The sequence below is a fragment of the Thermobia domestica genome, chromosome 8, assembly GCF_964235325.1.
Source record: "Thermobia domestica chromosome 8, izTheDome1.hap1.1, whole genome shotgun sequence".
Classification (NCBI taxonomy): domain Eukaryota; kingdom Metazoa; phylum Arthropoda; class Insecta; order Zygentoma; family Lepismatidae; genus Thermobia; species Thermobia domestica.
Window position 1 is genome coordinate 195,684,287 of NC_137461.1, and position 121,896 is coordinate 195,806,182.

Consider the following 121,896-nt stretch of genomic DNA (forward strand, 5'->3'; position numbering starts at 1 on the left):
TTGGAAACAGTGTTATATCGCTATCTCTCTCTCTCTCTCTCAACGATGAAAATGTGTTTTGTTGAATTTACGTTATATCTTAAATTTAGTAAAAAGAATTCAACTCTCTCTTTCCGAGACATGTAAGCTTTTGCGACATTATAGAAAGGAATTAAGTTGTACCACAATTTTAAGTCTACTTTTGTCACATCAACATTCTTTTCAACCATATGTGTCGAAATTGCAAAAGTTACAAATTAGAAAACTATCTTTAGATGGAAACATGAAATCAATCACGTATGGCAAAATATCCCCCCCCCCACTTTAGAAAATTGAAACAATGACTAGGTCATTCGTTTGTACTACGTTTGTACCGTTTGTACCGAAAATATTTTCGTTTGTACCATTTTCCTTATACGGTTAATTGAGAGTTCAACTGGTGAGGCTATCTTGGCGGCAAAATAGCGCCTTCCCCGTATCATAGCACAAAAAATTGAAATACACCATTCGATAGCAAATCGTTTGTACCGTTTGTACCGAAAAAAAGTTTTGTTTGACCCTGATAGTTTTCGAGAAAGAGGGGATGACATTTGGGGGGCTATCTTAGCGCCAAGATAGCCCACCGTATCACAGCACAAAAAAACTGAAATATACCATTCGAAAGCAAATCGTTTGTACCGTTTGTACCGAAAAAAATGTTTGTACCCTGATAGTTTTCGAGAAAGAGAGAATGACATTTGGGAGGGCTGCCCCCGTATCACAGCACAAAAATTTAAATACATCATTCGATAGCAAATCGTTTGTACCGTTTGTACCGAAAAAAGATTTGTTTGTACCCTGATAGTTTTCGAGAAAGAGAGGATGACATTTGGGGGGATATCTTGGCAGCAAGATAGCCCCGCGTATCATAGCACAAAAAATTGAAATACACTATTCGAAAGCAAATCGTTTGTACCGAAAAAAGTTTTGTTTGACCCTGATAGTTTTCGAGAAAGAGGGGATGACATTTGGGAAGCTATCTTAGCGCCAAGATAGCCCACCGTATCACAGCACAAAAAACTGAAATTCACCATTCGAAAGCAAATCGTTTGTACCGTTTTTTCGAGAAAGAGGGGATGACATTTGGGGAGATATCTTGGCGCCAAGATAGCCCCCCGTATCACAGCACAAAAATTGAAATACACCATTCGAAAGCAAATCGTTTGTACTCGTTTGTACCGTTTTTAACAAAAAAAGTTTTGTTTATACCCTGATAGTTTTCGAGAAAGAGAGGATGACATTTGGGGAGATATCTTGGCACCAAGATAGCCCCCCATATCATAGCACAAAAAATTGAAATACACTATTCGAAAGCAAATCGTTTGTACCGAAAAAAGATTTGTTTGTACCCTGATAGTTTTCGAGAAAGAGCCCCCCCCCCAAATCTCATTCCGTCTTTCTCCAAAACTATCAGGGTACAAATAAAACTTTTTTCGGTGCAAATGATACAAACGATTATTTTCGAATGGCGTATTTCCATTTTTTGTGCTGTGATACGGGGGGCTATCTTGGCGCCAAGATAGATCCCCTAGTTGACCTCTCAAGTAACCCTATAAGGAAAATGGTGCAAACGAAAATATTTTCGGTACAATCGGTACAAACGTAGTACAAACGATTGACCTAGTCATTATTTCAATTTTCTAAAGTGGGGGGGGGAGCTATCTTGCCATACGTAATCAATCCTTGATCTTTTACATATTGCGTTGAGAAAACATAGAACGATTGTTAATTATTATTTGTATATTAATCATGTCTTGTTAATGCTACAAGTGGTTCTAACAGGGCCATAACTTGTGGGGAGGCAGGAGTCAACTACACCCCCCAGTGTAGCTCCGCGCCTTTCGAGGGCCCCTATTTTAGGACAAAATTTCCTGACTCCATATACGATATGAAAATGAAATTATAAATGAATCATCAAATAGGTTCACTACATTACATAAACAAAACAAAACCAAAATAAATAAAATCAAATAAATAAGTAAATAAAACCAAAATGACTCGTGGGCTCATTTCAGTAAAGAATGTCTACTATTATTGGCCCTAGCAATAATATTTATTCGTATGGCTTTGAGATTTGTCAATATTGTCCGCTAAATTAATTTGTCATTTATGGTACGGGCCCAGGGGCGTAACGAACGGCCCGCAGACCTTGAAGTGCGGGAAGGCCCACAGGCTCCAAGGGGGCATAAAGAGTAAGAGGAAGATGGAAAGAGGGGACCCAAGATTAAGAAAAACAGCTTATTCTAGGGGGCCCAAATACCCGTATTAATGCTGCCCCCCCCAGACAAAAATCTAAGTTACGGTGTTGGGTTCTAATCATGATAACATGATTCTATCTGCTCTGATATCATGCTAGAGAAATAGATATCATGAAAGAGGCATTCTGCTTTCCTTGCATTTTTGAGTTATTTGATGTTATATATAGATCATTATGTTAAGATTTTACCAGACTTCTAAAATAGGATGATAGCTACACTTTTAATACAAATTTTTAACTGAAGTGTATATTATTACGAACTAGGATAGGAAGTGCAAAACATATTCACTGAAGTCAAAGTAACAAAATTAAAGAAAAGCAAACAACTTTACGAAACTTTTAATGCTCAATCCCAGATTAGAACTTTTCATTAAAGAAAAGTATTAAGAATGCAACTTCCTCAATCTCCAGTGTTCTTCATTAAAAAGAGAAGTATAGTGTGAAAAGGAAGGAAATATCGATTATCCAATACCACTATCTTTATGGCAACACATCTGATGTAAATCAATTCAAGGCGTACAGATGCAGAGTGGATAAACACAGCAATTCAGTATTGGGACAATGGTAGCATTTTATGAGAGGACAGTTATAGTAATCTCTCTTCATAACAAATTGATCATACGTTGTTTTATTGATATTTGTTCTTTGACAGCACAACTGAAAACCTTTTGAAATCTCATAGTGATAGAATATCTTTACTATCTGTGCTCTAAAGATTACATTCTTCGTTTATTCAGTTCAGAAAACTTTTATGCAATGTATACAGAAGTGCTAAAAGACATAAGCTATATTGAACATTTAATGGAAGTGATTTTGTAAATAGACAGAAGTAAGTGCTATACGAGCTATATGAACTACATCATACACATGCGTTCGTGTAAACAGCCTATTAGTAGGTTTATAGTAATAATAATAATAATAATAATAATAATAATAATAATAATAATAATAATAATAATAATAATAATAATAATAATAATAATAATAATAATAATATACTCTTTGGAGGTGTTGTGTTTATAAAATATTTTCTGATACGTTCGAAAAGTAAAATATTAAGTAGAATTTTAAGATCTTGGTATTTTATGATCTGCTAGTTTTCAAAGAATATTTATTCTTTCTTCCTAGTCGGCTAGAAATTCTTCGAATCAAATTTTCTTCTGCAAGTTATTTTCTCTGTAAATTATTTTCTACATTGAATGTAGAGTCGTTGAGATTTAAAAATACAAAGAATATTTTGTATTCAAAGTTGAAACTAAAACTGTCTTTCCCTGTTCGAAACTATTGTTTTGTAGAATGTTTGGAAACTCTCAGATTTTTTTTGTACAAGTATTACTTTCGTGTTCGAAGTAGAAACTGAAAGTACTTTTCCTAATTCGAAACAAACTACTTTTTTCTAATGTTATGTTCAGAAACGAATATATGATTGGTCCTTAAGATATTGTAGGCAGCAAATATAAATAATAAATTAAATAGTTTGTACTAGAAAAAAACTCAATTAGTTGAAGTGCTAGTTTAAATTTTGAAAGTCATGATACATCAATTATAATTGAACCCTCGTATACTGAACATTAATTATTTCAAAGTGAACGGAAATTGTTACATTTGTTGTGAAAAAGGTAAAGGGGGAGTGAATCACAGCAAAGCACTGTACAAACATTTTTATAAGAATACAAGAACCTCGTCGATCAACCAAGATAGGTAGGTCGAAAATTGAGTATTCCAAATATTGCGCTACGCCATAGCGCAACGGTAAAACAAGGCGATGGCTCTGTGATGCTGTGGGCCGCAATGTCTGGTTTTTCAGTGGGTCCTGTGCTGATGTTTATCGATCGAGTCACTGCATGTGATTATGTCACCCTTTTAAGGAACCATGTAAATCCTATGACATTTACGGACCTAATGTTGTTTCAGGACAATCACGTCATATTCCAGGATGATTATGTGTCCATTCACTCAGCTGGAGTTTTTCCAGCATAGTTTGAAGATATCCGGATGAGTTTACATCTCCCATTCCCCCTCAATACCTGGAGCTGAACATAATTGAACATATGTGGCCTTTTAGAGAAAAGAATCCGGAATCTAGATTTCTGTCTCTGCGGAACTAAGAGTTGCACTGCACGCAGTATGGTATAATATTCCACTTTCTATCATTCACGACCTCTAGAATTTCATTTCACGACATATCAGAACTATTCTGAGTTCGAAAGGTGGCCGAATGGCATATTAGTCAGGTAAGTTGCACGTCTTTCAGGCGTTTCCACTAAACTGATTAGAAAATATGGGTAACTGAGACGAATATCGCCGTGTCGACAACATTACCGCTGGTACGGACAATTTCAGTTCGAGAACTTATCAGCTCTGTTGGTGAGTTGTTTCCTCCTGTGTATATTTGTTGGTTTTCTGCCATACGTGATGATGCGTTTTTCGGGAAATTCCTGTTCCTTTAGTTCTCCTGAGGCCTTGTGGAAGAAGACATGCTGTGTGCTTTGAAGCAACAGAAATATTTTCAAGAAATTTTTTGGTAAGTACTCTCCTCAGTAAGTAAGTAAGTACTGTTCTCTTTGCTTTATGGACATAGATCTCTAATATACCTTTACGTCACATAGTGCTTTAGCTTATTGCAGATGATAAAGAAAATGTGATTCCTTTCATTAGTATGAAGTTTAGTTTTGAAATATTTAGGATCACCTTTATAGTAATTTACGAAAATCTAGGAGTCTGATACTCGTATGTTCAAAGCTTGGATTATCACGAAAACACATGCAAGTTAAACATATCTACAAGCAAAGAAAACAAACAGTGAAATTTGGTATCCAAGTTGTATATTATTACATTATTATTTATGACATTACTTCCAATTTGCTTCACATAATGCCGAAAAGAATTGTTCGGATCTGGAAGAACAACTTTTGCTTGTTTGTTGTTTGCGCTTTTGGTCGAAAATAATGTGGAATTTATATAGCTATCTTTTAGACCATAACAGAATAAAATCTGATACATTAGAATGCAATTGTTACGTACTCTGCATAAACCATTATTTTTTTCAGCACTTGCTATGTTTTTCACTCAACTTTCTTCGTTCACCTTCGTAAGCAATAGCAACATGGGAAAAGCGTAGCATTTGATATCTGGATGAAAAGTGAACTATTGCAGTCGAATACAGCAATGAAATTGTAGCAGAAAATAAGTTATCGGGTGAGATGGCTTTCTCGAGTATCTATCGTGTCGCATTATATTCGATCGGTTTGTTTGATATATGAAGCCTTCGATTATTGTGACAATGTTGGTTCGCGAGTTCGGAACTTGCAATGATGATCCATCGTCGTAGGAGAGGAATACAGTATGTTTGAAAGAATTAAAAATTTGTTGGAAGAAAACGAAAGTGAAGTAAATTAGATTTAAAAATTGTGACTTGGAACAGGATGAAGATGGTGATGATGCTGATAATACCGTTAATGATTTAGAAGAGCAAGAAGATGTTTCTAAATTAGAATCATCCATTGAAGCTGTAGAACATAGCTGTTCGTAATAAAGCAACAGCTTTTCATTTACGCCTTCCCCGCCACAAAAAGAATTTCACTGTTAGTTTTCTTGGTTTGTAGATATGTTTAACTTACATGTGTTTTCATGATAATCCAAACTTTCAACATACGAGTATCAGCTTTCTAGATTTTCGTAAATAACGATGAAGATGATCCTAAAGCTTCCAGATGAGTACAGATAACGATCACTAAAGTTCACAATTACATTTTTGGGAACATGCAGACCCTAATTGATATATCGCATAACTACCTTTCTATTTTCAAAAAAAATCACAGATTTCAAAATGGCGTATTTCAAGACGGCGGCGGAGGTTCGTGATCTACTCTCCTCATTCTCTTTTTGCCAATATGTGAAACTATCACCGTTTGCAGTGTCTATCTTCCACTTTTTAACGATTCAAGAATTTATTTGATATATTTCCATAACATAGCATAGCGCTTCTCCCACCAACTTTGACCCCTCCCCCTTTGTTTCTTATGGCGCTCAGACCCTATAACTTTTTACATACATATATTTTCACATCCTCTATCAGGCGCACTATGTCTCATCCCACAACTCGATTCATCCAAATGGACCCTTTACTTGTGAGAAACTTTCATGTTCTACATTTTTATGCTAACCTTTTCGCCTTCATGTACGACTTTTCTGTTTTGATATAGTCCATTAATTATACTTTCCTTCGCACCCTCCCGCTCTTTCCTGCCATCATACCCTCTAGCACGTCCCTTATGATACTGTTCCTTCTTAACCAATGTCCCAACCAGTTTCGCATCCTCTTTTTAATAACATCTAAAACTGTTCTTTTCTTCCCACTATTTCTAACACTCCATCATTCGTTTTTTCCTCGACACAGCAAATTCTCTCCATTCTTCTCCACACTCGCATTTCGAAAGCTTCTAGTCGTTTTTCGCCATTTTTGCGTAATGTTTATGCGTCTGACCTATACAGTACAATACTTCATACGAAGCACTTTATGAGTCTGGTTCGCACTTTTTTTATTCAAGGTCCCACGGAATAGTATTTTCTTCCTCCTAAATATCTCTTTCGCCATTCCTATCCTAGCTGTTATTGCAAGTTCGCATTTCATATCGTCACTAATAATACTACTCAGGTATCAAAAACTAATCACTTGTTCTATTTTCTCCTCTCCTACTTCTATATTTGACATCGACAGCATCGTTCCTATCACCACGCCTTTTATCTTTTTCATTCCATACTCTTCATAGCCCTTCCTCACGTTTTCTAACATCTTATTAATTTTCTATTCAGATTCCGCAACAAGTACCATATCATCTGCAAACCGTATACACGTAATCATTCTACCTCCTACTGAGATACTATTTTCATTATAGTGGCTCTTCTTCAGTATCTCTTCTAAATAGATATTAAATAGTATTAGTGAGAGACAACATCCCTGTCTCCTCTTCCAATTGCACTCTCCTTTGTCATTTCATCCTATTCTAACAATTACTTGTTGATTCATATATATAAGTTTCTTATGAGTTTTTGATTTCTCCATTCCAAGCCAATCTTCTTTAGAATTTTCAACAACAGTTACCAATTCACGCTGTTAAATGCCTTTTCTAGCTCAATAAATACCACATACGCCTCTTTCCCTTTTTCTTAAAACCTTTTACCGATCACCCTTAAAATTCAATTGCATCTTTTGTGTCCTTACCTCTCCTGAACCTCAACTGTTCCTCCCCAACCCTTGCATTTGTTTTTCCCACTCAATCTTCTGTTCAGAATCCGAAGCAAAATTTTTGATGCATTATGAGATATGAGACTAACAGTTCTATAATTCTTGCATCTCTTGGATTCGATTTTTTGCCGTTGGTAATCCCCTCCTAGTTCTATATTTGACACCGACCGCTACGTTCCAATCACTATGGCTTTTGTCTTTTTCACGTTTATTTTCATCCCATAGTATTCACAGCCCTTTTTTCAGGTTTAGAAGATCTAGAATAAAGTACTTCAAAAATCCTTGCAGTTAAGGAGACAACATTCGACATATTAAGTCCTTATTTTTCAGTATTTTATTGTTTTCGAAAATTCCGCTCTTAAATGGATTAATGAAACAACTTCTATAATATTTAAATTTTTAATTACTTATGCAGAAAATGACCAATGTGTGAATCTGCTTAAGTTTGAAGTGTGAAATTCTGACCTTTTGATTCAGTTAAAAGATTAACATTAATTAATATGGTGGACGGAAGGGAAGTATTGTCTAAACCATTGGATATGCATACATATGAAGCGGTGCATATATATTATATATTTATTAAAAACCCTTGCGAGAGCCTGCATCTAAAAAATTTGGAAATTTTAAGATTCTTATATGTAATAAGTCTTTACAGCAATAAATTTATTAATTTCTATAGTGATGGCTCAAAACTTGATTTGCAAAATAACTAGTGACTGTCTAAATGCTATGTAATCTCTAACATACAAGAAGTGCTCTTGATTGATTGATTGACTAATCGATTAACGTCCAAGCCAAATCACTTAAGATAGAAACTTTAAATTTGGACAGGGCATAGGATTTGTGCCGTAACGTATGACAAAGGAGGGCTTTTTGTAGCTTTTCTAGGGCTTTTATATATATTCCCTAGAAAAGAAGAAAGTCTCCCGGTTGTAACTGTTACAGTATACCATACCTCGAAATCCCTTAGAGTAGAAACATGCTAATTAAAGAGCAGTTTGGGGTATTTTATGTTTTCCTTAGAAGGGAAGAGAAAAGAGTGAAGATTGCAATTGTATAATAAACTAACTAACTCTGTGGCCTATGGAACTCGGAGGTTCAATGCCGCGTTCACAAAAGCTCTCCACCGACCTCTATCCTTAGCCAATTGGATCCAGTTTCTACTTTGTATTCCTATCTCTGAGAGATTCATCTTAATATTGTCCTCCCATCTGCACCTAGGTCTTCCTAATAGTCGTCTTCCGATTGGTCTTCCAGTCAAGACTTTGAAAGCGTTTCTACTTTTTTCCATCCTAGCTACGTGACTTACCCACCTAAGCCTCCTAGACTTCATGACCATAACAATGTTTGGTAAACCGTATAAGTTATGTAGCTCCTTGTTATAAAGTTTCCGCCATTCACTCTTCCCGTTCCTCTTGGGTCCGAATATTCGTCTCAGGATCCTGTTCTCAAATACTTTCAGTCTATGTTCTTCCCTCAGAGAAAGCGACCATGTTTCGCAACCATACAGAAAAACAGGTATGATTATCGTTTTATATATGTTAAGCGTCAAATTCCTCAACGGAATTCGCGAAGACAAAATATTTTGAACTGAATAATAACACGAATTCCCTGCTTTTAGTTAACATTTAATATCTTCGTGAATATGACTTTCGTCTGTTGATATTGATCCTAGATATTTGAAAGTACTCACTTTATCAGAAGTATTATTTAATATTTTAACGCATCCATAATTTGCAGTATTATGGTCCCGAAGCACTTCCTTGTGTTTAGTTTTCTCTGCATATACTTCTAAACCCTTGTCCCTGCAAGCGTTTAATAAGATCTCTGCATTTCTTTCAATTGTTCTCCTAACATCCCCTATTAAATTTACGTCATCAGCATATGCCATAACCTGGTGATTACCGTTCAACTCCAGGCCCTGGTCGTGGGAGACCCGGGTTCGATTCCCGGCGGGAGCTCATGTGGTTCGGATAGCACGTTAATCAGTAGGTCCACGTCTCATATAGCCTCGCTGCTGAACGGGACGCTAAACTAAAATCAACTCAACTCTAGGCCCTGGTTGCTATCTTCGATTTTCCTTATAGCGTATTCTAGAACAAAGTTAAATAATAATTTCGACAACGCATCTCCTTGTTCCAGGCCATTTTTGACGTGAAAGCTCGTGGACAAAAATTTTCCTACCCGGACTTTACGTTTGGATTCATTTAAACATATCTTAGTTAATCTAATTAGATTTCTCGGTATTTCAAGTTCTGTAAGAATGTATAATGCAGTTGTATAATGTTTCTCTCCTAACAGAGTCGTAAGCCTTTCTAAAATCAATAAATAGTTGATGTACCGGGGTATTGTATTCCCACTTCTTTTCGAGTATTTGGCGAATGATAAATATTTGGTCGATAGTTGATTGATTTCGTCTAAATCCGCACTGATAATCTCCAATAATTTCTTCTGCGTATGGGGTCAATCTTGCTAATAGAAAATTTGAAAGGATTTTATAGGATATTGATAGAAAATAAATGCCTCAATAATTATTACAATCAGTTTTGTCACCTTTCCTGTGAATTGGAACAATGATTGATTCTTTCCACTCTTGTGGCAATTCTTCCTTGTTCCAGATTAGGAGAATGAGTTTGTGTATCTTGTTCCACAATTTTTCGCCTCCGGTTAAGATTAACTCAGCCGGGATTTCGTCCACACCCGGAGATTTGTGTATCAGTGAGAACTGTTCCGTCAGCTTTTTTAATATATAAACACGAGGTTGATAGCCTTTCTTAAATTCGTTGATCCCCTTATACATGTTCCGAATGTTTTTATTTTTACTATTATCTTCAAGTTCCTTTACTATTATCTTAAAGTTCCTTAATTTTAGCTTTCAAAAAATAGCGTTTCTTTGTTCTAAAAGTTTTGGAAGTTTCCTGCTGATGTCTACGAAATTTTATGTAGTTATTTCATACGCATTTTGTAGCCAACGTAATTTTGATCGTTTTCTCTTCTCTGCTAGTTTAATGCATTCTTGGTTGAACCCTGGTTTGTTCCTACGTATATCCGCGTGTCCCAATTTTTCTTTTGCTGAAATTTTAATGCTATCTCTAATATCAATCCAAGTATCCTCAACACTAATGCACTTCGAATTTTCTAAAGCCGAGAACCTATTCGAAACTTCAATCTGGTATTCCTCTCTTACCTGGCTCTCCTCTAATTTCTTTAAATTAAATCTCTCCGATTTCGGACATTGAATATTTCCTTCAGTCAACGATAATCTCTCTCTCTCTTATTATCGCTGTCACCAGCTGGTGATCAGTGTCAAAATCAGCCCTCTAAACGACCGGACATCAATTATTCTAGATTTTCTTCTTCTATCTACGAAAACGTGATCAATTTGATTATGTGTTTTTCCGTCTGGTGAGGTCCAAGTGTATTTATGAACGTCGCGATGTGGGAATTTTGTAGTCTTCATGATGAGGTTTTTGCATGTTGCAAAGTTCACGAGTCTAACATCGTTGTCATTAGTTTCCTTATGGAGACTTTCGTTCCCTATAATTGGTTTGAAAATATCCTCTCGTCCTATTTTCGCATTGAAATCCCCTAATAGAATTGTCTTATGGTATCACGGGAGTTGGTCAAATATCCGTTCCACTTCTTCGTAAAAATTGTCTTTTATATCGTCATCCTTATCTTCTGTTGGGCATGTACATTTAAAACTAATATCACACCACCGACCCTTAAGAGCAATAAAAGAAAATCTGTCAGTAACAAATTCAACCCTCTTAAGCGCTGGTAATATTCGTTTCTGGACGAAAAACCCTGTTCTTAATTGGTGATTTTTATCTCATTCCCCATAAAAGAACGTAAAATTTCTTTAATTTACAGATCCATTTCCTTCCCACCTAACTTCCCGGACTCCTACTAGGTCCATCCTTTATTTCTATAACTCACTCTTTACGGATTTTAACGCGCCTGTCCTATAAAGACTTCTAATATTCCATGTTCCAAATCCCATGTACATTTTCTTTTGCTCAGGTCGTGCCAAGTTATCAGTCCTTGTCCGAGGCTTTTGTGAATGTTTCTGAACAAGTGCTTTTTATTTTATAGGATGAGGTTGTTAGCCTTACCCAAACCCCCAAGCTGGAGGGCCACTCCTTGTCGTCTGTCCGCGACTACTTATTCAGTATATTCGCAGCTAACCTCTATGTCTAGAGGCATTCTCCTCGATCCGCAAGATGTGGACGCGGCATGCCGTGGTGACAGGAACCCACGTTACATGGATTGTTATAATAAGATGGCCTTATTTCAATATCTCTTGAGATTAGAGATACGTTAGGGTGGTATTATGCTGCCAATATGTCTTGAGCCGTGGCAAAAATGCGAACTAAAGCTCACACCCCGACACACCCACTCGTTGAGCAAATAAGGGTTCAGCAGCTGCTAAGCGAGAGAGCCTTAGCGAAAGAGAGTGGAATTCTTCAGCCGATTGCAGCGCCGGACAAGGAAGACTAGGTGTCAAGTCAATGTGGTATATTTATAGACCGTAGTACGAGCAAGTGCGAGAGCCTGGGATGATGTCTTTAAGTAGCCGAAGGCTAGTTAATAAATAAAAGAAGGAATCTCTTTCTTGAAGATCAGTCTTTTTTTACTGCAAATGTAAATATGTTTAATTATTCAAGTATTTATATATTCAATACAACGCTGAAAATAATTTCAGTCACTGCGTTTGAAACATCAGTCTAATAAAATAAAGAAGAAAAATATGAATAGCATTATTTATTGAATTACTAACAAGGAAACCGATTCAAGTGTGACACGAAATTGTGGACGAGTTTATGCACAATCAAAGTGTTTTTGTGAACAATGAATTCCATTAGACCTAGAGGGAAAAGTCCTCGATCTCAGCCGTTCCGGAAATATAGACAGGTAAGGGGAAAGCTGGTGCTGTGATATTTTGTGGATTTTCGGCTATTTTGCGTGTGATTATGTTTGAAAATGTATTTAAACCTTAAGAAAGACCCACCATAGCGAATAAAATAGTGATGAATGTTGAGGTGAGTGGCGTAACTTTTACCTGGGTTCAGAAAAACAAGGGGCTATGAGGAATAACAAACGCCATTGGCACGAAGAACAAAATTATATGATATTACTTGCAAATATATGATGCCCTTAGTTCGTTAAAAAGTAGAAAAAGTGATATGCAAATGTATTAATGATATTGCCAAAGGAACAGAGACGTTATTATGTGAACAAAAATACAAGGTCATATTCTGTGCAAAAGGACTAAAGAAAAACAAATCCAATACTATGAAACACAAACACATATTGTTGCAAACGTAGGTACGACAGTGCGTAGTTGTGTGACATATATTATAACGCAAAGTATGAATCAATAAACAAAAATAGTATGTTACACTTAGAAAACGAAAACCTGTACGCCTAATATACTGTATATCACATAAAGTTGTTGCACGTAAATAACATGGACGTCACAAAGTAAAGTAGTTCCTCATACCGGTATAAATGATTTGAAAGTTCAGACGGCCACCATTTTTTACGTTTTTCATCCTATTTGACCTGATGATACTTTTAATCGATTCAGCGTACTAAGAAACCTATACACAGACACCTTACACGCATATTTCAGGTAACAATGGCACTCCGTTATTTTCGCCTTCCCTCTCCAAACCCTTCTTCCCCTATAATTTTTATGGACTCTTTGGTTTTTTAACCCTCATGTCTAAAGCGACGTATTACTAAAGTTTCGTGGATAAAGGAATTCTTAATTTTAAAAGACTCTTTTACTTGTACTATTGCTACATATTCAAAAATTCGCAAAATATCGGAGCACCACCTTCCACTTATTCCTCTATATCTCCAGAACGGTTGAGATCAGATTTTCCCTCTAATGGGTTTAATTGTACATAGAAACACTTCGTTTGCGCATACACTCGTCCACAATTTCGTGTAACACTTGAATCGGTTTCCTCGTAAGATATATGTGATTTTCTGTTGAACTTCCCTATGTGTTCTCTCTCCGTTGGTTTCCAACTAACCAACCTTCAATCAACAAAATTAATATTTTTGCCTCATTGTTTGCTATACATTACTCTTTTAAGTATAATAATTTAAAACTAATTAAACTATAGAGTAATTTGTAGTAATTCTAAAATCTCCCTTAGGTAAAATTTAACCTAAATATGAACTCTCTTGCACATCGGGAAAAAATCTTTGGTTGAAAATAATAACTTTTCACTTGGAGAAATGTTTATGAATTTTGATTTTTTTTTTCTGTAAGATGTTTTAGTTACGTTTTATGTTCAATTGTAAATTTCCTCTTCTATACAAATAACGTGTTTACATTACTTTATTTATTTGTTTACAAGAAAGAAAATCAGTTTTCTTTTCTTTTCCTTTCAGGATATCTTTTTATAATACTTATATAGTACTCATTATTTAAAAATGTTAAAAATATGGAATAAATAGGATTAGCTGCAGCCGGAAAGTGTGCTAATATTAATTGCACAATCTTTAACAAAGAATTAACACTTAACTATAAGAAGTGAAATTGTATTATCACTGCTGAAGCTACATATACCATTTCTGAAGGATAAGTTCTAGTAAGCTGGCAAGGAGTTCCATAAGTGATTTCGTTGTTTATTTACGTTGTTACCAATCGAGTTATGATTTGTTTTGTTAATAAAAGAACTCTGTATAACAAGATGACGTTTCAAATGTGGATCTAGTGTTCACACTTCGTTCTTTTGGTTCCTTATCACGCAAGATTTCTTATGTTTCCAATGCCATTATAGTGTTCGTGGAACTCTGTAACTTTTCTGAATATGTCGTATTTGTTTTATTTTATTCAACAGTGAATGCTAATTCTGTTGATATGTATAAGTGAATATTTATTACTTGTTATATAACTTCGCCCTGGACATTTTATGTGATCGACTTCATTGTAAGACTAGTACACTTGCAGCAACTAGGAGAAACAAAGAAAATGGTATTATTCTTAATAAATGGATGAGTGTCAAGTGATTCAGGTAAAGATTAGTGTGAATGTACTTATAGTATGACTTTTATTATGAATACCTACAAGCTCTAAAATAGTCAAAGATTTTCTGAAGGTAATAACATCAAAGTTTAATTGGGAATTAAATATTGAAGATTGTAGCTTCAAAGCGTCTAACATTACGTTCCCACTCCTATTTTTTTTACATTATTTGCCTTTGCTATATATGTCGCTACGGTGTAATGTTAATATCAAATGAAAAGATGGAAAGTGGATGAATTGTGTGTAAAAGTGATGAATACCTCAAAGACAGTTAAAAACTCTAATTTCCTTTCCCTTCAGTGGTTCAAAGGAAATCATGATTCTTTCTGTTTAATGTCGATTTTTAAGACTTTTCTTCAGGGTATAAACATGGGTGTAAACAAAGAAATTTATTTTATAATCTTACATTTCCTTGTATATAATAACAGTAAGTTGTGTTCGAAAAGCTTAAATGTTTCGAAAGTCTATTAAATGTACACTGATCAACATCTGTTCCAGAGTATTAAGAGTAGTGTTTATTCTTGCAAGGGAAGTTAGCTTTCCCAACCGAAGATGTCAACCGCTCAAATTGCTTTACCTGTCACTGTTACCTACCAATAGTCAGTGTATTGGCATATATGCATGCTTGTTTGCGCTTCTTCAACATAGTAGTTCATTAGCCCCATGATGTTTTTCTCCGTCACTACTGTAGAAATATTAAATTAATTTTTCTTTAACACCTTTTAATATGATTTATGTTCTATCTTTTATATGGGAAAATTAAGTTTATTGCCATCCACATGCATTAATGTTTATTTCCATGGTAAATAGTTTTACGTATTCAGCGCACAACGAGTGGTTCTATTAAATTTGATTTAGTTCATCATAACGTTTTGATTTTCTTAAAAATCTTCATATGAAAGAAATCTTAAGTAAAACCAGTACCTCTGGCCAGTTGCGGATCTAGAAGATAAAAACGGGGGGGGGGGGTCAGCCATAACCCTGACTATGAAGGTATATCATTAGTTTACCATAAACTTCCACAAATATATAAATACTAAGGTTCAATTATTTTTTTCACTCGAGGGCCTAGGCCCTCCGGCCCCGGTCTAGATCAGCCACTGCTTCTGGCTAATGTGACGTGTGAAGAAGAATCATTTTGCATTCAGCTGTAAACTAGAAAATTATTTCTCAACTTTTCCACACGCACAGATAAATCAAACGAATAATACTTTGTACTTCAAATGTTACGAGTATCCGTAAAGATTCCAGAAAGATCTCAGGGTCAGTGGCTTGAATCTCTGAACGTTCAGTAGCAAGCACCCACTAGCAGCAACGAAAATAACAAAGTCGATATTGTATAAATGCATACATTGTTTACAAATTAATAATAATAAAACTTATTCTAATAATAAAACTTATTCTAATAATAAAATTATGTTTTACAGTTTACACTTTCATAGGTTGAGTACAACTTTCACTAGTTTTTCTTTGCTACTTACGCTTCTCGATTGAATAAAGTAACAGAAATTAAAACTTATTCTTCTTGATACTTTAACGATCACTCTACGAGTGCAGTAATATATTCTTTATCCTACTCAACTGTTAAAACTTATTTAAAGTAGAAAGTGGAAAACAAAGCGAAACAAACGTATTAGGGTTGAACAACAACTAAAAGAATGAAATAAAAAATAAGACGCAATAATCGATATTTAATAGTGACTGCATGGGTCAGGCTTACCTATCATATGATAATTTATGGTGATATACGATAATTTAAGACAATGCTATATACGATAATGTCCTTGCGTAGATGAATATAGGATAATTTTAGAACGCATACTCTTTTTTGCAGTTTTTGAATGTGCAAATAAATTGTAGATGTGCATTTAATAATTATAAAACATATGCACTGAGGTTTTAAATAGTCATTCATGTTAAAATAAATCAATAACAATTTGAGAATAGGTAAATGGAAACTCTGCATCCATTCGTTAAATTCAATTACATTTTCGAGGAGGTTGAAATATGGTTGTTGTTCAGAGAAGTGTTAATTAGAATGAAAAATGATAAGAACCGTGACGCCGATTTGGAATTCCAAATTGAAGATTACTAGATAAGTTTATTATACATTACTGCTATTACTACAGTAGTAGTATTATACTTGTTTCTACAATTATCACGTGCTTAACGAATATACCATATTTTTTTAAATATACAATAAATTTAAAGGCGAAATACGATAATATTGTTTCTGAGGTTGGCAACTCTGGCATGTATGTTTGTATGCAGAGGTCCAACTAGCTTGAGATTAGCAGCGGAAGAATTCGACTGTTTTTTTCTTTTTTTTTTTTTTTTTTTTTTTTAGGATCAAAAGATCCAATATATTTCAGATAGAAAATTTCTATCTAGGCCTTATGTCTGGAGAACTACATATAGTGTATCCAAACCAAACCTACCACTTAGTATGATGTGCTTATTCCGTAAAAAATACGAAATCGCGATTTAGGGGACATCCAAAATGTTTATGGCCCCTGATCCAAAAAATCCAATGTTTTTCATTCATTACAAATTTTCTTGTACGCTTTATATCTCGATAACTACATATACTGTAGCCAAAGCAAAACTATCACTTAACTCAGTATGGTGTGCTTATTCCGTAAAAAATATGAGATCTCGATTTAGGGTCCATTCAAAAATTTTGTGGCACCTGATCCAAAAAATCCAACATATTTCATTCAATCAAGTATTTTCTTGTACGTCTTATATCTGGAGAACTGCATATAGTGTATCCAAACCAAAACTACCACTTAACTCAGTATGATGTCCTTATTCCGTAAAAAATACAAAATCTCGATGTAGGGGCCATTAAAAATTTTTATGGACCCTGATCCAAAAAAATCCAATATATTTCATTCAATCAAACGTTTTCTTGTAGTCTTATATCTGGAGAACTGCATATAGTGTATTCAAACCAATACTACCACTTAACTCAGTTTGATGTGCTTATTCCGTAAAATATACGGAAAATCGATTTATCTAGAGTCCGTTCGAAAATTTTGTGTCACCTGACCCAACATCTAATTATTGGCCAAGATCGCAAACATTTGATCATTTTTTTGGATCATTCCTAAGATTCTTGTTTAAACGTGTAGTTAATGATTTAATCGAGAAGAACAGCTCAAACATAACTATGCTATAAATATGCTACTACTACTACTACTACTACTACTACTACTACTACTAATAATAATAATAATAATAATAATAATAATAATAATAATAATACTCCTTACCACAACTTCCTTACCACATAAACAATATAAAAACTTTTTGTCAAGAATATTAGTCCAATAAAAATAATGTGTATTAATCAAGTTTCCAAATAAAAACATAAGTAGCTAATTTGAGTAGCCGCTGTATTACCTATGACAGCGTTTCAAATACTTTATTACATCCAAGCACTAAGGCCATATTTAAAAAGTTGATGGGTGGTCGAAGTAGACTTAGGGCTGTTCTGATAATCGAGTAATCGATAATAACGATAAAATTTCGAAACCGTTTCGTCGATAAAGAATTTTAATTTTATCGAATTATCGAACTTTCGAGAGTCTCGAAATGTTTGAGACTCTCGAGGTGTTCGAGACATTCGAAGTCATCAAGACTCTCGAAATGTTCGAGATACTCGAAATGTTCGAGACACTCGAAGTATTCGAGAAATTCGAAATGATAGAAACATTCGACGAGTTTGAGACTTTATAACTGTTCGTGAATCTCGAATTGTTTGAAAGCAGCAAATACTGAAAAATCTCACTATGATCGCAATTCATTGAGTCATTTGAATATTTTGAAAAGTTCAGTATTATCGGAGTGTTTAGAAGAAACAATGTAGTCGAGGTTATCATAGGTATACATAGGGTATTCATTTTAAAAGTTGCCTCTCTTGAAATGAAGTGAAAGAAAAGTTTCTTCCCACAAACTCGATATTCGAAACTTCGATAACACTCGAAATTTCGATAGTACTTGAAATTTCGATAATACCCGAAACTTTGATAATTTCAAATACTCGAATACTTTCGAGTAACCGATGTCAATTCAATAATTTTTCACTCCCGAAGTTCGATAGGTCCTCAGCCATATCGAACACCCCTTAGTAGAGCCAGAATAAAATGTGTCATAGGCAAACTCCATTAAAAGGAATTTACATAAATTGAGGTAAACTTATCACATTATTTTCGTTCAGTGAAAAATTCTGGTGGTGGCAGCATGTCTCCTGGGTTCTGGCCTCCATGGTCCCCAACTAGTTTCGCCTATGGCATTATATAAAATAATTATTCTCAGAATAGTTATTACGATCAGCAACACTCCGAGGACGATATATTCTAGTAGTCTGTGATCCTAAATGACTCCTTCTTACGTCAGAAGTCACAGTTTGCATTGCATTTAGGGCCTTCACGCTGGTCTAGTGGATAGCGCGCACCGTTGATCCATGGGATGCCGTTTTCGATCTCCAGTAGTTGAAACAAATACATTACAGTTATTCGGATTTCACCTAACCGTAAGTCCACGCCTTATATAAACTTCGGTGCTGAAAAGTGACGTTAAACTTCAAACAGACAACAACAAACTGCATTACACTACTTCAATAAAACTACTTTGCACATGCAATAATAGAGAAGATACATAAAAACATTATAGGGGGAGCGGTGGCTCAGTGGTAGAGCGTTCACCTCCGGTGCTTGGGGTCCCTGGTTTGATCCCAGCTCGCGCCGTGTGGACTTTGTGGTGGACAAACACCATGCTCGTGGGTTTTCTCGGGGTTCTCCCGTTTCCTCCCACTTTCTTCACTCCACCATTTCACTCATCTCTCATTATCACCGTCTCCTTTAGCCTAACCGGCATAACTGTGGGACTTTAAGCTTAAAGGTTTCATTTCATTTCATAAAAACACTATAATACAAAAGATACAATATTTTCCTTGAAAGAAATAGGCATAAGCTGGAGGTGAAATATGGCTACTTTTTAAAGATAGAAGCTATTTTTGGATTTGCAAAACATAAGCAGACTCTAGTATGCAGTTGCTGCATACATTGAAAATCAATACGTCAAATTATTTAATCGAATTCTAGATGTATCGATGATTGAAGAAAGGATCCAAGTCACATTTTAATGACATTTTGTTTATGAACTTTTGCGATCTTCAAGAGATATACTCAACTGTGTGTATAGAAAGATTAAGTGATCCAAGTTTTGCAACTGCGTAAACTTAGATTCAGTACATAAAGATCCGTATACATGTATTGTGGTCTTTTCCGCACTCAATCTTACGCAAACATCACCAGCACTACATCTATTATGTTATTGTGTGTTTGTTTTGTTAGACAAAGAACAAAAAGCAAGATAGGCATATTCTAGTTATACGAGTGGTGCTGGAAAAGTTTCTACTAACTTCTACTACTAACAGTCGCACTAGTGTTCCACTATTATAAAACTCCGAAGAATAGACGTTTTTATAAATCAATTATCTTTGGTTGTTTGTTTAAGTTTATTCCTCTATTTTTATAGCAGTTTAAAGAATTAGATTTGACTGAGAAATGGAAATTTTCTCTTGAACACTTTTGAGCATTATTTTTTTGATTGTTTCAAATGCAGTTTAACACTTAAACAATTCATCGAGCGACTTCATTTGGCGTTTGAAGATAAAGCACCATCCAATAAGACTGTATACAATTCGTTTTCTGGATTCTAACGTCTGTCATACATTTCTCAGTAATGAATTTCGTGAAGGTCGTCCATCGACTTCGGTTGGCAGTAATGTTGAAAATATGCTTGAAATGGTTGAGAGAAACCGGCATGTGACTTATCGCGATATTCAAGCCTCCTTGACACATAATAAATGGACAGCTGCAGTATCTGTGCACTTAGTCTATTTAGATACTGCTATATCTATCAATGAATAGGTAATGCCTACTACTAAAAAAAACAGTTGTTTATGTGCCAAAAACCACTGAAAATAGAAATTCTGAATTCATGTAGAATAAATGTGAAATACAGTGACTTTACTGTAGGTTTTGTTGAACATTACTTGCTCCCTGTCAATTGTAATGTGTGAATATTAACACGTATTAACAAAAACGTCAAATTGTTATATTCTTTGGTTACTTAGTGTATTGCAATTTACTCTTTATTTAGTTTCATTGATTTGTGACTTATTGATTTATGTGTTATGTGATACTGTGTTTGCTTAAACCAAAATTTTATTATTTTTTATTAACACTTTATGTCAATTGAGTTGATGGTAGAAAGGGCCTGAATCCAACAATTATAAATTGTGACCATTATTTTAACTTTGCTACTAGGTGATGAATATGTTAGATGCCCTTCGTAGATTAATTGCATGTCTTGAATATGACGATAAATATTTTAAAATATATATATATTTTTTTTTGTTTCATATCTGAAAATTACAAAAAAAAAGAAAAAGAAATCCTTTCTGCAATCGTCCATTCAGATATACTGATACTATAAATTCTTCTCGTATAAAATCGTGTAAATGCTACGCTGCATCAGATAGCGACTGTACTTTTCCCTCTGGATTGATCACTTGTTGATCAGAGTTAAAATATTATCAAATATTGAGAACAACATCCTTCTTCGTTTCTGCGCCAAACAGGTATGATGGCAATTTAAAGTTGCTTACAGTTCACCTGCAAACACTGGGATTGTATATCCATTCCACATTCCGACCTCAGTCTACTTCTATGTCTATTTTATAAAATCCCGACCGCGATTACCATGACTGCATTGAAGTAAAGAATGTGTTTGTTATCGGCAACACGATTGAACTGTGTCCATTGTCAAGATCCCTTCTCTCATTTATATCAAATTAAACAGAAACTAAGCTAATGTTACATGATGAGGGATATGGTCCCGGAAGTCATTCGTTCGATTCTTGTGGATGTCATAATTTTTTTTCAAGAAGATTTGAACTCATGTAGCTTCAAGCTGCTTTGAAGCATTTTGTAAAACATGTTTGGTTCATTAAACTAGATGAAATGGCAGAAGTCCTTTACCCTGCACATGTCTACATCTTATTCCTTGTCCTGCCTTTTTCTCCCTTACTTCCTACTTTTACACATTACATATCTTGCAATATGTCAGCTATACTTTGTTATGTTACTTTGTTGAGTCAATATTTTGATTTTGGCTAACATGTCAGACAATGCTCTTTCTACAGAGTGAAGTGATTTATCCGCAAACATAAACATTATTTTATTGTGGAAATCCTTATTTTCTACTTTATCAGCTATATTGGTAAGTTCACGTTGGACGATGTCATCTCCTGTGAGATCGATTGAGAGTAATGCTTGTGGTACTGAATTTTGGAGGTTTATGTCCTAAACCTTCTAGAACTTTCGATTTACAGATAGTGACCGTGGGTGTTCCCTAACATTTGAAGTTTGTTACCTTATATGGATAAGAGAAGAAAGGGGGTTGAGTTTTGTAAAACCAGCCTTTGAATAAAACCACGAACACCGAGTTTGTCGAGAGAGTGTGAATAAGATTTTTATGGGGAAACTTTGTTGGACGACAGGTCATGGAGCTACCTCAATACTTGAAGGTATTGTAATCAGCTGACATATTGAAGGGACTTAACATTACAAACCATTACACTTTACAGACCTCAGAATCTATTTTACCTACCCTAAATTCTGCTGCATCTTTTAATGATCTATTTTGAGTATTTCATTTATAATTGCAATACTAGCTCTGTTAAAGCTACATCCCTAATTTAGTATTCTTGCATCTTCATGAAAGAACTATACAATTTATTATTCATGTTTGCAGCTTTTCATAAAGCTGGTGGTGAAGACAACATCCCCAATCTGTTGGGCAACAATTTTCTTACATTTTCTAGGTTGCCTTCAGTGCTTTGCTGATATCATATACAGTAATGCAACACTAATCTTACAAGGGAACCTTCCGAAAATGATAGTTGCAGTGAAAGATGTGACCTATACCAATTGAAAGAGCTGTAACAGAGATTAGCATTCCCAAAAAATTAGCTGCCCATATCAATAGGTTCAAGAAATATAAGGAGTGGAAGTTCGGGAAACAGCAAGGTTGGACAAGGGGGAAAAAGTGCAAATTCCGAAAAAAAAGGGGGGCACGGCAAAATACAATGCTGATAAGTGATGTATAGAAAGAGACTTCCTACAATAGGGAACAAATGTAGGCCACGAGTGGGGTTAACAGTGTTGCCAACTGCAATGAAAAGTACATGTTTTGCAAAGAGCACTATATGTAGTGAGTGCAATATTCAGTGTCATGTAGAACATAAGATATGACGTGTATAATCAGTGGTACAATCTAACAAAAGAGAATAGAAAAAACAGAAGTACGAAAAATACGAAAAAGACGGAGCTGGCCATAATGCGCCACATTTGATCACGAGCTGTACATATTAGAATGAACAAAATAAAAAAGCACCAACTATGCAGGAAACCGACGTACCTAGAGTCGAAAAGAAAACGAGTTCCGAAGTTGTCAGCACTGGCCATGAACATCCAGATAATTCTAATATAGTTAGGCCACTTGCTTCACAAAAAGAAAATTCCGGCAACAGGCATTAGCCTTCGCATCATTTGTACATGCTCGTCAACATTGTATGTGCAATTTTTCGATGAGACAATGGTCCAAACAGAAGATACATTTGCAGTGAGCACAGCGGAATACTGCCAATCCGTCACACATGGTACAATGATCGCCTGTGAATGTCTCGAAACAGTACTCTAGAGGTGTCGGAACCTTTAATGGTCTTTCTATCACATATCCACACCTGTAGAAAGCATACATAATCAAAGGCTTGAATAAACATGCCGTAAATTGGTAATGGGTTAAGGCTTGAAGTTTCAGAAAATTTTCGCGGGACCAAATGTTAAAGTGAGTATCTGATAACACAAGTTCTGTAACGTAGCGCACAAAGTTCTTGTATGGTCAAAAAAAATAAACATCAAGTGGTTGTATCAGACCCGTACAACCAGGAGGGATCAGCTCAACTTTAAAATTCACTCCGGATGGTACATGCTCGTAGAGCAAGTTGGTGTCTTTGTTCGCTGCCCAAGAATCAACAAGTAGCACAACATCAGTTAGGTTTCTTTCTGCCAAACTTGACCAAAACACGTTGGCATAAAACGCGCTTAAAGCACTCTTCCGCTTATTTGCGGTTGTATTTGGGAAGGCCTTAATATTCGGAAGAGTTGACAAAAAGTCAAAATGGCCGCCAAAAATATCTGCTCGGTGACAAGAACAACGTGCATTTTTGGCGGCCATTTGGAAACCCGTGCTTCATATAGCAAATGTTTCTTATAGGCGGTGTTGCATCTATCCAAAGAAATATCATCCGCCCCCTGTTCCCATTTGAAATGTTGTGTTTGACCCCTCGAGCCTTATGATGGGGGTCCTTGGAGACTTACTTCTTACAAACTTTTCTTGGCCCCCGACATGAGTACATTCCTGTGCAATTCGATTTGCAACATCTCTTTTCGCTTCGCAGCAATTTGAGATCACAATGTTCGATGCCATGTTAAGACACAACATATATTTGTGGCGGCCATTTTGAAAACCATGCTTCATATAGCAAGTGTTTCCTATAGGTATTGTTGCACATTCCATGATCTATCGAAAGAGGTACCACTCGGTCCCTGTTGCCATTTGAAAGTTTGAAGTTAGCTGCTGGAGCCCTATGATGGGGATCCTGTGGGCACTTGCTTCTTACAGACTTTTATCACCCCTGACATTGGAACATTCCTGCACAACTGGATCCATCACATTTTTGTTTGTTTCGCAAATCTTTCAGGTCACAAAGTTTGGTGGGACACCCTGTATATTCCCACATACGACCCAATAATGACATAGTGTTCACTACTTCTATTATCGGTTGTTGGCTCGACCCAACCATTTCATGTTCCCCGACTTGACATTGCCTCAATCACTCCAGCATTGATGCATTCCAAGTGATGCCTGTTGCCGGAATTTTCTTTTTGTGAAGCGAGTGGCCTAACTACATTAGAATTGTCTGGATTTTCATGACCAATGTTGCCAACTTTCGAACTCGTTTTTCTTTTCGATTCTAGGTACGTCGGTTTCCTGCATAGTTGGTGCTTTCTTGTTTTGTTCATTCTAATATGTACAGCTCGTGATCAAATGTGGCGCATTATGGCCAGCTCCGTCTTTTCCGTATTTTTCGTACTTCTGTTTTTTCTATTTTCTTTTGATAGATTGTACCACTGATTATACACGTCCTATCTTATGTTCTAATGCCAGGTTGACGCTGAATATTGCACTCACTTCATATAGTGCTCTTTGCAAAACATGTACTTTTCGTTGCAGTTGGCAACACTGTTAACCCCACTCGTGGCCTTCATTTGTTCCCTATTGTGGGAAGTCTCTTTCTATACATCACTTATCAGCATTGTATTTTGATGTGCCCTTTTTTTTTGTTTTGTTTTGTTTTTGCGGAATTTGCACTTTTCTCTCCTTGTCCAATCTTGCTGTTTCCCGAACTTCTACTCCTTATATTTCTTGAACCTATTGCTATGGGCAGCTAATTTTTTGGGAATGCTCATCTCTGTTACAGCTCTTTCAATTGGTATAGGTCACATCTTTCACTACAACTATCATTTTAGGAAGGTTCCCTTGTTAGTATTCCGAAATAAATATTGCGAAATTTTGTTAGACTTGTCGGTAATTGACGGCTAACTAAACTAATGTTATAAAAACTGTAAAATACACGATTGGGGATCAAACGAAACGATAAATTCCAATTAATTAGTAATATTTAATTGTGAAACTTTCCATGTCGTCTTATTCATATTCTAATGAGTTTGGTACCGTCATGTACTGTACCGGTATGTCGGGTACTGATTAATATATATGAAAGAATAGGTACCTAGCATTTCCACCATCATTCTTTTCTATTTTATCGCTGATGACCTCTTTGTTGTGCACATACATGCAATTTCTTTGCTGAAGAAGAAAAGTTGTACGGTTTTCAAAATGTTTTAAGTCATGCTCATTGTTAGTTAGTATGATATACATAAAAAAAAAATTTCTTCACATACTTCGCTGGTTTAACGTTCTTAAATTCAAAACTTGTTTATTTGCAGGAGAAAATGTTCTATGTGTACGTAATGAATGTGGTATTATTTGCATTTTCCACGATCCGAGGAGTACTCGCTTATTCGGATTATCCATATTACAGGTATGCAGAACACTATCATATTTACATAGTTATAACTCTTTGCCTATTCTCGCGGTGGCTCAGTGGTAGAGCGTTCACCTCTGGTGCTTGGGGTCCTGGGTTTGATCCCAGCCGTCGTTAAGTTAACTTTGTGGTGGACAAACACCGTGTGCGTGGGTTTCCTCGGGGTTCTCCCGTTTCCTCCATTTTTTCATTCCACCATTTCATTCATTTCTTATCTTCACTGTCTCCTTTAGCCTAACCGGCATAAACGTGGAACGTAAAAATCAAAGATTTCATTTTTTCCTTTGCCTATTCATGAAATAACCTACATAAATTATTAACAGAACTGAATATCTAAAGGATATCATACTTGTAAGTTTCTCTATTGCAAAAAGAAATCCTTGATTTATTTCAGCAAGATTTTTTTTGTGTGTGTGTGTGTGTGAAAATTTGAATTAAGTTTAAATTACAACTTTGATGCTACAACTTAGGACATATGATAAATACTTGCCTTATGATATTGATTTTAAAATAAAAGAAGAGAAAAGAACACCAAAAGAAGGATGAAACTTAAATTGATGAAGATATAATAATGAAGAAGAAAGAAAATTCACTGCTACGAAGATCGCAACGGATTTTCATTATTGTGAACACCATTGATTTTGTTAGCATTGAAACTAGAACAATGGGATATGAACTCTGATGTAATGCTAAGCTTAACGTATAATGGTATAATGATACAGTATTTTGAATGTTGAAAATAAGGTTGCCAAATTTTATGATTTTACGCTCCTCTGATGTATTTTGTTATCAGAAAACTGGAAAATATGCTTGTATTTTCCTTCTGAAAGAATTTTTTCCCTTTTTAATAAATCCAAGAAAAGATAGATAGATAAGTATAAAACTAAATGATAATAGTGATATTTGTATGTTGGTCCACGAACACAAAGCGATACTTCAAATGATAGTTGATCCATAAAATGGAAGTGAATACAAATTATGGAGTCACGAATCGTTGAAGAGGAAATGGTGTGTAACCGAATCCAATCAACTAACAAACATAGGTGACGTTAATACCACATGGAAAAGTTGATTATATATTGTCAACACCCTTCTATAATATAGCAATTTCATTCTCTCTTTAATTATAGGTTATTATAGATCTGTCTTATCAATTGCTATTATAAATATAAAATTTAGATATAGAAATCATCACACAATATTAAGTTAAAAAATCGTAAAATTTAAATTTGTAATACTCATCATAATTATCTAACCCAATGTTGTGTAAATCTAAACATTTTAAAGTATCTAAATATATATATATAGGGTGTTTCAAAACAACACCGAAAACGTTTGGGAGGTAATTTCTCACACGAAAGTAAGTCAAAAAGTATGGACCATCCTGGGTGCACAAATGCTCCGTTTCGGAGTTATAGACTGCCGAAAACATGAAAAATTAAACTTTAAAAGTTCGTAGCTCCAAGACTATGGGATCTACCGTAGTCGGATCAAGACTTCACTTAGGAACTAATATGTGCACTATCCAAATATCCATGTTTCAGAATCCTAAGGTACTTCTGCAACAATTTTTATAGAGGTAGTTTGTGAGTACTTCAATTTATATGCCCGTAGCCAAACTCCCTTTACAAAAATTGTTGCGTGAGTACGTTAGGATACTGAAACATGGGTTTTTGGATAAGGCATATATTAGTTCCTAAATGAAGTTTTGACCAGACTAAGGTAGGTCCCATAGTTTTGGACTATGGGCCTTTAAAGTTCATTTTTTCATGTTTTCGGCAGTCTGTAACTCCGAAAGGAAGCGTTTGTGCACCCAGGTTGGTCTATACTTTTTGTCTTATCTTGGTGTCAGGAATCACCTCCCAAACGTTGTCGGTGTTGTTTTGAAACACCCTGTATATAAAAAGCCAACGGAACAGATAGTATCCCCAATAGATGAAAAGATTTCTTTGACGATTTGCTTAACACGCAGCCAAAAACTAATGCTCGTGGAGAAAGGGAAATGCACACAGCAGAACCATGTATTTCACAGCTTAACCATCTCCGGGTGTAGTTGGAATTACTGCTGATTTAATTTTAGCTGGAGGGAAAAAAGTCGTTGAACAAGATACAAAGACTTATTATCCTTATCTGAAAAAAATAGGACTTACCACAAGAGTGAAAAGAATCAATCATTGTTCTAACTCACAAGAAACACAGCAAAATTGATTCTAGAATATCGAAAAGAAGCGGGAATGCAATAGCCTGGCACATCAATTATTTATTGATATTAGAAAGATCCACGACTAGGTTAGGAGGGAAACATTATACAATGTTCTTACAGAATTTGGAACATCAAAAATGCTAGTTAGACTAATTAAAATATGTTTAGATGAATCCCAAAGTAAAGTCCGAGAGAAAAATACTATCCCACGACCTTTCACATCGAGAATAGCCTGAAACACGGAGATGAGTTGTCGCCATTATTATTCAACTTTGCTCTGATATACGCTATAAGGAAAATCAAAGATAGCGACCAGGGCCTAAAGCTGAATGGTACTAGGTTGTGGCGTATGCTGATGCTGTAAGCTTAAATCTGATAGGCGATCATACGAGAACAATAGAAATAAATGCAAAGGTTTTATTAAATTCTTGCAGCAGGCACGTAGTCAAGAAGGGGGGGGGGGGGTCCGGACCCCCTTCGAAACCAGAGACGAAAAAATTAAGGAAGGATGAAACAAAAATAAACTAGAAAAAGAAGAATCAGCATTAAAAATAAAAATAATATTTTGTCATTGCTTCTCTGCAGTATCAAACATGTTATTTCGGAAACAGTTTTCTACTGCTCCTTTAACTTGTCATTTGTAACAGACAGTAGTTAACGGAATAATGAAAACAGAAAGTTATGCGAAAAGAAACTTCTGTCAACATTTGATTCAACACAGAAGGGAATACAGATATTATAAAATATTTTAAAAGACATTATTGGGTATATACTTTTTATAATAGTTGATGTGTACTTTTATTTTATACTAGTTGAATACACCCATGCTTCGCACGGGGGCTGTATTTGGAAGTCAACGCGTGAGTATTACCATTGATCTCAGCGACCACGAAGTCTATGGATTTGATACTAATATCGGTAATTTTGATCTATTTTTTAGACGTCTCGGATCCCCCCCCCCGGTTTCTCCCGGCCCGCATGCAGTTGTAACTAAATTTGCAAGTTATCGCTAATGGAAGTGTCACCATTAATTTCAGCGACCGCGAAAACTATGGATTTGACACTAATATCGGTCATTTTGGATTACCTTTATATGTCTCGCTGCCTCAGCCCCCCCCCCCCTTCCCAGTGATCGTCAGCCGGAGCCAAATAGCGTGAATTTGGAAGTTAATGCGATCGGAGTTTCATCATTGATTTCAGCGACCGCGAAAACTATGAATTGGGCACTAATATAGGTCATTTTCTACTACTTTTACATGTCCCGGTAAACGCCCCCCTGAGACCCCCCTGGTTCGAATTTTGACAAAAACGTTTAACTCTGGTCTGGAGAATGGACGAAGGTATTCGTGACTAAAATTTGGTAACTCTCGGTCAATTTGTCTGGCTCCCAAGCCGGTTCAGGTAAACTCCCCCTTAAGACCCCCTGGTTCGAAATTTGAAAAAAGAGCTTCGTCTTGATCTGGAGCCTGGGCGAAGGTACCCCAGACCAAAATCTGGTAATTCTTGGTCCACTCATCTTGTCCCCAAGCCGCACACAGACAAGCAGACAAACACACAAACAAACCGGAACTCTTTATTTTATTTATATTAGAATAGAATAGAATAGTTGAGGTCATAATGAAAGGAAAATTGTTATATTTAAATTAACAGAGGAAGGAACGTAGACATTGTAAAATATTTTCAATACATTTATATATATATATATATATATATATTCTTTTACTCGAGATTTCTTCTTAGCTTGTTATTAAAATACTTAGTAACATATCCTCATTTCATCGTCCTAGCAAACAAATATATATATTGTCAATAAAATAGCTTAGATTGATTGAGCTCCTGGTGTGATAACCACAGTATTTCATGTCATTCCCCCTCCCCCTCCCCATTACGAAATCCTGGCTAAATGAACAAATATATGTTGCCAGTAAAGTACAGAGATTGTTCAGTCCACATTTGGCCAATTTCGACTTACCTAAAAAATTTGAAGAATCCTCGGCGCCAGGTCCTAAAGTGATCGATGTGTTTCCCTTGGTTTCCAATAATATCCCGACAGCGTAATTTCCACTGTAATAGGTTTCTCTCAAGAACTGGGAGGGGTACCTTGTCCCATTCCCTTTGCACAGCTTTCCAAAGTCCTTCCACAGTTGTCACACGCCGTTTTCCCAAAGCCCGCTTCAGCAATCCAAATCCACAATAGTCCATAGGAGTTGCATCTGGATATTTAACAGGTACCTCATTGAAAGGTATAACTTGTATACCACTTGCCTCCTCCATCTCCCTGTAGATGCGAGGGACGATCGTGAGGTACGTGATGAGGCCTTGTGCATGTGAATGCGCACCAGATTGGCGTCATTTCCGTACATTGTTGGAATCTCATGTTCGTAGGTTGACCGCATGATCTGCTCCTGAAAATACTGCGAATTTATTTTGCAGTTCTTCGCCACCCTACGAATCATCAGTTTACCTCGGTAACAGTAGCCAGTAACGATCACGAACCCTTTTGGGAAGGATTCTTTACAGACACGAACCCACCTTCTGAAGTTCTTGGCGACTTTCTCTCGGTACATGATGGCTCTCGGTTTGCCGCAGTCGGAAAGGTAAATCCATGCTTCATCGATCGTTACGACGTACGTCCACTTTTGTTTTGCCAGATGCCGTTCGTACAGCTTCCGGGCGTTACACTTTCCTTCCTTTTGATGGGTATCCGTGAGAAGATGGCTGCGAGCTTTCATGACTTTTTTCCAGCTTGAGTTGATGGTGTAATGTCCGGCTCACAGTCCCCAAAGACACGTCAAGACGGTTATCCATGCACCTTTCTGTTGGCGGATTTTCTTGCATTGCCATTTTGAGAAGTTTCCTCTGGATGGTGGAGGTGGCCTTGGTGCATTTCCGCTTCCTAGGCAACTTCGTTGGTGATCCAAATGGTGGAGCTTCGTTGCCCTTGTACTTTTTAATAACATTTTTATTCTACTTAAATTGATGTTGCAACCATTCTTCTTGCACTGTTTTCTAATGAGAGAAACACTAAAGTGGGCGTCATAAAAAGCCGCAACATAGCCGGCTTAGTTTGGGCGGCATTTTGGTCACAGAGCGGAAACGCACACACTTGGAAACAAATTTAACACAACACTCACAACAATGGTCCTTTTTTGTGCGTTATTGTCGTCCGCGCGGAAAAACAATTCCGTTCCCAGGAAGCCACTGCACAACACTGGAGGACGCCACGAGCCAGGTCGGGTGAGTCCATTCTGCCCGGGAGGGGGAAGGAACGAAATCGGCAAAACATAGGCTGAACAACCTCTGTTTTCAAAAATATTAAATAATCTTTCTACAAATTAAATACTTTCAAATATCTAGCATCAATACTGACAGACCAGAATCACATACATGAATAAATTGAATGTCAACTAAAAGCAGGGAATTCGTGTTATTATTCAGTTCACAATATCTTGCCGTCGCGAATTCTGTCGAGAAATTTGAAGCTTAAAATATATAAAGCGATAATAATACCTGTTGTGTTGTTATGGTTGCGAAACATTGTCACTTACTCTGAGGGAAGAACGAAGACCAAAAGTATTTGAGAATAACCTGAGGCGAATATTCGGTTTCAAGAGGAATGGGAAAGGGAGAATGAAAAACTTCGTAATGAGAAAATTCATAATTTATATTGTTTATACCAAACATTGTTAGGGTAATCAAATCAAGAAGGCTCTGGTAGGCAGGTTATGTAGCCAGAATGAAAGAAAGTAGGAACGCTTTCAAATTTTAACTAGAAATCCAATCAGAAAGCGACCTCGCAGATGAGAGAGCAATATTGTGATGGATCTCTCAGAAATGGGAATACAACATAGAAACAGGATCCAGAAGTCAACAGAACAGAAGTCAATGGAGAGTTTTTGTGAACACGGTATTGATCCTCCATTTTCCATAAGCCATAGAGTGAGTGAGTTAGTACTAGTAAATTTTAACTGTTTCTAATTTCAGTAGAGTGTTTCAGGTGGTGATGATGTTATGTTCTCTTCAGACGCTGAACCGATGACAAAAAAACACTTGTCGCTATCTATTACTGTTTCTATTCTTTAGCGATGAACATTGAAACCGGAAATTGATTATTTCTGTCACTTCCGATTGAAGAACGAGTCAACGGAGGAAATGAAATCTACTCTCGGGACGCTGAATCGATTGTAAGAACCCACTTATCAATGTCATTTATCATTTTCACTTTATGAAAATCAGTATTGAAACCGGAAGTACTAGTAAATTTCACACATCTGGTTTTGGTAAACAATTGGAGGTGGTGGTGATATGATCTCTTAAGACGCTGAACCGATTGCGAAAAGCCACTTATCGCTATCTATTACCGTTCTTGTTCTATTGTGATAAGCATTGAAACCGGGAATGGTTGATTTCAATCACTTCCGATTTGACTTAACAGGTAACGGAGGAGATGAAATCTGCTCCTGAAACATTGAACCAATTGCAAGAAACCCCTTTTGCTCTGATATCTGTCAACAGACAAACAGACGGACGGACATAGCCGTTCTATAAGGCTTCCGACACTTATGCACAGACAGTTGGAAGTCTAAAAATTACAGTACAGTAACAATGCAAACATGATGTTTCTACTTTCATACATAAAGACTTCGAAAATTCCTGTCAAACAGAAATGTTAACGTTAGTTTAGATAGTAATTTCGAACAAACTAAATTTTTACGAATGAATAGTCCTGCATATACTTCGCATTTTGTAAGTTTACTATTGTTGTTATCATTATTATTTTAAAATGTATTTTATATTTCCTGGTCTCCATTCAGATATTTGGTAATCCAGATGACTGGAGTCCCGATAATTGTAGCAATGCTATAACACGAATTATAATATTACTTCAACGTTCTATCATGTACTGCAATTTTTAAATCTTATTTAGTTTCTAAGTGAATTCATTTCTGCCTCTTTCACGAATTATCTTCTGTTATACGCCGCATATCACATTTTACGATTTCCATGTTGAATTGAAGACAAATTTAACGTTATACAGGAGTTGCAGGAAAATTAAAATATACTTAAATATTTTATTTAATCTTCAAATTATAGCCTCTAAGTTCGAGGAGAAGTGTTGTTGTGATGCAATTGATAAGGCATCTATCTGCAGACCTGGCTGCCCGTTTTCGATCCCACGTACAGATGAGAATTATTTCATCTTTCGAACCCAGTTCAGTGGATCATGAAGTCCTTGTAAAGATGAGTATCTTGGGAAACTGGGTAAAGGCGATCGAAACATGAAGCTGACTGCATCGTACGTGCGCCAATCTTCGCATCAACGTTTCCTTGGGCCCCTTTAGGATCCAGATGTTCTTGCTTGTATTTTGCTGGGATACCTGACAGCTAAACTCAGATACCCGAACATCTTTCTTCCTTCGTCCCCAAAATTATTCAGATATCGGCGCCGTTGCTGCAACGCCTCCTATGTACGTTCCGAAGTCTAGAAAGTTGAGCAATGGCGTACACAGAATTTCATTAATGGGAGATTAAAGCACTTAGTCGCGTATTCTTTGGGTACATGTGAGATTTTGGTGAAATGAAAATGAAATGAAATATTTGAGTTTAAAATCCCTCGATTATGCCCATTAGGCTAAGGGATACGGACGATTAAGGTAATTGAAGATGGAATAAAACGGGACTACCCCCGAGAAGGGACCTCATGCACCAGAGATAAGCTGTCTATCACTGAGCCACCGTCTCCCATTGCGGGATATTTGTATGTACGACCTTGGTACATATCTTTATGTAGCAAAGGTTTGATTTTCCAAAATTAATGTATCTTGCTCAAGGGGGAGTTAAGAAACCCGAACCTCCTTGCGTACGCCACTGATCTGATCCTTCTTTAAATCCAACCTTTGGGCCTTCTACAACCCAACCTGAATGCGCAGTTTACCTTTATCTTTAGGTTTAAAGAAAAAGTTGTTTCGTTACTTTTCTATTTAAAAAAAAAAAATATTTACGCTGTTACTTCTGAAACATGAGTACCAACATCTTAGATATCACTTAGGAATCTTAATACTACCAGGAAAAGAAATGTGTATACTTGATTCACTATAACATATTTTTCCCCCAGTGGAGTACAGGAAGACTGATTTTACCACATTGCAGATATGTTAAACAAATATATGAACCTGAAGAGCAATTTGTTTGAACTTGAGAGTTGGTAAACTTTGCAAAACTGAGTACTATGGAATATGAAACATAAGACTATCGAAGACCATCTATATCTGTACGACAAAACCATACTAACCAACTAATAAAGTCTACAATGCACACAACAAACTAAACGGGTAATATGATATTTGATATGTGGTTCTGTATTAAAGAAGCACAAGTAGATTTCGTAAGGCCTTATCTTAGTAAAATATCTGTGGTTTGTTTTTCTTAAGTTTTTTAGTGATGATCATGGTCATAATTACTTTAGGATTGGCATAAAACGACCCAGTAACATAGAGGAATATCTTGAATATTTGATCTCTGCTTGGAAAGAAGAAATTGAAGTTACAGCTCCTGGTGGGACGCTTCTCCTTGATGGTTTTTTAGAGCCCACACTTAGAAATGTAAGTAATTTTGTTATATTTTTAAAACAAGATGTGACTGATATTTACCATAATATTACAATGCCCTATTACAATAACCTACGAAATTCTACAATAGTCTGTTATTATCACTTGATGAAAAAATATATCCAAAGACGAGACACGTCAACCGATAGATCTTGAATTGAACAAAGTGATATAAATGTGTGTAAGAGCAAACAAAAATAATTAATTTCTAGATTGAAGAGGTACAGGAACCATACCATATATTGAAATCAAACTGATACAGAAATATATCCTCATTAATCTCTTCATTTGATACCAGCAAGATGACAATACATAGCATGGTTAATGAGAAATAGCCTAAAATAATCATTAACTCTTAAATTGCATTTTTGTTTAACTAAAATCGCCGAAAATAATTATTAAATCTTAAATTTTATTTTCTGTTGAACTATAATAGCCTAAAATAATTATTAACTCTTTAAGTGTATTTTTGTTTAACTAAAATAGTTTAAAATAATCATTAATTCAAATTGTATTTTTGTTTAATTAAAATAGCTTAAAATAATCATTAACTCTTAAATTGTATTTTTTGTTTAACTAAAATAGCTTAAAATAATCATTAACTCTTAAATTGTATTTTTTGTTTTCTAAAATAGTCTAAAACAATTATTGACTCTTAAATAGTATTTTTTGTTTAACTAAAATAGCCTAAAATAATCATTACCTCTTAAATTATTTTCTTGTTTAACTAAACTAGCCTAAAAAACTATTGACTCTTAAATTGTATATTTGTTTAACTAAAAATAGCCTAAAATAATAATTAACTCTTAAATTGCTTTTTTTTTTGCTTAGCTAAAATATCCTAAAATAATCATTAATTCTTAAATTGTATATTTTGTTTAAGTAAAATTACCTAATATAATCATTAACTCTTATGTTGTATTTTTTTGTTTAACTAAAATAGCCTAAAATAATCATTAACTCTTAAATTGCATTTTTGTTTAACTAAAATAGAATAAAATAATCATTTATTCTTAAATTGTATTTTTTGTTTAACTAAAATAGAATAAAATAATCATTGACTCTTAAGTTGTATTTTTTGTTTAACTAAAATAGCCTAAAATAATCATTGACTCTTATCCCTAACAGCACAGGATGTGCTAGGCATGTACCATTTAGGTGTCCCAGCTACTTTTTGGGTACCCGATACTTGGCACATATTATATTCATGTGCAAAGTATGTACTTCAGCTATCTACAGTTTTAGATACTTGTTACACCTAATTGATATTTGAAACTATGTACCACAAATGTAGCATTTATGTACCTGGCTCAGTTTCGCACTCTAACAGTCATTTGTTTTTATGTCGTCACTTAGGACATATATCTGTCATGTTCTAGGTACGTCCTTGAGGTACATACTGTTTCAGATACTCTAACAGCACAAGATGTGCTAGGCATGCTATATTTAGGTGTTCTAAATTTATCTCCCACATTTGATGCATTTGTTGCTTCTTTTTCTAAGCGATTGTGTACTAGAAGCAACAAGCGCATCGACTTTGTTAGATGGAAACTGTCGCCAATCATTTGAAAGTGAATATGGAAGAACCATGAAATAAAGTAAATAGACACCCGTCATTTTGTTATAAAATTAAATGGCGAGTAGAGTTTATCTGATCCCAAACGGTTATCGTCAAATATATGCGGTTAAAGGAGCACTCTGATTAGCTAAATTCAAAAAGACCTCAACAATTTATCCCTGTACAAGCGACATTGTCTTCATCGCCTCCGTGGTCAAGTCGGTAGAGCACGCGACTAGTAATCCAAAGGTTGGTGGTTCGAGCACCTTGTTCAAAGTGTTTTTTGGAGTCACCTTAATGTAAACACATTAAGCATATAGGCGATTTAACATATTTCGGGGGAGTAATTTTGTGGTTCATTGACGCTTACGGCATGGGGAACATGCCTAGAACATACTAGGCACGTTCCGCAGGTACATGTCAGGCATGTACCTAGGGGCGGACATATATTGTGACTATCACTTGCCATCCATGTGATTTCTCTCATAGGTACATAAGACACATACTGGGCACATTCCTATGTACCTGGGGAACATGATAGGCATATGCCTGCCATGTACTTGTGCTGTTAGAGATGTTTTTTGTTTAACTAAAATAGTCCAAAATAATCATTAACTCTTAAATTATATTTTTGTATAACTAAAATAGTCTAATATAACCATTAACTCTTAAATTGTATATTTTGTTTAAGCAAAATAGCCTAATATAATGATTAACTCTTAAATTTATTTTTGTTTAACTAAAATAACTTAAAATAATCATTAGCTCTTAAAGGGTATATTTTGTTTAAGTAAAATAGCCTAAAATAATCATTAACTCTTATTTTTTTTAACTAAAATATTGTCTTAGTACAAGACATGTATCAGTCAGTAGATCATATCGAGCTTAACCTGGTTGAGGATAATTCTCATGTGTTGTTTGTGAGACAACCGAAGGTAATGAACTTTTGTTGCCCTAGAAAGTATGCCGTTCGTTGCCAATAATAATATTAACAGTTTTTACTGATAGTAATTATTGTTTATTTATACAGTGTATTATTTGTAGGAAAATACACTGTTAACTAGCGAATTGTTGTTTGTCTTTTCCTATCGACGATAGATGGTCTTTATGCACATACAGCTTTGATCTTTAGAAATAATAAAATAATGTGTGTGTCTGTGTCTTTCAATGTGTCTATCACCAACTTTACGCATAGAAAGATGTCACCTAGATCCACAAAATTGTATAAACAGATAAATCTTCAACACATCTAATAGCATACGAAGCCACTTTTTCGATTTTCGTCTCGGGGCTAGAGAGTCAGGGAGGTTAAATGTTATGGAAGTTTCTTCTCTGATTATTTCCAAAAAAACGGTTTGCCTACGTACAACCCCGTTACAGTTGTGCTTATAAGGTTGCATAACGTTAGAGAATAAATACCCGAGGAACGAAATGGTTGTAGAGAAATACTTTAAGTAATTACATTCGTTTCCCTCTCCTTGTATCTACGTTCTGAATTAATGCTTTGCAATGACGGATGCTTACACCTAGAAATGAATAAAATTATTAGTGTTGCACATACAATTCATGAGAGAAAAGTGGTGAGCTATACGCCATAAGAAAGAGCGGGTAGAAGTTTTGCGATTCATCAACGAGTTTCTTGTTGTTAATAGCCAAGATGCGAGTGTTCCTTAGCTTTATTGCGCTTGCTACACATGCTACGAAAATCTTCTACAATGGCCATTTCTTACGCCATTCGATTCTTCTTTTACGGCTATTAATATTAAAAGAGCAGTTCGACTTAGAAATGCATTTTTTACAAATTATTTCCACTTGTAGAGTTGAAAATTCTAAAAGGAATGGTGTTTGTTTGATCCTGATGCAAATCCTGATGGTGGGCTGCACAAAAGTTTTTATAATATTATAAAACGTAGCTTTTCCTACAAAGCATAAGTTCAACGTTTTACAAAAAGAACTAAAAGTTTCAAAACCAATATCATTTAAATAGATGGCGGACGAGATCGCTGCAGCACCTAAGTACCTTTTCTTTAACCTTGGTTCCGATTCCCAAACAAGTACGTTCATTTTCACATTTTGTTGAAATTTTTAATGATGACCCTATAATTTTGTGCTTCAAGGTATGTACAGGAGCGCGGCATATGTGGCAAAAATGAAATAACACCTGTAAAGTTTGCCAGAATACGAAAAATACTTTATCGGTTAAATTTGTTTTATTCGCATCGCTCTCCGCGGAACCCTCGTCACCCATTTCATCATCATTGTCACTTGATACAGAAAAATTAAACGATGAATCAATGTCCTGATGAACACTGTCATCGTCGCTGATTCCTTCTACAAGGCGGTATATTTCACTCCCTAATTCACATTGAATAGCACTTGTATTTATATTTATTTCTAAAACAGTACCTTCGGAATAATGAGTGACACCGTCGTTATTACCCTCTAATGACTCGTCTTGACTACAACCGGCAATCGCGTCTTGTACGATTTTTTTTTTCGTTGGGAACTGGACATACATCGGCGCTTGTTTAAAGGCTCGGATTCTAAACCTTTCAATAATATACCTGGAACAGCATTCTTTCTCAGTTTGCGTGTAAATGTTTCTCCTGGCATTACTTTTTCTTTTTAGTAAACATGACTGCTCGAAGTCGGACTCTTCAAAATGTTTCGAACAAACACGAGTGTATTTATTTGGCTCAAAATTTTTTCTATTGATCTTCTTGAGCCATAGTTTATATCGATCTGGTGATTTCTCACGATTGGGAAATCTTGTGTCCCTCGGTTTTAATCGCACGAGAATTACAACCGAAAACAGCACGTGTTAGGCATTTCTATCTCACTTCACGCACACACACACATAAAGCACTGTACTAACACTTGTTCTCTACTTCGCACAACACTACGTAATCACTGCTCTCTCTATTTTTTTATAGTACTGCTGAAGAAAAAACAACAAACAAAAACGTTCCTCAAGAATTCAACACAAAGCAAGACTGCTAAAGAACCCAAAACAATCTACAAAATCGACTACACTATTAAAGGATTATATCAACTACGCACAAGAGAGTGGATGCTGACTCACATTGAATTCCTTGCAGCCCACCAGTGACGTAAGCATTTGCGATTCATCAAAAACAAAGGCATATAGAAGCTGAACGAGACAGCCTATGAACATTTAAAGAAATACGTGTCTCTTATTTCTTTTTACTCTTTTTATTGCACCAAACTTGTTTTTAAGTCGAACTGCTCCTTTAAGATACAATTTATGTACTATACAACTCATGCTCTTCTAGGATCTTTGGTGCCTTATGACACTTGTACTGCAAGACATAATAGGCCGTGGTTCTTTGGGTGTAGAATGACAGTATTATGTTATCGCTTAGTTATGTGCTCTATGACCGAAAGATTAATTATCACTTGCCTAATGGCACATGTTATATCCGTGTCAGGCAATAAGTAGCTGTTGTACTCACTCACTTCCCCACTACTGTTCTATAAATATTCTGGGTTTACAAGGAGGTTGCAGTAGTTTCTACGTTGTTTCTCGAATTTCAGTTAGGAGTGACAAACAAGAATAGGGAACCATACAATAATAATATAACGTTTCTAAAAGATAATTAAGCTTAATTGTTAGTGTTAATGTTTATTTTTTGATTAGTTTATCAGGTACTCCCTAATGACGTCGTATATATACAGGAATTACACCCTTTTTTCTAAGAGATAATCGGTGATCAAACTCGGATCGCTTTGATTCGTAATAGGCCCCTATTTTGTAACAATTATTTCAAAAGGTTCCTGTTTTAATACTTTCTTTCTTGCAGTTATTTTGAAACTTGTAGAAACTCGGAAAGTGTTGATACATTTTCCTACAAAGCCGTAAACCATTCAATTATAAACTAAATGATGCAAGAAATTAAACATTCAGACCTTCTTCAATGTCACTCCAGAGAGAGTAATTCTTTACAGTAATAATGCGGTGTCTAAAAAATGTTTGGTCTAATCACGAACACAACAAATTAAAAATAAAAGCTAGAAGAGGAAAACAAGTAAAGTCTACAAAAATGTGAAATGTAAAAATTCGTTATAACATCGTTGATATTTAAACATGGCAACTATCGTTTCTTTTATTTTTATTTTATTTTTTTTTTTCACTAGGTGGAGAGACCGTGGCGCAAACGCTACCAGAAAGCAACCCTGTTCGAATTAATAAAAGATAACATTAGGATTCCAATTAATAAAATTTCTTTCTTAACTAAGAGAACTGAATGTTACTGAATTAATAAACTTAACATTCTTTAACTTTTCCCTTTGTATTCACAGGTAATCCATATAATATACAATGACAACATTGGAATTATATTCAAAATTACGCTATACATACATCGCAACAAGCTCAAATTAACTCCAAACTGAAATTAAATCTTTAGTTTAGCATGAAACGGATGATAAGTGTAAGCTGAAACGCCGGTAGTGTTTTTTCCAAGAGGGACAAAAGACCGTTACATAAGAGAAGTTTCGAATATAATAATACCTTGGTGTACATAATGCTTCGTGTAAAACAATTATTATTAACGTATATTCCATAATTTTAACTATAGTAAACTTATAAAATAATATAATGGGGAAGTTAGCAGATCTAACATGCTTTGATAAGTTTTTCGAAGAAGTAAATCACCCGTTAGAAAATCCAGAGGAGACAGTTGCCCTTCTTGCCTCCGCTGCGGGGGCCCATAAATGTAAGTAAATTATTATGGAAGAATTGATGGAATAAAGCTGTAAGAGAAAACGATGGAACCCTGAGAAAATCCATAGATATAATACTGACCACCAGCAGAGAAGTTTGGAGGTAGCCAGGGGCAACCGCCCCAGGCCCCGCGCTTAAAGAAGTCCCTCTGTGATTAGTTACGGCTAACATATCAAAACGTCATCATATATATCGAAATCCACAGTGCATTTCTAAGTAGCGATGTTCTTTTGAAAAGATATTGTACATCCTACAAATAAATTACGTCGGATTTTTTCCCCATAAGAAACCGTTGTTCATAAAAAAGAGAATATTTAATAATAAATATAGGTATAGGAATTAAAGTAAAGTATCTGAGGAAGTTGCTTACTACTTTATCGGTTTAGAAATAGTATATTGGCGCTTGGCGATTTTTACCATTAGTCTGGACCCGCGGGGTCATTATTGGCACTAGGCCTCGCGCGCACTAAATTCCACCTCTGCTGTTCACCACAAACTTATGCTACTTGAGACCAAATTAGGAAACCCTTAAACCAAACATGAGCATTCTGGCACAGAGTCAGTGCCCGCGATCTATCAATTCAGATCTCCTTTCCCTACATTCTGTTTCATTATAATTTCTCTCACGTTTTCATAATATAATTTCTTCTCCTCTTGACACTTTCTATTGGTTTCCCGTTCCATTTCTTTTGAATCCCGGTTTGATTATGTTGCAATGTTACCATTTTCAAACCTACAGACTGAGAACCAGACATTGCTGAAAGTAGGTTTTTAGTAGAATTTCAATTAAGTAATTAATTGTTATTTTTGTACATCATAGGAAAGTCTGATTATTATTCTTTCCAATGGCCAAGCTAAAGGAATCAACAGCTTCAGCAAAGCATTTAATGTAGAAGAATTGGAAACCGAGGATGACGTCCTGCATGTTTCATTTTATGTTCTCTTTACTAATGTAGTGGTAAGTGATCAAAACAATATTCTTTCCTTTCCTTTGCCTACGTATTATACCTGGTGTATCACAGGTCCCGGGCCATAGGTCAACTCCATTATGAGTAAAATATACGAAAAAGAGCAAAGGGAAAAATTGTTGAAAATACATGGTTTTCAAACCAAAAAGGTAGAATTTTTTAAATCCCACCAGCCGTTTGTGCTTCGCACTGGAAAGGTGCCTTATGTTAAATGAAAAACAACGTTGTCAGTATAGTAGGTTGTTTCCTTGGGTGCTTATCATACCAACAACATAACATTGTTGTGAAACGCATTGGCATGTTCTCCGTGTCATTTTTCCGTATATATTCCGATAGAGCAGTCTGCTGAAACAAAAACGTTGCTTTTCATTGACCATATTCGACCTTCTAGAGTGGAGTCTAAACATCTCTTGCGATTTGAAAAAATCTATCATTTCAGATTGAAAATCTACTTCCAACAATCTTTCTCTCTTTACATCCTTTCGTATCTTTACCCCTGCCCTAATAGAATTGGTCTAAGGCATCGAACATTTAATACACCAGATATATCTTATACAGCAATGATTCCTAACCTCTTTGACTGATGAAACACTTTCTAAACACATGCATCGAGACACGCTTTTTCGATATCTTAGTAACCCGGATCCGCCCAAATTCTTTTTCGTGTGATGTCGCTTATAGTATTTCCTTTTGATAAGCATTTGTGACGAATTTTGAAATTTTTGTGAAGATCGGTTTTCATTATGCGGAGAGAAATGGTGTAACATATACAAGGTGAACCAAAAGTAGGTATACAGTACCGTACTGATCAACTCATTGCATTTTGTATCATTTCTTATTGTTATCCATCAGGTAGACTTAGCTTCTTTATTATTTGCTCTTAATGCCCTTTTACTTATATCTTAAGCTCGGAACAGCCGAAGCAAATAAATCCATAAACTAGAATGTTATACTAGTTAAATGCAGGGATGTATCCGTACTTTTGGGGCACCCTGTATGTTACATTGGGCGATTATCGTGTCTATTCGCAAATGTGGTAACTTTTTGCTTCTTTTGTATAATTAATGATTTATTCACATATCTCTTACATGTAAATTTTAAAAACATATTGTACACTGAATAAATATGACATATTTAGCTAAAATGCATACAATGGCGGCTCTTGAGGAAAGTCTAACAGATGAAAAATAAACTGTTATCACTTCAAACTAATGAAATAAAACTCCTTGTGTTACAATTATTATACACAAGAGTTTGCATATCAGATAAGTTTTCTTCCCTTAGTTTGAAGTAATAAGAGTTTAATTTTTACCTGTATTACTTCCATCAAGAACTGCCTTTGAATACATGACATATATAGGCATGTTTTCTATATAAATGAAGAATATATTTTCTGAACTAGCTGAAACAAGCATATTTGTTTCAATTCAGCGTGTATGATAAGAGATAAGCAATTTATGCAGAGTACAACATTACACAATTTACACATATAGTCCGGAGGCTTAAGGCAACTTTTTATGAGAATTGTGCATTTTATATGTAAAAGCATGAAACTTGCTGTACGTGTTATTTATATAGAATTAATAATTTTGAGCGTTGTAGGCATCGGCGGATTGCCCTTTGAGCCGCCATATTGGAAAATGGCGGCCAAAATTGGTTTTTAGCTTATAACTTTTGAATAGATAGTCCGATTTTCATTTTTCTTTTTTTATTTTAAAACTCTTTTTAAGGCAAAACTTTTTTATTATAACAAAGATTTCTCTAAACTTTAAGGTTTCAGCACAATTTTTAAAAATCTAAAGAATTTTCGATGAAAATTGGTTTCTTCATTCTATAACTTTTATATGGTTCACAAAATCACTTTTGATCTCTGAACACAAGAAGATGATAATTTCATGATCTTTCCATTGATATATGTTAAGCTATAACTTGAGCAACAGTTTCTATAGAAATCATTGATCAAAACTAACATGTCATTAAGAAAATTTATTCTGCCTCTGAAGTTTTAAATTTAATATATGGTTGTTTCTACCAGCACTTGTAATTTTTTTCTTTATTATAAGTTTACTTTTACAGAACGAAATAATAATAGAAGAATATTTAGATATTATACTCTATTATTACTCTATTACTCTATAATTACTCTATTATAATTACCCTATTAGGAAAATGAACATAAAAAGAGATGTGCATTACTTTTCTTGAATGCAGAATAACACTTTTACATGTGGAAAAGAAAAGTTAGTTGAAGTCTTGGTCACAACCACCACATGCACAAAGATGAGTGCAAGGTAAATCGGCTTTCACACATTGGCACAACATCGAACACGAGATTTTACACTTGCACCTAATTAGCTCACGAGATTCTACAGCAGCAGGAGGTTGTGTGATCCATTTTGGTTGCCATGTTGAAGATTCCGAGTCTCGAGTCCAGCCAAACATATGCAAATCAGAAAGATGAGGAGCTGTTTGAAGTGCCTGTCCCCATACGTGACCAGCCTGGTATGCTACTCTAAGGACATGCTGTTTAAGGGCGTCAAGCGTTGGTGGAATATTGTCCAAATCCCTGTTTTTCCGTGCAAACAACACAAGTCTGGCTTTATTTACATTAGTTTCTTCGCTACAACGATCATATAGTAATATAACAAACTTTTCGATAAAAGGCATAACAGCATCAACTTCTTGTACCGAAGGTGTGCTAGCAAGAACACTGAGTGCATGGGTCACTTCTGGGTAGCTATTACACGTTGCCCAGCAAGATACTTTACCCCTTCCTGAGAATTTCGAAGTAGTATCACAGCCCGTTAGGGCATGGAAAGCTGGTAGGGCTTTGCATTTTTCTCTTCCCAATGCTTCAGCAATTTCTGTTATGTTGAGGGTGCGAAAGGTTTTCGATGTGCCAAAAGCAACCCATAGATGACGATCCAGAACATTAGAATAATGTACTGCTAAAACCACCACATCTGTATCCACACTTCTAATGAGGATTCTTTTTCTTTCTTGTGCAACGCCATGAACTGCATGCAGAAACATTCGAGTATCAGCTTCTTCATGTGTGCAGGGGTGTAACTCATCCAACGAATATCTTGAAGGATCTGAGTAGGAGCAAAGAACATCTTCCTCCAAAGTAACTACAACATCTCCTTCATATGATCCGGGTGCTATTTGGGTAGCCAACAAGTGGAAAAGCTCCCGCTTGTTTACATCTTCTTTTAGGAAATCAGACCAGTTAGTTGGTGTTCTCTTTAACAGTTCAACCCGACGACGAGTTCCTTTTCCTCTTTTAGCTCGAATGCAAAACTTCAGGCTGTCTGACTTGTAGACGTCAAATACGATGTCTATTCTGCTTAAACCAGGTTTCTGAAACTGTTTTGCAATGTACTTGATAATTTTTTGTGAATAATCATGGAAGGTATCAGTTTTCTCTGGCGTAATCATGTGCACAACAGCTGACCATCAAGGATCATCATATCAACATCTGGACCATCAGGATCATCACACGCACTAACGACACTATCATCTTCTGTTGCAAGCAAGGTCTCTAAACATTTCATCAAGTCAGACTTCCCCTTACAGTTTAACGATCCATCATCTGAAAGCGACGGAGGATATACGTGGTTTTCATGGCAGAAAAAAATCATCAATATCGCCCTGCCGAATCTGACAAGCAATATACAATTTTAAGAATACACTTCGATCCCGTTTCAAAGTTTTCATTGTTGTGGAGGTATTGGATTTATTTGATTTCTTATGCTTGCAGTTGAGGAGTTGGAATTTGTTTCGGGTCATAGGGGCATCAACTGCCTTTTCACAGTCAATCAGTCTTTCCGTGAAAAACTTCTCACTCAATTCTTTTCCATTCTTTTTTATTGACTTTAAGGAATTAACAACTTCCTTCTCCATAATCTCCCTTGTGTTGAGGATCAACAAATCGCCACTTTTATCTGTAAATGGGTTTCCCATTTCCTTGATTGCAATAATCAAGTTACAAACTCTATCTAAAAACTTGGTTTGTTTCCGTGGCCTGTTTTCATGATGAGACCATTCGTCACATTCAGGGTGTTTTATTTGGGTTTTGAATTCCTCAACAATGCGTGCGACTTCCGGCCCACAAACCATCCACCGAAGCAGAGCATCGGTATTTTCAGTCAGACCTATTGCTCCTCCAGTACCTTTGACTATCGCATTGTTCTGCTCGTGAGCTTCATCAAGAGGCATACTAGAAAACTGGCGACCAGTCTTATTGGCAGTAAATTTTCCTTTTTGAAATTCTTGATATACTTCAGGATGCTTTCTCTCCAATAGCATCATGTCTCGAAGATGAACAGCAACATATCTTGCGTAGTTGTGATGATCTAGAGCATGGAAAAGCCACTGGAGTTTAAATAATGTTCCGACATACTTTTCAAAATTTCCTTCATGTATTGCTTTATCCCATGCAAAAATTTCCAGTTCTGTTTGGAGAATGAGGTTCCAAAAATGGAACTTAGGGTGTCTTTCCTACTGAGATATACACCATTCTTCTTCAGAGATAATTGCAGTCTGATCTTTTCCTTCACAAAATTCCTTGTATGCTTCCCTCCGAAGCTTGTAAAATGCGCATGCTGTTACATGATGTGCCTGCAAGGTCTTCTTTATGTGGACAACATTCAAAAATGAGTTCGCTGTTCCTGAGGATGTAATTTTGGCTTTCTCCAGAGCGTAAGTCCACCCACTGCCGTCTAACAAATTTCCTATGCACTTTAGTAGTGCTAACTTGATGTGCAATCCACCAAGAACAATAACAAAATGATCCTCTCCGTAACTATTAGGCCAAGTCCATTGTATTTCCTTCATAATTTTGAACAATGGTTGATTACACGTAATTGCTGGCGTTTGTCCAGGATTAGTAATGTCAGTTTCTTTTCTAATTACATCCATGGAATGTCGTAACATAGCAACTGACTTAGAATCGTCTTGAAACAGGGGAAGAAGTGCAGTTCTAGTAGATGATATTGGATTTCCTGTTTCCTTCTGACTATGAAACGCAGACCAGCTTGCATTGGTGTTTGTTTCTTCATTTGTTCCCTTTTTGTCAACAAGCTCTGAAACATGCTTGCACCAGGAATATTCACTTTCAACATTTTCATCTGCTGGTTGTTTTGATGAACGATCAAAAGTTTTGATTTTCGGGGGACAACTTATTAGTTTAGTGATCGAAATGGGAGGGACATCTGAATAGCTTGTTGGCAGTTTCATGACTTTCTTGCTGGACTTGATCGTGAAGTTGATTGTTTGATTTAAACCAGTGTTAGTCTTTTCAGATTGCTGAAAAAGAGAAATTCCAGTACCATGAAATGAACCTTCTGAGCTTGTTGCACTGGGATTATGGTCTATATTGTCAACTGCTGAAGTTGTAAAGATACCAATCTTCAAATTTGGAGGGACTACAGCTCCAATGTTGCAAAAATGGATAATGGCGGAGTTACCTAAATCTGCTGATAAACTTAGCACTCGATCATATGACACTGATATTCCCAAGTTAAACAAAACATCAATTAAATCCTTCGAACGCATTTTTGAGTGGATATAACTACCTAAAAATAATGGAACTGGTGTCTCTTGAGCTCGAGAATGTCTGCTTCCTATAGATGTACGACGCCGGTCTTTGCAAGTGTGGTAACTAATCAACTGTGCTAAAGTAAGACTTGACTGTGATGCGTTGGCTGCCTCTTCACTTTGAATTCTGGGTTCGTGCATGACCATGGACAGGAAACTCACCAAGGTAGGAGGAACTGACCTCTCTTGACATCCTTCTGAAAATGATCCATCAAACGGCGGCTGTTTATGATTGAGAATATCTCTGCGCAATATTCTCGCAGCACGAGCTAGGATAACCGCTTCTGACTCATTGTCTAGAATACATGTTTGCCTCAGAGAACGTCCCACTTCTCTGTTGATAACTATAAGAACATCTCTACCTTCTGGGTACGCCTCAAGTTCAGGAAAGTTAGCTAACTAGTCAGGTTTAGACTAGTTGAATGCACATTAGATGCTTCTCCCCCAAGCTGCTTAATTCTTGTGCAATACATTCTCTTTAACTCGCTCAGTTTAAAAACTGGCGCCTCTTCTTCATTTTCAAGGCAGAATTCAACAAAAGACATAAGCTCCGCAAAAGAACTTTTGAGTATTAATTTCTGTGAATCGTTTTTCTGTGTCGGACTATGTAGTTTTGCATTCTTGTTGTATAAGCTCGTGAGACACTTCGCGTGATACACAGCATCTCTAGCGATCATGTCACCCTCACTCAATTTTGCTATGAGAGATTCATCTTGCAAATTCACAGCGCACTGCCGCACTCGGCTATCAACTTTAAAGGTCGTAACAAGTGACAGGGGTTTGTCTTGGAGCAGGGGATCTTTGTTATCACAGAAAAAACACGCCTTTTCAGATTTGTCCCTTGAGGTTGCACCTCTTCCTCGTGTATAACGACTTGTAGAAGGTTCGTTCTGTTCAATTTCTGGTTGTTCCGAAGTATTGCTTTCTGAAGAACACACCACCTTCCTTTTCTTCGCCCAACGTTGAGTAGCTCGATCGACTTCTTTTTTATTGTAACGTAAGTTACACTTCCGGTGGAACTTTGCTTTGTTCTTTAAAAGAGTTGTTCTAATACCACTTCCGTCGTTCAGTCGTTCAAGTGAACCTATCTCCTCAGGAAGACCCTGAACCGCTTGTAACGACAAGAGATTCTTCTCAATTGTCCCATATCCAGAAGCTGCATTCCGGGATTCCCAGTCCGCTGGACAAGTGAGCTTGTCAACTTTAGTTTTTTGACAAAAAATACATTTTTCCCAATCTGTACTAGTAGTTTTGGGGGGTGGAGGGCTACAACCTTCAACTAACTTGAATGTTCTTTTCATTTTCTTTTTCTTTTTTGGACTTTCGTTTGATCTACGAAATGTTTTGATCCTAGGCGAAGACCTTTAGAGTAGATTTCACCAGTTCAGAAGTGCATAATATTCGCTTCTGTTGCTAGTATCTCTAGACCTGAAAGATATAAAAAAGAAAGAGAAAAGAGTTATGACCTGCAAGTTAAGTATTGTACAAATATAACAAAATTAAACAAACGAAAACTTGTTTACATGATTTCAAAAACAAAATGCTGTAGGATATATAGAAATTAACGCACTCAACAAAGAACTTGAGTGCTGATTCTAACTACAGTTTGGAGGATTAAACAAAATTGTTCATTTTATATCTAAAAGAATGAAACTGGATAGTGGTAACTTTGAAATTGTAAGAGTTCGTTATAACTGAGCACCTTATATTTCCTTAACATGCTTATTTTGAGTAACGATTTATGAGGAAACGGTAGTTCAAATTATAGCTTAACATATATCAAAAGAAAGATCATGAAATTATCATTTTCTTTTATTCAGAGATAAGAAGTGATTTTCTGCACCATATAAAAGTTATAGAATGAAGAAGTCAAATTTCATCGAAAAATCTATATATTTTTAAAAATTGTGCTGAAACCTTAAAGTTTACGGAAATCTTTGTTATAATAAAAAAGTTTTGCCTTAAAATGAGCTTTAAAATAAAAAAAGAAAAATTAAGATCGGACTATTCGTTCAAAAGTTATAGGCTAAAAACCAATTTTGGCCGCCATTTTCCAATATGGCGGCTCAAAGGGTAATCCGACGATGTCTACAACGCTCAAAATTATTAATTCTATATAAATAACACGTACAGCAAGTTTCATGCTTTTACATATAAAATGCACAATTTTGACTTAATCCTACGGACTAATAATGTTCCCACAACTGTCCTGCACATCTTTGCCTCTTCTTGTCAGGAATTGCGGCCACAAAATGATCTCTTCCATAGTAGTAATGGCGTTACTCTGCCGAACTCTTAATAATCCAATTTTGGGTCTCCATGGACCATAATGAATGAATTAGGGATGCTTTGGCCGGGATTACGTCACCTATTGAAATTTTGCTTATGCTTATTCAGGGGCCGCACGATGGTACGAATGAATCAGAGGTACCTTGGCCATGCTATGACGTCATTGAATTGGGAGTATTGGATCAGAGGTCATGATGATTCTTTAAAATTACTAAAAATATGGTCTTGATGATTCATTACGTTATGAAATAGTACAGGTTTACGAATGCTTTCGTTCCCTTTTATGGCATAAAATTTGGAGATTGTTATATCTTTGATGAGATGGACTAACACGGGTGCAAATGAAATCTTTAGTTTTACGTCCCACGATTATGCCGGTTAGGCTAAAGGCCCATACAGCAGAGGTGAACGCTCTACCACTGAGCCACCGCACCTTTACTGATATGAATGAATTAGAGGTAGTTGGTTCGAGCTAATATGTTCGTTTGACGTCACTGAACTGGGATTTTTTAGCTTGGAGCTTATGATGGCTTGTTTCGTTCCCTTTTATGGGTATAAAATTACCAAAACAAGGTTTGATCTCTTTCTTGATGACCTATTACAGTATGAATTAGTAGACCCCAGTAATAGTATAAATTAGTATTAGTATTAATATGAAACTCGAAAACTTTGGAGTTCCTCCGTGGCTAACCGGTTAGCGTATGCGCCTTTAACGTGGGAGACCAGGGTTCGATTCCCGGAAGAAGCTCATGCGGTTCGGATTGTTATCCCTTTGATGAGATGGACTAACACTGGTGCAAATGAAATCTTTAGTTTTACGTTCCACGATTAGGCTAAAGGAGACGGTGACGATGAGAAAGGAATGAAAGTGTGGGAGAAAATTGGAGCATAATGTTATCCACCACAAAATTACTTTCGCGGTGTTTGAACCATGGACCCCATACAGCAGAGGTGAACGCTCTACCATTGAACCACCACCTCCCTTACTGGTGCGAATGAAGTAGAGGTATTTGGTTTGAGCTAATGTGTTTGTTTGACGTCGGGTGACCCTATTTCACTTTTGGGACCCCCCCCCACACACACACACACACATGGACCATAACGAATGAGTTAGAGATGTTTTGGCCTGGGATTGCATTACCTATTGAAATTTTTGCTTATGTTTACTCAGGGGCAGGGATCACTCAGGACACATAAGATCACATTGATTTACATCAGGAGTTGGGGGAGGGAGGGGAGTATCGCACCTCGTACTCTTTGATGAGTATAAAAAATATTAAAATTTGGACGTTTTTAACTTATCCTATTATCTTTCACGAGACATTTTTGTTATATAATAGAGTACAATGGTTTACTTTTTGGGAGTTATCGTTTCCTTTGGAGCCTTATTACGTTATATGGAGGCATATTTAAAATTATTTCCTTAAATTTGATAAGTACTTTGTGATCCATTTGTTCCGCTTCAGGGGTGAACATGGATACCTTGCAATCGTCCCGAGTTCAATTCTTGGTGCTAGTTTAGGAAATGTTGAATTTAACGTCCCCCCGTGAAAACGATGGTGATGAGAAATGATAGGACGAAACAGGGGAAAACATGTTCCCTTTTTAGGGACACAAAATTACCAAATTTTACTGCAACCACGTGTTTGGTATTTTGGCTCATTTTATCACCTTGGATGAGGTCCTATTACCTTATATAGTTATATGGGTGTATACAGGTGTTTATTTCCTATTGTAAGACATAGGTACATTTGTGCATCCCTTTAAAAATTTGGGTGGAGTACTTTGGCTCACACCCTTCAATTTTGGAAATTGCCCAATTTAAACATTTGGTATAATCGTATAGGGCTCTAATATATATTATTATAAATTTGGGTGGTCCACCTCGTTCCTTTTAGGGACACAAAATTACCAAATTTTACTGCAACCACGTATTTGGTATTTTGGCTCATTTTATCACCTTGGATGAGGTCCTATTACCTTATATAGTTATATGGACATATACAGATGTACATTTCCTATTATAAGACATAGGTACGTTTGTGCACCCCTTTAAAATTTGGGAGGAGTACCATAGCCCACCCCTTAAATTTTGGAAATTTTCCAGTTTAAGCATTCGGTATTATACTACTGGACTCTAATATGTATCATGATAAATTTGGGTGGTTCACTTCGTTCCGTTTTAGGGGTACAAAATTGCCAAAATATAAACATAAGCAATATGATGTACCACGTGTTTGGTTTTTTGATCCAATTTATCCTCTTGGATGAGGACCTATTACCTTATATGGTTATATGGTCATGTATAGGGGTCTATTCTCTATCATAAGACATAGGTACATTTGTGCATCCCTTGAAATTTTTGGGAATGGTACCTTGCCCCACCCCTTAAATTTTATAAATTGCCCAACCACGTGTTTGGTCTTTTGGCCTAATTTATTCTCTTGGATGATGTCCTATTACATTATATGGTTATATGGTTATATATAGGGGTCTATGACCTATCATAAGACATAGGTACATTTGTGCACCCCTTTAAAAATTTGGGAGGGGTACCCTGGTCCACCCCTTAAATTTTGGAAATCGCCCAATTTAAACATTTGGTATAATAGTATAGAACCCTAATATAGATCACTATAATACCCCTATGCACTCCTCTTAAGCTTTTTGATAAGAGAGAACCACGATATTTTAAGGTTACCTTCTTGGTCTTGGTGTTAGTTCGTGTAATTTATATCTTAAATAACATTGACGGTTTAGTTAAAATCATCTCAAAATATTTTAGCCAAAAATTTTCAGTGAGTGCAAAGAGGGAATTGTTTCACGGTTAACCGCCAAACGTTATCCGGTTTTTAACTATTCGATTAAAATTTATCGGTTTTTAACTATTCGATTAACAAATAAACGGTTTTTAACTATTCGATTAAATTTTGAGTCCACTATTTTCCAGTTATTACAAAAGTTCAAGTGAAAATTTGAAACTAAAATTTTTCGAACTCAATTTTTTTCAAATCAAAAATATACAAACTGAAATTTTCGAATTAAAAACATCAAACTAAACTTTTCGAACAAAAAAGTTGAAATCAATATTTTCGAATTCAAATTTTCAAACAAAAGAAAAACTGAAATTTTCGAATTATAAACATTGAACTAAAATTTGAAATAAAACTTTTCGAATTCAACTTTTTAAACCAAACAATTTCACACTGAAATATTTAAACTAGAAATTTTAAACTAAAATTTTTCGAATCAAAACATTTCAAACCAATTTTAGAACTAGAAAGTTGAAACTAAAATTTTCGAACAAAAAAAATTGAAATAAAACTTTTCGAATTCAAATTTTTTCAAATCACACAATTTCACACTGAAATTTTTGAACTAGAAATTTTAAACTAAAATTTTCGAAAAATGAAATCAAAATTTTCGAACTAAAACATTTCAGTCCAAATTTTTGAACTAGAAAGTTGAAACTAAAATTTTCGAATTCAAATTTTTGAAATCAATCAGTTTCACACTGAAATTTTTGAACTAGAAATTTTAAGCTAAAATTTTTCGAAAAATGGAATCAAAATTTTCGAACCAAAACATTTCAATCCAAATGTTAGAACTAGAAAGTGGAAACTAAAATTTTTCGAATTAAAAGTTTCAACCTGTTTTCGAACTAAAAAAATTTTTATAACGAAATTTTCAAATCAAATTTTTGGACCTAAAATTTCAAACCAAAATTGTCGAACTGAAAGTTAAAGTTTCGAACAAAAGAAATAATTCGAAATTTTCAAACTTCTTGAAAATATTTAACCATAGCCGTTTACTGATTTTAAAATTTTAATTGTCTTGAAGAAATATTTGGGACTAAGTTTTGAGAGATGAACCGTTTGGTAAACCATAGCCAGACCGAGACATTGATATTGCTTGAAATGAAGTTTAATCAAGCTTTATTTCATCAGACAGTACTAACTTACGATCCGTTTTAGTGCATTTTTTGTTTCAGATCAACGGCCAGCCATAATTGGACTTTTTTTTTTTTCGTATCATCATGAAAGCACGCCAAGCTTGTTCTGGTCATAGCCGCTACGCTACGTAAAACTCTGAATCCCTACCACAGAACAACCATAAACGCATATTTCAAGACCTTGAATCGAACCTGGGACCATTTGAAGAAAAGATTACTTACCACAGCGATTCTCCTCTGATGAGATCAATCGACCCAGCCAATCTCTTGAAACAATATTATACTGTAAACTGATCAACTTTCAATTTAAAGAAATCTTGATTTTGCATTTGAAATCATTCAGTTTTGTCACCGGTAAAGAATGCAGCATTTGCAGATTTGTTTTGCGACATCATTCAAAGCTCAGTTTGCTTCGTGTTCTGCAATAGGATTTCTTGAAAACGTGTTTGTGATGTTAGTTTGATTTCTTCCCTGACATACGATACCAGTGTTGTGCCGTTCTACTATTAAGGATCGCTGTTTCACAACAGTGCGTAAACTTCATTCGTCAGTCTTTCCATGAAACGTTATCGTACAGCTGATGCTGACACTTGCAGAAATCATCTTAACGACCTTGCCACAGGAAGTCGCATTTGTTTTCATTACGAAATCCAACAATTCAACCTATCTTGAGTTGTACTTTGTTATTACAGGAGAGGGAGAGAGGGAGCGGTAGATGTTTAATGTCAACCTGTTGAACATCTTAGCATTTTGTTTTGTTTGTTCTAAGGAGTACCGCTGATTGATTTTAAGGTTTCTTGATCTCATCAGATGGGAATCGCTGTGGTAAGTAATCTTTTCTTCAAATGGTCCCAGGTTCGATTCAAGGTCTTGAAATATGCGTTTATGGTTGTTCTGTGGTAGGGATTCAGAGTTTTACGTAGCGTAGCGGCTATGACCAGAACAAGCTTGGCGTGCTTTCATGATGATACGAAAAAAAAAAGTCCAATTATGGCTGGCCGTTGATCTGAAACAAAAAATGCACTAAAACGGATCGTAAGTTAGTACTGTCTGATGAAATAAAGCTTGATTAAACTTCATTTCAAGCAATATCAATGTCTCGGTCTGGCTATGGCTTACCAAACGGTTCATCTCTCAAAACTTAGTCCCAAATATTTCTTCAAGACAATTAAAATTTTAAAATCAGTAAACGGCTATGGTTAAATATTTTCAAGAAGTTTGAAAATTTCGAATTATTTCTTTTGTTCGAAACTTTAACTTTCAGTTCGACAATTTTGGTTTGAAATTTTAGGTCCAAAAATTTGATTTGAAAATTTTGTTATAAAAATTTTTTTAGTTCGAAAACAGGTTGAAACTTTTAATTCGAAAAATTTTAGTTTCCACTTTCTAGTTCTAACATTTGGATTGAAATGTTTTGGTTCGAAAATTTTGATTCCATTTTTCGAAAAATTTTAGCTTAAAATTTCTAGTTCAAAAATTTCAGTGTGAAACTGATTGATTTCAAAAATTTGAATTCGAAAATTTTAGTTTCAACTTTCTAGTTCAAAAATTTGGACTGAAATGTTTTAGTTCGAAAATTTTGATTTCATTTTTCGAAAATTTTAGTTTAAAATTTCTAGTTCAAAAATTTCAGTGTGAAATTGTGTGATTTGAAAAAATTTGAATTCGAAAAGTTTTATTTCAATTTTTTTTGTTCGAAAATTTTAGTTTCAACTTTCTAGTTCTAAAATTGGTTTGAAATGTTTTGATTCGAAAAATTTTAGTTTAAAATTTCTAGTTTAAATATTTCAGTGTGAAATTGTTTGGTTTAAAAAGTTGAATTCGAAAAGTTTTATTTCAAATTTTAGTTCGATGTTTATAATTCGAAAATTTCAGTTTTTCTTTTGTTTGAAAATTTGAATTCGAAAATATTGATTTCAACTTTTTTGTTCGAAAAGTTTAGTTTGATGTTTTTAATTCGAAAATTTCAGTTTGTATATTTTTGATTTGAAAAAAATTGAGTTCGAAAAATTTTAGTTTCAAATTTTCACTTGAACTTTTGTAATAACTGGAAAATAGTGGACTCAAAATTTAATCGAATAGTTAAAAACCGTTTATTTGTTAATCGAATAGTTAAAAACCGATAAATTTTAATCGAATAGTTAAAAACCGGATAACGTTTGGCGGTTAACCGTGAAACAATTCCCTCTTTGCACTCACTGAAAATTTTTGGCTAAAATATTTTGAGATGATTTTAACTAAACCGTCAATGTTATTTAAGATATAAATTACACGAACTAACACCAAGACCAAGAAGGTAACCTTAAAATATCGTGGTTCTCTCTTATCAAAAAGCTTAAGAGGAGTGCATAGGGGTATTATAGTGATCTATATTAGGGTTCTATACTATTATACCAAATGTTTAAATTGGGCGATTTCCAAAATTTAAGGGGTGGACCAGGGTACCCCTCCCAATTTTTTAAAGGGGTGCACAAATGTACCTATGTCTTATGATAGGTCATAGACCCCTATATATAACCATATAACCATATAATGTAATAGGACATCATCCAAGAGAATAAATTAGGCCAAAAGACCAAACACGTGGTTGGGCAATTTATAAAATTTAAGGGGTGGGGCAAGGTACCATTCCCAAAAATTTCAAGGGATGCACAAATGTACCTATGTCTTATGATAGAGAATAGACCCCTATACATGACCATATAACCATATAAGGTAATAGGTCCTCATCCAAGAGGATAAATTGGATCAAAAAACCAAACACGTGGTACATCATATTGCTTATGTTTATATTTTGGCAATTTTGTACCCCTAAAACGGAACGAAGTGAACCACCCAAATTTATCATGATACATATTAGAGTCCAGTAGTATAATACCGAATGCTTAAACTGGAAAATTTCCAAAATTTAAGGGGTGGGCTATGGTACTCCTCCCAAATTTTAAAGGGGTGCACAAACGTACCTATGTCTTATAATAGGAAATGTACATCTGTATATGTCCATATAACTATATAAGGTAATAGGACCTCATCCAAGGTGATAAAATGAGCCAAAATACCAAATACGTGGTTGCAGTAAAATTTGGTAATTTTGTGTCCCTAAAAGGAACGAGGTGGACCACCCAAATTTATAATAATATATATTAGAGCCCTATACTATTATACCAAATGTTTAAATTGGGCAATTTCCAAAATTGAAGGGTGTGAGCCAAAGTACTCCACCCAAATTTTTAAAGGGATGCACAAATGTACCTATGTCTTACAATAGGAAATAAACACCTGTATACACCCATATAACTATATAAGGTAATAGGACCTCATCCAAGGTGATAAAATGAGCCAAAATACCAAACACGTGGTTGCAGTAAAATTTGGTAATTTTGTGTCCCTAAAAAGGGAACATGTTTTCCCCTGTTTCGTCCTATCATTTCTCATCACCATCGTTTTCACGGGGGACGTTAAATTCAACATTTCCTAAACTAGCACCAAGAATTGAACTCGGGACGATTGCAAGGTATCCATGTTCACCCCTGAAGCGGAACAAATGGATCACAAAGTACTTATCAAATTTAAGGAAATAATTTTAAATATGCCTCCATATAAAGTAATAAGGCTCCAAAGGAAACGATAACTCCCAAAAAGTAAACCATTGTACTCTATTATATAACAAAAATGTCTCGTGAAAGATAATAGGATAAGTTAAAAACGTCCAAATTTTAATATTTTTTATACTCATCAAAGAGTACGAGGTGCGATACTCCCCTCCCTCCCCCAACTCCTGATGTAAATCAATGTGATCTTATGTGTCCTGAGTGATCCCTGCCCCTGAGTAAACATAAGCAAAAATTTCAATAGGTAATGCAATCCCAGGCCAAAACATCTCTAACTCATTCGTTATAGTCCATGTGTGTGTGTGGGGGGGGGGTCCCAAAAGTGAAATAGGGTCACCCGACGTCAAACAAACACATTAGCTCAAACCAAATACCTCTACTTCATTCGCACCAGTAAGGGAGGTGGTGGTTCAATGGTAGAGCGTTCACCTCTGCTGTATGGGGTCCATGGTTCAAACACCGCGAAAGTAATTTTGTGGTGGATAACATTATGCTCCAATTTTCTCCCACACTTTCATTCCTTTCTCATCGTCACCGTCTCCTTTAGCCTAATCGTGGAACGTAAAACTAAAGATTTCATTTGCACCAGTGTTAGTCCATCTCATCAAAGGGATAACAATCCGAACCGCATGAGCTTCTTCCGGGAATCGAACCCTGGTCTCCCACGTTAAAGGCGCATACGCTAACCGGTTAGCCACGGAGGAACTCCAAAGTTTTCGAGTTTCATATTAATACTAATACTAATTTATACTATTACTGGGGTCTACTAATTCATACTGTAATAGGTCATCAAGAAAGAGATCAAACCTTGTTTTGGTAATTTTATACCCATAAAAGGGAACGAAACAAGCCATCATAAGCTCCAAGCTAAAAAATCCCAGTTCAGTGACGTCAAACGAACATATTAGCTCGAACCAACTACCTCTAATTCATTCATACCAGTAAAGGTGCGGTGGCTCAGTGGTAGAGCGTTCACCTCTGCTGTATGGGCCTTTAGCCTAACCGGCATAATCGTGGGACGTAAAACTAAAGATTTCATTTGCACCCGTGTTAGTCCATCTCATCAAAGATATAACAATCTCCAAATTTTATGCCATAAAAGGGAACGAAAGCATTCGTAAACCTGTACTATTTCATAACGTAATGAATCATCAAGACCATATTTTTAGTAATTTTAAAGAATCATCATGACCTCTGATCCAATACTCCCAATTCAATGACGTCATAGCATGGCCAAGGTACCTCTGATTCATTCGTACCATCGTGCGGCCCCTGAATAAGCATAAGCAAAATTTCAATAGGTGACGTAATCCCGGCCAAAGCATCCCTAATTCATTCATTATGGTCCATGGAGACCCAAAATTGGATTATTAAGAGTTCGGCAGAGTAACGCCATTACTACTACCATCATAACGGATTTCTATACGTGACTCTGCACAAGTACATCCAACCATTTTACTCTTATATTTTGGAATTGATTTGTAGTGTTAAGATACATTTTAGTGTATGCACAAACACATACACATATACATACACAGGGCCGGATTTCCCAATAGGCCCCGTAGGCCCAGGCCTATGAGCGCAAGCTCCCAGGGGGCGCACGGCCGAGAGAAAAAAGTAAAAAAAAATATATATGTAGAAATAAAAATAAATAGCCATAACTTAACATATTTTTTGAATTGATTTTAAAAAATCAGGCTAATAAAGCATTCTGATTTTGAAGTTCATTGGAGCAAATAATTGTTGGTAAAGTTCAACAATCTTTTGTTAATACCTTAATGGTAATTTGTTAAGCCCAGAACCAAGTAAATTCCTCGAAAAACTTGCAATGATAAAATTGCATCGTGGAGTGGTGTTTAAGCAATTAACATATAGGCCTGATATAATTTTTTAATAAAGGTTTTTAGGAAAGTAACTTTAACCAGACTAGGGGGTGGAAAAAATTATTGGGCCTAGGGGCGCCAAAATGCTAAATCCGGCCCTGTACATACATATTACTGTATGAAGCTTCATACTTTCAGAACCGGTCAAGATCGTAGCCAGATAAAGTGTATAGGATGCCAGAAAATATTAGAACTGGCCCAATTACATGACCAAATTTAAAACCCACAAAAATATTTTTCCAAATTATGGTTCTCCTTAGCTACGTATACAAAAAAAAAAAAAAAAACTAAACTATTTTGTTTCAAAATATCAAATCAGAAAGTGCATCTGCCATGTTCATGGCCATTACATTAACTTTGTAACAAAGCAAGTTGCGTCTAGCAAGCATAGACGTATCTAGAACGGGGTAGGGGGCCAGACTATCCCCAGAAGCAAGGCTGTCTCGCTCATAATTGTTTTAGCTGACGAAAATAATATGATAACTTTATCTCAATTCCGCATATCCATTGCAATTTTCAGAAGTAAGGGGCCACGCTCCCGAAGAAAATACTCTAGTTGCGCCAATGATATAAGTACGTTTCAATTCATATATTACTTTTTAATAAGCTTTGCAACTAAGAATTGTATTGATAAATAAGGAACAATTTATATTGAATAAACTTGAGATCTTGAGGGTTATGCCCCCTGAGCCCCCTGTGTATGTTTATACATAGAACAGTTGTTATTTTTGGAGAACGGTTGTACTTACTAGTGTAATAATACTGGAAGTAACACATTTGTTTCTAAAATTAAGAACCTAAATAAACGTACGACAACACTTCGCTGGGCACCATAAAACTGAATTGAAAACATAAGCGCCCAATGTAACATATATGTAACAGCACGATTTACAGGGGCACAAAATCAAAACAAGCAATTAAAGAGCGATCTGAAAAAATAGGCCACTCTCTAGACCCTTCTGGGGGGACACGGATATTTATGATTATATAGCCATCGTAGAAACAAAGAATAAGTAATTACCTACGACGCATGTGCCCAGTACCCATATCGACAAGCTGTTCATGACTATGATAAACTTTCGTTCCTGCTGATAAACAATTAGTGCAATATTTGTTTCTCAGGTATAACAAACCTCTCACGTAACATTTGACGCATTTTTTTTTTTTTTTTTTTATCCAGCGAAGTAGCTTATAGCAGATGACTCATATCTGCGTCTCTTTCTTGTGTTATATATGTCACATTACGTGGATCAGGGTTAATGATAATTAAAATTATCATAATAGAAGGGATGTCCGAAGAGTAAATTTACAAGGCATATTGGCAACTATCATATCTTCTGTTGTATATAAAACAATGCACATTGTGTGCTAGTCAAGATTTTACTTTTCAACATAGACACCAAGGCATTGACGTGCTTTTTGACCGTGAAACGAGCCTGTCGATACAACTTTCGTAAATTGTTGATTCATGATAGTTAAACCAGCTTTGCACCGCTATTTTGACATCTTCGTCAATTTGGAAGCAATGCCCTTCAAGATGTTCTATCAAGCCCAGAAAGAGATAATAATCAGTTGGCACTAGATCATATTGTACAGTTTATGTTACACACACATTGTCACTGGCACTCAAGAGCTGTTGGGATAGTTTCGATGTGAATGTGTGAATCATCCAGCATACAGTCCTGATCTACTGTTCAGTGATTGTTATATATTTTCGGCCTTGAAAGAACAGCTTCCAAAGTGAAAATATCAAACAACGATGAAAAGCTGACTCAATAATTAGGAACCTATATTTTGCAAAAGTGGCATCGACAAGCTCGTCTCGTAGTTAGACAAATGCATCAAATGTTTTGGTGACTATGTTGAGAAATAAAATGTTGACTAACACACAAGCGGATTAGCTGATATATAACATAAAATGTTATTGTTGCCAATATGCGTTGTAAGCTTACGTGAGGATCACGACCTGACATGTAAGTTTCGATTTATCATTGAGCATTATTGCTGATGTTGTACACTTTCATTGGTAGTGAGTAGGGTTTTATGGTAAAAATAAAATCTGTCATATAGTGTTTAGACTTACAGGTCTTCTGGATTGTATAAAATTTATTTGTAAATTCTAATATTTAACGACACACTCTCTGGAGGTACGAGACACTCGTTGAAGAAGACTGGTGTGAAGTGTGTTGAGAATTGAATCAGTCATTGAAGAAAGGGCACATGTAACATTTTAGTGGGAATTGTGGTAACACTAGATTCATTAACTACATAGGTAGGCACATTATTTGCCACAAAGAGATCTCATGTATCAATTTCTGAAGGCAGTTATTTTGAAAATTAGAAACAGCGTTCAGTGGAACACCACATGTGCTCTTCTTGCACTGAACGCAGTTTATAACACATACTATTACTGAAGGAAACTCTTATATTGAACGCGCTGTAGACAGTCATTTGTTACTTTTCCTGCTAAAACGCGTCTTTGTGATTAGATGCCTAGTACGATACAGTACATCGTAAAAGTTATATCGTTCGTTCGTCTTGTATGTTGGCACACTGTCGAACGTGTTCTTGTGTCGTGCTTAGTAGTGCTGACTTTGTCATGTCTGAAAGTAGCAACGATGAATCTCCGCAGACCAAGAAACGGAAAGGAATTCGGCATACTGAGAAGTACCAGAGAAATGCCATGAAACAGGCAGTGCGTAGTGCTATATTTAACCACATAACTAAATTTTCTACGCGTGTCAAGTTAGACCAACCACCAACACCAAAACGACCGGAACATATCTCAGAATTATGGGCTATTTATGGGCTAATTAGTTGCTCTAATCCCAATTTTTGGGCTCCTACTGTTTAGCGGGAAATCGGATTCAAAGTGGGCGAGTCCAGCTTGATATCAAGCTAGAACCCCCCATATGGTTAGAATGGTCCGATCGAAAAAATTCAAACGCCAGAATTATGGGCTATTTATGGGCTAATTAGTTGCTCTAATCCCAATTTTTGGGCTGCTACTGTTTAGCGGGAAATCGGATTCAAAGTGGGCGAGTCCAGCGCTTGATATCAAGCTAGAACCCCCCATATGGTTAGAATGGTCCGATCGAAAAAATTCAAACGCCATAATTATGGGCTATTTATGGGCTAATTAGTTGCTCTAATCCCAATTTTTGGGCTGCTACTGTTTAGCGGGAAATCGGATTCAAAGTGGGCGAGTCCAGCTTGATATCAAGCTAGAACCCCCCATATGGTTAGAATGCTCCGATCGAAAAAATTCAAACGCCATAATTATGGGCTATTTATGGGCTAATTAGTTGCTCTAATCCCAATTTTTGGGCTCCTACTGTTTAGCGGGAAATCGGATTCAAAGTGGGCGAGTCCAGCTTGATATCAAGCTAGAACCCCCCATATGGTTAGAATGGTCCGATTGAAAAACTTCAAACGCCACAATTATGGGCTATTTTTGGGCTAATTAGTTGCTCTAATCCCAATTTTTGGGCTCCTACTGTTTAGCGGGAAATCGGATTCAAAGTGGGCGAGTCCAGCTTGATATCAAGCTAGAACCCCCCATATGGTTAGAATGGTCCGATCGAAAAAATTCAAACGCCGGAATTATGGGCTATTTATGGGCTAATTAGTTGCTCTAATCCCAATTTTTGGTCTCCTACTGTTTAGCTGGAAATCGGATTTAAAAAGTGGGCGAGTCCAGCTTGATATCAAGCTAGAACCCCAATATGGTTAGAATGGTCCGATCGAAAAAATTCAAACGCCAGAATTATGGGCTATTTATGGGCTAATTAGTTGCTCTAATCCCAATTTTTGGGCTCCTACTGTTTAGCGGGAAATCGGATTCAAAATGGGCGAGTCCAGCTTGATATCAAGTTAGAACCCCCCATATGGTTAGAATGGTCCGATCGAAAAAATTCAAACGCCAGAATTATGGGCCATTTATGGGCTAATTAGTTGCTCTAATCCCAATTTTTGGGCTCCTACTGTTTAGCGGGAAATCGGATTCAAAGTGGGCGAGTCCAGCTTGATATCAAGCTAGAACTCCCCATATGGTTAGAATGGTCCGATCGAAAAAATTCAAACGCCGGAATTATGGGCTATTTATGGGCTAATTAGTTGCTCTAATCCCATTTTTTGGGCTCCTACTGTTTAGCGAGAAATCGGATTCAAAGTGGGCGAGTCCAGCTTGATATCAAGTTAGAACCCCCGATATGGTTAGAATGGTCCGATCGAAAAAATTCAAATGCCAGAATTATGGGCTATTTATGGGCTAATTAGTTGCTCTAATCCCAATTTTTTGGCTCCTACTGTTTAGCGGGAAATCGGATTCAAAGTGGGCGAGTCCAGCTTGATATCAAGCTAGAACTCCCCATATGGTTAGAATGGTCCGATAAAAAAATTCAAACGCCAGAATTATGGGCAATTTATGGACTAATTAGTTGCTCTAATCCCAATTTTTGGGCTCCTACTGTTTAGCTGGAAATCGGATTCAAAGTGGGCGAGTCCAGCTTGATATCAAGCTAGAACCCCTCATACGGTTACGGTTAGAATGATCTGATCGAAAAAATTCAAACGCCAGAATCATAGGCTATTTATGGGCTAATTAGTTGCTTTAATCCCAATTTTTGGGCTCCTACTGTTTAGCGGGAAATCGGATTCAAAATGGCGAGTCTAACTTGATATCAAGCCAGAACCCCCATGTAGTTAGGGTTAGAATGGTCCGATCGAAAAAATTCAAACGCCAGAATTATGGGCTATTTATGGGCTAATTAGTTGCTCTAATCCCAATTTTTGGGCTCCTATTGATTAGTAGGAAATCGGATTTAAAATGGGCAAGTCTAACTTGATATCAAGCTAAAAGACCCAATTTGGTTACGGTTAAAATGGTCCGATCGAAAAAATTCAAACGCCAGAATTGTGGGCTATTTATGGGCTAATTAGTTGCTCTAATCCCAATTTTTGGACTCCTACTGTTTAGCGGAAAAATCGGATTCAAAATGGGCGAGTCCAGCTTGATATCAAGCTAGAACCCCCCATATGGTTAGAATGGTCCGATCGAAAAAATTCAAACGCCATAATTATGGGCTATTTATGGACTAATTAGTTGCTCTAATCCCAATTTTTGGGCTGCTACTGTTTACCGGCAAATCGGATTCAAAATAGGCGAGTCTAGTTTGATATGAAGCTAGAACCTCCCATACGGTTACGGTTAGAATGGTCCGATCGAAGAAATTCAAACGCCAGAATTATGGGCTATTTATGGACTACTTATTTACTTTAATCCCAATTTTTGGGCTCCTATTGTTTAGTAGGAAATCGGATTTAAAATGGGCAATTCTAACTTGATATCAAGCTAAAAGACCCAATATGGTTACGGTTAAAATGGTCCGATCGAAAAAATTCAAACGCCACAATTATGGGCTATTTATGGGCTAATTAGTTGCTCTAATCCCAATTTTTGGACTCCTACTGTTTAGCGGGAAATCGGATTCAAAATGGGCGAGTCTAGCTTGATACCAAACTAGAACCCCGCATACGGTTAAAATGATCCGATCGAAAAATTCAAACGCCAGAATTATGAGCTATTTATGGGCTAATTAGTTGCTTTAATCTTAATTTTTGGGCTTCTACTGTTTAGCGGGAAATCAGATTCCAAATGGGCAAGTCTAGCTTGATATCAAGCTGGAACCTCGCATTCGGTTACGGTTAGAATGGTCCGATCGAAAAAATTCAAACGCCAGAATTATGAGCTATTTATGGGCTAATTAGTTGCTTTAATCCCAATTTTTGGGCTCCTACTGTTTAGCGGGAAATCGGATTCAAAATGGCGAGTCTAACTTGATATCAAGCCAGAACCCCCATGTAGTTAGGGTTAGAATGGTCCGATCGAAAAAATTCAAACGCCAGAATTATGGGTTAATGTGTTGCTGTTATTCTATTTCTTGGATCCTAATGTTTAGCGGGAATTGGGAAACAAAACAGGCGAGTCTAGCTTGACATCAAGCTAGAACCTCCGATTCGGTAACAATGGTCCGATAAAAAAAAACTCAAACGCCGGTATTATGGGCTATTTTTGGGTTAATTGGTGCTCTAATTCCGAGTTTGGGGCTGCTACCGTTTAGCAGGAGTTCTTCATCAAATTGTGGGATTTGGCATAACTTCTAGCTATAAACCTAGTGCTATAAATAATCAAATAATTAAAATGCCGGAATTATGGTTTATTTGTTTTCTAATTAGTTCCTCTAATGTCGATTTTAGTTCTTCTATCGTTCGCAAGAAATCTCATGCAAGATTGGTATTGATTTCTAGATAACGTGGGATGATAGTTGCAAAGTTGCAGTGAGAAAACGTCGATATCTATTAACTGAAAATTGATTTTTTTGCATTCTCCGCGAATGCAAATATATATCTCTACTAGTAAATTTATGAAATGTCTTTTCACGTTTATATGTTCAGTATGTCTGGAAGCAAGTAGTGTATATATAGAATTTATATGGTGAAATATCATATTGTTTTTTTAATATTTTTTTTAGTTTATAGGAAATGCCTCTTCATCGTTGCTGGGGCCCGCAATGGTACAGCGGTAGAATGCCGATAAAACCCAAGTACATGGTGTTTGTCAAGCACAAAGATCAATTGGCGCGATCTGGGATCGAACCAGGAATCACACGCACAAGAGGCAAACGCTCTATCACTGTGCTACTGACTGCGGCCCCCAGCAACGGCAAAGAGACTTTTCCTTAGAAAAAAAATTGATTTAAAAAATAATGATATTTCACTATATAAATTCTATATATACACTATTTACTTAAAAACATAATGAACAAACACACGTGAAAAAAGAATTCATGGATTTACTTGTAGAGATATAGATTTACATTTGCGGAGAGTGCAAATAAATCAATTTTCAGTTAATAAACATCGATGTTTTCTCACTGCAACTTTGAAAGTATCATCCCAACTTATCTAAAAATCAATACCATTCTTGCTTGAGATTTCTTGCTAACGATAGAAGAAAAAACTCGACATTAGAGCAACAATTACGAATACAAATAACCCACAATTCCGACGTTTTAATTCTTTTGATCGGAGTGTTATAGCCCTAGGTTTATAGCAAGAAGTTAAGCTAAATCTCACAATTTGATAAGGAATTCCTGCTAAAACGTAGCAGCCCTAAACTCGGAATTACAGCATCAATTAGAACATAAATAGCCCATATCTCTGACGTTTGATTTTCTTCGATTCGAGATGTCTAACCTTATGGAGAGTTTTTACTTGATGTCAAGCTAGACTCGCAGAATTTGATTCCGATTTTGCACTAAAAGGCAGGAGCCCAAAAATTGGGATTAGAGCAACTAATTAGCCCATACATAGCCCATAATTCTAGCGTTTGAATTCTTTCGATCGGACCATTTTAACCGTATGGGGAGTTCTAGCTTGATATCAAGCTGCACTCGACCATTTTGAATCCGATTTCCCGCTAAACAGTAGGAGCCCAAAAATTGGGATTAGAGCAATTAATTAGCCCATAAATAGCCCATAATTATGGCACTTGAACGTTTTCGATCGGACCATTCTAACCGTAACCATATGAGGGATTCTAGCTTGATATCAAGTTAGACTCGCCCACTTTGAATCCGATTTCCCGCTAAACAGTAGGAGCCCAAAAATTGGGATTAGAGCAACTAATTAGCCCATAAATAGCCCATAATTCCGGCGTTTGAATTTTTTCGATCGGACCATTCTAACCATATGGGGGGTTCTAGCTTGATATTAAGCTGGACTCGCCCACTTTGAATCCGATTTCCCGCTAAACAGTAGGAGCCCAAAAATTGGAATTAGAGCAACTAATTAGCCCATAAATAGCCCATAATTCTGGCGTTTGAATTTTTTCGATCGGACCATTCTAGCCATATGGGGGGTTCTAGCTTGATATCAAGCTGGACTCGCCCACTTTGAATCCGATTTCCCGCTAAACAGTAGGAGCCCAAAAATTGGGATTAGAGCAACTAATTAGCCCATAAATAGCCCATAATTCTGGCGTTTGAATTTTTTCGTTCGGACCATTCTAACCATATGGGGGGTTCTAGCTTGATATCAAGCTAGACTCGCCCACTTTGAATCCGATTTCCCGCTAAACAGTAGTAGCCCAAAAATTGGGATTAGAGCAACTAATTAGCCCATAATAGCCCATAATTCTGAGATATGTTCCGGTCGTTTTGGTGTTGGTGGTTGGTCCAACTTGACACGCGTAAATTTTCTACAAAAACAACCCATTACCATGGAAAAGAGATTTATCTTGATGTCAAACTGTGTGTTAAGGACATGTACGATATGTTTAGAAAGTAACATACGAATCTCACCCAGATCGTAGTATTCTAGCCAAGAAAGCTTTGTCGTTTTTTTACCCATCACTTTCCCAACATCGATATGTCACATAAGACGTACCTGGAAGATCAAAAATAGTCCCCATCAGCATCGACGACTTTCTGCCAACGTTATGAAAGGCCATGGATTCCATCGCGGTAGAACTTGGTGGGCGGTGAAACGAAAAGGTATCAAGTGCATTTTGCACCTCTTCTAGGGATTTGAAATGGTGTCCTCTAAGAGGATTGTCCAAGGAATGGAACAGGTGATAATCGGACGGTGCAATGTCCGGGCAGTATGGCGGATGCAATAGTGTTTCCCATCCAAGGCGTAGAATGGTGTCCCAGGTCATCCTAGCCAGTGGGGTTTCACGTTGTCCTGAAAGAGGAGGATCTCTTTGCGATTGAAAAGTGCTGGCTCCAGAGTTTTGAATTTTTCTTCAACACGGCTCAACTCCTGATAGCACACAGTTGCAGTGGTGCTCTGACCAGCTGGTCATCGGCGCAAATCTCCCTTCAACATTGAGGGGACGGGTAAGACCGTTCCCATAGTATATATATATATATATATATATATATATATATATATATATATATATATATATATATATATATATATATATATATATATATATATATATATATATATGTGTGTGTGTGTGTGTGTGTGTGTGTGTGTGTGTGTGTGTGTGTCAGCGATGTTCAAAATATTTATGAAGTTGAAAAACAATGCTGTGAAGGATCAGGGGAGCAGAATTGTCTTCAGTGGCGTATTTAGTTGGCTAGCGGCCTCAAGCTGCCCCTGAAATAAATTTGTTAGTTTTTCGCATCCCACGTACAACAATAATCCTTACAATTTCTAGGAATGCCATTGATTTTCCATTTTCTTATGCTCTTTGTTAGAAATAATACTGTATTTGTCAAATTTCATTCCATGTAAGAACTGCGTCCTTTTGTTCTTTCTTTCGTCCTTTCTACTTTTCTGTTTCTTCTTCTTGACGTTACTTTCTTTCATTTCGCCTATCATACTTTATCGACCGTTGTCAGTTGAGATTCAAGTCGGCCGTCATCAGTAACACCAAAACTAAGAGGAGTTGATGAGCGAAACTGGTGTTCCACACCTACTTGCGCAGATATCAACATGACAGGACTTTAGTTATTACAACAAAGGAAAAATTATATCGTTTAGTTATGTTTAAAGGAAGCAAATGTTTGAATTAAAGAAAATTAAAACAGAGGAATAATTAACCCGGGAAATTAGGAAGGCCAAGAGGACGCTTCCTTTTTCTTGTATGAATAGAATAAAGAGTTAGATTCACTCCTAAATTTTTGTATCATATCATATAGGATTTATCGGTCTGCAATTCTTGCCATTATAACTTCAATTTATGCATAAATTAAAATATATTTAATTCTGAAACTCAGGTGGGCAATTGCCCACTTCCTTCCTTGTGTTGGGCATAGCCACTCGAAACAAAATCCTACATACACCATTGGTTGTCTTCAACATTGGAAGGTAGGCAAAGTTGAGGCTTACTCTAGAGAAGGGAGATGGAACTCATATTACGGTAGATGAATCTGATCAACTGTTGTAGAGTATATTATATATTAGGCGATGTAGATGAAGTAGTAGTACATATCAGTATTACAAATCACTGCCGTGAACACATTCTGAAATCTGAATACATGCATATTTATAACTGGTATGTTTCCAATTAGGCATCCACAAAGACCCACGTTAAAATTTTTTTCTAATAATGTAATAATATAAATAATGACTTCCCCAAAACTATGAAGAAAAAATATCAATTATGTATGACGCAACAATACTCTTTGAGCAAAATGATTATAATCTCAATAACATTACATTAATCGTTACAGAAATCTGACGCATGTCATATACTCTTTAGTTAACCGATGTAGCCTTAAGATTATGAAGAAAAATATTCCAGCAATTGAATTATTTTCTTTGCTTACGAAGCATCCTCGCTCAAAAGAAAAATTGGGACACGCGGAAATACGTAGGAACAAACCATGGTTCGAACTAGCAGAGAAGAGAAAACAGGCAAAATTACGTTGGCTGCAAACTCCGAATGAAATAACTACACAAAATTTCGTCGACATCAGACGGGAAATTTCCAAAACTTTTAGAACAAAGAAACGAGATGTTTTGAAAGCTAAAATTTAGGAAATTGAAGATAATAGTAAAAATAAAAGAATTCGGGACATGTATAAAGGGATCAATGAATTTAAGAAAAGCTATCAACCTCGTGCTTATATTAAAGAAAGCTGATGGAACAATTCTCACTGATACAGATAGCATTTTAAATAGACGGAAAGATTTCTTTGACGGTTTGCTTAACACGCAGCCAAAAACTAATGTGCGTGGAAAAAGGGAGATACACACCGCGGAACCGTATATTAAAGAAGCCAACCGAATAGAAGTAGAAATCGCTATACAGAAATTAAAGAAACACAAATCTCCGGGTGTAAACGAAATTCCGGCTGAGTTCATTTTAGCTGGAGGCGACAAATTGTGGAACAAGATATACAAATTCATTGTCCTTATCTACAACAAGGAAGAATTGCCACAAGAGTGCAAAGAATCAATCATTGTTCCAATCCACAAGAAAGGCGACAAAACTGACTGTAATAATTATCCTATAAAATCCTAAATATTATCCAATAATTATCCTATAAAATCTGTCAACTTCTTATAAAATCCTTTCAAACATTCTATTAGCAAGATTGACCCCATACGCAGGTGAAATTATTGGAGATTATCAGTGTGGATTTAGACGAAATCGATCAGCTATCGACCAAATATTTACCTTTCGCCAAATACTCGAAAAGAAGTGGGAATACAATACCCGGTACATCAACTATTTATTGATTTTAAAAAGGCTTACGACTCGGTTAGGAGAGAAACATTGTACAAAGTTCTTACAGAATTTGGAATACCGAAAAAGCTAATTAGATCAATTAAGGCATGTTTAAATGAACCCCAAAGTAAAGTCCGACTAGGAAAATATTTGTCCACGAGCTTGACGTCGAGAATGGCCTGAAACAAGGAGATGCGTTGTCCCCATTATTATTCAATTTTGTCCTGGAATACGCTATAAGGGAAATCAAAGATAGCAACCAGGGCCTAGAGCTGAACGGTGTTCACCAGGTTATGCGTACTCTGATGATGTAAATTTAATAGGAGATGATAGGAGAACAATAGAAAGAAATGCAGAGATCTCATAAACGCTTGCAGGGACAAGGGTTTAGAAGTAAATGCAGAGAAAACTAAATACGTGGAAGTGCGTCGGGACCGTAATACGGCAAATTATGAATGCGTTAGAATATTAAATAATACTTTTGATAAAGTGGATACTTTCAAATATCTAGGATCAATATTAACAGAGGAAAATCATATTCACGGAGAAATTAAATGTCGACTAAAAGCAGGGAATTCGTGTTATTATTCGGTTCAAAATCTCTTGTCGTCGCGAATTCTGTCGAGAAATTTGAAGCTTAAAATATATAAAACCATAATCATAGCTGTTGTTCTGTATGGTTTCGAAACATGGTCGCTTACTCTGAGGGAATAACATAGACTGAAAGTATTTGAGAACAAGATGCTCAGACGAATATTCGGACCCAAGAGGAACGGGAATGGGGAATTGCGGAAACTTCATAACGAAGAACTACATAAATTATACGGCTTACCAAACATTGTTAGGGTTATGAAGTCTAGGAGGCTTAGGTGAGCAGGCCATACAGCCAGGATGGAAGAAAGTAGGAACGCTTTCAAAGTGTTAGTGGTATGGCATAATACAGGGGTGCCCACAAGGGGGGGCTATGACGCAAACTGCGTCATTGAAATATTTGGGGGGGGTTAAAAATCTATATAAATATGTTTGAGAGGGTGTAAAAATTAATCGAAAAGGTTTTTTTTCAAGGAAGAACACCTACGGATAGGCAATTGAGGGGGGGTGCGTCATGGACATGAGGGGGGGTGGGCACCACTGCATAATATAACAGTAAATAAAGAAGAAATTCTGTGTATAGTGACCCTAAAGTAACATCATACCCAAAATAACTATTTCTGAACTTTGTAAACTGAACTGTTTAATGGTTAGTACAAAATGTTTCCCGAAAAGAGAACAAGGTGTAAGCAAGACATGGTTAATTATATAGGGTAAGAGAGTACAATTTCGAACACTTTAGAAACGTTTTTTATTTTTCAACAAATAAAACATAACACACGATAATTTTTGTTAAACACAAAGATCCAAACTCATGTATTGTGTTACATACGTATGAAGAAGAAACTATTGTTATACAATCCATAAATATAAATTTTACATTGGGAAATAAACATTCGGATGTATACCAAATCAAGTACTCGTAGGTGCTATTTGGATCACATACATTTTCCACAAGTAAACTGATTCCTACCTTGTGCACCTACACATACTTCGTGATACCACATATTGAAAGATGGCATCGTGTCTAGTTGCCTTTCATCAGGAACTATTGAGTGTAATGGCCGAACTGACACAAGTTATGGTAGAACAGCGCCTGCCAATTAGCCAGCTCCAACAATTACAATCTCCCAGACAGACACAACGCCGCTTGGGGTAGTTCCACGTTCTGTTGAATGTTTTTCAACATATTCAAATGTGTGTCTTGTTGTGAGCATACCACATATTATCGCCTTCTTGTGCATCAACTTAGAGGAAGATCCGTAAATTCCTGTTATGCTCTTAAATGAACTTGCATTAGTATAGTTCTATAGTGCTCATATAGAATATTTTACGTATATGATTTTTCAACTACTAAAATCTTAACTCTCTGTAAGAAGTCTTATGATGACTCTCATATCGATTACAAATTACAAATAATCTTTAAAAAGATAGGTACATTACCTAGGTATATACTTTTTATTTGTTTCCTTTGTTACATGTTTTCGAACTTGCTCCTTAGTATTGCATTTTTTTTTTTTTTTTTTTTTTACCATTCTCATTTACTTTGTTTTCTTTTGTAATGACCAAAATATACAGTTATTCTTTGTGTCATTCAACTCATCAGTGTTTCACTTTGATGAGTCTCAAGGTGCATTTCGCTCGTAAAACACTCATTTTCATCCTTAGTTTCTATTTTGTCGTAAAATATTCCCTTGTTATCCTTCTGCTTTTATAAAATTCCTCCAACCTTTAAATTCGCCTTGCCATATTTACGTCTGTTGATGTCCCTTCTTAATTCACAGTTTAACTTTCTATACGTTATTTTACATTCATCAATGTTACTTCGCTTTCATACTGTTCTTCCCCTAGTTTTCCAAAATTTATGTTATACCTATTCTTCATACTTTTGCTTGCTCCCACAACTAGCCAAAAGTTGTGTCTGCTTCCTTCCAACTCATATACTTTTCTCCGAAATTTCAAATAAACATGTTTTTACTTTCTCATATTTTAACTCTTACTCTCCTTTCTACCAATATTTCTCAGCGAGATTCCACTTCATTCAGTACAAGAATGCGAACTGACAACTTTAGCGATTATTTGATTACCAGTGGCGTATAACTATTTTCTATCATCTTGAAGGTGACTTTGCTACAAATTTAGAAGTTTCATTATACACGGTCATATTAAGTAACTCTTTGTCTTGACTGGAAATTAAATGCTTTTACATTATCCATTAATTTTAGTCCCTCTCTACCCTCTTCTTCTTCTTCTTTTGGAGTTCCATCACACCATGGGAATCAGAAGAAAATTCCTTTTCAGAAGACAAGTTACATAAAAGTAGATACACAATGTAAAAGTACTACTTAATAGATGTAACATTCCTTTGTTGTTCCTATTTCTTCACTTCTTCTATATAAGATCTTTCAGTCTTCATCCATTTTCTGTTCTTCACCAATTTTTGAGGGTACGCGTCCCCATGTCCCCAGCCTAAGATGAATGTGAATATTGATCTTAAATATAAAATATGTCCAAAATGGCTAAAAGTGGACTGATTCCCTTGTACACTGAACACGCTACACTCTTAAAAAAATACCGGAATTTTTACGGTGAAATATATGGCAATCGGGGATGCCATATTTTCACCGGAAATTTTGCAGTAATTTCACCGGAATATTCCAGGAATTTCACCTAAGCTTTAGATATTTCACCGGGAAATTTTAGTAATTTCACCGGAATATTTGCATGAATTTCCCCTCATCTTCAGACATTTCACCGGAAAATTTGCAGTAACTTCACCTGGATAATTCCATGAATTTCACCTGACCGGTAGATATTTTACTGAAACATTTACAGTAATTTCACCGGAATAATTCCATGAATTTCGCCTGGACTTTCAAATATTTTAACGGAAATTTTGTAGTAATTTTGCCGGAATATAGATATTAATGAAAGGGGAAACAACCAATTTTTTAACATACCAGATCCTATGTAAATGTGAATTCTATACCCCACAAACAGTGGAACAATGACCGACTGGATCGGAACTCGGACCCGGGACCTCTGGCATACCTTATCGATGCGTTAACCATTATACCACCCAGTCCGCCTTCCATAACAGCCACTCACTCTCTCACTCTCGAGGTCAGTGCTCTCCACTCGAAGCACGTGGGTTATACGGAGTCCAAGTGGGAACCACCGATCTCGAGAGTGAGTGGCTGTTCTGGGAGGCGGACGGGGTAGCATAGTGGTTAACGCATCGGCACGGCATGCCGAGATCCCGGGTTTGAGTGTTGGTCTAGTGGGTCAGTTTTTCATTCTTTGTGCATTATAGAATTCACATCTACAGAGGAACTGGTGCGTTAAAAAATATGTTGTTCCATCTTTCATTAACATCTATATGAAATCACATCCGTCATAGGTGCTCAGTGTACGGATACAGGCATTGTCCGAGAACAGCAATGGTTCTCTGGTACAATCCATGGTCTGGGTGTAAAGCATCGACCTCGAGAGTGAGTGAATCTTCTGGGAGACAGACTGGATGGCATAGTGGTTAACGCATCGACACGGTATGTCGGAGGTCCCGGGCTCGAGTCTCTGTCCAGTTGGTCACTTTTTCACTCTTTGTGCATTATAGAATTTACGGGAATTATAGCATATACATAACCTCAAGTGCTCGATATTTCACACAAAAATTTACAGATATTTCAACGAATATGTTGCATGAATTTCATTTAACAATTTACAGAAACTTCTTCTGAAAAGTTCCGTAATTTCACCAAAACGTTGGACATCTGTTTTCCAAAGCCATTTGAAACTGCCTCACAGACTGAGTGGAAATCATTATGGTTAAAAACTAGATATATTTTTGTGATTTCGTGTTTAGTTTAGAGCAACAAATCAGCATGAGAGTATTTTGCACAGTGATGATTTAATGTATTTATTTGCAGTACTCTTCAACAAGCTTTGAAGTTATTGGCGCGTTCATTCAACAAAGAAATATCTTTTATCGGTACTGCTTAAGAGCCTAATTACACTGATGGCCTTAAGACACATTCTTCCTCGTCAAGTTTGCCAACTTACCGGAGCATCTACGATATAAAAAGGTTGTGTACCTATTATCTGGTAAAAAAAAAAAAAAAAAAAAAAAAACATCGGAGAAGTTAAATACGACGTAATATGACTTAATCGCCTAAATTCTTATAGACTTCAGTTGAGATTTTTCAACATCAAATTCAAGAAAGCACCTCAAGAAAACAATTTTACAGTGAATAGGCTTAGGCGAGTTATTCCATAAATTATAAAGTGAAATAGAATCAACTCTTGATCCTTGGCCGAAAATGCGGAAAAGATACGTTATTAAAAGCAAGAACTGAAATATAGTTCAGTTACTATCAATCACGAAATTTCAATGTCCAAGACGCTCCTCGCAGCCAAAATGGATTACATTATGGCAAAATTCGAGCAAGATTGACATGTTTGACATCGCTAACGATCTAAACATCCATTTACCCAGAACGGCCCCTACTACTAACAACTTGCTTTTCTTTCTGGACAATGTAATACAATGAACAATGCGTTTACGCTCTTTCTTTTCCTATCATCTGCATTTTCACAAGACAGCAAACCAATATTCACATTCTTTAAACAACACTTTCTCTAATGTCTTCGATAACTGAAGTACAAGATTCAACTTTGCGAGGAAGAAACGGGAAAAAATAATATTAATAAATAATCAATTATTGTGACTATTACTGATAGAGTTACAAGTAAGAATATTTTCAAGTGCACTTTTTCACACGTATGTTAGGATTACTTTAAATTTTATTTCCCCCTGCAAATTCACACATAATTACTAAGACTATATTTTTAACAAAGAATTACACAAATACATCTATAGCACATACTGGACATATTTTCAAAACTACATTAAAAATCAAATCAAATAGAATCCTCACTTACTCTTTCTCATTAGAAGGGTCCACTGGATCAATAGCGTTATTTCAGGTTTTGATAGGAGGAACAAAATTGTTCACTGACATAAGAGTTTCACGTTTTTCCATTAGAATATTAGTACACAATTTATTAAAAAGCATGTATTTCTCAAACTAAGTGCTAAGTGGGGTGCAATTTCCCCTACCCTTCCCACATGATGCCTCTGCAGTGAATCTGCAAACATTGAAGGCTAAAGCGGTAATCAAGGAAATGGGTAAATTTATCGTTTAATGGAATCTCGTGATTCTGTTCAGTGAAGAAAAACTTTACATGATATGTCGCAAAAGCAAAACGACTCCATATTTTCGGTCACAAAATTGCGGCAAAATACCTAGTCTTGCATTCAGGAATATACAGTAGTTTGTATACAAAAACGTGTATGTATTCACGACACTTTTTCTTTGTAGCAGTAATACAACCAGAGTTAAGTCTACATGTACAGAGATCAGAAGAAGGTTTTCAGAGAGAGAGAAGCAGGGAATCATTTGGGAAGGACAAGGAGGATAATTACCCTCCTGGGTTTGAGAATCACATGCTCTTCAATAAATTGTATACTAAAATACTAATTCAAAAGGTAAAACTCTTATGTTGATGGACTAACTTACTCCTACCTGGCAAAGTCTGAAATGACGCTACTGAAAAGAAATACTTAAAGATTTAAAAATAAACTAACAGGACTTAGTAAAATCAAATGAAAACCATATATTCTTAAATATCTCATCATATTTAATTCTCAAATGATAGTACATGAAATAAAAAAGAAATGACCAGTCTAGTCAATATTCCGTTTATAAACTGACAATGAGTTATTTCATGGAAGTCAAAAATTTGCTACGGATAATCCTTAGAAGTATCATGTTGCTGTATCTTCCCTCGCTTTCCGTGGAATGGATTCAATTTCTGGATTAATTCCAACAAAACACCTGAAATCAGAAACAAATATATTTCGAAACTAGAGAAAAATAGGCAAAACCTATTTTTATTTCTTTCAAGCTGTAAATTGACTTATGTAGCTCTGAGCGCAATATCATGCTTAATGGTGTTTCTCTTATGTCTCTCATATCATTACATTTTCCTTTCCTGTACGATTTTTTAAGACAAACTCTTCTCTGTTTCATAAACAATACTATGAATTATTTATATACCTTTGCATTAACTATTCTATAAATTTACTTAAGTTTTGATTAACACTAACCATTCTCATTTTGCACTATTTCACATCCGTGAAGCTGACATAAGAACTGTGGATTAAGATAAATAGAAGTCTCGAAAACAGGTTTGTATTTGTGAAAAACGATTAACAATTTCGCACCATAAAAGGTAATAAGAAATAGTGTATTATCATCAGTATTACAGATTTCACCTAATAGTGGTATCAAACACAAGAAGTGTGTTTTTCAGTTACAAAGGGAAACCATATGTGTCTGGGATACATAGATATGGACAACATTCATAATCGTACTAAATACACTGCTCCACAAAACTTAAGCAACCCGAGAGAACGTAGTATAAGCGACGTGTGGGTCCACTCAACACTGGTTAGTGGCATGCACATACACAGAGACGCGTCAGAGACACACAGGCAAGGCGAACACACGTTCTATTGCATAAGCAACACCGTTTCAAGCGCGGTGAACAAATTATGCCATGAGGCGTACACCACAGCCTAGTAGTGTCCGAGGCTCCAAGCATTGTGTTAGTGGTTCTTGTGTGGGGTACACACCTTGCAATGACTGATAGACGACATGTGAGTGACTTTGACCGCGGGCGAATAATTGGGCGGTTGGAATTGGGTCGATTGCAAGTGGAAGTGGCGCAGGAATTCAACGTGAACAAAAGCGTTGTGTCAAGGCTGTGGAGTCGCTTCCAAAATGGAGATGAAGTCAGTAGACGTCATGGAGGAGGCCGTCCGAAGAAGACGTCGGCCGTCGATGACGCATTTCTCACAATTTCTGCCAAACGTAACCGGCAAGAGTCACGCTCTCAACTGGCCAATGAGTTGTTTCAGGCTACATAACAACGCGTGAGTCGTGAAACTGTTCGTCGTCGGCTCAACAGAGCAGGACTCTATGCAGGAAGGCCTGTGCTGTGTGCGCCATTGAAAGTGGAGCACAAACGTGCGCGTTACACATGGTGTCAGGAACATGTTGCATGGGGGAACACCAGTGGGCGCGTGTCATGTTCTCCGGTGAGTCGAGATTCAGTTTGTCGTATGATTCTGGTCGGACTTTAGTGTGGAGAGAGCCAGGAACACGCTATCATTCAAACTTCATTGCTGAACGGCCTTCCTATGGCGGTGGTTCCATTATGGTTTGGGGTGGAATTATGCTGAATGGGAAAATGGACCTCCATATTGTGCAACATGGCACTTTAACAGCACAACGGTACCGGGATGAAATTCTGAATGCACATGTGCGCAATTTCCGCGGAGCATTTGGCCCAGACTTCCTGTTCATGGATGACAATGCCCGCCCACACCGTGCACATCTTGTTTCCGACTATTTGGAGAGCGAAGACATTACGCGTATTGCATAGCCTGCATATTCGCTGGACTTGAATCCCATCAAGCATGTGTTGGATGCTCTTGGACGGCGAATAGTGCAGTACAGTCCACCACCAGGCACTCTCCCTGACCTGGGAGCAGCTCTCCTGGAGGAGTGGCAACATCTGCCACAAGACTTGATCAACACTCTGATTTGCAGCATGGAGGCCATATGTCGTGCCTATAGCTGTTCGTGGTGGTCACATACGAGCATGGAGGCCATATTGACTGAATATGCCCTCGCACAATCCAGCTTCACATGTTGAGGTATTGTTGTGCTGAACTTTTTGGTTACTCTGTACATCCTAACTGTATTGTTCGTCTTCACTTGTGTTGCATTGTGCATCTAGACCGTCGGTTTCTTCATTATACTTGGTGCAGTGATGGTGTCGTTTTATTTTCTGCCACTTTCTTCGAGTTGCTTAAGTTTTGTGGAGCAGTGTATGTGAGAGAACCGAATGAGTAAAACTGTGCATTTCACGAACGTCCAACGTGGTGAGATGGTTGCATGCCACATCTAATGTGTAACTGGTTCAGGATACTTAAGCTCTTTAAAAAAAAAAAAAAAAAAAAACTCACTTAGGTTGTTGCAGTGAAGAGGAAAAGTGGTGCGACGTTCCTGAACACAAAAGCAGCGTGAACGACCTCGCATTTTGGCCTCCAGAACTGTAGAGCGTTTAAGTGGATTGTTCTGTGGAATTGCAATCATCTATCGCCACGCTCACAGTGTATCAGGTTCTATTCACCGTAAGTGTTCGGCACAAGAAGTGAAAACTTAGGTCTTATGGCCAAGTAGCTACCCATAAGTAATTTTACTCCGACAAATGTTGTGAAGCCACTTTACTTGGTGTATGGAGCGACGTCACTGGAACACGCAACAAGAGAGAATCGTTATTAACTTGAACTAATCTTGTATACGTCAGTCGTATAGTAACTGCCGAAATTTTCGATAGTAACTCCCGTCTTCATTAAAACACCAACCACTTAACAAAATTATAAATATGTCCGGAAATAAAGTTGTGTGAAAATAAACCTGTTTTGTACCATACAATCTTCAGACTTTAAAGTTTGTGCTCCAGATGACAGTTGATTATTTTAACTCGTTTGTTGTTCAAGTAGTCTTTGTCAAGATTCAAACTAGATTGTTCATTCTTGTACAAAACTATTCATAAACATTCCTCTTAATGAACAAATTTGTTCTGTGTAGCACTTTAATATCATTGACCTATGTTTGAACGCATGAAGATGTTGTGACAAGTCTGAAAGTACCTTATCATCCTCTTTATCGAATCTGGAATACTCTTTGACCTTAGTGGCTATAGGCTTTTCTGTCATATCTATGAAAAACTTTGTTAATACATGTACATTATGAATAATTGTTATCTGGAACTTCAACTATGAAGTGTATGGGTTGAATGGTACAATACAGGTTTATTTTCACATCACTTTAGTTCAATTTCGATGCATGGTTAAAAAAATGTGATTGGTTAGTTTGTAGTCTTCATTTCTTTAGGGTGTCGCGGCGGCTCAGTGGTAGAGCGTTCACATCTAGTGCATGGGGTCCTTGGATCGATTCCAGCTCGCGGAAAGTGAGCTTTGTGTTAAACAAACACCGAGTGGGTGGGTTTTCTCGAGATTCTCCTGTTTTCTCCCACTTTCTTCATTCCACAATTTCTTTCATTTCTCCTCATAACCGTCTTCTTTAGCCTAGCCGGCAAAACCACGGGATGTAAAACTCAAAGATTTCATTTCATTTACTTTTATTTATTTGTTGACTTCTTTGTTCAAATATCAGCAAACGACTTCGTTTTAAAAAACCTTTTATTTCATAAAATTATAGGCAGAAGTATCGAGAAATTATTGCATACGTATTTTGCAGAAGGTTCGCGTGCTGACTATTCAGCTAACCGGAAGCCCTGTCATATTTATTTCTTCTAATCTTAAAAATTTGATGTGGGATCTACTAATGTTAAGACATTGTTCTTATAAAAGCGAATCATCTCTCTACTGAATCAGGGTCAATTATATAAACGCACTAAGCAACGCTATACTGTAGAATCAAGATAGATGATAGTTAAAATTAACGGACTTTGATGCTTGCCTCATCTAATATTTCGGCACATATTAACTCTATCTTCAGCGAAAAGTTGTTTATAATGAAACCCTTGAATAAGTGAAAAAAAAAGTAAATCATTAATATATGGTATTGATGTGTGGTGTTTGGTGAGCAAAATAATTATATATATATATATATATATATATATATATATATATATATATATATATATATATATATATAAAAGAATGTAAGAAAATATCGCTACAGCATTAGGAATGATTTCAACTTACAGCGTACAGACCGTAATGAAGACAAGCGGATCATAATGTAGCAATTAGTAAACCGAGGTTTTATGTTGACGCACAGCAAAAGGTAACAACTGCCAAGTAGCCACACGATACCATTGTTTCATAATAAGGAAAAAAAAAAAAAGTTATCAAAGATGTAATTCAGTTCAGTATGAGCTGTAAATATTTTAAATAATGTATTCATTTTTATAGATAAATTGCCAATCTTTCCATATTATTTGAAATTTTCAGTCTTTCATGATTTTAAAAATTATTCCTTTATAAATACCTAAAGACAAGCATATTAAAAAAATCCCGTATTTCATAGAAAATTATACTCATAGAAAATTGTACACTACTCATAGAAAATTATTTGTTAAAGTTCAAGAGTTGTATTCAAAATGAACACTACCATGCAACCATTTAAACTTATATTAAGAATAAGGATTGAAGAGTAATATTTATTGATAAGTTGTGCCATGCAAAATTTATGAGACAACTGTACATCGGAACATTGAAAATAAGCATGAAACACTTTACGTTAAAGAGAGTTTAACTGTTGCTAAATAACAACGATAACTATAAAAAACAATAATTATTGTATAAAGCAAATGATGTTGGTATGTCTTAGCCAGTAACTCAATATGCTGATTAATATGCCCGATAAATTTCGAATGTTCAGCAAAGCAGTGTATTAAATTGAAAACTTCTTACCAAAAAAAAAAAAAGTATGTTTACAGGGCTACTGTAAAATTTGTAACCTTAATTCACCTGGCCTTACTCACCTTTTTTTCCTAGCAATCAACTGTTAGAGAAAGGCACGAAAGCGAAGTCATATTCCGATCTCCACTATTTTCATTAACTGGTTAAAATGTGTAACGAAGCATCCACAGAGGATTTCGAGTTAAGTGCGTGAGAGTAGGACCTGAAATATGAAAAATACGTAAATTTTCAAGGAAAGACATAGTATTTTTTTTAAATTCACGCTAGATAGTTTAATGTAATATTTTCAGACGTGAAAATCTGCGTGCTGTTGGTACTATTTTCAGCGGATGCATGCTGTCATGAGACATTAGGGTATAATGAGGAAATTCGTTCGGCGTATTCTAAGATGGCAACTCGGTGTTCAATTTCGATTTTGAGTGTTATAAGAATGTGTGTTGTGAAGAAAAGAGTTATTATATTTTGTGGACCGGTACGTATTATTGAAATTGAGCAGAAAATATGACCAATGTAGGAAAACATTGAAAATAAAGAAATGTAGAAACAGTTATACGTATATTCAAATGTGTTAATGATATGAGAGAAGTGAGCACATGAAAGGTTATCAGGGGAATTCAAGTCCTCTACCACAAACCAGTTAGTTGTTTATAGTTTCCTAAATGCAGTGTCGGCATTGTACAAATGGTAAAGGTAAGTAATCGTGTGTTAAGAAAACAACCAAATTTATCTAAGTGTTTTCAACGACATCCTTGTTTACGCGAATACCTACCATCGCTGACACGCCTGCTACCTACGCACGCACCCCTTGCTAGCACTCGGGCTGCCCTGTCTTGACTCTATTACATGGCATTCGTGCCTTTAATGGCCACCCAGCACAGGTTACTGCAGTTTTATAGCATATGTCCGGACGCAGTATTTACACACAAACGGTAAGATCCTCTTAAAGTGAATGCGCACCAAGAAACAATTTCTAAGGTAGTGACGGCGAATTTCTTGATAAATAATAAAATTTTAACGTTTATAGGCCTGAAAATACTGGATCTACTCTACGGCACAAAGGCCCAAATTTTTTTCTTGCACTTAAATTGACGGCACACATTACTACTTGCACTAGAACACTTCCGAACGTACTTTTCCTTATGTGATGTTGCATAATATGTGACTTGAACGTCAGTGCGTTATTTGTACACTGAACATGGGATCAAACTTTGGATGCAAAAAACCGAGGTGCTTCACCGGTCAAAACTTTACACAGAAGACGATAATAAAATACTAAAAGAAACTTGAACTCCAATCCGTAAAATATAAGCAATAAGAACCTTATAAATATACTTAAAATAATAGTAATAAATGTACTCACCTATAATGTAAATGAAGAAAACGTATGATCAACAGTCTCTAACGTTGGAATACACACAACAGAAACAATCCCATTACTGGCGAGATTTTTTTTTTTTTTTTTTTTGTCTTAAATGCTTCAGTTGCGGAAACAACTTTCATTTGTTATAAAAGTATCTTACGACAGTGTCTGCAACCACTAAATATAAGGCTAAAAATATTTAATAATTCTTCAAATTATTTTGCAATTAAACCAGAAGAAATAATGAAAAACATCTTTGAAAGTTATTTTCTTTCGTATAACTTAATACTCATTCTATTATTCGAAATATGATAACAACTTCAAGCAACTCGAAAGAACTTTTGTCAAATGCTGGATACACTGTTCAAAATTTACTGAAATTTCACCTGAAATGTCAATTCTGGTAAAAGACCTGTAAATTTTACGGTGAATTTTCTGCGAAACCACCTGAATTTTTAAGAGTGTATATGTAGCTATAAAAATGTAAAGGTTTCTTTTGTTCCTTTTTCTTTATAATAATTAATACAAGTTGCTTTGCGAAGTATTTTGATTCTTACTAATCATTAAAGGTTAAATATTCCTTCGTTTATAAATTTTAACTTATTATATTGTAACTTTAGGTTATATCAGGGCCGGCGCTAGAAGTTTTGCCGCCCTGGGCGGTACTTTCACATGCCGCCCCCTTACTCCGCAAACCTTATTTTTACAGAAACGTTCAAGTGTCATGAAAAGTACGATGCACCATCTAAAAACATGTATGAAATGGAAAAGTAAACAAAAATTTAACTACCTATCTCGAATGCTTACGTAATATTTAAACGACTCCATACATGAGACAATATTCAGTAAGCTTGATTTTGCTGTATATCGAGCATACAGAAAATAATTTTTAAAAAATATGCTTTAGTCACGATTAAGAATTTTAATTTTTTAAAGTTTATTTTATATCAAAAGGTGTTTCCAACAGAATATTTAGTGTGAAGATAATATAGTGAATCAGATATTGCGGCAAAACCAAGTGATTTGCCTAATCCATATATTATACTAAAACACAATATAGGTACATAACTTTAACATATCGTAATTGAATGAAACATTTTGCTTTATTATGAACAAATTCCTTTATCACATTCGTGTAATTCAATGTTTCAGCCTGGGGGCACGGTGGCTCTGTGGTAGAGCGTTCACCTCCAGTGCTTGGGGTCCCGGGTTCGATCCCAGCTTGCGTCGTGTGGACTTTGTGGTGGACAAACATCGTGCTCGAGGGTTTTCTCGGGGTTCTCCCGTTTCCTCCCACTATCTTCATTCCACCATTTCACTCATCTCTCATCATCACCGTCTCCTTTAGCCTAACCGGCATAACCGTGGGACGTAAAACAAAGATTTCATTTCATTTCATTTTCAATGTTTCAGCCAATTCGTATTCTATTGATATCATCGCTAAACCATTCAAGCGTCTTTCAGACATGGAAGAACGTAGTTAGTTTTTAATAAGCTTCGAAAAACTTCTTTCTCCACTTGCCACTGTTACCGGTAAGGTTAACAAAATCCTGACATTGGGAGCAAAGTCATGTTCCTTAATTAATTTTAAAGTGTTTTGGCGAACTTTTAGGCTTAATTAAAACAGATAACACGTTCAGTTCGTCTTTCAAATCAGAGGGGTTAATATCTTTCGAGTCTTCGTGTGTTAAAATGCTGGAGAGTTTAGTACACTTTTCAGACAAAAGTTCAGGTGGTGTATCTTTAAGATTAGTTATATTGTAAAGAAAATTGAAATATTCGCTGTGATGCTTAAGTTGCTCAAACCTTTCTCTTGAAGTTAACACAATCACGTCTAGAAATTTGTATCAAAAATCGATCTTGTATCTTATTTGTGGGTCGAAAATTATCACGAGATTACCAAATTTGATTCCAATTGTCATATTTTGTGCAGTTTTACCTGTGAGTACTGCTTCGTGTGAGAGAGGCAGAGTTAACAGAGTTATGACTGCCTACAAGAATTCACTGAAGACCGATACACTGGATGATTTGCCAACAGTTTCCATCAATGGCTCTTCATTTAAGGACTGATCCGAAAAATACAATCGACAATACTTAAGTACAGAGAGAGAGCATTACACATATGTAAAGTCTTAACGTAAGGTACTTTTAACATGTATATGAATTGTCCAATTCGAAATTGATTGTCCAGAATCTAACTGTCTGGTTTTGAATTTTTTTGTCCTGATGAAGCATTACATTTTGATAGTATTCTTTCCTTTTTCAAATTTTGCCGCTCATAGACTTGACGTTCTGGGCGGTGGCACGGCTCGACCCCACCTCGCGCTGGCCCTGGGTGATACTAATACACAACCGTTTGCATTCAACACGTCCCAAAATAAGTGTGACTCTACAATTTATTTACGTTCACAGTTCGCGTTGTAGACCTCAATGCAACTAGCAATTGAAGCGGGTAGAAGATAAAGGTGGTATGTAACAAATTATACATTTTAGAAAAATTGACTTTCACAACTATGTCTGTTAACATACACCCTTCATCGTTTACAAATCGATTCACTGGGACTCACTAAATCATGTGTTATGTAGCATGACTAACATATAACACGTGCATCAACCGCCAGAATTCAACGTTCAGAAAAATGTAACATAACACATTTATCCTCTAAGCCTTTCAATTCTTTTGAAGTGCATTTAGTCCCACGCTTTGGATCCTTATCAGATGGGAATAATAGGATACTTGAATTTAAAATTCTTTAAACATGAAAAAAAACAATGAAAGATATTTGATGCATCTAAAAGAAAAGTATATCAATATACGCAGAAGTGGGTCAAAAATGCGCTAAATTGAATTTTGTAGATAAAGGGACAAGAATCTTGTATATCTTTATTTAAGTCAATTTAAAAATTGTCTCCAACGTTCTATTTCAGAAGGGAAAGTGACAATTTAGGGCAGGCAATCCCAATAGTCCCTCCTTGACTATGAACTTGTCGCGGATAGAATATGCGTACTAAAATAATGGTTCTTATGTTCAAACTACACAATAAAGTTGATGTGTCATGTGCAACAGTACGGCCCGCGGACCATATTGCGACCGCGACCCTCAAAGGTTCTATCCGGCCCTCGATATAAATTTAACTGTCGAATTTAACTTCACTTCTGATAATCAATGCATCCCAGTTTGAACCAAATTATGAGAAACTTTCAGAAATTTATTCACAATTTCTTTCATCAGATTTTCCTTCATAATCTTTGAATCGTTAATAGGGCTTATAGTGTAGTCAAATTACTAAAAATAATTTCTGCTGAAAATTGGTACAGATGTTGGGAGTTCGGGAATTTCCTCCTGACCTTCGCCTACCATATTGAAAACTGGCTGCTGGAAGTGTCAAATGAACAATACACAGATAAAATAGCAATATCGTCGTTATACTTGAACATAAAAAGATAAATTTAATGTTGTTTCATAGAATGTAGGTAACACAATATCTTTATAGCGAAACAATATTTCAAAGAACGCATAATTTTAGAAATATTTAGCTCTAAATTCTAAAATTCCGTAAACTATCATCAAACTGATTTAAAATTTTATTGAATGGAAAAGTTGAGTGGCAGCAACGTCCTCTGATCTAACTTAGTTGAATTTTTATCTTTGAAGCACTTTAAAACTATTTTCTACCAGCGTAAAATTAATGAAATTTTCCACCTGAAAATGAGAAACATTACGACCTGTGAACAAATATCACCGACATGTTTCGCAGAATGCACAAGCATTCTGTCGCACGTTTGTGTGCATACAACAGAACGATGGACATGTTGAATGTGTCATGTGATTGTATTTGTCTTATGTGTTAGCTCTCTCTTTTCCTGGTTATTAAAGAATACGTAACGTGAGATGTTTTTTTTTTCAGTTTGTCTTTATCCTTCAATTCTAAACTTCCCACAGCACATTTCGCACATAACTAACCCTAAATCTATTCACAGCTTCAAAACCGTTGCAGATTTTGAAAAATAACCTTACCGTTGGATGACTCTACAAATGTGGATCTTGTTTAAAATGTCACACAATCGTGTTGCCATTTAAAATAAACAAGTTGATTCCAAAATGGCGGATGACAACTAGTGTTGTAAATAGAAAAAAACAGTTCGTATTTTTTCAGAAATTTACGTTTTTTTTTTAGAAAAAAAAACATTGCCTCTCGTTTTTTTTCTAAATTTAGTTTTTTTTTCAAATAGTCATTTGTAATGCATCTTACGTCAATTTAAGCAATTTAAGTATGAAATATTTTTATGTAGGTGTAATTACCGTAAAATGCAACATAAATTATACGCTAGAAACTGATACGCTACAAATATTTTACAATTTACATGAATATCATACCTATTAACAATTAGGGTTTCAGCAGTTTTCATCACTATCAACTAAGAAATAAAAGTTGAAATGAAATTTTGTTTTTTCGTGAAAGCAGGCCTTTAATAAGTACAAAAATAATGTCACGAACAGTATCCAATAACTTGTCTAAAGGTAAAAACTAATACTAATTTGCCTAATAGTATTTTTCTAAATGTCATATATAAATAATTTGTCGACTAGATATATATGATATGCAGAGCCGACTCTGCCATATATGCAACACGTGCATTTGCGTGGAGCGGCAAGCTTGGATGGTCCGGCAAAATCTGTCATAAGTATATTGTAATATCCTATGTGATGTGGTAAACAAGCAATTCCACATCAATGTTTACAAACAGCTCCACATAGTTCGGCAAGAGGATCTCCCACCAGAGGGACCTATAATCACATGCAGACGACGGCTTCTGGCCCCTCCCACGGAGCAGCCTGTCTGCGACCTTACGGTCAAAGACCACCTATTAACTCACCTTGATTCTAGAGAGATCAATTTGTATAGTATTTTGTGAAAATACTTTTATAGAGGAAACTTTTTATAATAAAAACTGGTAGTGGAGAGTCGATTCCGGACGCTCTTTTTATTAACTCCTCTACCCAAAGATCCTATATGAGACAAAGTTTTACAATATTATTTAAATTAAATATTTCTTGTTGGAAACAGACTTCATGAGGATGGTAGTTACATTTACTAAGCTAACCTTCTATTTGAATACTACATTCATAAATTAAGTTTAGGTTGCATTAGTTTAAGGCTACATGGACAATACTAAAACAAATGGCCGAATAAATCCGAGCACAAATTGCTTGATTGTTTCAAATGCAAGAATTCAATCCTCGAATAGTAGTGAATATCTGTTCCATGTAGTACGTTGTCACAGTTTTGATATGAAACTAGTCTTGTTTTTGTCAGAAACAAGTTCCTTATCATTGAAGATAGAAACAAGTTTTTTTTTTAATGTTAGAAGATATAGAAGAAAAATCAAGAAATAAAGATAAAAGGGCTAGTTGCACTGGAATTGCAAACTTATACATTGAGATTGAAGCTTGATAGTGAATTCTATAAAAAGGATTACCATCTTTCCTCTGCAGGTGTGTTTGCTTTATCTTTCACTAACATAATAGATTAATATTTAAAAAAATAAACAGACATGACGGGATTGCATTTTTAGTAAGTATTTAAGCCTTTCTGAGTGCTACTGCACTTACCCTCACCTTTGTTGTTCATGCTGGAGTAGCATACTTAAAATCATGACTTTTAAGATTTGTTCTTTCTGGAGAAAGGGGGAAGCGGCAAATTATGGCATTGCACGAGGCGACAAATTGACTAGGACCAGCCCTGATGATATGTATATAAAAGACATGAATATAGGATGACTCAATTTGAAGTAATGCAGGGTGTTTCAAAATTAATATTAGGGTTTTGAAACTTTGTAGTATCTATTACAATTAACTTACAATTATAAATATTATATCAAATGAAAGAGCAACTCAAACAGTTTTGTACTCACGCATGTACATGCATTGTTTCTTCTGTCTGCCGTTAGAAAGAGCAAGTAGCAAAGATGGAGACTAGAGAGCAGAAAGCTTTTTGTGTTTTAATAAAGACTGAATCTGTAGTTACAGTGCAACCGTTTGTGTGAAGAATATTAAGGAGACGCTTGCAACTACGTCTTTATCGTTTGCAGTTGCTACAGGTCTAAAGTCTACAGACTACGGTTTACGTGGCAATTTCGCAAGTGAAATATTCCTGCATAACAATGAAGATTTTCTGGATCGTGTCGTCTTCAGTGATAAATCGACCTTTCACCTAAGAGCTAATGTGTACACTCATAATGTTGCGAGCTCACTCGTGGCTAAGCGGTTAGCGTACGCGCCTTCGGCGTGGGAGACCCGGGTTCGATTCCCGGCGGGAGCTCATGTGGTTCGGATTCCACGTTAATCAGTAGGTCCACGTCTCATATAGCCTCGCTGCCGAACGGGACGCTAAACTAAAATCAACTCAACTCATAATGTTTGCATCTGGCCGTCAGCAAATCCTCAGGAGATAGTACAGTTGAAACGAGACTCCCCTAAATTGAATGTGTTTTGTGCCATATGGCAGAAACTTTATGGGCCTTTCTCGCCTATCGACTAGATGTGTGCCGTGTGACGAATGAATCTCACATCGAACACTTGTAGCAAAGACTGTTTGAGGTGCTCTTTTACTTGATGCATTGCTTATAATTGTACATAAAATGTAATAAGTACTACGAAGACTTAAAGCCCCAAAATTTATTTTGAAACACCCTGCATTTCTCACCAACAGTGTTGGAACTAAGATGTAAAAAGGAGAGAAAATTTTCCTTAAAGTTATTATTTACAACGATATTATTATTAGTCGAGACTATAACTACAAAACAACATGAGTTAGTAGTCAAAAAATGTAATCAAATGTATACTCGGTGGCCCAGGTGGCCAAAGTGGCACACACGGGTGTGTCACTTGTTTAATCCGCTCCTGTGTGGACACTAATTAAGATATCGGGATATTATTCTTGCAAAATATGGCTGGACTATAGTTTATCATATTAATTTCATTTTCTTCTGGTATCGAATTTCCTTTTCAAATTTCACCCCAGTCAAAAATTCGAGAATTTTCTAATTTCGAATTTCCTTTACTTCTTTTTTCCCTGTAGCTTCCTTAGTTGTAGAAAGACATACTTAAGACTTGCCAGGGAGATACCTCGGATGGATACCTAACTGTTGACATCAATTGGACGGGCCTGCGCGCAGTGTTGCCAATTAGGGAAATTTAAATTCCCCTATATTTGGGCAAAAAATTAGAAATTTTTGTTTATAAGTCGGTATTTATACGTCCGAGTGCAAGTCAACTTACAATAATCGAAAATTTGTCCTTACTTAACAAACGCAAGTACAGATCGTTACAATTGGGCAATTAGGGGGCGTACGTAAAATTCGTATTTAGGTTCTAACCCTTGATTTTTCTAGTTTTTGCCTACTTTTCTGTTTTCCGTAATATATTTTTGGTAAGTAGAAACTTTATTCCTCAAATATCGCCATCATACTTGTAGGATATATTAGTGGTGAACCAATGTTTAATTTAAGATAATTTGCGTCTGTCTGGTAGCAGTGTTGCCAGCTACAGAAAATTTTATTTCCTGATTTTAGGGGGAAATTTTGAAAAAATTATATGTTTTGTCTCTATTATTTACCTCTTGTTGGCTATATCGGAACAAACGTACCAGTATCTGGAAGTCTCGTCTTTGCTCTACACAACGCACTATAGAAAGTTTCAATAGGATAATTAGGGGAAGTACAGTTGAGGTTTACAGTAGACCTTGTTCTCTAATTGGAAAGATAACTGATTTTTTTAAAGATAGAATGAGATATTTTTTATTGACATGCTTACTTTATTAGATATCGTCACAATACTTGTTGGATATATTAGAGGAATACCAAAGCTTATTTTAAGATAGTTTGTGTGTGTCTGATGGTAGTTTTGCCAGCTACAGAAAATTTTAATTCCAGATTTTAGGGGCAAATTTGGGAAAAAAATCCCTTTTTATTTCTATTATTTCCTTCTTGTTGGCTACATTCGAACAAACGTACAAGTGTATAATAGCCTCATCCTTAGCCTACACAGCGCACCACAAAAAGATTCACTAGAATAATTAGGGGAAGTACAGTTGAGGTTTATAATAAACCATTTTCTGGAAATGGTAAGAAAATGGTGAATTTGTGAGGTAGAATGAGATTTTTTTTAATTTCATGCTTACTTTGTTATATATCGCCAAGATACTAGTAGGATATATTCTTGGAGTACTACGGTTTATTTTCAGATAGTTTTCGTCTGTCTGATGGCAGCGTTTCCAGCCAAAACAATTAATTCCCACTATTAGGTGAAAAATTCGAAAAAATTCCCTTTTCCCCTCTATCATTACCCTCTTACTGGCTACATTGCAACAAACGTATCACTACCTGAAAGCTTCCTCTTTTCCCTACAGAACGCACCATAAAAAGTTTCAATAGGATAATTAGAGAAGCTGTAGCCTTGGCATATTTGATTTTTGCTTCTGAGACCTAAAAAGTGTCAAAATTTCATGTGTATGACAGAATTTTTTTCCCCTCTTTGAATGGAAGCCAGCGACTTCTGGATTTCACTGTACCTTGTCAACACACCAAAGATTTGTTTAGGTGACTTGAACTCATATAGCAGCAGTGGTGCTAGATACAAAAAATTTTGAAATTCGGTTAGGGAATTTTTTGTAAATTTTCACCCCTACATTTCCCTCAATAATTTCCCACCCATTGGCAACAATGCAATGCAACTTACACCAAAAAGTACCCACTTCTATTTTCTAAAAAACAAAACCTTAACCATATCAATCAAATGAATAGTTTTTGAGCAATAAGTCACTAACTGAGAATGTAGGAAAACGCCTGGGTCCGAAAGGAATAATCGCACAATTTTGCTCGTATAGGTACAAAGAAACAAATGATTTGTAAGTTACGAGGGCTTCGACTCAAGTTCTGTTGATTATTTCAATAATCTGCAACATAAATCAATAAATAATAGTTGCCAGAAAAAAAACAGAATTCATCATTGAAAAAAACATGAAAAAGAACGATGTTTTTTATTGAAAAAAAACTTCACAGAAAAAAAACGTTTTTTTACAAGACTAATGACAACCTTAACCACTTCATAATGTTTTCCCCCTCCCACCCTGATCTCAATTGACTTCGGATGGACTATATTTACAATTTCACAGATATTTAGCGCGGTCCAGACTTTGTATTTCACTTTAAAATATCTTTCAATTACTTCGGACATTTCGACATTTTCCGATATGGCGAACAAAGGTCAGGTAGGATTGCAGGGGACTTTTAGTATATTGTTTAGAACATTATTCTCAATATCTATATGAATTTTCAGCTTGTTGCTACTTTGTTCCTTTCTTCAATAAAATTTGTGTTTCATTTTTCTGCACTATTACTATTACAAGAATTTAAAAATATATCATTGTTATTTCCAATAAATGACATTGACTCAAGTATATCCTCAAGTACACGCCCTCTGCTTAATCTTATAGACTGAAATAGTGTGACGTCACATCCGTCTCGTTGCCATGGTGATCATAGATTTATTTTCTAAACAACATGACCTAAGAAACTAAGTACAAAGCGAAACAGTAACGTGTTAACTTCCGGATTGCAAACATTAGAGTAAAAGCAACACTTGTATATGTTTTAAAATATTCAATGAATGAAACTACGAAAAAATAGAAAAAGCAAACAATTAGGTAAATAATCTGTTAAAATATGTTAAGCGTTGAAAGTGAAATGTTTCCCCTATATCGTGGATTTTGTGTAGCCTATTTATACATTTGGATGTTACGTTAAATGTCAATATACTTAGCTTATTTATTATTAGATATTAAATACAAATAATGTTAGAAAATTTTTATTTAGTACCATCAGCATCACACATTACATTACAAACGTTTAGGTCTACAGAAATAGTGTTTAAAACTTACTCTGAACCTTGCATAATTGGATGTTTTCTTGTTGTACTATCAGTATATATTTTTAAAGTAAGAAGGAAATACAAGGACAGATCCTATGCATGTTAACCGGTCAGAAATTGGTCCTGATTGAAAATTCTCAGAACAAATACGTTTGTTCTATTGTCACTGTGCCGACAGCTCATCAGTCTGTTCCATAGAGTTTTTACATTGGGTATAGTTGCTATTGTTCATTGTGCATTGCGTGGTAAGGGCGCTGTCATCACTTACGCAATTTCTATCTTGTCAGATTACCTAGAGATGTGGCCCCTGTAGAAAAAGGTTCGTTATGTGTTACTTCGTTATTTGCTAAATTTAATAGTAAATTTTCTAAATAGTGGACCCATATTCTTAATCTGTTTTTTTCCTGCCAACTTTACTTTGTACTCAAAATATTCCAAAATTATTATTAACTGCGTGTTCTTATTAACAGTATACTTCATAGTATTCCTATCGGTTCATGCATTTGTTTAGAAAAAAACATAACGATCACCATGGTAACGAAAAGAAAATGACGACATCACTATTCCAGTCTATTCACAAAAGTGTACCCTCTGCTTCAAAACGGATAGTACTTTCTACTTTTGTTTCGTTTATATTTATTTATTTATTTATTTATTTAATCGAGCCATGACTCCAAGGATAAAGGGACTATATCACCATTTTTCTCTTATATTCTTAGCAGGTGTTCAAATATGAGTCATGGAATTTTTTTTTGGCACGTCTTATATTTTATTGAAGGTTTTCATTATTGATGTTGATACCAGCTACTATTACTTGGATGTTATTATACAGGAAGAAACCAAAACAGAAAATTGTTAGTTTTAGGATGAGGGGATAGATCGATGCAACATGGCGCATTTTTGTTCTGAGAGGATATCCAAGCGTTTTGAAGATGGTTGTGATATTTCCATTGCTTAAAACCTTGTTCTCTGCTAACGAGAATCAAACTTGTTCGATATTTTTAAACTAAGGTATGAATATTTTCAATATCACACCAATGTTAAATGTAACTTTGAGCAATACAGAACCTATTAATTGGTTAAAAAAATCATATCTTAATGATTTTAGAGAGTTAAATTTGGGCACAGTTTTCTTACTTCTGGCACATCGGGCGCGACTTTTTCTATTCCTTCTCGGAATGAGTTGGTTCCTTCTCCATACCTACACTCATTTATATTATTAATGGTGATTTAAGTAAAGAGTGTTGTCAAGAAAATAACATGAAATGCTTTTACACCATACAAGAGTGATGTATCCTACATATTTTAATTGAATTAATTAATACATGAGTCTTACATTGTTCATTAAAAAATGCCTTCTATGTCTTTTATGACAGTTATAGATGATTACAAAACAGCGTATACCCTCTGAAAATTTTAGGACTACAGCACTGGTCAGAAGTACAAATCTATAATATGATCTGGTATTGATAATTATCTTACAAATAACAAATCTCGAGTTTCTTGCTATTTGACTGCACTTCTTCTGATGAAACATAGATACATTCTATGTCTGAATTACTATCAACACAAAACCTGAACATCTGTTCAGCTATTAAAATTGCGAATTTCATATCAATGCAACAACTTATAACTTGGAAACTACTCGAGTTTCAGAGATACAATTTTACCCACGTATTGCTGCGAAACTATCGTCTATTTTGTGCAAATGTTGGATTTTTTACTTGCGTCCTTCCTGAGATATTTGACTGTGAAAATACACGACTTTCGAAAATTCTGAATGTTTAAAAGTTTCCAAAATATCAAGTATGTGGTTCTCAAATCTGAAACTTGTTTGGGACGTTGTCTATTATCTATTCTCTATGTAGACAAAAAATTGAGGGTGAGTCTCATTTATATCGTTCCAAAACATTCCAAAACGGACATTTTAGGTTTCCAACATCAATGTTCAGAGCTTTTACCCCGACGTTCTAAAGTACTTCTCAATGTCCACAGAACATTCCATTGTCTTTCATATGGTCTTGGTTTGAACTCATTATCTTTAAAACCTAAAAAGTTACAGAGTTTAACGGAATCCTCTGAAAAGTGCAAAATCCGCACACACGCCTATACAAAATGGCCGCTACAAACAAACCTCCGCGGCCAAAAAAATAAATGAATACCCGTTTACAACTCCCTGAAAGTGGTACAATCTTAGGTAAAAAATAAATAAATGAATAAATACATTTTGTCAGCAACCTTTGACATGGAAATTGGTCGATTTTTTTTTTTTTTTTTTGCCCCACACACAGTGCGGTTCATAAGTACACGGACTATGACCATTGGAAGAAAAATCAGAAGAATGGTATCATTCTTTTCAGTTTGTTTGTTAAAAACAAGCTCTATTTGAAGCAATACACTGTTAAACATGTATTTCCAGCTTTTTCATGGCTTTGGAAAACTTATCTGAGGAATTCCTGTTCAGCTGGTTGATCACCGCTTCTTGAATCCCTTTGATGGTATCGAATTTTCACCCTTTATTTGCAACTTCAACTTAGGGAACAGAAAATAATTGACCGAGAATAGGTCTGAAAAGTAAAGGGGATGGTACAAGGTTACGATTAGTTTTTCAACCAGAAACTGTTTAATCGTTGTTACCGAATGAGCTGGGGCGTTGTTGTGAACGAGGAAAAGATTCCAAGTGCGGTACAAGGCAGAACGAACTCGACAAATGTGCGCTATTAGTCTACCAACGGAGGCTATGTTCTCATCGGTACAGGTTGTTTTGGGCCGACCACTGCACCTGTCGTCCTTCGATGATTCCCTACCCTTTGGAAACCGTTTGCGCTACACATAAACGGTTGTTTGACTTAATATTGCGTCACAATAAGGTTTCTGAATCATTTTAGCTTGTCTGTCGCAGAATTTAATCGCTACACGTTGTCCGTCCTTCTAACCCATTTCACACTTTGACGCATACTAACAAGAGTAATATGAATCACACGTCTTTCTTCTAAGGTACTGCAACTCCACTAACGTCAATTTGCACTCTTGTCAAGTAGTTCTGATAGTACGTACTTCAATCGTTGTCTTACAAATTGCGTCAGTAGGAAAGCGGTAAAGAAATCAGTACGAGAACTTATGCATTACACTATGTATAATCGTGGATTTTAAGCATCAAAAGATGTAATACACTGTTGTGCTTAAACTGAATTTGGCCTAATATTGTAAACCGCTCATCTCCAAGGAAGGAGGACATTAGGGTGGTCCATAATTTTTGATTTCCGAATTTCTTTGCTCCCAACCCCTAAACTGGTTCCATGTGGGACCAAATTAATCTGTGAAAAAATGGGCTCAATCGAAGAATATTTAACTGACCCCCAAGCGACCTAAACATCTGAATGTATTTACAATGTATAGTATATGGCAAAAGTTTGTAATAAACTCTTGTAACTTAAAAATGGCTGTGGAAAAGGAATCATATCTTGGATAGAGGTTGTAGAAGTAGATCCATACCTGATACTGAGTAGTGACCAAGATGAGGCATCTTTATGTCCACTATCTTGGATTCGGGCACAAAATTTTAAATAGAAATGACCTCGTGTGATATATATCATTTTGAGGTAGCTTTTGACGACAAAAGACGTCTGCCTTTATTTTCCACTTATCTCTGAACATGTAATAATTGTCAACTACGGAAAATAAAATCTCCGAAGTAATGAGACTTAATATTCTGTGAGTTTATATCTCTGTACGGGCTGCAGATTTATAAGATTGTTGAATAGTTTCCCTTATTTGAATTAAACCATAAAGTAAAGAAAGAAATGCACATGCCCATCTACTTGGAAAGTAAATGTGAACTTTCAACGTGGGTTGAATATATTGAAAAACATTGTGGTGGTGAATGATATTGCAGAGAGAGGTGTGAAACTGATACAAGAATACGGGAACATTTTAACAAAGGACGAAAAAGAGAAACAATACATATTGCAGATAGTCAGTGAACACAGAAAAAAGTATCCAGAAGCTACAAAAATTGGCTTAATGATGGAGTAGAATTTGGATAGTCATCCACAGCCTTCAGCTTTCTTTTATCATCATTTTAAACATTCATTATGTTGTTTATGTAATTTCATTTCATATAAATAATTTCAATATAGGCTGGTGTGTATTTCGACGGGACGTAATTATATAACAACATATATAATTATTTCCTTCTTACATGTATGTAATAGTTTATTAATATTTCAGTAACCTCTAAAGGAAAAATCAATATTGAAAGATAATAAACTATTATTTCAAAGCTAAAAAGAATTAAATGACCAGAGATAAGTTGAAAATATAGGAAGATATGTTTTTATAATAAAAGATTACTCAAAAACGATGTCACAAAACATAATTTCCATTTAAAATTTTGGGTCCGAATATAAAATTGCGGATTTCAAAATGGCCGCCATCATGCTATTTCTCAGGGTCAGATGTGGATTACTTCCAATCCCTGTATCCAAGATTTGGTCCCTTTCCCTTCAGCCGCTTTAAAGTAAGAAGGGTTTATTCCAGACTTTTCCTATATAAGATATTAACATATTGAATATGCATTCAAACTTTAGGTCGCTTGGGGGTCGGTTAAATATTCTTCGATTGAGCCCATTTTTTTCATGGATAAATTGGGTCCGACATGGAACCAATTTAGGGGTTGGGAGCAAAGAAATTCGAAAAAAAAAATCGCCATGTAATTAAGGATCACCCTAGAGGACATGTTGAGAATATTTGCAAAGTATAGAAATTTATTGTTTAAGAAAACCACGTAACACAATACAAGCCGTCAAGTATACTTATTTTGAAGTAGAGTTTCATCTATTCTACCATGGGTTCACCTAAACGTACCAACGTGTTGTAGATATCAATGGAGTTTTATGCTACTTATGTGTCGTACAATTGTAATATTCACTTTTGAGTTATAATATGACTACGTTGTTAAATTTAACATACAAGAAGATTTATTGATAATTCTAATTTTCACTTTTCAGATATATTATGACTACATTGTTAGACTTAAGCACGTTGAACTTACATCAGGAAGCTGTTCAACTACTGTGCAGCCAACAAATGCTACTGCGGCTTTTGGCCTTGGGCCAAGAAATAATTTTATATACGCTGGCATTGCAATTGATGATTTTGAGTAAGTAGTCTCATATCTGTTTAGTTTTATTTCTTTTTGCATTGTTTCTAAAACAAGTATAGTTGCCAAAGAGGATGAAAAGTAAATAAATAAGAATTTTCGCCATTGTAAGAGATTTTTTTCTACAGAAGGAAATCAGATTTAAGAAGGATATCGTTCTGTGCTTAAACTATTTCACTCATTTTCTCTCCGCATAAAGCTCCTTTGTTGTTATACAAACAAGACATATTTGTCAATACTGGCGCATATCGCTTTGAATAGCTACACTCTCAATATTTTCACAATTAAACAACTAGATAAGTAGAACACAAAGTCGGTTCTCTATAATTATATTTTCATATCTTATTTTGCAATAAAATAATTACTCATAATTCATCCCACTTCAGATTTTGATTTCTGAATAACTTTACACTTTTAACTTGTGTTGCCCATTAGAAGAGAAATACTTTTCCAAATTCAAAACAAGACGACGAGCATTACAATTATCATCTAGTTTCCGAGACAAGCCGAAAAATTTCAAAAGTCTAATGGGTAACATTAATTCACTCAAATCTCAAATACTATTTTAGAGTTACATTATTCACAGTACGAAAATTGAAAAAGTAATTAAACAATTACAATGAAAAGCATTTAGCAAAGTTTAAACATACGAAAGTCATTACACAATACACTCTCGTAATAAATATAGTTTAAATGTGGCATTACACACTTTATAGATCTCGCTGCTTTTAAGGATTAGACACTTTAGAGAGAATGCAGAAGGAAATTAATAAATTAATTAGAGCTTAAAATTTGTACATAAATTTACATGACGAGACGAGATGAGAAATGAATTTCGAGACAAGGAGATAAAGAATTCTTCGGGAATCGAGATGAGACGAAACTTCTACACAATGTTTTTGACGAGACGCGAAAACCTTATTCCTCATCTCGTGAGCAAAACACTTTCAACATTCCTGCTCCTCTTAGACATACATAGAGTTCGTCTGAATTACTGACGGAGATAAAAGTAGACCTAATATGCTGCTTCCATAGCAAAGTGTTGTGTCATTATATACGAGACACTTTAATAGAACCAAAGCGAAAATACTCTGCCTATTTTACATCCCATCCGCTCGACTTCTAACGTGATGGGTACCGTATCAAATACCGAATAATTAGATAATTGACCTGAGTTGATTTCTTTTAAATGCAATATCTATAATTTGATTTATTTTATTTGCAACAGATGAATTTTTTAAATGTCAAGAATATGCAAATGCAAGGCAAGTAATATTTGAGAAATAGACAATTTTTGTTGTTATATATTCTTTCAATTTTGCAAAACTTCTCGAAGCAAATCGTAAACAAGTAATACTGTGGGAAAGTAACATAAAGATTATAATCTCATCATGAAGTCACCCTTGGCATCCACAACTGCCTCGAAGCAGCTCCAAAATATGGCATATTCACACTCACAGTTTCCCGAGAAAGAGACACAAACGCCTCCCAAATTTTGTCGATCAACTGGATTTTGGTGTCCGATAGGTAGTGTGATTGGTTACTTGCTCAAATACGCCCTCAAGCTTCCATCACTTTCCCCTGCAATTGTTGGATCAATTCTGATGTTTCTTCGTTTGCGTTTCCCTACAAACACGGCTTTATATGTAGTGTCCGTTACATCTCCGCAACTCACGTCGTACCGCATCACTTCCACTGTGTTCACGTAACTTATGACAGCTGTAAAACCATACTTGCTAACTTTCATCTTCCTACACTAGAACAAAGGTGACATATGATTGATTTATTATTCATTCAAAAAGTAACGCAAAATATTTTGGATTGTCCTGAATTTTCATGTCCCCACATTAAAAGTACGTAGAAACGCTGGTCTTTAATACTGAAAAAAAAATCAAGAACTAAGTGATGAAATCACCAATCTGGAGGACAACAGCTTTGTATAAAATAGAATGCGTTCAACTAACAATGAATTTGATATATGTGATATGTCGCCTAAGACATTTAAAAATACCATTATCATGAGTTATCAAGAGTTATGAACTCAAGTTATGTTATCAAGAGTTATGAACATGTAATTGCGTAATTTGCAATACTGTAATTGGGCTATAGCCTGTTGTGTTGACAATAAATAATAATAATAATAATAATAATAATAATAATAATAATAATAATAATAATAATAATAATAATAATAATAATAATAACACTAAGCAGTGGTTTTTTACTGCCGAATTTGAATGCCAGACACAAATCACGGTACCGGTAAGTCTTTTCCAATATTTCAGAGGCTTCCACTTGTCCACTGCAGTTCCTTTCCACATCACGGATGTATCTGAAGTAGAGTTGTCAACAGATCGTTATTTCACCTGTTCTTAGAACCAATTATATATTTGAAGGTTTAAAATAGGTTTACAGTTATTCGTCGTCTGTTTTGAGAACTTATGAGTACGTGCCTTTAATTTTATTTTCCAAAATTATCAACCCTAATCTAAAACATCAAAGGAAAAATATATTTAGAGCCTGGTAAATACATCCAGAAATACATGTCTCAATCGATTAGTTGCTTCTAGTACGATCCAACTTCAACTCCTCCCCTCCCCCACCTCTCCTTGTCTAAAGCAGTGTGTGTGACGTAGTACGCTCTTTCCATTCAGACGAAAAAAAAAAAAAAAAACAGGAATCAAGTTTACAATGTTATAGCTCTAAAACAATCTTTCTCATTCGTTTGTTCTGAAATATCTTTTAAGAGCGTATTTTCTTTTTTCTTTTTTTTTTTAAAAGTCACACAATCTTCCCATAGCTTCATTAATACCTTTAGTTTGATTCTTTCCCTTCTTTAAAGACTCCAAGCTAGTAAGATGCTCCCTAAGAAATCTATGGAAATCGCCAATAACGGCAGTAAGTTTTGTGCTTCCTTAAATCTGTATTGCACGCACAGAGCTCGAGAATATCTACTGGCAGAAATGAGTGTTATTCAATGATTCGTTTCATTTCTTTTCAGTAATTGCAAGCAAATGTTCCAAGAGCGTCATTTGGGCAGGACAGGAGGGTGTAATTTCCCTTCCCTTGAGCTTAATAAATACATATTGTTTGAGCAAATGTATAGTAATACACTAATAAAAAAGTGAATTTTTTTGTCGGCTGAGACTTCCCCCCTCCCCCGAATAAAATCTAAAATAACACTGCTTTTAGCAACAAACCTATAGAGTAACGATAGCACATTGCTAGAGAGCTTAACATTACATTTGGTTTCAAGAGTCGAAGGTTTGATCTCAAACCATATGAGTTCCTGGGCGACATTCAGAGAGACAGAGAGAGAGAGATTAAATATGAAGACAAAGAGGAATGATTTATATACACAGATTTAGAACTGGGGAAAAATGATCGGACAGCACTCGTATTATGACGAAAATTGTGATTTTGTGAAACAGAAGAACGGAAGCTTTCAAACTCTGAGGATCACATTAAGAGTTGTCGAATTAGGGTGGAGAACACTTTTGAGAGCATCAGATAATTACGAATGGAGAGAAAGATCTTGAGAACTGAGGAATTAAGAATTTAAAAATCCTGCAGCTTCCAAGACGGATTTCGAACTGTGAACCTTGTAGTTATTGAACCATGACTTTATCCATTCTGCTACGGAGAACTCCGTACTCATGCACATACGTTTCCTTTAGCTACGTTGAAAGCTAACTTAATGGGATATTCCAAAAGTTGACTTGGTGGATGCGCCGTTCTGATAGGATATAAACCTCTTGTAACTTAGTTACAATGTGCATAATGAACTTCTCCTTGTTCAGAACACTTTTTAGGGCAGTAAAATTTGTTACTATTGTGTTAATTAGGTTACATGTGATAGAACCATCTGATAAAGTAGTGCCAAACCCTGTGCGTCATTGTCTCTTAGGTGAATGGTTAATGTAAGTTACTCCTACGTGTATGGTCCGAGCTTCGAATCAAGACCATTCTTATTGATTATTTTCTTTGAGCTACGCTCATACTGAGCATTCCACAAGTTCAATTTTGAAGTAATATAGTCACAGCTAGTTTAATTCGAAATTATTTTCAAATATATTTGTTATTACATGAGTTTCTTTAACTTGCGTTGTTTCAAACTTGATATTCAATCTTACAACCTTAATGCAACTCATTTCCCTACGGCATATTATCATGAATGTTTGCACAATGACAATACAAAATTCAGTTCTTACTGTAATGTATGTATATATATTTAGAGAGTTTGACTCAGAAAAAAACGCACAGTGCAACATTGACTCTTGGAGGAATTTCAAACGAATTTACTATACGCATAATTTACCATCACAACAATCTACTGTGGGGGCTAAGACACTGAAAACATTCCAGGGAGGGAAAGGGGTTACAAGTAAAAAAAAAGTAATAGAATACAAAAAATATTGGTGTCAAATTCATAGTTTTCTGGTTCGAAGAGATGAATAGTGGCTACCAGATGGCACTCCTCGCTTATTTGTAATCTTGCATAAATGGAAAATTGTTTTAAAAGTATATTTTACATTCAAGTATGATTGTAAGTTGTGAAATACAAAGCAACAAAAAGCTTATAAGATTCCGTCTACAGAACAATTGTTACTTAAACAATGAACATACACTATTTCGAGAATCGTAATAAGATGAGAAATGTTTACGATACGTTTCATCTCGTCTCGATTCTCATCTCCAAAGTGACATGATAATTTGAGTTACCCTTATCCCGTCTCGAATGTAAAATGTTAATTCTGATGTTATTTTGTTTGTTTTAGAAACAAGATGAGAAATTTCTCTTCTCATGGGCAACATTAAAGAAAACAGAAATATTCTTGCCAAATGTCACGTTTCTGCTTGTAACGGTATGACCGGAGTGATAATTAGCTCCTAGCTTTTAATCTTCTACGAGATAATAATAAGTATTATTATTACTATTATTATCCCTGAAGATTTGATAGTTCAAGTATTGAAACATCCGAGTATTCAAATATCTGAATATAATAAAACATGTGTCGATCAATCGCCATCAAAAATCCTAAAGTAAAAAAAAAGTGCCCGATGCGGATTCGAACCTCAAGATTACTGATCCAGTGCCTTGACCACTCAACCACGATCACTACGCCGTAAGTAATTAGTCTTTAGTCCTGTTACGTTAGGTTTCTTTGCCTCCGCTTGCAAAGTTGTATGTTGTATTTCTTCGTTTCAGAACGTCTTTCGTACTTCTTTTATGATGATATAAGTGAATAATCTTCGGCAAAGTTTATATTAATAACTTGAGTTGTTCTTAAACCTTTGGTTCACAAGTTTGTTTCTTCTACACACAAAACTACAGATACGACATTTAATTGTCATATTTTGCACTTGCTTTCAAAGCAGTCACCATTAACTTGTAAAGCAATTTTTCCGTCAGAATTCATGAATTTTGTAACAAAACACGTCAAGAAATGAGTTAAATGAAGGATGGAAGAGTTGATATCAAAGTTTAGTACTGTAAGCTAATGAAAAACATGTAATAACGTCTCGTGTTTGAAAATAATGTCAGCTACTTTTAATTCCCTAACTGGTGTCAGATTTGGTTCAAGCTTGAAGATCTGGAATGCACAAACTCAGTGTAGGTAAAAGAAAAACGCAACAAGAATGGACGAGATTCGAACCTAGGACCACCAGGAGAAGAATCCCGTTTACTTATTCAAGAAAATTGCAATTACATAATAAAGCACAGAGTGAATGTTGCTGTGTTGAGCTTTCGTTACCATACAGCGGTAACATAGCTCTGGAGATGGTAACGAAAGCTCAGTGCAGCAACATTCACTCTGGCAGCAATCCCGAGAACATTGGGTTAATAGTAGACGCCAACAAAACTTCAAGATCATCGTAAGGTTTATATTAGCTTGGTTTTTTGTTACTTCGAAATTGTTAACTTTTCAATTGCATTGTCGGATAGAATATATTTATATTTAACTATTGAAAATTACATCTTACAGTAATTTAATTATAAAAGGTAATATTTCGAGTTCCTATTAGGCAGATACTGTTCCTTACTGTCGTAGCGCTTTATTCTTACTAAGGCTTAACATTATTAAAGATAGAAAACCTCTGCGAATCTGCTATCACCACGAATATACGTTAGGGGAACTTCTTTTTAAACAGTTTTCCACCGCCAATGTATTTTATGGTCCGGATTCGTTCCTGGACTCCAAAAATTACATTACAGTTTTCAACGTGTTTTGCAACATATTGAATTTTAATATTTCACTACACATAAGATTTAATAATCAGAAATCACAATTTAACACAAATCATTTTCGAAATCCATATGCGAAGAATCCAACAGAGGCTGATTTCTTCCAACTGAAACTGAAATTCTCATATTCTTCTTTCATAACATTTTGACAGGGTTCCTACCAACAAAGTGGTCGTAAGATAAGTTGAAATTGTCTTTCAAACTGCGGAAGAAAAACACATAAAGGATTGACAATTTTGAGTATTGAGTAGTGGGAGCATTAGAGGTTTTCTTTAATTTACCAGAATCTTTGACACATGTACTGTGCTAATCTAAAATCAAAGGTACTTTACCATTAGGCTTATACCGGACTAAATGACCCAGAAGCTGAGAAAGTGTGTTTGTTATGTAATCTAAACCTATGATGTATATACTACGATGAACCACACGGTAGTCTCTTTGTCTGATGACTTTCCTCAGAACAAAAGAACTACATGTCAAAATCTCCCTACAATCACTGTCGATTTATCTCCTAAATGCATTGATCAACAAAAGCTGGTACGTGTTGTCACTGTAACAAGCAATATGTGTCATCCTGACACACATGCATACAGAAGGTATACTCTATCATAATACCAATCCTTTGCCTCCTTTCATCAACATGTATTACCGCTATACCTTAATTTTGACTTACTGAAACTTATGACATGGATATTGTTTCTTAAATAAAGCTTTATGTACCTATTTTAGAGGTTTCTGCTTCCTTTGCAACAGGCAAAATTAACTTCTCTGCGTATGCAACTTTTCACTGAGAATCGACACTATTCTTCCACGTACTGAATGTTTCTTCTCGCGTGCGTATATGATCACTAGCTTTGCCAGACCGTAAAAGTGTAGACATCTCTTGAGTGTCGAGATCTCCCTAAATGACCCCATGTGTAATTTCCTGGTGGTCCCATGTACATAAATAACATAAGGATGTATTGAGGGCCTTAGGAGCTAGATCATGAAACATGACAAAGGGTGCAGTGTGAAAATCGTAATTAACTGACTTCAATGTGGTCATCTTCACGCAAAACTTTACTATAGGCATCAAGAAAGATAAACAAATAAGAAAATGATTACTACACGTAACTTCGTTAAACAATCCATTGTAAAATTTTAAATATTATTATATAATCTCGTCTGTGAATTCGCTTTATGTGCTCAACACAACTTAACTTACATAATGAACTTCCTTATTATGTAAATCATGCATTAACAAATTTCCATCATCTGACCAAATTCTAATTTGTACATAAACCCAAGCTTCTGAGTCAGTCTTTCGTGCGCGTGGCTCTACAACACCATGGCATGGTGTGTAGCTATATTTTACATTGTACTTTATTTCTGAGTCGCTGTGAAACTAAAATCATACCTTTAACTTCAAACTCCAAGCATCATCGTCAATAACTTAAGCTTGTCTGTAAAAGTTCAAAAAAGTAACAGTTAATATCAAATAACTCTGTAAACTTCTTCTAAAATCAGTACTTGTGCTCTAAGTGACCAAATTATATAAAACATTCACACCAATTAAAAATCAGCAAGTATGTGGTTAATTAGAATATATCAACTTCCATGCATGTCATACCACTGGAACACTTCACAAACACAATAACATAACAAATAATCAAAATAATTGAACTCAATACACATTGAAGCTTCTAGCTTTTATTCATACCTAGAATTATCATGTTTTAATTCATGTCATAAAACTTTAATATTAAAAGAATAGATAAGTGTTTGGTTATATTTAGGTTACTAAAACCTCTCGCAACGCTCCCAAATAAAATTTCCTAAATAAGCCGTAAACATAACCACGAGGTGGAAGACGCGTTAGGCTTAAGCAAACTCTCTATTTTATAGAACTTCGAAAAATTCACGCATGCAATATATTTCCATAATCGGCACCGTAAATTTTAGTTGTGTAGTTACATTTTCAGTCTACGCCTTTACGAGATTTGTCGAGTAAATCTTTTTCTCTCTCTTTCTCTCTCTCTCTCTCTCTCTCTCTCTCTCTCTCTCTCTCTCTCTCTGATATCTAACAACGTCCTCTTTTTCTTAGTTTTTCACATGACAGCACTAGTCAAATTGGGGTATACATTGTAGGATTGATTGTTTTACAATTAATGTTCTGTATTTATATTACACTGTGACTGCAAAATATTTACACAATTTGCTGCACTTTTTTCTTAATTCGAGGTAGCTCTGATCTCCTGTCTATCTCGAATTACTGAGACCTAAGACTCTACTGATGGTCTGTTAAGAAAGTAATTTCGTTCTTGTTTTTCTTTCCAGGTTCGACACGGCAACCCTTGAGGGAGGCGATCAGAAATACGACTATGAAGTTAATGCCATGTTGAAGAGTGATAAAACTCTGGACGATATAATGCCCAGGTTAAGAACTGTGCTCCTGCAAACTTTCAAAAATGCTTTGTATGCTCTAGGACCTCCTTTAGTTATGGAGTGATTTGTCATTTCCGATTACTATTCTAATCTCAAACTAAGTAAGACGAGTATTTAGCACATTCCCAGGCCATCAGTCATTAAGAAACAAGTTTTCGTTTCAATATTTTTTCGATTCTCATCCAAATTTTAACAAGTGTATCGTCACTATCATTTATGAGTTAATGTTTACTTGTTGATCATATACATACTTCTCTATAATCATATTTATTGTGCTACACAGTGGGGATTTGATTATGAGATCAATCAATATTACTATTACTCGACATAGGTAACACTGTTAAAACTATTAACATAGCTTTTTGGATCAATTCTCGCTGCCAACTAAGTGAATAAGTAATAATTCTAAAATTAAGTGATGCTGGAGAACAAACTCTCATTTTTAATTTGTTGCTTACCTTCTGTAAAGCAATATCTCACACATAAATATTTGTTTCGTTACGTGTTCAGTATCTGCATGATTTTCGTTTTTATTCCATTGATTTACGGAGAAGTATGGTTCTGTATTCTTTAAAATGCACAGGAATTATAATGTTTTGATTTTACAGATTTGTTCTACAAATCTATTTAGATATCCCTTTGCTTTATGAGAATTTCCGAGATGAGTCCAATGTACTCACCTTATCATTTTAAGGGTTTATGTTACATAATTTTAATATTGACTAAATTAAATTTAATTTGAGTAGTACTAAATTAACATATAATTTGAGAGAGAAACAGACATTTATGCAGACTTTAAGAGAAAATCAATGAAATAAGACAATTAAAATTTCTGTACTTTTCAAGGAAAAAAGACAAATAATTCTCTACATAAATCAGTGGGCTAACAGCTAAAGCTCGCGCAGGTATGCAATATCTTAACGTTAATGAACGAATAACAATTCATTATTATATGTAAACCTTGAACTCGAACACTGCAATAAACGTAAAGTTTATTAGAAAGGCAAATAATGAGTTTTAAGTTTAACGGAAATTTATAAACTAAAATAAGTATTTCAGCAAAATCACATGGAAAATAATATTGTATTTATTTAATATGAAACCGGTATCTCACTGCAATTTTACTTAAATTCTTTTACACAGATCATTATTGCAAATAACGTTTCTACGTTTCTACAAAGACCAGCCTTTTACTTTGGTCTAAAATGTGGTATCTATTGAAGAATAACTATGCTATATAATAAAGCTAGTGCTGCTCTAATAGACGTGTCTTCGAAGTATACGCTTGGTTTGCTAAAGATTCAGAACGAAGCAAATCTTAGATGAAAAAAAAATCTTTTCTGAAACTTGGAATTGAAGTGATATGACAAATAGTTTATTATAAAGTATTATTGCTGTAAATATATAATAATAAATAATATATTAAGCACAAGTTGAGTTACAGGATCTCTTATTATTATTTTTGATGTAGTGTGACACAGTAATAACTTCAAAACTCAAACATTGGCGGAAAGTGAGAATGCTGACCATAAGTATTTAATCTACAGATAATTTTTTGTTGTAAACGGAGTTTAAATCACCAATCTTAACTTGCGGGAAACATACTATTATAGGTGATACGATGTTTGCCTTGTCGTTGTTGATATAACTCTACGTATATTTATGTTTTATATATTCCACAAAAACATAGTTCCTATATCTCTAAATTTCAGGATTGAATATCTAAAATCATCTTTGTTCTCAACAGTATGGAAACATTCTTATGTATTTTATTGCTTTTATTCACGTTACAAAATAAGCCTTGATATTTTAATGAATTTGTAATAAAATATATTTTGAACTTTTAAAGGATTGTTATTTGTTAAAAATGAAACGATAATTGATATCAGTGAAAGAAATAACGCAATTCTAAGGTTTTGAAAAGAATTCAGATTATAGTAGTATGCATACTCTAGTTAATGGAGATGATGTTAAGGACATAGATTTGATATAAGTAGCACTGAGCCGAGATAAGGATATATTGCCATATTATAAAATTGCACTAAAACGTTGTACAACTCTAAGAGGGTGCTTTTTAATCCACTTACCTCGCTTACATCACAGAGGTCTCGGATCTACAGTTATGTTACATTCTAATAGAAATGGTATTCTTTGTATATGGTATTTTGTGAGATTTAAGTATGTTTCTTTGCACATAATTAGAAACCTATCTATCTATCTATCTATCTATCTATATATATATATATATATATATATATATATATATATATATATATATATATATATATATATATATATAGGGTGAATCGAATTCGATGCATTCCTTGCAAGGGGATATTCTACAAGTACTTTGGAACATTTTCACCTAGATGAACAGGGAGTCGGAAATCAATAGTTTCTGAGTAATTTGCACATGTGTGATTTCTTTGAAATTTATCAGCTAACAAGAAGTGCGCGAGGAAGTTTTACCGTGCCCCACTTCCACATACCGTAGAGCGATGAAATTTTACATATGTAATCCTGCATACCTATGTAGGTCATGTGGTAATGTACAACTCGTATCTCTGCACCGTTGCTATCTTATAGGTCCGAACGTGAAGCAAGGTGTATTGGTCCAAAATCCATTACTGCACCTCAGAAAGCAGCGTGGCAACATCGCAGAAGTACTTGTCCCTAGGAAGTGACCGCATGGTTGGGAATAGGTGGAATGAAGATGGTGTGAACTCAGGAGAAAACGCGTATTATGAAGAATATCATACCTATACTGAGAACAATTTTTATTTAAAATATAACAGTAAAGACATGTAAAGTTGATTTTTTCCTGCTTTCGTATTTAATTACGTAAATTTTGATCTGAAACCATTATAGTGTTAACTTGACATATGCTGAAGTGGAAATACATGCAGTATTTTGCCTTTTAGGAAAAATCTACAGTATAGTACCTAATAAATGTCCGTAACGACAGAAAAGTTTTCAGTCTGTAATGTTAAGAATATATTCCAGACTGGACAGATAAATGTGACGTCATCCAAAAAACATAAATGTCTTTCAAAAATGAAAATAGTACAGGCTATCCTATCCAGTACGAAAAAATGAAATGAAATTTTTGAGTTTCACGTCCCACGGTTATGCCGGTTAGGCTAAAGGAGACGGTGATGATGAGAGATGAATGAAATGGTGGAATGAAGAAGGTGGGAGGAAACGGGAGAACCCCAAGAAAACCCACGCACACGATGTTTGTTCACCACAAAGTTCACTTGGCGGGAGCAGGGTTTGAACCCGTGACCCCAACTACCAGAGGTGAACGCTCTACCACTGAGCCACTGCGGCCCCCTTATCCAGTACAAGTTTTTTGACATGAGTAACGAAAATATCACAGGAAAGAGAACAAATTTTCCTTGTAATGCATTTTTTACATTATATTTTTTTAAGAAAAGATCAATAACGTGAAATGTTCGTAGTAGAGTACAAACTTCACGTCAGCAATGAAATTTTGTCATGAGAATGACTCCTACCCATTCTTACACTGCAAAGACCAAATAAATCCGTATTATAGAGACATTATGTACGGAGACAAATTGTTTTATCATTACTATTTAAAGATAGTGTAACGAAAACATGATTACGTACACTTTCTACGTGCAACTGACCTTTCACTTGGAAAGTACGAGAAAAAATGTACGTAAAGAAATGATAGAATGTCGACTTAAGGCAAGGAATTCGTGTTACTATTCGGTTAAAAATCTCTTGTCGTCGCGAATTCTGTCGAGGAATCTGAAGCTTAAAATATACAAAACGATAATCATGCCTGTTATTCTGTATGGTTGCGAAACATGGTCGCTTACTCTGAAGAAAGAACATAGACTGAAAGTATTTGAGAACAAGATCCTGAGACGAATATTCGGACCCAAGAGGAACGGAAATGGGGAATGGCGGAAACTTCATAACGAGGAACTACATAATTTATACGGTTTACCCAATATTGTTAGGGTCGTCAAGTCTAGGAGGCTTAGGTGGGCGGTCATGTAGTCAGAATGGAAGAAAGTAGAAACGATTTCAAAGTCTTGACTGGAAGACCAATTGGAAAACGACCATTAGAAAGACCTAGGCGCAGATGGGAGGACAATATTAAGATGGATCTCGCAGAGATAGTAATACAAAGTAGAAGCTGGATCCAATTGGCTAAGGATAGAAGTCAGTGGAGAGCTTTTGTGAACGCGGCACTGAATCTCCGGGTTCCGTAAGCCATGGAGTTAGTTAGTTAGTTTAGTTAGCTATCCATATGTTACATACGTACTGCCCTCTTTCCCACTTAGATGTCACACAATGTCGTTGCAGGATGTCTGTCATCTAACAGTCTTCCATACATTACGTACGTCAGCTGTAAGTTACATACGGCCATCTGTATGGGAGATCCTGACCACCTACATACAGTTCTTTCGTTCGTGCGGAAAGTACGTTTATTCGGAACACTTATTTTTATTCGGAACACTTATTCCAGCAGGCGGTCGCCTTTTGTCAGCATGCCACGCTCTGGAATTTGACTGAATCCCACAACGCACGCAGCAGTAAGGCGTAGTTTATCCTGAGAATTGTGGTACCCTTTGTCTTCAAAGCAAGTAGTAATAGAACATGATGATCCCAAATAAACGTGATCATCACTTTTGTCGCTCAGAGTCGAACACTGACTTCCTTTAATGGTGGTATGTCGGCACGCTGTCTTTAGTTTGACTAGGTTTTCCCTGGTTTTTATTCACTCCAACCAGGCGAAGGCCGGGATTGTACTTCCTAGAATACCAGTGCCATTTTTTCCCAAATAATAGACCCACCTAAAAATCAGATGTGACTGCAAAGTTGGAGGTCCAAACCCTTCTTTGAGTAGTTCCCTTGTATAAATAAATAAATAGCAATCGAAATCAATGACAATGTTCAGACGTACCAACACCAAAGGAAGTTGGTGCTCAATTCTGACCGATCAAAGTGATGGGGTATTGCTATTTGCTTTTCAGCCAAAGGGTACCACAATTACCAGGATACACTATACCTCACTGCTGTGTATGCTGTGAGATTCCGTCAAATCCTAGAGTATTGCATGCTGACAAAAGATGTCCGCCTGCTAGAAAACAACGCATCCGTTCACTGCTCGAATGTTGGCTGGATAGATATATGACCCTGAGTATGATATCCTTCATAGTTCGCGTTTTCTCTTCACCGCACACCATCTACGTTCCACCTTTTTCCAACCATGCAGTCATTTCCCAGGGTCAAGTATTTCTGTGATATTGTCACGCTGCTTTCTGAGGTGCAGTAATGGATTTTGGACCAATACACCTTACTTAAAGTTGGGACCTATAACACAGCAACGGTGCAGAGTTACAAGCTGTACATTACTACATGAGCTACATAGGTATGCAGAATTACACATGTAAAATTTCATTGCTCTACGGTATGTGGAAGTGGGGCACGGTAAAACTTCCTCGCGCATTTCTCGTTAGTTGGCAAATTTCAATGAAATCACACATGTACAAATTACTCAGAAACTATTAATTTCCGACCCTCCAGTCCATATAGGTGAAAATGTTCCAATGTACTTGTAGAATTTCCCCTTGCAAGGAATGCATCGAATTAACAGTCATCCTATATATATATATATATATATATATATATATATATATATATATATATATATATATATATATATATATATGTGTGTGTGTGTGTGTGTGTGTGTACTTGTTCTGATAATATTGAAATTATCAATTATAGTATATTCATAAAAATAATGCAACGGATACTTAACCCAGTACTGATTTTACACTGCTGTTAATAATATTCCCTAATTATGGCCTGTGATTTGTGCCCATATTTGTCTGCAGAGCTGCCAACTTGCCCATAATTGCGGCATAATTTCGAATTGTTTTCAAATATTAAACCTCCAAAATACACATGTCCATGATCGTATAATAACTTTATTGTGGTGCACAAAACTATCAGAAACGTCATAAAATGTATTTTCTTTCTTGTTGTAAGTGTAAAATCTGGTATATTTGAAAATCTTCCTTGCGGAAGTTCTTTCAGTGTTAAATGTTTTGCATTGAGGAAAGGTATGTTAGTAAATTTTTCCATTTGGTAGGATTCAAATATTTCTTCCCTCTTGTTTTCCCATCCCTAGTCTCAACTACGTTGTTGATATACTACACAGGTTTTTGGCATGGGAGACCGGTTCGGTTTCCGGCGGGAGCTCGTGTGATTCGGATTCCACGTTAATCAGTAGGTCCACTTCTTATATTGCCTCGCTGCTGAACGGGACGTTAAACTCAAAATCAACTCAGCTAAATATACTAGACAAGGAAGGATATTTCAAACCTTCTCTTTCCTTTTCAAAATTTAATATTATGAACATGTTCCTACAAAGAAATTGGTTGTAATTTTGTTTTCTTTGTGGAAATCTTACTTTTGCCCCTCTTTATTTCCCAGATTTTATGTAGGGTCAAAGGAACAATGTTTGTTTCAAATAAGAAATCCTTGTATCTTCAGCATTGTAATATGTTAAATAGTGTTAAAAAGTGGTGCTGTTTTAAATTTTTAACAGACGGTTCTTTACAGATATAACTCTCTTGTTTAATGTGGCGATTTACACTGCATACTAATACAATGTGGTTTGACGAAATGAATTGTCAAAAAGTATTGGAAAGATCTTTCCTCCTGCAATGGATCAACAAATTGATAATTGCCTGTGTATGTATCAAATATGTATAAATAACCCTCACCACTTCACTCCATGATCCCAGTACTCATTTTTGGTATCTGAGAGTAAAGAATAAACGCCTATACCTTGTTCTGAGAGATAGTGGGCCTTTTGCGGAGTCGTTCTGACGAGTAATTTGTGCCACACTAAAGAGTTCGAGTAACATATGTTTCCTGAAGTAGTCGTGCCTTTAGTATGACGCTAATCATGCGTAAAACAACTCTGCATAAGGCCCAGTATGTTTAACTCAGTAGCTGTAAGAATTTCCCAAAAGAACTAAGAAAAAGACACTTAAAATAAAATTTACCGTTTCTCCCGCCGTCCATTTATTTTCTGTTATGTACAGAGAAAAGTAATGTTTGTCAAATAGATTATTGTTTTTGGCTTCTAAAAATTTGTATTCTACAAGCTCTCCCTTCCAGACGAAATTTCAAATACACGCACTTGCTATGCTAATAGAAATACAAATAGGGTTGCCATTCGTCCCGGAAAACCGAGATCTGCGTCCCGGCGTCCCGAGAAATATTTCTCGGGAAGCTTAAATGCCCCGGATTTTTGCGAAGAAGAAAGCAATGGAATAGTATAGTTAGCTTTTCCCCACAGAATTAGGTATGCAATTATTCTCTTCAACTTCTAAATATGGCAATTCAAAAGTTGAAAAAGAAACTTGAATATATATAAATATATAGAACATGGATTTAATTAAGTTCACGATTTAACTACTTTAACATTGAACGAAACATTCGTTTCATTGGGCCAGGGACAAAAGGTTCTACTGTTCAATCTTATATTGTTATCTTTAGTACTCTGTTTCAATCTGCATCTTGCTTCTGAAATATTTTAATCAATAGTCCCTGACCGATATTTTTTCATAATTTTCTGCTGACCATTCAAGAAGAAAAATATATTGTTTTAATTAAAAAACAACAGACAACAATGGGAAAGTGTTGGAGTATTAGTAATTTAATAGCGTCCCGGATTTTCATTTTTAAATATGGCAACCCTAAATACAAAACATATAAATATGTTATCTGCATGGTTTATTTTCGATTTCCGAAAATGAGTTCTGCTGCGCAAAATTGGCACCGTCATTTTGCTTTTAGTATAAATTGTTTTTAAGTTGTCAACAAACGAAATTTTTTTATGAATAATCGTGAATTAACGAAAATATGAGAACAATCCTGAACAAACGAGGAACAAGGAAGATTATTTTCAAAGACCTTACTAAAGTATAAAATAACTTCCAAGGGAGAGAAAAGTTTTAAAATTTCCATGTTTCCCACCAAACTATAATTGAGGAGAGAAGATGGTTTATTTTCGGTTTCCGAAAATGGGTTCTGCCAGGTTGACATATATAATTTGTTTGGCTTGTTTCTTTCACTCTTGGCTAGGTCATATATCTATATATATATATATATATATATATATATATATATATATATATATATCTATATATATATATATATATATATATATATATATATATATATATATATATATATATATATATATATGTATATATGTGTGTGTGTGTGTGTTTATGTCTGGGTATAACAAACGGTTCTGCGAACTCGAAATATGTTAACAACCAGTTCTGGCGAACCCTCTAAATAGCACCACTGGTGTTAATTGTTAAGTAAGTTCGAACCTGCCGGAATTCGAATCCAGGTCTCCTGCTTGCAAATCCAATGTGATAACCACTTACCTACACTAATCGCAGTTTCTTGAGGCTGCACCAAATGTGTATCCAGCAAGTTTTTCTTGGGGGAGCCAAGACTTTTTCATGGTGCCGGACTTTTACATACTACACTGAGAAAAAAAAATGTATGTGGCGTAGGCATACGTAAAATCGTATCTTGTTGCATTTGTAAATCCTGTAGTTTTTGGACTTAACGTACAGCAAACGTATAACTGAAAACACATGTTTTATACTACTTTCTATATAAGTGTCCCATCGTACTTTCCAGGATCTCACATACAAATGGTCGTATATAACATATAGCTGACGAAGGTAACATAGATATATGTATGTAATATAAGGAAGACTGTTAGATATCAGACATCTTGTAACGGCATGATGTAACACCTAAGGGCAGTGCGTATGTAGCATACGGATAGCGTATGATCCGTGCTGATTTTTTTGTAAGCGTAGTAAGCAAGAGCATTCTGTAAATTTGTATATACAATATACCGCTGTCCGGAGAACGGAATTTTCTCAGTGTAAAACCGAATCGAAAATCTTGCTTCAGAATGTAAGAGCATCAATTTGTGCAAAATTAGAATCACATGTTATAAGAAATGTGCTACTAATCTATTCATACGAAAAGAAAAATTATTTTATGAACTTCATTTCTTTGAATTCGTCGTTATTAGTGTAAATAAAAAGCATGGATCACGACACTAAGCTTTCTCGCTCTAGTTTCTTAAACTGAATCATGTTATGCTGCAGCTATTGTTGAAAACATTTGTTTATGAAATACGAACATAATTGTTTTCGGAAAAATTCGTTCAATGAAAACAGTATCATTTGTGGACACTGGCGCAAATCCCGGGGGGGACGAGGGGGACATGTCCCCTCCAATGTTGGACCTGGGGGGGACTGTCCCCCCCAATAATCTGATTTAAAAAGCGCTTTTTCGGATTTGTGTCCGACTGCCCCAAAGGAATGTAAGATGAAATTGATTTCTCTTGGCTTTTCCATTTTTTTAAAAAAAGAATCGTATTCTGTAGTATTTCAAACTGAACTTCGTGCTGTAGTGAGTTTAGTAGTCTCATCAATATGTATTAATTCCACTTCCGCTATTTGGGCACAAATTGCAATAAATGCCAGAGGAGGATATGCCCCTCTCCTCATGCTGGAAAGTTGTCTCAGCTGTAGGTACGGGCACAAATTCCGGGGAAATGGGGAGACATGTCCCCCCCAACATTGGAACTAGAGGCTCTCCCAATAATCCGATTTGAAAAGTGCCGATTTGAAAAGTGCATTTTGCAGATAACTGTGATGAGTTGTGTCCGACTGCCACAAAGGAAAGTTAGATGAAATTTGTTTCTCTTGGCTTTTCCATTTATAATGAAAATGAAGGCGTGCGACTGTGCGTGACGTAACCTCATATGAAATCTTATCTCCTCCTCTCCCCTAGGCCCTAGCACACGAAGAGTATATAGACTATCCAATGTCAGTAGAACCCATCTTTTCAGTAAATGCGCATTTAATCTATTTGTAGTATCAGCCTAGGCATCTACTCATGCTTCGTAAGCTAACAAACTCTATAGCCTATGGAACTCGGAGGTTCAATGCCGCGTTCACAAAAGCTCTCCACTGACTTCTATTCTTAGCCAACTGGATCCAGTTTCTACTTTGTATTCCTATCTCTGCGAGATTCATCTTAATATTGTCTTCCCATCTGCGCCTAGGTCTTCTTAATAGTCGTTTTCCGATTGGTCTTACCGCTAACACTTTGAAAGCGTTCCTACTTTCTTCCATCCTGGCTACATGTCCTGCCCACCTAAGCCTCCTAGACTTGATGACCTTAACAATGTTTGGTAAGCCATATAATTTACGTAGTTCGTCGTTATGAAGTTTCCACCATTCCCCATTCCCGTTCCTCTTGGTCCGAATATTTCTCTCGGGATCTTGTTCTCAAATACTTTCAGTCTATGCTCTGTACTCAGTAAGCGTATGATTATCGTTTTATACATTTTAAGCTTCAAATCCCTTGACAGAATTCGCGACGACAAGAGATTTTGAACTGAATAATAACACGAATTCCCTGTTTTTAGTCGACATTTAATTTCTTCGTGAATATGATTTTCGTCTGTTAATATTGATCCTAGATGTTTGAAAGTATCCACTTTATCAAAAGTATTATTTAATATTTTAACACATACATAATTTGCCGTATTACGGTCCCGACGCACTTCCATGTATTTAGTTTTCTCTGCATTTACTTCTAAACTCATGTCCATGCAAGCGTGTCTAATAAGACCTCTGCATTTCTTTTTTATTTTTCTCATATCAACCCCTACTAAACTTACATAATCAGCGTACGCATAACCTGGTGAACACCGTTCAGCTCTAGGCCCTGGTTGCTATCCTTCATCTTCCTTATAGCGTATTCCAGGACAAAGTTGAATAATAATGACGACAACACATCTTCTTGTTTCAGGCCATTCTTAACGTGAAAGCTCGTGGCCAAAACTTTTCCTACCCGGACTTTACTTTGGGATTCATTTAAACATGCCTTAATTAATCTAATTAGCTTTTTCGGTATTCCAAATTCTGTAAGAACGTTGTACAATGTTTCTCTCCTAACCGAGTTATAAGCCTTTCTAAAATCAATAAATAGTTGATGTACCGGACTACTGTATTCCCGCTTATTTTCGAGTATTTGGCAAACGGTAAATATTTGGTCGATAGTTGATCGATTTCGTCTAAATCCACACTGATAATCTCCAAACATTTCATCTGCGTATGGGCTCATTCTTGCTAATAGAATGTTTGAAAGGATTTTATAGGATGTTAACAGAAGAGAGATGCCTCGATAATTATTACAGTCAGTTTTGTCGCCTTTCTTGTGAATTGGAACAATGATTGATTCTTCCCACTCTTGTGGCAATTCTTCCTTGTTGTAGATAAGGAGAATGAGTTTGTGTATCTTGTTCCACAATTTTTTGCCTCCAGCTAAAATTAACTTAGCCGGAATTTCGTTTGCACCCGAGATTTGTGTTTCTTTAATTTCTTTATAGCGAGTTTTACTTCTATTCGATTGGGTTCTGGAATATATGATTCTGCCGTGTGTATCTTTCTTTCTCCACGCACATTAGTTTTTTGGCTGCGTGTTAAGCAAATCGTCAAAGAAATCTTTCTATCTATTTAAAATGCTATCTGTATTAGTGAGAACTGTTCCATCAGCTTTCTTTCATATATAAGAACGAGGTTGATAGCCTTTCTTAAATTCGTTGACCCCTTTATACACGTCCCGAATGTTTTTATTTTTACTATCTTCAAGTTCCTAAATTTTAGCTTTCAAAATATCGCGTTTTTTTGTTCTAAAAGTTTTGGAAGTTCCTCGCCTGATGTCTACGAAATTTTGTGTAGTTACTTCATTCGGATTTTGTAGCCAACGTAATTTTGCCTGTTTTATCTTCTCTGCTAGTTCGAACCATGGTTTGTTCCTACGTATTATTTCCGCGTGTCCCAATTTTTCTTTTGAGAGAGGATGTTTCGTAAGCAAAGAAAAGAATTCAATTGCTGGAATATTTTTCTCTCTAATCTTAAGGTTACATCTGTTAAGTAAAGAGTATGACATGCGTCAGATTTCTGAAACGATTCCTGTAATGTTATTGAGATTATAATCATTTTGCTCAAAGAGTATTGTTGCGTCACACATAATTGATATTCTTTCTTCATAGTTTTGGGGAAGTCGTCATTTATATTATTATATTAGTATAAAACAATTTTAACGTGGATCTTTGTGGATGCCTAATTAGAAACATACCAATTATAAATATGCATGTATTCAGATTTCAGAATGTTTTCACGGCAGTGATTTGTAATACTGATATGTACTACTACTTCATCTACATCACCTAATATATAATATACTCTACAACAGTTGATCAGATTCATCTACCGTAATATGAGTTTCATCTCCCTTATCTAGAATAAGCCTCAAATCTGCCCACCTTCCAATGTTGAAGACAACCAATGGCGTATTTAGGATTTTCTTTTGAGGGCTATGCCCAATACAAGGAAGGAAGTGGGCAATTGCCCACCTGAGTTTGAGAATTAAATATATTTTAATTTATGCATAAATTGAAGTTATAATGACAAGAATTACAGATCGATAAATCCTATATGATATGACACAAAAATTTAAAAGTGAATCTAACCCTTTATTCTATTCATACAAGAAAAAGAAAGCATCCTCTTGGCCGTCCTAATTTCCCGGGCTAATTATTCCCCCGTTTTGATTTTCTTTAATTCAAACATTTCCTTCTTTTAAAAATAACTAAACGATATAATTGTTCCTTTGTTATAATAACTAAAGTCCTGTCATGTTGATATCCGCGCATGTTGGTGTGGAACACTAGTTTCGCTTATCAACTCCTCTTAGTTTTGGTGTTACTGATGACGGCCAACTTGAATCACAACTGACAACGGTCGATAAAGTATGATAGGCGAAATGAAAGTAGTAACGTCAAGAAAAAGAAACAGAAAAATAGAAAGGATGACAGAAAGAACAATTAAGGACGCGGTTCTTACATGGAATGAAATTTGACAAATACAGTATTATTTCTAAACAAAAAGCATAAGAAAATGGAAAGTCAATGACATTCTTAGAAATGGTAAGAAGGATTATTGTTGTACGTGGAATGCGTAAAACTAACAAATTATTTCGAGGGGAGAATGAGCCCGATAGCCTCCTAAATTCGTCACTGAAGACAATTCTGCTCCCCTGATCCTTCACAGCATTGTTTTTCAACTTCATAAATATTTTGTACATCGCTTATATATATATATATATATATATATATATATATATATATATATATATATATATACAGAACTCTATCAATTTGACTTCCGTACATTGCGTTTCTGCATAACATTTGACGTCCGCGATCTTTTGACGTCCGTATACCGGACGTCAAATTGTAAGCCATTGGAAATCGACTTTGTGTTTTTATTTTTCTATGTTTGATGCATGAGTCTGATAGATTCATTCATATATAGGGTAATTGGAGCTAAAGATTTATTATTAGTATTAATTTAAAGCTTTTAGAACGAAGTGAAGAAATGGAAGAGGACGTTAAAATGATAGAAAGTTGTAAAATAATATACTTTTGGTAGTTCCAACTTTTCCCGCTAGGCGTACCATAGTCGGTTTTGTATATACATTTAGGAGTATATTCTATACATCTTGCCGATCATTTGACGTCCCCAAGCTGGCAACGTCGCAGTTGAGTATATTCAAAGTTCTTCCGTACATACTGACAATTTGGCGTCCTTAAATTGGAAGCGCGGAAATTTCTGCTGTTATTACTGTATGTAAAATTCATTTTCTGTCCATTTATTTCTGTTTGAAGAAATATTTCTCTGAAACGATAGAAGTGGGAAACATAAAACTCTCTAGCCAAATACCCTTTAACTCAGAAGACAATGAGTGCTTAATGTTTTAAAGCAGCTAAACGCAACACAGCTACCCTCGAAAGGGAAATAATTTGCAGCAGAATTTTTCAGACGATACTCTTTAGTTCTAACAATATATTTGCATTATGGTTTCGTAATCAGCAGTTCCCAACAGAAATCCCCTCACCACTCATACCGATGGGGAATGAAATTGGGGTAATCTTAAAGAGATTATCACTATGCATCTCAGACGATCATTAATCTATTGATGAAAAGCTAATATCGGTCGCTTTATAATATTACATGACACATGTATAGAATAATGTTAGTTATGACTAAATTCCAAAAAATTCTTAGTGATTCAAGAAAGTAACTTCCTAACTAAAATTGGCAAAGTTGATTTATAAATAATCATTTAAAATTTCTAAATAAGCAGAAAACTCATATGTAGACCACTGTTATTATTATTATTATTATTATTATTATTATTATTATTATTATTATTATTATTATTATTAGGTGCTCCCATGTGTATCACTGGCCAAAAACATAGCATTCCTTAAGTCCTCTACCAATAGTGACACAATCTAGGCTGCTTTCTGTTGTTTTCCTTCACTTTCTTTTTCTAAAACGGCAAATAACTTCGAGGACCAAATATTTCCTAAAAAGATATTCCTCTCTTAGATTTCCATTCACATCGAAACAATGTATGTGGTCTTTTACTAGAATGAGACTAGGAATTACATTTCTGAATCCAAGATGACTCCGAGTCCAAGACGACCCCTATTCTTTAACAAAGGTTTACAAGAAACCAATTACGTCATTTTAAGTTTTGCCAGGTAGAGCGAGATTGTAAGATGACATGAGTCTCACATGTTTCATTAGGATATTAGTATACCTGGTATACAATGTATACTAAAGCATGTGTTATTCAAATTCAATCAGACGAATTGTCCCATATCCTCTCCAAATGACATCCTTGCTGAAAAAGATACATTCACAGTATATACTGCTTATGTTTTCTGAACTTTAAAACTATACTAATAATCATATCAGATACAGGCTTCCCTTACTCTTCCTTACTGGAATGGTCCACGCGATATCCTAACGTTCAATGTGGTAGGCAAGGAGGTGGGTAAATTTGTAGTTTAATTGAAAGTTGTGGTCCTGTTGAGAGAAACTTTGTTATGTTTCAACGAAACCAAGATGACCATACATTTCTGAGCACGAAATGTTGACAA

The 121,896-nt window shown here is 35.6% G+C and overlaps 1 protein-coding gene and 1 long non-coding RNA gene across 2 annotated transcripts; one reads left to right on the top strand and one right to left on the bottom strand.

Annotated features, from left to right (window-relative positions):
• The first annotated feature begins 14,437 nt into the window (after positions 1-14,437).
• LOC145691904 (uncharacterized) lies at positions 14,438-108,091 on the top strand. The gene is made up of 6 exons (XM_081767210.1): positions 14,438-14,557; positions 25,716-25,810; positions 34,483-34,618; positions 41,747-41,884; positions 97,953-98,104; positions 106,668-108,091. The coding sequence occupies exons 1-6, from the start codon at positions 14,534-14,536 to the stop codon at positions 106,837-106,839; spliced, it is 717 nt and encodes a 238-aa protein (XP_081623336.1). The 5' UTR covers positions 14,438-14,533; the 3' UTR covers positions 106,840-108,091.
• LOC145691903 (uncharacterized) lies at positions 76,746-83,167 on the bottom strand. The gene is made up of 3 exons (XR_014132584.1): positions 83,012-83,167; positions 81,714-81,853; positions 76,746-76,963 (listed from the first exon to the last, which is right to left on the bottom strand). It is a non-coding gene; the product is annotated as an uncharacterized LOC145691903 (long non-coding RNA).
• Positions 108,092-121,896: the final 13,805 nt, after the last annotated feature.

Coding starts and splice junctions, on each gene's coding strand:
- LOC145691904 (XM_081767210.1), top strand. CDS start 14,534: ATGGATGAGTGTCAAGTGATTCAG. Junction 25,811..34,482: donor TCGGATTATCCATATTACAG/GTATGCAGAACA, acceptor TAATTACTTTAG/GATTGGCATAAAACGACCCA. Junction 98,105..106,667: donor ATTGCAATTGATGATTTTGA/GTAAGTAGTCTC, acceptor TTTTCTTTCCAG/GTTCGACACGGCAACCCTTG.